Source organism: Numida meleagris, chromosome Z (genome assembly GCF_002078875.1).
Source record: "Numida meleagris isolate 19003 breed g44 Domestic line chromosome Z, NumMel1.0, whole genome shotgun sequence".
Taxonomy (NCBI): domain Eukaryota; kingdom Metazoa; phylum Chordata; class Aves; order Galliformes; family Numididae; genus Numida; species Numida meleagris.
In genome coordinates this window covers 70,658,106-70,798,553 of record NC_034438.1, presented here as the reverse complement: position 1 = coordinate 70,798,553, position 140,448 = coordinate 70,658,106, and the positions used below count along the sequence as shown (strand labels likewise).

Below are 140,448 nucleotides of genomic sequence, written 5' to 3'. Positions count from 1 at the left end.
AAGGGAAAAGGGAAAAGGGAAAAGGGAAAAGGGAAAAGGGAAAAGGGAAAAGGGAAAAGGGAAAAGGGAAAAGGGAAAAGGAAAGAAAAGAACATTTCTAAACCTACAGTCCTGGAATGACAGGAAAAGGTCATACCATACCTTAATTCTAGCCCTATGACCAGAAGACAAAGCAAAGTTTGTAGAGAGAGAAGTATTCACAACATGGTTTCTAAATACAGCAAAAATATCCAGGCAAATTTGGAACTGAAGCCCAGGAAGAAAAGCACGTGTTTTAAATGGCAGCCACAATTAATATAACTAGAAATGCCACATCCCCTTAAACAAATGGCATCCACAAATGTTTCTCTACAAGGATTCCAAGTTTTGCATCAGGAAAGTTATGCGCCTGTTTCTCATTTCTAACGCGGGTTAACGCAATTTATTTCACTATTAATATGAAGAGTCCATGACAAATGATTTTCCAAATGAAACAAAAAATTACTAATGCTGGATAACTTCTGCTTTTTATTCTTTGTGCAAAAAAAAGTTCAGTTCAAAACTTTGTCCCTAATTCACTACGTTTTTTGCTGGGATAGGCCCAGAGGAATCATTCTGTAAAGGTTAACAAGGACCATTACATCATTATTACAAAACTGGAGAGACATGGGCATTGGTCATTATGTTCACGTCCTGCAGCCCACAGAGAGCCTGTGGTGGAGCAGGGGAAGCGGGTGAAGGGGAAGGAGCAGCAGAGTGGAACAGCTATGTACTGGCTGCCAAGCTGAAGGCTTGCAACATTCAAGGCAAAGTACCTAGAAAAAGCATTATCCAAACTAGACTGAAGAATCTGAAATTTGATACGGTCAAGTACAGTTTCACAAGTAAATTAGCAATAATATAACATTTCTAGCTGCATCTACTTGATGGTTAAGAAAAGAAGCTGCAAATTTAGTTTAGTTTTTTTCACGTGCACTGAAGCACATGAAAAAAGCCTAATAAGAAAGTCTACTTGAATGAAAAAAGAACCATGTCTTACAAATAGCTTTAAATTATTTGGTAAGTGGTAGGTCTTCATTAGCTTCTATTTGATTCTGCAGGAGTAGTTTTATTTGTCAACAAGCATGACAAAAGTACCATATCTACAGCATGTAATTAAAAGAAACAGCTTTATAAAATTGATAGAAGTTGTGTTTTATTACTTTATTACTGTTTGAAGAGGCCCAATCCATTCCTGGCCAAAATTACTGCACTGTAGCAGACCAAGCACCTGTGCAGTACAGAACATACTGGAGATTTCTGTAGTTTGATTTCAGAGAGCAATGCAAATAAACATGCAATTGCTTCATATCGTGAACAACAAGGTGGTGGAGGCAGAGATATTTGAATTGGTTTTCCTGTTAGTGATCATTGATTACAGTATATAATTTTATCTCAGTGCACAGAATTTGCAAACTATGGAAGTGTGACTATTTGCAGAGAGAGGTTTAAGATGAGGAGACTAACTTTTGAGTAAACAAATGAAAAAGAAAAAACAGGTCAAAATCACTCCTCCTAAAGAGTGATGAAGTATTAAATGAAATTCAAAAGCAGTAGCAACATGGCAGTTTACATATACATTTTCTCTGTGCAGGGCCTGAAATTTAGATCTTGTAAAGCTAGCTTATTACTGAACATATTTCACAGAGACCTTTGGATTTAGTCTTCAAGTGTGCCAGCATTTGAACAAATGGGTATCACGGTTCCATTTTATCTCCTTAATCATTGCTACCACACAGCCTTACCAATCCACTTGGAGTCTGATAGTCTTTGTTTTCTGGAGTCGTCTCAGAGCAAATGTACCTCACAAGAAGTGAGCTTCACCAAAAGATGACTGCATACACTTCAACTTACTGCTAGTAGTTCCCAAGTCAGAACTTCAGGGTATTTGAGAAAATTCCTATGCCCTCTGTTACAGGCTATTATTCAAATAAATCCAGCAAAATATTTTGCAAGTGTCATCCTTTGCATACCACTTGTTTTTAAGGAGTTATAATGTATAAACACAATTTTAACTAGTTAAGTAGAGGCAGAAAGAAAAGAATAGACATTCAGTGTTCCCATAGTACTATGATGCTGATCAGATTTGATTCAGGAAATATTCGTTACTGCATGTGTAATCACACACTAACATACCTAAAAAACCTCAAACATGATATACTGAAAAAACTACCTTGTAAATTAGCATAGCAAATACATACACAGTACAAAAGCACTTGCAAGCTGCAGGTACAAATTCTATTGCAATAATCTGCAGTATTCAAGCAATGAAAATTCTTACCTTTTGAGACTAGACCTCTGAGAAATTGTAAAAGCGAAACCGAAGTGAGCTAAAACCCTATCAAGGGATTAACAAACTTGATGCAAAACGGATTAAAGAAGGGAATAAGAAACCTATAATAATAATAATGGAAATCAGAAACATCAAATACTTTATCAGGAGCTTGATATGATTCTATATGCACGTAATAAAATTTACGGCTAATGGATTTTTTTGGACAGATGAAGCAGAGGCTAATTACCCTCGCAAATGTTTCCAGGAAAAAGGAAAAACAAGTCTGAATAGATATATGGAACAAATCGGAAACATAATCAAAAAGAAACAGTCATCTTTAGGTGAAAGGAGGTGTGAGGACACATTTGTAGAGTGAATGGGATGACAGGACATCAGACAAAGAAAAGCTGTAAAAACAACAAGCTTATTTTCAGTCTGACAACAGGAGATAGCATCCTGACTTGTCAAACAATCAGGACGAAGTAGTTCAATAAGCTAAGAAAACAGCTGGTCCGTAGGATTTTCAACAGACTTCCATGGGAAAAGATTTCTATTTGTCGGGGTCAAAGAAAAGCATGCTATATTATTTGCAACACGTGAAAGTCAAGACAAGAATTTCAATCTCAAGCTTAGCAGTCACCAGAACATGTCAGAAAATTATGACCTCTTATTCTGTTCCAAATGAGATTTGCAAGTTTTCCATATTTGGGTATGATATGACTATAATCAGAGAAAATCAGATGCAGAGAAAGGAAACGGCCACCTGAGAAATCAGTATGGAAAACCAAACCAGAGAACAGAATTTTGAAGTCAACATGGTAATACAGGGATGGAGAGTAAATCGTGCAAAAATATTAAAAACAAAAAATATATTCCAAAATGAAAATAAATATTTGAAAAAAGGGTAAAAGAGAAGGCAAGTCTAGGGCAAAAAAATCAGAAGCTACAGTGCTGCTATGTCAAATACAATAGCTAGAAAAAAAAGGGAGGGGCAAAACAAATAACTTTCGCAGAATAGAGGAAAGACAAAAAAAGCAAGAATAAAAGCCACACTATTACGCTGTCAACTTTACCTAAGAAAAATCATCAGTAGTGAGGAAAAACAGCAAAATAAATGGAAAAGCGTCAGCCTGTTTCAAGAAATAAAACAAGAGTGGTAACAAAGTTGGTTGCAAAATACACTGGGCTGATTTAGATGAACATACCCAACTGTTAACTGCAAAGGCAGCAGAACAGAAGAAGGAGAAAATAAGATGAGCAAAGAAAATAAAATCTATCGTGGTCAAAGAGGTCAGTTGTACAAGTGGAAAACTGAAAACAACTTTGGGACTGATAATCTCCATCATGAACACTGATAAACTGGCAACTATCTGAGGACTGAGTAACAGCAGAAAGGAGGAAGCTGCTTAACAGTACTCAGAGGAAGTCTGGAGCATGCAGAAATCAAAGAGAATATTGAGTTTGAAAGATTACATATAACTTCTATAAGAAGAAGCATTAAAACAGCGATATCAATACAATAGAAATAGTTTTTGAAGCACTATGAACCAAAAGTTAACCCTACGAAATGCTTAAGAATTTGAGATACCACCAACTAAGTAATTACCTAGAAATGGTAGGGTCAAACATGAAGGGTTTGGATAGGTAGCAGCTAGTGAAGATAATAAGGGTTTTGTAAAACAATCAGATGTAATAATAGTAGAAGAGGATTTGTGCTGGATTTGTGCTGCTAGAAAAAGTAAAGAATCAAAACAAAAATAAAAGACTAAAAACATCTTCTGTTTTTAACATGAACCTGACAAGAAAGGCCAAGTTTGCACAACTGCATGGAAGATTGCACATGTGGGGTTTACAAGAAGGGTACAAGGTGGATCACTTTCTTCTCACCTGGGAGCAGCAGGGAGTATTCTCCACAGTCCTCCCAGTTGTAGACTGGGAACTACACAGAAGGAGAATGAACCAGCTAAAGAACTGGCTGCATGGATGGTGTCACACTCAAGGTTTCAGATACTGAAATCTTGGACACACATTAGAGAGACTGAGTGTACTGTTGTTGGATGGGGTGCAGCTGACCAGGAGGGGCATGAACACAGTGGGCAGCAAGCTGGCTGGGTCAATTGACTGAGCTTTAAAAGTGAATGCACTTCTGAGTGAAAGAGAAGAGTCGGGGAATGCTGTCACTTCAGGAACCTGCAGGGGAAAACCTCAGATTTGTCCCAGAGAAATCTGGGAGGCCTCCTCCATGGAGATAATGCAGTGGGTAGCCCAACTGAAGTGCCTCTACACCAATGAATGCAGCACGGGAAATACACCGGAGGAGTTGGAAACCACAGTACATTTACATAACTCTAATGTCCCCAGAGGAAGACCATGAAGATAATCAGAGGGCTGTAGGACCTCTGCTATCAAGAAATATTGAGGAAGCTGGGCTTGTTTAACTTGGAAGAAAGAAGGCCCCGGGAAGTCCTCATTGCAGCCCTCCTGTAGATGAAGGGAGCTTATAAACAGCAGTGAGACCACCTTTCTATATGGTCCAATCATGACAGGACAAGGGGGAATGGCTTTAAACTAAAAGAGGGGAGATTTAGGTTAGATGATACGTAGAAATTTTTTATTCAGAGGGGTGTGAGGCACTGGAACAGGTTGCCCAGAAAAGCTGTGGATTTCTCATGCCAAGAGGTGTTCAAGGCCGGGCTGGATGGGGCCCTTGGGCAGCCTGATCTAGCAGGTGGCAACCCTACCCATGGCAGTGGGATTGGAACTAGATGGGCTTTAAGGTCCCTTCCAACCTAAACCATTCTATGATTCTGGAATTCTATGATTATAGGTTAAGTAGTGTATATTTGAGTACTGACAAGCTGAAAAAGAACTACATGAATGCCAAGTGTCAAAGTCAATAAGAAAATACACTGTTTTGTAAAATAAAAAATATAAAAAAAGAAGATGTGAAGCGAACAGCATCTTACAATTATGAGAAAAGCAGTCTTTCAAAGCTGGAAATATGCAAATTAAAATGGATACAACAGTTAAAAAGTCATATAAACATTTTCCTAACATTCCCAATACGAGTGATTATGTTACATTACAATTACTACAAACTGTTAAAAATCCATTTATTTTATAAACACAGAGTAAAAACATCAAGATACCAATATAAAGTAACTTTCACACTTTCATTTCGATGAGATTTGAAAATCTAAGGTACAGAGAGTTAAAATAGTCTCTTATCAAATGTGCTGATAAAATGCATTTTGTCAACATTATAACTGATTCACATACGCCTGTGTTTTGCAGCATTAATAATACAAAACTATCAGCCTCGTAACAGAAATGAATGAAAATAACTGGAACTATTGGCAATCTAGAAATTAACCAGAGTTCTCCACGCTGTTTTGGCAGGTCTGGCTAATCAACTTACTAATTAACTTACTACTGGTTAATCAACCCTTACTATCAACACTGTAGTGTTTCAGCGAATGTTACTTGGTCACATCATGGTAAAAAAAATTTGGTTTCCATGGAATCTGCTTGACCTTGTGCAAGGAAGGAAGCTTGTACTGAAATTTTCTCAACTTTCATTTAGAGCAAGCAGAGTCCTTACTTACAAGGTGCTTACATTTAACAGGCTCAACATCTGTACAGGTGAAGCATGTCAGATGTACAAATAAGTATTTTAGCCCTTTACGTAAATCTCCTATATGGCAGTGACACTAACCCATCTTCCTTAAAAAGTTCAGAAGTCTGTGCAGTTGGAAAAAAGAACAAGATAGATAATCAACAGAACTTGTCATTCAATTCTGTAATGTCATCTAATCACTCAAGTCAGCACATAAACAACAAATTCTTTCACCAGAATTAAAATCCCAGGTTGTAAGAAGGACGGACAAGACGGGGAAAAAGACAGCACTTAAAAATAACTTGAGTGATCACTTATCACCTTTCCCATTGCTGTGTCAACTGCATGTTAAAGATCTCAACTTACAAAAATTGATTACCCGTTTCCTTCTGGAAAGACCTAGCAAAAGTTGGTTCTTAATTTGTCTGCAGTATAGGTCAGTCAAAAATAAGGTAAGCGTAACCTGAATAATTTGTGTACCAGTTATCAACCAGAGCAAAAGCTAGATGAGAAGGTTGAACTTCAGTAAATACTAGAAAGCTGTACTTTGTGTTTAGTCTTTCATCCAACCAGTCAACCTCTCCCCCCACTCCACATGCACATTATAACACAAGAATTAAAAAACTTAATTTTCAATGTTATTGTCATAAACTTCAGAAGCCAAAACTTCAAGCTTTCAAATCATTCCAGTTACCCTATTGTATCCAATTCTATGTGAAGTTTCTTACAAAATCCTCTGTGTTTCTCACTGGTTTTGGATGCTGAGTACAAACAATAGGAAACATAAAATTTTATACAGTTAGGGCAAAACAGGAAAAATAACCTACATACGTGTGGATAACAGGTTTCTTTTCCCCTTCAAGAGGGGGGCACTAAGACTGAAAGAGCTTAGCTGGTATGCTTGTTCTTGCTGAAAGCAGACAGCTACAGATTAGCAATCATGGGTTTACTAGCATGGATGCCACTGCTAGAGCTGTAGTGATGGAGATTTCAAAGGTGTGTATGGCTGAATCTTTACTCAAAACCAAAAGTTATTTATATCCTAACAGGCCAGCCTAAAGCATTCTAAATTTTCAGAGCTGTTGCCAAGAGATGCTAGATCCTGTGATAATACAAGTATGTACACTATCATGTTATTCTGATACTTTGCAAAAGTATGGAAAACCACCATAGATGCAGCTTTCCCAAATTTATTGCATGATTTCCCATACTTACTGCATGATACTGCTTCTACATCAATGCAGAAGAATGTGTGCACCATATTATTCCTCTCTCCGTAGGCAGTTTACGTGCAAGATCAGCACAAGTGCGGATTCACACTGAAATTGTTTCTATTCCCTTCCAACCTACGCATTTCTGGTGGAAGCTGCAGAGAATGTAAGCATCAAAGCAGAACTTTAAAAGAAGCAAAAGTAAGGCTTTAATATGCTTCAAAACAATAACGTGTAAAATCCATCAATAGGCACACATTAATGATTTCTTTCCTCACTCAGAATAAGAAAGAAGCATACATCCATGTGGGGCAAGGTTGATTAAGGAACTTATATAGCAACGAACAAGTTACTTACAAACAGTGTGGCTGTTAAGTAGGGGGGAAAAAAAAGGTTTTGCTTAATATGCCATAGATTGCAGCAGTTCAGCTCATATTTTGAGTTTTTAAGAGCCCTGTTAGCAGAGATTTTCACCCTTAAAACAAGCAGGAATCAGTACAGCCCTCCTCATTCACTATAAACACTGCAAAGTTTCTACCCACGTCTGCTAACACCCACTCCTAGAACATACTACAGCAAGGAAGGAACTTCCATTACCATGAGCTCTCTAGCACATCACCCAGTATCCAGGCCTGACAGGATGCTAAAATACAAAGCTACATTGATACGATACTTTTGCCAGATATTCCAGCAACTAGTGCTACTTAAAAGTAAGGAATATGGAATGAAAGAACGAAAAGCTGCATACAGAGCTAAGAAAAACAAAAGAAATGTAGAAATGGTATGTTCTAAAAATGGAATATAGTTCCCAGGAAGAAGAGAATGAACTTCTATGAGGACAGGCTGAGCCTACAACAACAGGCTGAGAAAGCTGGGGCTGTTCAGCATGGAGAAGAGAAGGCTCTGCGGAGACATTACAGTGGCTTTTCATTATCTAAAGGGGGTTGTAAGAAAGAAGAGAGACTCTTTAGCAGTGTCTGTCATGACAAAACTATCCTTGTATCTGGCTGGACCAGGCTCTGAGCACCTGACTGTGCTGGAGGTGTCCCTGTTCATTGCAGGGGAGTTGGACTAGATGATCTTTAATGGTCCCTTCCAACACAAAACAATTCTGTGATTCTATGAACTTGATGACTGAGCATTCCAGACTTCCGCAGTCTCACTCACTTACATTCACACAACTGGCATATTGCAGATTCTTCCTAATTACTTTTAGCCTAGAAGCGGGGTAAATTAAATCGCCAACATTCAAATTAATCTCAAGAAAACTTTAATTTCAGTCACCAACTTCAGAATATTTGATGGCATGAAGCAGCCTTCTTATAGGGACAATGTAACTGTGAATCTGTTTACACTGTTTGGGGGTTGAGATCAATCAGTTCCACAACTGATTTTGACCCAAACAGGATCCCTTATGTTAGAGAAATCTCTGCATTCAAACTTGAAGAAGCTTTAAAACTGCAATCATCACTTCTAAAAAAATTTCTAAGTATATTCACCAGAAATAAGACTGCATTGATGGTGTTCCACTCTGCGCACAACAGTATGAAAAGCTGCTTCATTTTCAGGTTTAATGGGAAGAGAGAACAATTTCCCTGTGGCCTGGAACTTCTTAGATAATTATTATTGTTATTATCATAGAAGACTAATAGAAAAGTAATATATTTCTAACATGCTTTACTTACTATACAAGCAGCACAAAAGCGTGGGAGCAGCATTCTGAATCACCTTCTGATGTTTTTGTTCAGTGAACTCTACAAAAAGTTTTCTCCAAAGATTAAACTCAATTTTAGAATTAATTTCCTTCATCAGCATTCATGATTTTTGTTTGCATTTATTAAAAATGTACGCAGTAAAATGTCATTAGCATTTGTTCCAAGAACTGGTTTCTAAGACTTAGCTCCATCTAATGAAGATGAAAGACATTACCTAGGAGACCAATATTGTCCAAAATCTCAGGGTACTAAAAAAAAAAAAAAATTAAAAAAAAAAAAAAAGATCTGAGAGCTGTGATTTCATACAATTAATTACAAGAGAAAAAGAAGAGCATTTGAAGAAAATACATTCTCTAAGAAGCTTTCACCTCTGGACTGCCTTCTCATGTACAATTTTGCACACATAAATACAAAACGTTACTTGTATTTGAACACCATCAAGTGGATTGTCAAACAAAGCAAATAGGGAAAGAAATGCAGGAAGATAAACTAAGTAACAGATCAGGAAAGAACTGCAAAAAATATTCTAAGAGTAGCAGAGTAAACACTAGAACCCTCCAGGAGCACCACAGCTGAAGGAAGATGACCTGACAAACTCAATGCATTGCAATTTACTGAAAGAGCAAGGAAAGAACTAGCCATATTTCTACTTGAAATACTGGTGACATGGCACAAATAAAGAGAAAACTGAAGAAGGAAGGAAAGTAGCCCATTACGAGAGAGAAAATATTGTGCTACCGCATCTTGATAAACAAGATAGTAAAAGCTACAAAGCAGAGGAAGATATATCAAATGTTTCAGACCATCACACCAAATTCCGATGGAAATCAAAGGCTTATGCCAAAAGTGAATGTGCACACTAGAAATAAAAATTAACAATGCCGCTTGCTATTAATAAAAATACTGAAAGAAATATCTTCATAATTTACAGCAACCCAGAAAAAAAAGGCATAAGCAATCCTGCTCACCTGTCTTCACTAAAACGCCGGCCAACCAAAATTTTACATTTGTCTGGAGGGAGACAAGCTGCTAGCAGGGGCACTGTCCTCAATACCCGACTTTCCTGTAAAAAAGAAAAGTTTCAGTAAAATCAAGGAGGGCTTCTGTGAATTGTTAGTATTTCAATTTACTTTCAAGTTCTTTGCCTCCACACAGAATAAGCAATGGTAAAGTAACTACCCCCCCAAAAAAAAACAGTTTGATACATTTAAACCTTATTGTTTTTACCAAGAGTATGAAATTTAATCTTGTCCTAAACTATGACCATTAGCAAGAGTTCAAGCTAGGTTATCAGTAACAAAAACAACCACACTACATGGAATATCTCCAAAAAGTAGGCAAAAACAGCATTAGCATTAATATAACAGGTTAGAGCATTAATTTCTCTAAACTGGTAAATAGGGGGAGGGCTTGGTTTCCAGAGACAAGTGCTAAAAATATGAGCACAAGGTGTGTCAAAAGGGTGTAAAACATAAATATCTTCACTCTGTTACCACTTCACAGTAACCAGCACAACGCTGAAGCTGCTGTGAGCACTCTATCTCCTGCCATCCTGTGCGGAACAGGCGTCTGCCTACATCTTTCCTGCAGATAAGGGGAAGATTGCCATGGTTGGGAGGGGAGCAAGAGCTCTCCAGCTGTCAAAGAGCATGCAAGATGGCTATGCTGGGCCAGGGAATGCCTGCTTCAGAAGAGAGAAGAACTGCCAGGTGAAGCAAACCAACCACTTACTAAACAGGGCAATTTGTTTCTGTACTTAATGTAATCTAGACAAGAAGGATTGCGAATTGACTTGAATATTTAGGACCTCTTCAGTAAACGTTAAGAGTAGAGAGAAAGCGTCAATTTCGGTTTCCAGGCAAAGAAGAGGGAGCAAAGGTTTATCTTGCATTTCGTGAAAACAACACTGAAGCTGAGAGATGAAAATAAAGTTTATTTTTCATAACAAGAGGAACAAAGATGTACATTAGCTGAACCTAAGAGAAGCCTACACACTAGAGACTGCATTAGGATTACAAAAACCCAAAACACTTCATGTATTCTCAGTTTCAAGGTCTTACAATTCAGACAACAAAAACCCAAAGATCAGACCCTAAGCCATGAGATTAATTAACAAAAACCTGGGAGTTTGATCCTTTTCTTATATATATATATGAGTCATATGTCAACAATTCAGTATTGACGAACAAGTAGTGCCCTGATTAGTTCAGCTCTATGATTTCTGTGACTGTTACCTTCCACAAGTATCAGTGTGCAACTGCCTATAGCCCTTATGTTATCAGACTGCTCTTAAATTAGTTCTGTTAATATTTTCATCTCTCTTGCCTAAAACCTTCACTAATTTTGCTTTTTCTGTTCCATACCTACTGACTCTGTGAAGTATTAATAAAACATCACAGAGTTAAAGGAATAAGTTGCCCTGCTATATCCACCACCGCTTTGCACTGCAGTAGCAGTATGATGTGTCCTAGGGACAGATGAAGATCAAAGCACCTGGTCAATGAAGTGCTAGAAATGTAAGGGAAAAAATAACCTTCAAATTACCATTGATCCAATCTATCTTGACAAAGCTGAATAAGTCATCATTGGCAGAACAGGAATATTTGTGTTTATTTCATCATGATGAAAAAACACCCCAATTCATATGAATGTAAAAAGCAGCAATAAAGGAACTGGAAGAAAATTAATTATTTGTCTCTAATAAGTAAAAATGTAAAAAGCTTATCAGTCATGGGAAAGTCATTCAATCATTCTCTTAGTGTCGTATCATTATTTCAGAATTACCTTTCTACCAAATAAATACATTCTCTTACCCACAGGGAAAAAGTTGCAGTTTTCCAATCTAAAAACCAATCTATGTTTCCAAAAAGACAATACAAAATTCAGAACTGGAAAGAATTGTTTGAGAAAAGGAGCTTAAGAACAGCTAAGCAAAAGTACCTCTAAAATTGGTTCCATTTATTCAAAGTTTTCATCACAAAAATGTCTGTGTTTAGCTATTCCGTATATAGCCTGTTAGCATATCAGCTATTTTCCATTTTCTGCTTTGAAAGAGAATAGTTATTCTCTCCTTCGTTCTTCTCAGCATCATAAATGCAATACACAATTCTTCATTTAATCATTACTTAACCACTGAAGTACATATATACAAATAGGTTTGGAGAAGTTGCTTTGAGATTGCTTTTTTTTTCCTTTTATGGGAATTTATGATATTTTTTGGTAACACTGCATTGTCGTTCTACAATGAAGAGGAAGTTCTAACTAATAAGAACATTTATTTGAGCCAGTAAGTACACATTCCTTCATTTTCTCATGAACTCATAAAACAACTAGCAAATTATATTTGATTCTTATCATTCAATAAAGAATATTACGTGAAATAACTACTACAATGAGCAAGCAAAAGCAACTACTAGCATTAGATCCATATATAAGTTCACTATATGCACACGTTTTCTTCACAGATGCAGAAAAATGAAAGTTCTTGTAATTCTGGAAAGAAAGAAGGCGGAGAAACAGAACAACTTAAGCAGACACTTTCTGCTGTGCTCTGAGGGTTCTGTCCTGAGTTATACCAAACACCCAAGTTCTGAAAAGTATACAGTGGCCTATGCTCTGCTGGAGACAACTCCATGGGCAATAAGGCAAAGGCAAGAAAAAGCTGCACAGCGGTTTGTACACACCTGGCTATGCCACTGACTGTCAGGTCTGCAAGTGGAGGCATGGGAGAGAAAAAAGCTGAGAAAAGGGTTTTACCTGTTTGCATTTGTTTATGTTCATATGTATGTGGAAAGAAGAAAATAGTAGAAATTACGCTAGACAAATAAATTCTTCACCATTCCACTACTCTTGCTGATAGGGTTATGATCCTTGGTTTCCATCTACTTTATTTTTAAATTACTCTCATAATTAACAGTAGTGCATTGATACTATCCAGAAAACATTTGCACTTTGACACGCAATGCTGAAATATCTTAACAAATAAAACTTGAATTAATGCATGGACCTATTATGAAAGACCGACACTAGATGGTAAGATTTATGACCTGGGATCTTAGAGAATCCTTGCTGCCATGCATTAAGAGATTACTCTCACAGCACCTAACGTTTGTGTGAGTGCATCCAACAGCATGCCTTCTGGATTGAAGGAGTGTGGAGGAGCAGGAAATCCTGCTCCCACCTTCATGCCTTACCCTCTTGCCCGACTATAAGTCACAATGCAATAATCTCTCCACAGCTGGAAGTCTACTTACTGCACTGCAAACTGCAAAAGGCAATAAATAACAAAACAGGTGGAGGATGAGAGTCATCACTGATGCACAGCAGGAGAAATACATTCTCCATTTGGTTAGTTTAATGAGACAGTTTTGAAATGGACTATAGAGTACATCTGTAATGACATGGCAGCGGAAAGGATCAGATGCTTTTACTACATTCAGCAGGCTTATCTGCCTTCAAGACTGACTGCATTGTGATTAGAAAGAGCTACAGCAAAGGGAACTTATCCATCAGCAGGTATGCCTCTGCCATTCTGATGTCAAAAGAATCACCTGTGATCAACTAAGGTCATTATAAGCCATACTCTTAGCTTTTCAGTTTTTGTTTGGATTTGTCTCCTACAAGCCAAGTTCCCTTTTACAGTCAGATAGCTAAATTTTTCCTCTCAAATGGATTGTCTTTGTCACTCGTACAGCACTGATTTAACCACTTGTTTCCATTAACATAGACCCATGAAAAAGCTGCGTCCTCTTCTAACAGAAAGCTGTTAATTAAAACTAATTAATAAAAAATGCAGACAGCTTTTCAGAAGGATGCAGTAATGGTGTAGGGGATCTAAAAAGAACGTGTAAATTTGTTCTAGTACTTTTCAGCAGAATAAATTCAACGCCAATTCAAAGTTCTCTGGCAAATTTTGGAACTACTTTTTTTTTTTTTTCCAGCAGGTGACTGAATCATATACTTAAGGACTTTCAATACAAAAAAGTAACACATAACAGTATTTTTACTAAAAACAAGGACTCTGCTTGTGGACTGAGCTATTGTAAGTACAGCTGGATCATAAGAATACATGTTCTGAATGCCACAGTCTAATTTGTAAACATACTGCCTCTCCAGATCTGTGTAACTGTGGTTCGTCTTCTAAACCTCGTGATCCAGCACCATACTGCATTAACAGAAAACATCAATATAAACTCCTCTATTAGCTAAATCAAAAATCAAGAGCACATTAAATCTCTGAAATCGTGAAACGGGCAGAAACATAAAAGGATGCATTGTAACAAGTCCAAAGCAGGACATACTTCAAAGCCAGCCAGAATCTTTGAAAAGCAAAAGTACGTCTACCAGGAGACAATGCAAACTGCAAAGAAAGCTGCTGCTTCACTGGTTCCTTCATGAGCTTCTCTGCCAAGATGTATTGCTTAATTCATACTCGTAACAGAGCGTCTCTGTGTTGTATCAAGATTCCCTCCTGAAACAGTTTGCACTAAGCCAAGCAGACCTCCAAATCTAGTAGGACTATCTCAGTAAGAAAAGATGTCTCGCATTTATGAAAACTGCAGAAGTCAAGCATGACTGCAGAAGACACAATAATTCAAGATGAACTGGTATCTCAACTCTCTGATTTTAAAGGACAAATCACTATGTGCTAAAAACATGGTTACCTCCTCTTGTAGGCCATTACGCTGCATTAACGTTCCAGCTGAACTCTTACAACAGCCTTACTCACCTCTGCTGGATGCTGAATTATGTACAAGCAGGTGGAGATTTTTAGCGGATGTACCGGCAGGAATGGACACAAGCACACCTTCTGAGGGCGGCTACATGACAGAACAGAGGGGAAAACAATAAAATTAATCAGCAATGGCATAAATACATTGCACCAAGCCTTACTTTAAAAGTAAAAGGGCCAAAAGGGCCACTAAGGACTCTCCCTTATGAAACAGAATACTAAAACATGATACATTATCCTAAAACAATTTCTGTTTGAGATCTCTACTGCTTCTGAAACAGAAAGAAAGGAAGTCATACATTCAAACTGAATTTGGAAAACACTGTTCAGACTCCTCCTGTGGCCTGGTTAGCATTAAAGCTCTCTCATAATCCTTCCACCATCTTCAAGAGGAGCAGCCACATCCCAAATATACACATCTGTTACTGCATCTTTTACCAAGTTAGTGTTTCAATAACGGAATACTATAACAGAATACATTATTAACATAGTTGAAAGAATATTTATAATATTGATAATAAAGTATTTTAAAGTATACACACAAGAAATCCCAAATATGCTGCATTTACGATCAAGTTTCTATAATTTCACTCATTCTGAAACACACAGTAGACAAGCATGAAGAAAACAAACAACGTCCCGCATTTCTAATTGAAGTCTGGAAAACTAAAACTATTTGACGTTTTTTGGTGCACTGCATGCAGCTGTTAAAATTACTAGCAGGAGAACTGTATTTAAATAAAGTAACCTATGTATCATTTGGCATTAAACTAATAGGCTGGATAGTCAAGAATAAAGAGAAGCTCTTACCAGTAAATGGCAACACTGTAAAAAAGCAATAACAGTGGATAAATTGGTCTTTAACAGCTTGCAGCTTGTGTTAATTTAAGACCCCTGCCTCTCTAGCCCTAACTGCTGCCATAGAGAGACCACCTTCCCTCACCAATGAGAACATAGTTAAAAGTTATCTAATAGCCAAAATCTGAACTAGGAGTGAGGGAAGCAGGGGAAGCAATTGGTACCGATCAAAATGAGTATTTTAAAATATTTACACCAAAAAGCTCATGGACAAAAAGCAGACAAAATGGAATTATTCCCATACACTCTTCCGACACAAGGCTCCAGCAGCCTGCTGTCTTTCTTTCCTTTGCATTTCCACAGCTGGCATTTTCCTCTTGCTACTCCTCCGTAAATTTGCAATATTCTGGCTTATTAGCAAATTATTAAAGGCTTTGAAACTATAACTAAATACTCATTAACTTCAGTATTCCGAGGGGTCTAACAATGGCCTTCCCTATGACCCATCTGAAACCAGCCTAGCTTCCAGGTCTGATGAGTCATGTCAGAGGCTCTCCAGTGCTGTGCCACTGTCTTTAGTCCATTTTTTTTTTTCTCTTCTCATGCAGATGATTTAAACAAAAATTTCTGAAAGAAGTTTCTTAACAACCTGGAAGCAGCAGCAGACACTCCCACAGGCTTTTTGATGCCTGCACCCACAGGGCTAAATAAAAGCTCATCCTCTTTTTGATCAAAATATTCACTCGTTTTGCACCAAGACTGATTCCTTAGCTTCTCCCCATTATTATGTGGCTGGTTTCATTAGCAAGAGAATTCTCCCCATTACTGAACTTTCTTTTGAGGAGAGATTAGGATACGAAAATCTACTCCATAAAGCTACCAAAACAGTCAACTGGTGGCTCTGATACAAAGAGCAGCATTGTTCCCCAGCTTTTATAAGCAGACAGAATCGGTTTCCGATGGTTTCTGACCTCAGGGTGTTTACTATTACAAAGTTGACCAGCTATAATTTACTTATTTTCAAGTCTCCAAGTCTCCTTTTCATTTTGGTATATGCTCTTTGTGTTTTCCGCGGCTGGCTTATGTTCTTGATGGGTAGTTTTTTAGCTTTATTAACGTTGTAAAAAAGTAAATTATCCAAAAAGCAAGCTTTTTTAAATTATCACAGCATCAACTCTAACTCTAATTTGATTTGGAGGGAGCAGAGCACGCCCAACTACAAACAGAATACTTTCCAATATAATTTAATGGCATACATATGTATATACATTACTTAACGTTTAGGTGCTCAATTAGGTGCCTAATTATGTTGAATGGGTAGGGTGCTTTTATAGTCCCATCCTAGGAGCACAAAGACTTATTTCTGTACTCTCGCTCTGGTACATAATGGTTATTGTGCTGAGACACACACAAAAAAAACACAACACACACTTTATCCCTACATGAAATCTACATTATGAGTCTATACCAGTAATCATTTAGGAAACAGCTCTGAACAAGAGCAGTCCTGTTCCACCACCACAAAAGCTGTCTTTACTCTCGGAAGGGCCACCTAGGCAGAAAAGGCTTTTTGTGTTTTTCTTTTGTTGTGCGATGTGTGTCACTGATGATACAGAAGAGCAGGGGCAGAGCACCGGGGGACTTAGTTAATGACAGCTATAAGTTTTCATCCATTTCTGGAAATGAAAGCAATCTGCACCAGACTCCAGGCAAAACAGCAGTATTCAGAATATTATGGAAAAGCCCGGGGTGGGGAGAGGAATTCGAAGGAGAATTATTTTTATAGTATTATTCACCTGTAAGCAATTTCACTACAGCTCAAAGCTATCCAACATGTTTCTACCTGTTTTTCAGCATTTCTAGTCTAAAAACTCATGACAAAGCAACCAGACACACTGGCGGGACTCAAAAATTATTCTCTCTCTTCACATACAACAGACAGCCATGGACTGAGCTCTCATAGCTTTCCTTTCATTCCTCACATCTAAATTGTGATGTTCAGCTTCGAAATTACTTAGTCTACTTTCCCAGCAGAACTGAATCAAGACAGTGGACTGTGCATTATTGTGGTGTTTAGTGTGATCATTAGTTTCTGGGCAGAGATAGTCTAAAAGTGAGATAGAAAATCATAAATCATAGAATCATTAAGTTTGGAAAACACTTCTAAGATCATCTAGTCCAACCATTAGTCCATCACCACCGTGCCCACTAATCCACGTCACCAAGTGCCTCATCTCCACGTTTCAATGGTTTTCAACAGGGCCTTCAAAGTTTTCTCCAAGGCTTATCTGAGGAGCAGTAAATACAGATGGTCCTCAGCTGCTACGTTGTTCATTACACTTGATTCATAAAGTGGTCACATGTTAAAAGTCAAGCTAATTGTGCAGCTGTTGAGTTGTACCTGTAATTGCCAATCTGATAACTTGTGAATGCAGTACTGGAAAACACCTTTGATTTCGGCTTCCCACAATTCAGTTTTAACACACTTCAGTAGCTTAAGGAAGATAAGCAGAAAGAAACCCTTCAATTACCACTTAGATGGTTATTGTGAATGGAGTGGCTGTGAGGTCTCTTTTCTGGAGCATTACAGCACTTTGTTTTTGTTCCCTTTTTTTTTTTTTTTAATATTTTGCCTATTTAAGTGGAACATCATTCCTGAATTCGTAAGAAGAAATACTATGGAAGAAGTTTACTGTAAGAGAGAAGGTGAGTACTGTAAGATGACAAGGGTGAGAGCTGTCTTAGCACATGTCATGCACATAAGACCAGCACAGAGGTGCGTATCCATGGATGTACCCTGGTACTTCAAGCAGTGAGCACAGCGGTTCTCCCTGGGAGATGCTCCCAGCTGGACTAATCTTCATTTATAATGAGAGTGCAAGGACAAATTCACAACAGCTAAAGGTCTGCTGGCCCTCCTCTCCTTTCCCAGCCAGGACGGTGGAGGTTTGCACAGACTGAAACCCGCACAACTAATGAAGGCAAAAGCATTTACAGGATGGGGGAAGCAGAGATGCCTCCAGTGAGGCCTGTGAGCAACAGCTAGGAACAGAAGGGTACCAATGTGGGTGGGAGAGTTCACATTCCATTTTTGGAGGCTGAAAATGGGAGATTTTAACTCTCAAAGCAGAGACAAGCACATCTGGTCCAGGAGAAGAGCGACAGAAATAGATTTGTTCCCATAGCCCTGCCAAGTGCAGGTAAATGGACTCAGTGCAACATCTCCCTGGTGTTACTTTCCACTGCCACGGGTTCTACTGCAGTATCAGGGTCAACTCCTCACTAAAAAAAAATAGAAAAAGGTACCATTTAAATGGTAGGGTTCCTTCCCTGTGATAACACTGCACAAGCGCAATGCCATTCTGGTACATGGAGAAGTCTGATCAATAAAAACACTTACCATGGAGCTTCAGGGACAGAGATTTTACCCTATGCATAGCATAAAAGTAAAAAGAAGTCAAATCATACACCAGACTAGAAGGACCTATACAGAGCCATAGGTATTTATAAAAGACGTCAGCTGTCTAGTGTTAGACTATCGTGGCCTGGGGTGCTTCTGATTGCTCTGAACAGCAATTAGCATTATTCCTATTTGCTTTACTCACTCTTTGAGGCCTAAGCTACACGCCTCCAAGCCTCCCTGGAGACATAACGGTGGCACCATTGGTCAGCCCACATGGGACAACTGCCTTCCTTCAGTGTGCAAGTACTGCACTGGAATACTTACAGCCCACCATCCCCTGTTGCATGTACACGCTCCTCTGAGCCTGGACAAAAAAGGGACCTTTGGCTACATGCTCAGCTAATACTGACTCTGTGTCTGGGCTTCTGTGCATCTACAAAAATGGAACAAGATGTATAAGCAAATGCGTACACATGCAAATAAGACTTACATAACCATTGTTTGTTGTTAACTTTACACAGAGACTGAAATACAGGTATCAATACTGTTTGCCTGCGTGTGTATTAATGCTCTTCCATGATATGAAACCCCTGGTGGATGGAATTTTTGCTTCGAAGCTTGCTGTAACTGGAGTGGCTGAGGATGTGTGGGCACCAGGACCAGGAGTACAGTGTAGCCTGGCAGTAGCTGTCCCACTCCAGCCAGACTTTTTGGTTTGGAGTCCTTAGGCAGGGAAATCAAACAGCAGGTACTTTGTGTTACAACCAGCTTTGCTTCTCTGTACTGTTTTATAGCTTCGTGGCTTCTTGACCTGCTGCATGTCTTTAAGATCATCTTTCTATGTTCAGTTCTAGTGAAGAAATTAAGGTAATGGAAATACCTTTGGCCAGGTTAAAGCAGACCTGCCCAGTACATAACACTGTTGCAGGTAAGTAGAAAAGGCAACAACTTCAGTTTCAGTGGAATAACTGCTTTCAACTTCCCTCCTTTTTCATGTACATGTCTCGAGGAAGAAGAGTAGTTAATAGTCCATTGCTGGAGTTTGGAAAATCCCGCCTGTACAGAGTCTGTGCAACTTCAATTAAAATCAGAGCTGAGAAACTAAAGAAAGGTTTGAGCTAACAACTCTACGAAACTCTAGTTGAGAATCTTCTTTTCTTTTTTAATAAGCATTTTGTGTTCTTCCTTTGGACAGTTTGATGCACCATCTAGAGTTTTCAGACACAGGCACTTTTTTTTGGTAGCACTCGTTCTAAGGTGGGTTCTTGGCTGGATCAACTCAAAATACATTGATTTTTGACTATATACAAGGGCTGATCTGAAAGCAATGCCTCCTATTTTATTATGTTGGCCCGTGACATCAGAGGCCAACATAACGTTGGTGGTATGGTAGTAGAGGTGGATGACAGTATTCCATCCCATGTTGTTGCTGTGCGACAGATGGAAGCAGAGGGGCAGTCTGACACAATTGCACCTGATGTGGAAGAGCCTATGAAGGAAAGGTGCAGGATCACATTCCTCAGTGAGGAAAAAAAGGCACCCACTGACATTCATCAATGCTTGCTGAACATTTATAGAGAACAAACAGTGGATGGCAGCACAGTGAGGCAGTGGGTGGTGTGTTTCAGCAGCGGCGACAGGGCCAGTGGGTCACCTCTGCTGGTGCTGATGTTTATGAGCAAGGCTCTTGTTCACCATGGGCGAAAATGAACAGCTAATGGTGGTGACTGTGTTGAAAAACAGTGTTTTGTAGCTGAGAATCTGCTCCATCAGTACTGCTGTGCTCGTTGTATCTGCTGTAGTTTCCATGGAAATAAATGAGATGCATTATTTTTGGAGCAACCTGAGTGGAAAGCATATGAGAAAATAGTTTTTTTTTACGATACAGGTAGTGAATCGGCGGAACAAACTGCACAGATTGGCAGAGGATGCTCCATTTCTGGAGACACTCAAGGTCAGGCTGGACCAGGCTCTGAGCACGGTGACAGAGCTGTAGGTGTCCCTGCTCACCGCAGAGGACAAGGTGACCTTTAAAGGTCCCTTCCAACTTAAAAGAATCTGCAGTTTTATGGTAAATTTCAGCTGCCTCCAGCACTCCAAAGCTGAAGCTCTTTAAACGTAGTACACTATGTGAAGTTAAATTACTGAAAATCTTCACCTATTGTTGTTGCTTTTCTGATTAAAAAAAAAAGATTATTACAACTTCTCATTATGTGAAACCTTGCAAGAGTCTATGCAAGAGTAAATACTTCTAGTAAACACTTCTGTTTTTTTCCAAATCTTTTATGAAGATTTTCAACTTTGTTCTAAAGTTAGTTACTCCAGGTTAGTTCTACAACATTCTCTTGTTCCAAAAACCTCAGACCATGTGATTAACACAGCTGACTCTTCGAATAACTTAATCACCACATATGCGATAGCTCTTCTCATATTTGAAATTCAGGCCCACCTATGTAACATTACCTTATTTAATACAATATTTTAAGGACAGGTTTTAAGGACAGACCCCACTGGCATGCATTTACTCTGCAGACAGCAAACTATGTCTGAATCCTAGCTTGAAACAAAGCAGATGTAAAAAGCAGAGTTAAATGAAAAGGTCACTCTCACACCAAGCAACCTCAGGGGTGAATTCTGCCACTGACCTCAAGTGAAAGCAGGCTCAGAACCCACACATCATTTGGGAGTAAGTTAAAAGAAGAACTACGGAGTTATATTTCCCACTCCACAATGCCACATCTCATCACTTAGAACAATGAAGGTAAGTATTTTCCCTCTCACAAATAACAAAACAGCAATCAAATTAAATTATAATCTATTTAGGTAGAACACATAACAGAAAGCCTGTTCCAACCTATAGATAGCATAAACATACAAGTGGATGCCTTCAAATAAGCAAAATTACTTCTTTAAACAGTAAATATTCATATTAGAAAGAAAACCCACAATACTCCACCATTTACCCTTAAATGAGTGTAAGCTTAAAACAAATACAGTTAAGAGCTTTATAACCATTCCCAGGAAATGGTAAAATATTAAACAAAATCTTCAACTTCAGTATTCTAGACAGCTTTTCACTTCAGTTATCGATGATAGAAAAACTGAGCTTTGTTGTCAGAGAGCTTGAGGACGACTCTGAGTCCTACTATGACATGAAAAAGGCAGCGTGTGGGCGGATTAATGTCCTGCTCAGAACTTTCTGACAGCTCAGAGCTGCAGGAGTACTACAAATACTATACTACACTCTAGCGTCCTTTTTCTAAATAGCAGGCACTTCTGTTCAACATACTTTCACTCCAGCTTTGAAGCCACGGTCACCCAGATAAACCTTATTTTAAAAAGCCGGTCTCCTGGGGCAATACAACAAATAATGTATTTTAAAATAATGCACCTGTTATAAAAAGCAAACAGTTATTAGATTTCATTAAAACGTTGTTTTTTTTTTTCACTGAACACATGGCCTTTTATTTACATTAGACATCATTAAATTACTCCAAAGCTTTCAGGGATACTGTAAGATGCTGTTTTTAAGGTATACAGCCAACTAAACATTTGCTTTTAAGTACCTGGTCATAGAATCAAAGAGTATCCTTGGTTGGCAGGGATCCACCAGGATCAGAGTCCAATCCTGCCTCTACACAAAGTAGAGCAGTCACTCACCACAACAAATCCCAGAACCACACTGACTCATTCCTGATGCCTACCAAACGTGCTTTCCTAGCAGCACTCCTGAAGAAAAACGGTAATGTTTCATTTTGATTGAGAAAGAAAGAAGTCCAAAGCAGAAATTAACCTTTCTCCCACAATTTGGAAATGCAGCTTGTATAATTAACATAGCGTGCTTAGCAAGCGTCCTCGTAAAAGCTAACAAGAAGAAGGATAGACAGCAGCCAGGTATCCCATGGAAACACTGATGGGAACAATTTGCACTGTAACAGTACGATTTTACACTGAGAAAATTAGCGCTGCCCGTACTGAGAGGCCACAGGTATGAGCTCACACAGAGCATAACTGTACAAAGCTATACACAGACCCAAAGTAATTCGGATTGCAGGAACCTCTGAAGGTCGTACCAGCTTCCCACCCAAAGCAGGAAAAATTGCAAAGACTCTGAGCAAGCTGAACCGAGCACATCCAAGGACTGAAGCTTCACAGCTACATCAAGCAGGCTGCTCCAGCACTACACTGCTCTCACTGTATTTCATTATTAAATCCATGGCTACAATCCTGTTGAAACGCTGCTGGCTCCCAGTCAATCTGCTAGGTGTCCTGGCTCTTTGCTGCAGAGTGGTTCCTTGTTGTGGTTTAACTCAGCAGGCAGCTAAACAACACACAGTTGTTCACCCACTGCACCCCATTCCAGTGGGATGGGAGAGGATTAGAAAAAATCCAAAGTAGTACTTGTGGGTTGAGATAAAAACTATTTACTATAGTACGATAAAGAAAGTAAGATAAAGATAGTATACATATAAAGATAGTATAGTAAGATAAAGGAAGAAGAAAAAAGGATAATAGTTATGATAATATCTATGTATACACATACATAGATACATATATAGTATAAATATATGCAGAGCAAGTGCTGCACAAGCTCACCACCTGCCAACTGATGCTCAGCCAGTCCCTCAGCAGTGGATGCCCACCCAACCAACTCCCCCCATTTTTCAAGCTGTTTTTTTTTCACATGATATCCCATGGAATGCAATCATATGGCCAGTTTAAGCCAGCTGTCCTTGCTCCATCCCCTCCTAGCTCCTTGTGCTCTACAGCCCCTGTCACTGGCACAACAGTGTGAGAAGCTGAGAAAATAAAATGTGCTGGGCTCTGTACAGCACTGCTCAGCAACAACTGGAAACATCGCTGTGCTATCAACATTGTTTTTTTTTTAAAAGAGCCAAAAGAAACCAGGGGATTCCTTCACCAGCTTATATGCAAGCTCACAGTGCTGCCAGGGCTTATTTAGCCTCGACTGAAGGGATCCAAATTTGCTGAATACTGTGAGGTTCCTGAAGACAGGACAATCTTTTAACATTTCTCCCAATAGCAGCTCTACTCTCTTGCTACACAACAACTGCTTCTCCCAGGTTGATGTTACCTGGAACCTTGTTGCACATGCCTTCTGATCCATCAACCAGATCAATGGGAACATGGCTACCTGCCTCTGATATAACATCAAACTCCATAAAGACCCCTCCAAAGTAGCTGTCAAATCAACTTTGAACTGCTGGTCATTTGACCTCCACAGTGCAGCAAGCTCTTTGCTTATTTTGCAGACCCATTCACCACACTCATACCTTCTCAGTTTGGCTAACATAATACTGTCAAAAACTGTCAGAAGTTTGTGACATTCTTACCCACTTAAATGAATATAACCATCACCATCTCAAAACCAATCAACCAATCTGGAAAATGGAGATGGACGTGCAGTTTGTCCTTCTCTGCCCTTCCCCTCCCTGTTTCTGTGATACATGATTTCTCTAATAGCCTGCCACTGCAACCCCCCAAAAAACTGCTGCATAATCTATACTGGGGAACAGTAACAAATACCAAATCAAAGCAGTGCTTCGTAACAGAAGGACACTAAAGAATAACTAACCTAAGAGGGTAGATGCTGGTGGTGTGGCAGCGGAGGTCGAACCTTCCCATCAATCATCCATTAAATTCTATTGACAAAAATGCACAGCTAATGGTGGTGACTCTACGTAGAAAAACAGTGTTTTGTAGCTGAGAATTTGCTCTACCAAATAGAGCTCTTGTGCTCTTTGTAGCTGTTGTAGTTTCCATGGATATAAACACAAGGCATTACTTTCAGACTGACCTACATAGATTTCTAGCTCCTTTGAAACTGCTTGAGTTTAAAATGCACACATACCTTTCAGGATCTCTGATAAAGTTTCATAACACATGAAGGGGCCGTACACAGAAGAGAGTTGTGCTTGACAGCTTTGGTTTTGGGTTTTCTTCTCTCCTTTGGTTGTGTATGGTTGTTTCTTTTTTTTTTTTTTTAAATGAACTTGGAGATGACCTTCTAGAAGGCGCTTAAAATCAATTCACTGTGCTGCATTAGCTGCTTCCTTCTTCACATATTATGGTTTCCAGATCAACTTAAGATACTCGGATTCAAAGTTAAAGAGAACTTAGATGTAAGTCTGCAAGAGAAACAGCGCATCTGGATTCATTTGCTCATCTCTTCGGCATCTTAATGAAGAAATTCCTGAATACAATTAACACGCATTTACATTAAAAATAGCAAAACACACGTAAACCCTAGTGATTTTACAGACTAAAAACTCCACCTAGTGAAAAATCCTAATACAGACATGTCATCAAGTTTCTAAATCAAGTTCTACTAGACGCTGAGGAAAAACTTAAAGGGACTACTCCCAAAATACTTACGTGTACTTCACTACCAAGAAAACAAAATTCCACACATAAAACTGAAGAGGACCACTGCTGCTGTCTCACACAAGCAATAAATCACAAGAAATACCAAACAACCCATTCTGAGCACTCTTGTTTATAAAGTACAACTCCTGACTTACTATTTCCTAGCAGTTAAGGACGTAATCATAGAATGGTTTGGGTTGGAAGGGACCTTTAAGATCATCTAGTTCCTAACCCTTGCTATAGGCAGGGACACCTCCCTCTAGACCAGGTTGCTCACAGCCCCATCCAGCCTGGCCTTGAACACTTCCAGGGAGGGGATATCCACAACCTTGCTGGGCAACCTGTTCCAGTGTCTCACCACCCTCACAGTAAGGAATTTCTTCCTAATACCTAGTCTAAATCTGCCCTCTTCCAGTTTTAAACCATTTCCCCTCATCCTGTCACTACTTGCCCGTATAAAAAGTCCCTCCTCAGCTTTCCTGTACCCCCTTCAGGAAGGCCGCAATAAGGTCTCCTCAGAGCCTTCTCTTCTCCAGGCTGAAGAGCTTCAGCTCTCTCAGCCGAAACCCATAGAGGAGGTGCTCCATCCTCTGATCATCTTCTCGGCCCTCTTCTAGACCTGCTCCAACAGCTCCACGTCCTTCTCGTGTTGAGGGCCCCAGAACTGGACACAGTACTCCAGGTGGGGTCTCACGAGAGCAGAGCAGAGGGGCAGAATCACCTCCCTGGACCTGCTGGATGCAACCCAGTACACAGTTGGCCTTCTGGGCTGTGAGCACACACTGCTGGCTCTTGCTGAGTCTTTCATCAACAGGCACCACCAAATCCTTCTCCTCAGGGTTGCTCTCAAGCCATTCGCTGTCCAGCCTTTATCCACACTCAGGATTGCCCCAACTCAGGTGCAGGACCTTGCACTTGGCCTTGTTGAACTTCATGAGGTTGGCATGGGCCTACCTCTCAAGCCTGTCCAGGTCCCCTCTGGATGGCATCCCTTCCTTCTGGCATGTCAACCCAGCCTCTGTTAGTCACACTCCCCTCACAACAGTCTGAACTAACGCTTGGGGTGATTTTTCAAAACCTTCTTACCAAAGAAAGCTATTCTTAGAAAAAGTACTGGAACTCAGTCTGTTAAGCTACAGATACCCATTATCCAGAGAATATCTACTTGCGAGTATCTACAGTCTCAAGCACTGCAGCTTCCACCAGATGGTCTCTGCTGCTAGATGTCCAACTTGTGCTACTATTCTCCAGATTACTTGAAGATAATTCTCATTATCCATCCAACCTCTAATATCTGAAAGCAGGCACTAACAGTTTTCCCTGTCATCCAAACAAGAAGTACTCAATGACCAAAGCTAAGTTTCCCTGATGGTCAACCAAATAAAAAACGTGTTTTGAAGTTCCTTGACTGCAGCTATACTGAGCCTAAGCATTTTTCAACATAAATGTTCATATCAGTTTTTCTATGCTAGTATTCCTTTCTTCACAGGAATTTAGTTATATCAGCATGCTGACTGACTTTATTTAAAAGCAACTAAAAAGGTAATAAAGTTTCCCAGGCTTATTAAAAAAAAAATGAAAAATCCCTGTTTCTTAACCATTTATTCACAAATATAGTTCCGTGTTTAGTTTTACAACATCTTAATGTCCAGAAATACGCCAAGCTGGTAACCACTGTGACGCTACTCAACGTTTTTTTTCTTTTTTAGATACCTAAAGAGAACTTTAAAATTCTGACATCTCTTTTCAAACATCTTTGATAAAAAAATTTACTCAGGTCAACAAAAGAATCCAGCCTTAGTAACTGCCATTTTAGCATGCATTCAAAGTATTGCTGGAAAGGCTGCCATCCAAAATAAATATCCCATTTTCTTCCAATGCTTTTTAATGTATTTTTAATATTTTTAAGAATACAACAGAAATGTAACTGAAGTAACTTCTTTTTATTCTTCACAGCTTTGGAAAATGTCAATAGATTAACTTTTCTGGCACTAAATTTCTCCAGACTGCTTGGCTTCTGTAATAAACCCATATACTGTTGGTGCTTTATTTAAGACAAGGAGTGTTTCCTTTCCACTTTCTTATGTGAGCATTTGAATACATCATTCCTGAACATTTCCCATTCATTCCAATTTGGTCCATTTATTCTCTCCATAGAGCACAATTTTCAACTTCATTAACCCAGACTTTTGAAATAAACAGAACTGTTGAAGTGCTGAAACTGAAAGGAAGTATAGGGAAAAAAATGTCAATTTTAGCAACACCATATGAAAAAGGAAATACTTCATAGCATACATTCTGAGGTTCTATTTGCAGATATAGAAAATTTCATACAATGCCCCTTTCAAAACCTAAGGAGCATGCACACCAAATTTTATTTAAAGTCTCTAGTCTTTTGGATAACAGTTGACTGCTTAAAAAAAAAAACTCAGAAAATTATTTTCTCAGTCATTAATCACAGTTAGGAAAACCATGTGGAAAGAAATCCATGACAGTAAGTATTTGACCCATGAGGTAAAAAAAAAAAAAAACATTCAACTTTACAGAAAAAAATATATACAATCTACTACTGATGACTCAGAAAAGCCACAGAACACAAGACTCCATCTATTTCTGGATGTTCACGAGAAGACACGTGAACCAAAACCATCTGTCACTGACAGTTTGTAGGTCTTCAGTACTGATGTAGAAGCTTAATAGCTTTAGAAACTGAGGAAAATAATTTAAAAAGAAACTTGTCAGAAATTACAGACATAATTGGTATACTTCAGAAATGGTATGTAGAAAGATAGAGGGAAAAGTAGTCAAAGCCAAAGGGAACTTACACTTGCAGCAACAACATCACCAAGTACCAGGCTGACATCCAGGAAGGATGATTATCTGTTCCTAGCCAAAAAAACACTACAGAATTCAACAAAAAACTTTTCAGCAGAGACTGTGATACAAACCTATGATCCAGTCAAAGCTGTAAAAGGGGCAAGAGAAAACTGAATATAATGCAGACATTATTTGACTTTAAAAATGAGGAAGTGACAAACAAGTGCATTGTAAGGGGTATGTCTGGAACAGAGAACAGATGATGGAATTAAATATAGAAATATAGTCACTGAAAGAAGAAAAGGCAGCAACAACCACCTTCCTTAAACTGAGAGAGAAGACAAGAAAAATGCATAAGTGAAAGGCAGGCAAAAGAAAAAAAAAAACCTACAGGTGGAACGAGTCAGATCATCCTCATAATTCATTCTCAGGAAAGAGAGAGGAAAATTAAAAAAGGGAAAAAAGAGATCGTAGGCATATCAAGTCAAGAATAAAGTAAGGTTTAAGCAATGCATCTGAAGGGACAGGACAGCTCAGCTTTGCAAAAATGAAACTTCATTAGGCTGGAGAGGGCAGGGAAAAGATGGTGGAACAGAAGAAGAATCTCAGTTTGACACCAGTCAAAGGACTTTCAGACAACATCAGCAGCATTTGAACGCTATAAGCAGCACTGGGATTTGCCAGGGCTTGCTTTCTGCAGAAGTAAATACCCTTTCTATTTCAAGACACCACATCTCCAGTGAAATTCTCCTCCATAACATGCAAGAAAAATTATAGAACTGGCTGTGCCTGAACCAAGTCTTTGAGTATACAGATAACAGCCTTCAGCTCTCATCTACTTACATAAGCATTATCATACAAAAAGGAATATATATGTACTTAAGGTTATTTCTGCTCTGTGTTACATTTACAAAAAATCAGTAACAACTCTTGTAAAGGAACCATTTATGGTTTTGGATTCCTTATGATTAAGTGGAGGAAGTTTGATCACTGTTAAAACATCTTTGACTTCTCCTTCAATAAACTACCACCCGGAAGGCAAAGTTACAGTTGATGTAATTACAGAAAATCAGAAATCAAAGGCACTAGAGCTGCTTTAATTAACAAGATTATTCTCTGCTGCAGGTTGTGCTCCTCCTAGCCTATAGTTATCTGCAGTCAAAAGGATGTGGCCAGCCTGACACTTTGCTTTTTAAATGCCAGCAGATCAAAATGGATGTTAACCAAGTTGGTCAAGCACAAAGTAAGTGTGTCCTAAAAAGGTCACTACTCATTAGTCTATTTAGAATATTACAGCAGATGAACAAGTGCCTCTGAAATTTAGCCAAGCAGAAAGAAGTAGCGTTAAATTCAGTAACGTTTTCAATTCATCAACAGCAGTGGCACCACTCATTACTGTTAATACAGGCCAAAGAAACAATAGTGTGAGGAATTGCTATAGATACAGTAACTACAACATGCAGAACAAAAATAAACCGAAACTTCCATTTGTGCCGTTCCACGATTCTGTGATTTACATCTCTATCTTTCTCACATTTCTGCTTTTCTGTATTAAATTACATACAGGTTTGAGATGGTTTATTTCCATAAAAATAACTAAACTACAGGAATGAAAAATTATTTTACGTTCACAGTAATAAGGGGGAAAACTTTGCCAATACTTCTCATCATTTTTTTTTTTGAGGAAATACAACTTACAGGTAACAAGGCTGTATTTTCTATAACTACTTCATCATACTTACCTGAGCTGAAACTAGCTTGCATTATAAATTTATAGCTATAATTTTTTTATATTAAAATCACTTCAATTTTATTTAAAATATTTATTGTATTACCACGGCTCATGGGACCTCTTGATCAGGGAGAAGGGGGTGAAACCTTATGTTTGGAGGCCTTGGCCCTTATGGGCAGTACGAACCAAAGGACACAAAGAGAAGGGAGCAGGGCATAGTATATTCTGTACATACACACCATATACAGTATAAAAACTATCGTATACTGCTCTGATTTAGGAGTTTTTAGTAGTTACTTAAAAAAGAAAACACCTTCCATACACCACTTAAGAATCTGGAATAATGAAATGTAATCAAGTCTGCCACCTAGCACGTGTTGCTCTTTACCTGCCTGTTTTCCAATACAAATTTAACAGGAAATGCATGGTATGATTTTAAAAACATCCCACACTGCAGAATAGTTAGTCACTTCTTACAAGTCATGAACCATGGGAAAACATGAAAGTTCAGTTACTTCAGCAGTTTATCCAAACAGCGATAAGAAATCAATGCTTTCAGGGAGTGAAAAATTGCAGTAAACTCAGAGCAGTGAAAATGAATGCCTGGAGCTCATATTTGAAGAGCATCAAAGAAATGAAAGGCTATGAAGCAATTTCCATGCACAAGGCTTTACTAAAAGAATTAATGCGCGCTTATTTCGCTTTCTCTGATATCACTAATTGAACATTAAACTCATGTTTACACTTAAAGACCTTCCCAACGTGCTATAAAGCAGCTGCGCCATTTACTTGTGCTGAAGACAGAACACATTACTTCTTCTCACTATTTTTATAACTTAATTGGACCGTTAATAAATACGGAATGGCTACATAAGAACACTGCATTTTTCTTAACATATGAAGGAAGTCTGCTCGATAATGTTACTATTCATCTATCAACCTTATCAAATGAATGGCTAATTAAACAGTACCCCAATGAAGTATATGTAATATTTTAGATACAGGCAAAGGGAGCCACTGGATTAAAGTTCTTCTCCTCTTTACTTGGCATAGCAATACAGTTTCGCAGCATATATCATAGCTGAACCTGAGAAAGTACCAGCAGATGTTATCGTAATTTTACCCCCAAAATTAGTCCTGCACACATCTGGCAGTGTTTGCAGCGGAGATTTTTGCTTGCCCATAGACTGAGACCTTAGTACTGCCCCAAACGGAGATCACAAATGATTCTCACAGTTACAAGCCTCCAAGCTTTCCGTGAAAACGTTCCTCAGAAGTCCTCCTACCACATCAAAAATCTGCACACGCACAACCAAGATGCGTGGCAACGCACTGCTGTATACCCACAGCTCTTGCACCGCCAAGAGGCTTTTTGCCTGCCAGCACACCGGTCATCCAGACACGAGCGAGACTGCACCCCGCGAGCACAGCAATTCAAAACACTGCGTTACTCCAAGACTGTCACAACACCGCATCAAATCGTGAATGGCTCCAACTGCAGGGCTTGCTAGTTGTGTTTTGCATACTCACAGACACTGGAAAGCTATACTGAGCTCATTTCCCAGTTCAAGCGTCTGCGGGTGCAGATTCAACTCCTGATAGTAAACACAACGAGTCTGGCGTGGAAGCCTTAAACAACGACCAAACAGCCATCGGTGATTCAAAGTTAATCATGATCCACCCACTGGCTATGCCAGGCAAACAAAATATAATATAAATAAATATAATATCATGAATAAAACCATGCAAAATATACTGCACACGCTTCTTTTGCACCAGCAGTTTGCCATTGCTAACACCACCGGTGAGTAGGGTCATTTCTCACCGTCTTTTTTTTTAAGGTAAACAAGAAATTACTCACAATATTAGATTTCATTACTATATTTCATTTGAATTCTCCACCATAAGCCATTGCAAATACTGCCATTTCCTCTGAAAACTCATAGGCAATAAAAAGTTTCTAAACTATAACACTTGCAAATATTCTCCTCCTCCAAGAGGGTCAAGACATTCGCTTTATCCAAAATGAAAGCTTACCTATGCTACTCTTACATCCACTTTTCACACCTCCACTTGCTAGAAGGCTGTCAGTCATCCACCAAAACCATAAGTCAGTCCCCATGGACTGATAATGCTTAAGGAAACCTACTCTTCCTTGCTTTTGTAAAAGACACCAGCTGCACAATGCAGTCCGGTATCACAATGGCCCTCAACACTTTGGTGTTTTGTTTTCTTTTTAATTGCAATACCCATCACTTTCATTGCTTCTTCGAAAGTGAGCATCTCCGTGGGCTCGCTGTTCTCCGCTGGCTTTCTGCCCCTGTATTTCTGTCAGTGTTCTCTGCAGACAGTAGAATTCAATTAGTGCTCTTCAGAAAGAAAGCCAGCACTTTCACAATACGGTGATGAGGAGCGGAGTAAACACCTTCCATCACGTTTTTGCTAGGAAAGAAAACAAGACTCCTACCCCGAAAACCACTTTGGCAGACAACTCGTCAGAGAGTCTATTGGAACTGGAAGAAGCCAGAGTTAACAGTTACGAAAGGCACTGGCAAAACAAACAGCAATCAACCAGCAGCACACCGCAGCACCACAGAAGAACTGGTGAATGGCAGAATTACAGCGGTGGGCTCCCATTTCACAACTCCCTGGCACCTCACGGCTAGCAAAGCCAGAAGCGAGGCAGAAATCTACAGCAGGTGAAACTTCACACTTCAGTGCAAAAATCAGCTCGTGAACGCTCACAAAACCCCGCGGTTTACGTGAAAAGAATGAACAGCTTGTAACATCAGAATAGGAAGGTGGGAGCCAGAACAAAACGCACAAAAAAAAAGGAGCGCTCCTGCCAGCCTGGAAGTCTGCAGGCCCGAGCTGCCTTTTTGCCAGCAAGACGCCATGGATACGGGAACTTTGCACGGGCTCAAGAAGACCTTAAAGAAGGACAAACAACCTGCTGGGGCACAGAATGCGAACACAGAACCACAGCCGGCCCAGGACAGCCCCGAGCGAGCTGGAGAACTACAGAACTACTTGAGATCTACACTCAGAACCGCGCCGCCCGCAGGACGCCAGGCCCTTCCCGTCCACGCAGCCCTGCTCCAGGTCGGCAGAGCAGCGCAAGGCCCGGCACAGGCGGAAGCAGCGCTCAGCATCAAGGCCACGCCCGGGGCTCAGCGCAGCCTCCGGCGGCGGGGCGGGGCGGGGCGGGGGCCGGGCACGGCAACGCGAGGCAACCGGAGGGCCGGTGGCGCGCCACTCTCCGCTCCAACCCGGGGACGGCGGCCAGCCTCCCTGCTCACCTGCAGCGGCTACACTCCGCCCGCCTCTCGCAGCGCTCCACCGGCAGCTCCGGCAGCTCCCACAGCCCCGCGCAGCCCTCGCGCTCCTCGCCCTCCTCCCCCGGGCACGGGCCTGCGGCGGCGCCGCTCCCTCCCTCCATGCCCGCGCGGCGGGAAGCGCCACCTTCCCCCCAGCAGGGGGCGCCGGCGAGAAGGGAGAACGCGCGGGGGTCTCAGCCAATCAGGGCGCGGAGACGGCGACGCCACGCCTCTCTGTCCTCCGCCGGGGTGCGGCGCGATGCGGCCGCCAGGGGGCGCTGTTGGTGCGCGGCGCTTCCCGCTGCTGCGGCCCGCGCTGCTCCTGCCGCTGTGACCGGGCCGGATCGGGTCGGGTCGGGTCGGGTCGGGTCCTTCCTTCCCTCCTTCCCTTCCACCTCCAGCGTGACTGTCACTGAAAGCAGGGCCTTCTTTTTGGCGCTCTGCAGGACCCTAAACACGTCCCTGCTACCAGTAACAGTCACGCTGAAGCTGGAGTCATTATCCATTCACTTTTAATTAGCCGCTGGTAATTACGAGCATGCCGTTTTAATTGATACTTTCGTTGGCATGTTTCTAGGTAGCTATTCGGGCCTTGCCGCGTCCGCAGGCGCCCGTCAGAGCTCCCCATGTTTGCAGGCTCCGAGCCCTGGCTGCCTTCGCCAACCTTAGCACAATGTGCTGAAGATACAGACCAGGACCTGGACGTTGGTTCTACTGCTCGTTAAGGCAAGCATGATGATGAGGAGGACATACCTGGAGCCGATAGTATGGAAAGACCACGTCCACCTGCAAGTGATGGAGAAGAGAGCAAGCAGTCAGAATGCACATGAGGCATATTTTCCTGAAATCAGCAACTGCAGGTGTGGTTGGCATATGCGGACACGGCCTGTTCTGTTTTCTGCACCCACATCACAGTGCGTTTGCAGGGTTCCACTCTTTGGAGCCACTCGGTTTAATTCAGGCCTGCCGGTACTAGACCCGTGCGCAATGTCGAGACGGTTTTGCTTTTGAGTTCTGGTATTTTTGGTACCGTTTGTATTTCAGGCTCAAGGCACGAGTCGGTATGTTGCGTTGGGTGACACAACAGTCTTCCCATGGCAAAAGCTGCAGGAATAATCTGGTGAAGCTCAAGAGCAAAGCATTAGAAACACTCCTGGCACAAGATAGATGGATGCATAAAGAACGGAAATAAGAAAAATACATAAGGTCACTTTATTGACAGGGAAATGGGTGAATGTGGCAGGGATTAGCTATGGGCTAAATAGGGAGCCATAGCTTTTATCCGTGTATATCCTTCTGAACAGACTGGTGAGCAGTTTAAGCCAAAGGAAAATGTTGGTAGGAGATCAAGGTAGGATAAACTGCAGATGCCTAAAATGCAGGCTTGAAGCTAGAGGGTTTCTGTTATCAGAACATTATCGGTCCGGACTCCAAATAAAAGCAGAAGAGATTAAAAGCCAGACCAACCTTAGCTTTTCTGTGCATGTGACATTCTTCTAGGTTTATGACCTGCTTTCGCAAAAGCTGTAGCCTCATACAAAATGTGCTTTCATGGCTGCGAACAAATGCTGAATTCAGACTCCTAGTTATTCTTTCCCGTCCGCCCTTGTACTTAGCTGTATATTCCTGGGACTGTTCCAAAGCCAGCAGCTGGGCAGGATGAACTTCCTGAGCAGGCCGACTGCAGGGTCACCAGCACGAGGTGTGGGGTGCAGGAGCAGAGGCAGGGCTGGGAGCCTGGAAGCGCTGACAGATGAAGCTGCTGTCTCAGCATGCCAGCAGCGAGGCTGGGGCATCCAGCAGCACGGAGCACTGTGAGCCAGACTCAGATGCCGCGGAACCATGTGTGGAAAAAAAGGTTGGGGAAAAGACTCATCCTGCAGTTAGAAAGATGAAACGTTTTTGTCTGTTCTCAGAGATCCCCGCCACCGTTTTTCACAAAAGAAAGCGGTTGCTGATTCTATAGAAAAATAATATTAACCTTCTCAGCTGGGAATATTTGTGACAGAAGCCTTAGAGGACATTGACTTAGAGTGGCCAGAATATTAGGTAGGGAATTCTATGAGTAATGTTGCTAAACACCACTGTAGCTGACAACAAATGCAGGACAAGTATGGGAGTGTCTGAACTCAGAACCAGGAAAGCGAGTTCTGAAGAAGAGCTTGCTTTCTGTTTGACTTAAGCAAATGCTCGCCTGGTTTGCCAGTCCTCTTGCATCTTGAGGCAGGTCTTTTTGATGAAAGAGAGAAGGGGTTAGTGGGACAAGCTTTCAAGCTATCTGGCCCTCATAACACAAATGCAGCTGCACACCAGGGACTCTGTGACTATTGCTACCAACGGTGCTGTGTTTTTCCACATGCACAGTGATGCTGGGAGCTCAAGAGCAAAGGCTGACAAGGTCTGTCATGAGGAGGCACCATATTACCATTGAGTTACAGTGTGAAAGCTGGGAGTAAAACACCCTGTCCTGTTTGTCTGGGCAGCTAAGGCCTGCGTATGCCAAGGAAGAGAAAATGCGAAAAATAAGTAAAAAAGATTTAGTCTTCCAGGACTGAAAAAAATGATTGCATAGTAAGAACAATGTAACAGTGAGGTGCAGTGCATAATGCGTCTTGTAATCTGTTGAGTCTGTAGGCTTCAAGATGAAAAGTCTTTGGATTTGTCTGTTATTTATGGTACCACATTGCTCTGCAAGAACTGACAGCAAGTGTCTTGAAACACACAGAATTCAATTGAGGTATTTTAGTCGCTGCTGACTGGTTGGAAATGTCCCTTACATTAGAGAAACAGCAGCAACGAAAGAAACATCCTGTTTCTTGCTTAACTTTCATCTGCATTTTTTTGCTGTTGACTTAAAAGCTAAAATTTGTGCAGCCATGTCCAAAATGCTCTGCAGCAACGATTCTTCCTTTGTTCTGTCTGATGAAAATTATTCTGCCGCGCTGGCTGTTGTTTTTAGCTCCTCTCTTCTGCACTGCTTGCCAAAATAGGGAGACTTTCCACAGTATCATTTCCCTCTGAGAATCACAGGATTTGGCAGATAATAATATTCATCTGCCTCTGACGTCGTGGGCCAACATAATAAAACAGGGAGCATTACTTTCAGAGAGGCCCCTGTAGCTTTGGTTTTGAAGACACGAATGAGCTACCATGAAATAATAAGGGCATGACTTTGCAAGGCAATTACTACATCGTATCACTGTCAGTTTACATGTTAGCACATGCAGTAAATGTGAGGAAGTGTTTTTCCCCATCCCTTTCACGCAGGGGTAATGATCTTGGCCGCAGCAACCCCAGGCAATGCTACAGGCTTGGGGCAGAGTGGCTGGAAGGTTGTGCGGAGGAAATGGACCTGGAGGTGTTGGTCAATGCTCAGCTGAGCATGAGCCAGCAGTGTGCCCAGGTGGCCAAGAAGGCCAATGGCATCCTGGCTTGGATCAGAACTAGTGTTGCCAGTAGGAGTAGGGAAGTGATCATCCCTCTGTACTCAGCCCTGGTGAGGCCCCACCTCGAGTACTGTGTCCAGTTTTGGGCCCCTCACTGCAAGAAAGACATTGAGGCCCTGGAGCGTGTTCAGAGGAGGGCAATGAAGCTGTGAGGGGTCTGGATCACAGGGCTGATGAGGAGCGGCTGAGGGAGCTGGGATTGTTCATTCTGGAGAAGAGGAGGCTCAGGGGAGACCTCATCGCTCTCTATAACTACCTGAAGGGAGGTTGTAGTGAGCCGGGGGTCGGCCTCTTCTCTCTTGTAACTAGTGACAGGACGAGGGGGAATGGCTTCAAGTTGCGCCAGGGGAGATTCAGGCTGGACATTAGGAAACACTACTTTTCTGAAAGAGTGGTCAGGCACTGGAATGGGCTGCCCAGGGAGGTGGTGGAGTCACTGTCCCTGGAGGTGTTCAAGAAACGTTTAGATGTTGTGTTGAGAGGCATGGTTTAGTGGGGTTATTGGTGGTAGGTGGATGGTTGGACTGGATGATCCTGTAGGTCTTTTCCAACCTTGCTAATTCTGTGATTCTATCTCCAATTTTGCAAAGGTAATAGTGTGGACTGATAGGTTGTTAGGAGTGCCACTATTTCTCTGGTCAGTCTATCAGCTGAAGCCTTTTAGAAATGCGTTAGAACTAATTTCAACTATATATAAGGTATACTTGAAGCATTTTTCTTCCAAGAAGACAGGAAGTACTGGGGCGGGACAAAGACCAGTACAGGGTATGGCTTTGCTTTTTAGTAATCTCTCAGCTTAGTCTTGGCAGCTTAGATAGTTTATTCCTGTTTTGAAAACGTGATCACTTACCAGCCTGAAGACTTACCTGCCGCTACATAGCTCTGCAGGTGTCATTTGTCACTTGCAAATAAGTACATTTCAACAAAAAAGCAGCTTCTGAGCATTTTGTTTGCGCTTGTTATTACAAAATTTTATAAAATTATGCAGAAAGACAGCTACTCTAAAGGAAATCCACAAGTACTAAAATGCTAGCAAGGCTGTTTGCAGTCTACCTGCGCTTGGAGTTTAGTGTTCTGTCCTCGGTGGCCAGGTGCCAATGGCTTTGCAGTACTTGTGCTTGGTCAGTCAGTCGCTTTTAACGGTGGAGAACTTTCAACAAGCGTGCACACCTTGTGCTCTCAGCGAAATCATGTTTTGAATGAAAAGCAGTGTTTCTCCACTTGTTCCATCACAAGTAGTGGTGGGTGCTGGCCATGGAGCAGGTATTGAACAAATGTTTGCCAGCTGTCTGCAGTCAGCCTCCACCAAGCTCAAGTTGGCACATGGCTCAGTCTGACACGTATTTTGCAAACCTGAAAAGCCCTGGCTTATTTCTGGATGTGACAAGTAATTGAAAGTCAGCTACAAAATGTTGCTGCTCCTGAAGGTGATGAGGTTTCTTCCCACCTCCCCAGTCACCACTCATGCTAACGTGAGGTCATCATGTGGTCTGCCACCTGCTCAGCAAATTTGTTTCTCTCGTTTATCTTCAGATAGATCAGTTCAGCTAGCTCTCTGGCCAGTCAGGAGCTAGTGTTGGCATAAGCGTGCAAGAAGGGAGAAGGAAAAGAGGAAAAAATCCATTACTTGGGAGTAGCCCAACTGATGAATCGCAGGGGTTGGAGGGGACCTCAAGAGATCATTGAGTCCAACCCCCATGCTAAAGCAGGTTCCCTACAGTAAGTTGCACAGTTAGGTGTCCAGACTGTTCTCAAGTATCTCCTTAGAAGAAGACTCTGCAGCCTCTCTGGGCAACCTGTTCCAGTGCTCCATCACCCTTACCATAAAGTTCTTCCACATGTTGGTGTGGAACTTCCTATGTTCAAGTTTTGGGCTGTTACTCCTTGTCCTCTTGCTACACACCACCAAAAAAAGCCTGGCCTCATCCATTTGCCTCCCACCTCCCTTTAGATACTTACAAACCCTGATCAGATCCCCCCTCAGCCTTCTTTTCCCCAGGCTGAACAGACCCAGGTCACCCAGCCTTTCCTCATGTGGAGATTTTCCTTTCCTCGTGGCCCTCTGCTGGACTCCTTCTAGGACATCTCTGTCTTGTTTTGAACATGAAGCCAAGGTAGCAGGAGGGGAACAGCCAGGTGAGGCACCTCCTTCCTGCAGGCTGACACATGGCCAATGCAGGCATGCTGCCTCCCTCCCTCTTGGCATCGTTTAGATCTCTGGTGTTTGTAAAAAGGTGAAACAGCAGTAAAAATGGAAAACATGCTGCTCTCTCAGTGGGTGCTGGGCAGGAGGTGCCGCACCGTGCTGTGCTGTGTCCCCGTCATCCATCCAGCCTCCACGTGTGCTTGGACTTCACTCTGCAGAGAGCTGCAGCTGCGTGAGATGTTGAAAATAGTTTGAAAAAAATAAAGCATTATTTTGGATGACGAAGTTGGCTTGTTAATTCAATGCTTTTAAAAGTTAACTCTCTTCTCAGCTGGTTTCCTTTTTATGTGTTGCATATAAATATCTATATGTCTTACATGACAGACTGGCATCAAACTTCACAAAATTTCATCTCTTCATCTAACAGACTGTACATCCAAAGTAAATGAAACACATCATGTGAGAAATGACTTGTTTCTATCTGCTGCTTCTAGAAAAGGCGCATGTTTGTAACATGCAAAGACATCATCAAGCAGAATTTTCAGCACTGGTTTGGAGGTTTTGTAACATTGTGCCATGCCCTCACTTGTGATACTGAGCTAGTAACAGAAGCAATTCTAATCCTAAACCTGTAATTGCGGTCTGCAATTGCTGCAGCTCAGATGACCTGGAGCATGTTATAGGAACAGCTAAGAACTTCCTGGTAGTCTGAAAATCCCTGCCCGAGATGAGATTTAAGATTCAGAATCTGCACACTGTATCGCTGCAAATACAGCTGGTTTTATAATCCTGGTGTGTTGCGTATGTTCTTTGGTGTCTGTGAAATGCAGTTGAAAATACAAAGAGCAAAGGCAAAACAAAGCACTCAAAGCGACTGAGAGATTAAGCAGGCAGCAGAGATATGGTCTTTGAAGCGGTATCAGCTGAAATACTGCACGTAAGAGCCAATCTCCCTGCAGCTTTCAAACTTCAGAACGGGGACCAGGCAGTTCATGTCTTCAGACAGCCCAGAGTCCCTGGGATGCTGACAAGCACATAGGGAAGATCCACTTGTATCAGCTTGTATGGTGCACAGGCACATCACAGGCAGAGAACGGAGAATGAGAGCACGGGTTAAGGTGTGCTGACCGAGATCTTTCACTATAAGCTTTTATTAAGGCCCATTGGTATCTATACACAGTTCAGCTGTGCTTTTACAGGGCACTCGAGCGTTGCCCTCTTCCAGTCACTTTTCAGACTTTGCATTTGGGGAATCGTTTCAGAGGCATAATAAGACCATCACCGAAGTATTTGTTTTAGAAACATCAGTTGAGAATCTGGCGAAACATCACAATTACTGTGTTTCTTTCCTCTTCCTGCTTCTGGGTCAGTGACAGTATGCCATTCCCTACGTGAGCAGAGGAGACTGGTGTGGAAAGTCACAAGTGGAAGCCGCTCCCTCCCTGCTCCTTCACTCACCTCCCAGTCCTTTGGTCCAAATAAAGAAGCAACAAGCTTTAACGACGAAAGAAGTCCAAACTTGCAATGTAACATGTGTATCGTTCGGTGTTATTTACATCAGAATAGCATCTGCAACCAAGAGAGATGATGCATGTGGTTTATTCACAGCCACAAGAATGCACCTCCAAAAAAGGAAGTAGCTCTTTTTTTTTAAAACCAAAAGGTTTTGGTCATTTGGAGAACATGACAATTCAGAGGGGGAATGCCAGGGTGGCTTTACTCATGCCCATGTGTTTAACAGCATGTTGCCATTGCTTTGTCCGGGAAATTTTACAGAACAGATACACAATATCTTCCACAGGTCTGGTTTTCTGGTTCCATAAACCCAGACTCCTAGACAAGTCAACATCAAGTGCAGTAAAGGTCTCAGGTAACAGCAATAGCAACAGAGGGTCAGCAATTCAGCTGAAAATTCTGATTGAAAACAAAAAAAAAAACAGAAGAAAAAAAAAAAAAACAGTAATAAGACGATCAGGCTGTAAAATCTGACCATCCCTCATAGTTTCACCTGTGGACTGCCCAAGAAAACTACTGACAGGTTCACATCCATCACTGTGAAGCAAGTCAGGGAATCCCTCACGTTCATGCAACTGCCTACAGAGCGGACTTGCACATTCTCTCTGCTCTGCATCAGTAGGGTATCTGCCCCTCTCCAGCAGGACTGCCGTCTGCACACACACCACAGCCAAGGGTGAGATGGGAAAATACGGAACCAGCCTGCACTGGTGCACTGATACCAGTTCATCTCATGTATTGAGTGAGGAAAAAGTCGTGCGTGGCACAGAAAGGAAGGTGTATCTACAAGACATGTATTTCCTGCAGAGCAAAGCAGATCTTTTTCTCCTCTGCGCTGGTAAGCACGTTTGCAGGAATGGTTCAGGGTGCTGCTAATACCGGCCAGGGCTTTTTGTGGATGCTTCCTGCTCAGTGCCACGGGGCAAATCAGCCCCCTCACTGCGCTCAGCAGTAGGGATGGTACTGTTTCTAATCCTTGTCTTCCATGTTGAGGTACTCTGCATCTGTCACAGCCATGCCCTTGAGTTGATATTTAGTCTTGTGGTTGAGCCTATATTAATAATGGATGCATGCGAACAACTGAGGGTGTTTTAAGGCAAAACAGTTGTAGCAACATCTGATAATGCCCCGCCTGGATTAACTGTGTTGAAACATCCCGATGTTTGTGATTCTGTTTTTTGCTTTGCTCTTGGTCCTCTTGCTTATTCTGGTTTAGGCTTGCTAATCCTTCATCATAAAAATGATTCTGTTCATGTTCTCAGGCATTTAAGGAAGCTTTCACTGAAGTTCTTGGGTTTGGTTCCCCTACAAAGGGTTGTTTGCATAATAACAAGTACTGTCAAGCGAAACGTGTTTTTCTTTCAGTAGTTAGCAAATCAGAGAGAGTAAAAATAAAATACGTTATTTCTTTTAGAGATCTTTCTACTTTGCTGAGCACCATTTCCTTTCAAATAGCCTAATCTGAATGCTTTGTCAGACTCAGACTGTATTATTTTCCTTGGGCTGGATTGAATCGCTTTTCTCAAGAAGTTTTAACTTCCAGAGGAGACTTTGAACAAAGCTAAATAGCCTCAAGATGTAGCTGTGTGGAGCAGCACTGTGCAGTGAGTTGCTGTGGTAGTGCCAATCATTATGTGTTACTGCAGCTCGACCATCTGCTTGATAGATAATGCAGTAGGCACGATCAATGCCTAAAAACAATTATGTCTGCTGAAATTGTGATGTAACGTAGACATAATGGCACCACACTGTGCCTCTTGGGGCACTCCCACACCAGGGCATGGCATCTGTACCACCTTCCATCAGCAACCTCCTCCTGACTGCTGGCACTCTACAGATCCTCTCTGACCTTGCACCTAGACACAGCACGGATGCTCTCAGGAGGATGCCAGGGTTGTTCCTCCACGACACTGTGTCTGCAAGGACAGCAGCCCACGCAGGAGTAAATGGGTGGCAGGGTGCACTCACATTCTGGGCACCACTCCTGCACATAGGGACCCGGTGTGGTCCTGCAGGCAGCTGATGCAGAGGACGTCAGTCCTGAGGCAGCACACGGGGGAACGGGGAGACAGGAGAGGGAAAGTCTGTTTTATGTAACACCGTGGACAGCAGGACAGCAGAAGAGCACAAGGAAACCAGAGGAAGAGGTGGATGTGGATATTATGAGGAAGCTTCCTGCTTAAGGAACACCAGGGGTGAGTTTAAGGTGTGCATTTTATCCGATTGTCCATTCGGAAGGACAGTGGTCGCTCCCAGCATGAGGCACACTCCAGCAGTCAGCAGGTCCTCAGGACAATCAGAGCCTGCCCTGGAATCAGCAGGAGTGGCAAACCCCCTGGAGCCTACTGTCACCATTTCTGCTCCAGGGCTCGGCAGTGACGCTGCCACCAAGCAGCCATCTGGTGCAGGCTGAGAGGCCACGTCTGGAGCTGGCTGATACCAAAGCTGGCATCAGTATAGCTTCAGCAGCAGAGTAAGACTGGCTGAGGCAGCTGAGGAACACCAAGTGACCGTCCAGGGATTCCTCCTCCCAGGGATTCCTCCTCCCAGAAGGATTCCTCCAGTCACCAGGAACAAGCTCAGAGCTCAGTGTCAACACCGTTTATACTGCAAATAAGTACTACAAACAGAAGAGCCAATTAGTGTCATACATTTTTACAAAAGGATGATGAATTCTAACTGGGGGCTCTCTATACGACTTCTCTTAGGAGATACCCTTTGTGTGTAAGCAAACTGGAAACTCTCTGTGTTAGGAAAGGAGAAATAAAATGGTGTGCCTTCCAAAACACGACCGTTTTTTTTCCTGTATGTTACTCCATGACTAACGGAGTGCTCAAGGAGATAAAGATTAATAAGAGATACCTGATAAGATGCATGTTTTGAAGAGTGTTTGAGAATTGCACTTGAAAACGACAGACTTTTATAAGATGAGCAGGTTTTGTCCTTTAGATTACCCTGTCTCAGAGCTAATAGGACATAAATTTGTAGAGATCACAGCAAAAGATGAGGAACTGCAGAAACTCATTCAGGTAACCCCAGTAGGGCAGCCAAGAAATGACACACTGAGCCCATATTACTTCTTCATTTCAGAGATGCAGGTTGTTGATTACTGCCTGCTTCAAGGTAATAGAGTGGTGATGGTGCAAAGATTAGAGTGCGCTTCAGAAATATATATGGAGATCACTTGGTATAAAAAACTCTGAAGGAGAAGTCTGCAGATAAATAAAGACATAAAAACCATAAGCCTCACTAAATTACTAAATAAAAATTACTAATACAGACAAAGGAGTGAATCCGTGCAGTTCTGGACATGTGGAAGCCAAACACAAGTAGTTATGTTCCGGTAAGACAGCGTTTTGCTGCTGTGTCACCAAGCTGAAATTACACTGTCAGAGACACTAATAACAAATCATGTCACAGCACAGCATAAATCTTTATCTGTCATCAAAAAACCTTTGGAATTAATGTGCCTGTTAATAATTAGTAAGTGGACAGGATTTCAAATATGTTGGAGGGTTAAAGAGCTAATTGAAACATTGCCAGATATTCTCCACTGAACTGCTTGCTCGGATGTGAGATAAAAGAGTAAAGTGAATTTTTCAAAGTTTAGCCTCTGATGAAAGATCCAAACTCAGCGCTGCTGAACTCCAGAACAGTATCTTAAAATCCAGACAGTTCTCAAGAGAAATATTAATTAACGTGAAATAGCAAGCAGAACCAAGGCAACAAAAGGTGCAGTTGACCCTGATTAATTAAAAAAAACAACAACTGCTGGCGCTTGGAAGCACCTTGCTAAACAGACCTATAAATAGTCACACACTGCTGTCTCCCTTGACAAGTATGACCTGCAGCACAGAGGAATTCAAAGTCACACGTTGCAGCACAGTGGCCAGCAGAGCAAAGGGAGCTGCTGTGAGATAACAGGAAAAGATGGCTCAGTGCTCTTCCACTGAGATCAGTAAAAAAAAAAAATCAGCGTGTACCTCACTGAGGATCAGGAAATAGGCTGGAAGGAATAAATCTCCCGCATGTTGAAGGCCAGCTCAGGTCACATCTGCATGTGAAAAAGGCACAGAGCCATGTGCCTGTAACACTGATAGAAAAGACACCCAGCAGCCAGAGGGCACAAAACTGGCAGCTCTGTGTTGCTTGTGGCTGCGTGACATCACACAGAGCTCCGTGCTTTGGAGTTTTCTGTAGCTTGAGCTGCTCTTCACGCTGATTTTTGCTGTCATGTGAATGTGTGTGACCATGTGAGGCCAAGGACTTTGTTCCGGTGCTGCCACCTTAGGTTATGCAACAGAAAAAGGGAAAAGAGTTGTAATCCATCAGTTCTGTGTGTCCTTCTCAGCTGTAAAATTAATACAACAGCTTTTTACAATGAAAACTCCATGCTGGTATGGATGAAGGTGACAAATTATAGATGGTTTCTAAATGGTTTATCTTCAGACAATTTTACTGGAGTGCAACAGCAACGTTGTTGACGATGTGCACACTGCACTCACGTGTTAGAATGAGTGCATTAGGGTACTGAGCACGAATTGCACCACCTTCAGGTGCTCAGGACACATTTTAACCCCCAGGAAAACCAACCCTCCATTGAGCAGAGGTAGGGAAGTGCAGGCAGTTTTAAACTGCCATCTTAGACCCACAGCACATAAATTTTGCTTGACCACTGGAATGGAGGAGAGGCTGCAGAAGGACACGCTCCTCTCCCTACTCATTCAGTTTGCTCCGGTTCACTGTGACATGTGACAGTGTCCCAGGGGACTGCTGCCAAATGCTTGCACCCCTCTGACCAGCAGCTGGAAACACCCACCTTAGAGGAGCGAGCTCCTCACCCCCTGGACATTTAGTACTTGTGGCAGGGTCTGGGAAATCCCCACACCGTCTCTCACTTCCTCCTAAACAACAAATAACATCCACACTTGCCCCAGGAAGGAAATCAACCATTTGCAGATATTCCTTCTCATTAGATTTCTCCAAACTGACAAATCTGGGATCCAATCCGTCATTACATGATTCACATCGTGCTTTCATTTCCAGCTGCTTCAGTCATCTGACCAGCAGACAATGCACAGATGTGCAGTATCGGATCATTTTTCTTTCTTTTACAAAACTTAAAATTTCTTCCAAATCTGTTATTTTGTTTGAGACACCGTTATGCAAAATGGACCTACAAACATTGCTATTTCCCAAGCCTGAAATTAATTTATGTTCTTTATGTATGGATAAAGTCAAAGCACTCATAACTAAAACTGGCTTAGCTTACGGTTACTGAAAATGACAGTTCTAGGGCTGTGCAAGCAGTGCCAAAACAAAGATGAAATGCTTTACTGATGCTTTCCTGCAGACAGTTGTTTTAATTCTCTCTGTATCAGCTATCCAGTGGAAAACTGCAGTTGTTCAGTAATGGCAATGCAGAAGGTAGTGCTATATCTAGGGGAAAAAAAAAACACATTATGTTAGTACTATTTAGGTAATGTAAAAACATGATGAATTTTCAGAATTGTAAAAATCTTGTAAACCAAAGGATGGTAAGCTTTTGGTTTAGCCATCTAGCAATGAAATATTTAAAGATTCATATCTCTTTACGTTCCAAGCAATCACTGCTGACTGCTGTGCATTATGAAAACAAGGCAAGTAACATGCATTAGGGATGATTCACAGCCTCCCTTCTTTTTGCTCACAAAGCCGTGCAAACATTCACATGCACACAAAAAATCCTTAGCAGGTAAACATGAGAGTTACATGTAACATGGCAGTCAAGTGCAGGAAACAGTTTCCTAGACTGAAGATGGAAGTTTCAGCCTTTTGAGGGCTGAATTTTACTTATTTATTAGTAGTAGTTCTTTTTATTTCTGAACTGGTATATTTAAACACAGAACAGGAGGATAGATTATATCTGATGTCTATCAAACTTGTTTCTCTCTCCTCCTGGAGAAAGCCTAAGTCTTTCTATTTTTACTTAAGGAGAAGACTGAGAAAGCTACGAAAGCAAACAGAATGGATGTCACGCTTCCCTTTTGACTTGTGGCTGCATTTGCTACCAGTTCCTATGCAAAGTCTCTCAGGAAAAGCAGAAGCAATATACTTTACTTGAAGTTCAAACAAGAACTCCCCACGGACAGTGGTATTGATAAAGCCCTACGCATCAGTGCCAGTGAATCACAATGGCCTTTGCAATGGAAGTTCAGCAGTTAACACACGGAGTAAGACACTGAAATTGCAGAACAGAAATGTATTTCCACTCCTCCAAAACTGACTTCTCTGCAATGCAGCTGACAGCCTACCCTAACCAGTTACAAGGTCTTACATGTGCACTACCTGTACTGGCAAATAAAGCTCTGCACAGCTGTTTGTACTTGCTCTGTTCACATTTTAACATCTGTAAGTTTGAAGAAGATTTTGTGTTTTAAATCGTTGCCTGTAAAGCTGACAGAACGTGGAATCATAGAATCACAGAATTACGGAATTGCTCAGGTTGGCTTAAAGATCATCAAGTCCATCCGCAACCTAACCATACTACTCTAACTCCAGCAACCCACCGCTAAATCATGTCCCCGAGCACCACATCCAAGTGGTTTTTAAACACATTCAGGGATGGTGACTCAACCACCTCCCTGGGCAGCCTGTTCCAGTGCTTAACAACCCTTTCTGGAAAGAAGTTTTTCCTGATATCCAACCTAACCCCCGCCCTGGCGCAACTTGAGGCCATTTCCCCTTGTCCTGTCACCTGTCACCAGTGAGAAGAGACCAGCCCTGCTCTCACTGCAATCACCTTTCAGGTATTTGCAGAGAGCAATGAGGTCTCCCCTCAGCCTCCTCTTCCCCAGACTAAACAGCCCCAGTTCCTTCAGTCTTTCCTCACAGGGCATATTCTCCAAGCCCTTCCCCAGCCTTGTTGCCTTTCTTTGGACCTGCTCCAGCACCTCCATGTCCTTTCTGTACTGAGGCGCCCAAAACTGAACCCAGTACTCGAGGTGGGGCCTCACCAATGCCGAGTACAGGGGCAGGATGACTTCCCTAGTCCTGCTCACCACCCCATTCCTGATCCAAGCCAGGATGCCATTGGCCTTCTTGGCCACCTGGGCACACCACTGGCTCATATTCAGCCGACTGTCCATCAGCACACCAAGGTCCCTTTCCGTCAGGCAGCTTTCCAGCCACTCCTCCCCAAGCCTGTAGGGTTGCCTGGGGTTGTTGTGACCAAAATGCAGGACCCAACACTTGGCCCTATTGAAACGCATACAGTTTACCTTCACCCATCAATTCAGTCTATTCAGGAAGGAAAGGCTGAAACAGCCTTGTCCACATCTGAGTCTGCATACACAAAGCATTTCAGCCTAACAGCATTTGGAAGGACACCTGCTTCCTGCCAACTGCTGACTGCTCTTATTTATTTTCTCTCTTATTTTCTCTTAGGCTTGGTTCTTCTCAGGTGTATGATTCTGCTACAGCAGGATCCCTCTCGTTCTGTGCACAGAAAATACCCTATGACATTCTCTGTAGGGGTAGAAGAAGTGCACCTTCCAGGTGTTACACCAGCCCTTCCTCATACATTACATCCCACATCCTGGTGGAGTCCTCCTGGACCACTGCAATACAAACAATACTGAGAAATAACTTCCTTCTCATCCATATATGCCAGTGAAATATTTGCTGCTGTTGCTTCTGCACTCTCTGCCTGGCAGGCAGCTGTCCCGCTGGCTGTGACTGCACACATCTTCCCCCTTTAAGTCATGTGCTCTCTGCTCCACCAAATGTCTGTGTGTGCGCAACTACCAGCACTACCAGATAGCCCCTTATCTTATCAAAGCACCATAGATAATTCTCTGGTACACTTACTCTGCAGGGACTCTTATTTTCCTCTACACATTGTTTGTACACTGACTTCTGCAATTCCACCTGCAAACAGGGGGTAAGATAGAGGCAGAAATTTGCAGCTATCCCTGACAAGCACCTTCTGTGAAATCAAGTGTTTCGTATAGCAAAAATATTTCCTGATGAGTGTCTGCAATGGAACACTAACATTCACGTAAAAACAAATAGTGTTACACTCCAGGAATAACCAAACTGTACAAGGAACAATATATGATACTTCTTAGAGCTGCTCCGTTACACATGGTGTTTGTAATCACTTTCATTCTAGCCCTTTGGGGTGTTGATCCCTTTAACATTCACCAGAAACTCACTGAATATGACAGGATAAAGGCCTACATGCTTTAATAAGCTCTTGGTCCCATTCAGTTGTTCAGACAGGGATTAAAACTACCGCAGGCAATAGCAGAGTGGTAAATATTGACTCAGCACTAAATAAAATCAGTCCATTGAGGTGGAGTGTACAATATGTGCTGGGGGAAGAGTCATGAGAAAGCAGTACTGCTCTTGGGCAGATTAAACAGTTTACATCACAAAACCTCATGCTGTTTCGGGAAAGTCACAGTCTACATTAAAAAAAATAAAACAAAAGGTGAGAATTTACAGTCACAGCAAAATTAAAAAGGAAGTGGCTCTTTTTTTTTTTAATCTAGTTGAAGTTATCTTCAGCTGCAAAACAGATGAAATTTCACGCTGATGGACAGCTTACTTTATCCTAGAATCATAGAATCATTTGAGTTGGAAGGGACCTTGAAGGTCACCCAGTCCAACTCCCCTGCAATGAGCAGGGACACCCACAGCTCCATCAGGTGCTCAGAGCCCCATTCACCCCGACCTTGAGTGTCTCCAGGGACAGGGCATCCACCACCTCTCCAGGCAACCTGCACCAGTGCCTCACCACTCTTATCGTAGAAAACTTCTTCCTTATATCCAATCTAAATCTCCCTTTCTTTAGTTTGAAATCCTTTCCCCATGTTCTGTCACCACAGACCCTGCTAAAAAGTCTGCCCCTTCTTCCTTACAGCCCCGCTGTAGATACTGAGGGGCCGCTCTCAGGTCACCTTGCAGCCTTCTCTTCTCCATGCTGCACTGCCCTAGCTCTCAACCTGTCCTCACAGGAGAGGTGTTCCATCCCTTGGATCATTTCTGTGGCCTTCCTCCAGAAACACCTCTTTAACGTGTCTCAAAATATGCACATGTAAATGTTAGATTCTGCCCAAAACTGTGTTAGAAAATCTTACAACTTGTTATTTATAAAATGGAATATGTTTAATACCCTTTTCTCTCATAAAAACATAGATTTTTTATTGCCAGTTAAAGAAATTCAGATGACATACATATGATCAAGTGACAAGAAAAACAACTTTAATAGATCTTTTCAAACCTCTTAAGTGTTCCAGGCATGAGTGGAACTACATTAGTTCCACTAAAATCAGTAACTATAATGTTATTTTCTACTCAGCATATAGCAGTCAACCATGAATCTAACGCTAGGCTTAAATTTTGAAGTCCTATTACTCTGAGCTCCTTGATTTTGTTTCCACAGAGTTATCAATAAATAGGGTTTGTATGCCATCAGATGGTGAAAGGAATTTGCAGTAATGCAAAGATCAACTCTCCTTGATCTGATTGTTCTTCTCTTCTCTACTTTGGGAGACAAAAATAGAAAATAAAATAGGTAATGTTAAAAAGGAAGCATCCTTAACTGTACAGAGACACTGTAGACGTGCACTGAGATGCCTGAGGGCAGGAACACGGCTCCCTTAATGAAATGGAGCAAGCAGAAAAAGAGGTAAACAACTCCTGTGCTTTCCTTGTAATACCACTAACACTGCTGGCAAAAGAGCAAAAAATGAGACTACCTCATGAAGCAGATGCGAGTAAAGAGGTGGAGGATGCATCTGAGAGGGACACAGCTTATACAAATGGCTTATTCCACAGCAAGCAAATAAAAAAATCTGCTATTTTCAGTCTCAACCTGAAATCTCCTGCACCTTAGAGAAAAATAGTAGAAATATTAGACTTACCAGTTTTCATGGTTTTACAATTTTTGTTATCGATATTCCACTGGTAAACTGAGAGTTTACATAAAAAGGACAAAGACATTCTGGTAAATAGCACTTCATAATGCTTATTTTAATAGCCTCACCTGCGAATATCAAGTCCCATAGCACACACAAGTTCAGCACCAGTAATGTCTGAGGATCTTCTCCAAGTCCCTCAGGTCCACACAAAGAGCTGACTGGCTGAACACACACGTCTGTACAAGTGGACAAAGCCTTTTTCGGTCACATCCAGGATGCTGGAAGGAAAAGCATCCACGTACTATGAGTGATGAAATGGAAAACTGAATGATGCATTTGGAAATTAGTACTGTTTTGAAGGGACAGCACTCCTGCAGGTTATGCAGGATTACTTTTGATTTCACTGGTGTGCACTCCATGCAGCAGTGTCGTGCTGAAGCCCTGCCAGCCTTGCTGCATTGCTCTCTGACAGGAAGGAGACAGATGCTGAGTGGCTTCGTGGAGAGGGCAGAAGGCTTGAGCTTTCCACCCATGCTCTGCAAGAACACTGCATGAAGCTCAGAGACAGGTCCATTCTCCCCACCAGCTCACTGTTTCTAGGCAAGCTGGGAAGAACAAACTGAGCTTAAAAGGCTCCACTAAAGGATGCATAAACAAAACAAAACAAAACAAAACCATACCCAAATTTCCATTTTCTAAATTACTGGTGATTACAGCCTATTTTATAAATAAACAGAGAACGAACATATAGATAATGTATTATCCAGCAACTTCTATGTGATATTCTTCAAAAGCAGCTTTAATCTCAGTCTGTGAAAGGAATGCAAAACTCTGAAAATGAATGGAAATTTTAAAGGCTTGTAATTGTCAACTGTTAATTTGCAAGCCCAAAGGATCTAATAAGGGATTTCACCTTGGCAACAACTATTGAGGATACTTTAAGCTTGTGAAATGGAAGCCAAAAGCCAAATAAAGGATGAATAAATCAAAATATCTTCTCTAATACCTTCTACAAAAGGATACCAGTCAGGGCGTATCTCCTGCACCAAGTAAAGGTTATATCAGAACAGGGATGTAAGAGAATGTAGTGCACTGCAGATGTTAAGAGAAGTGACAACACGAACTGTTACAAAACGTCTTTCACCAAATGAAAATAGAACAAAAAAAAATAAAAAGCAAATGTCTCTGTTACCTGAAGGCTACAGATGTAGAATGCAGGGTACTGAGGAAACAAAAAAAGGAAGCTGTTTCCAAAGAAAGGTTTCATAAATTGGTTGGCTGTTCAGGAGCAGTCTACTAAATGTCCATTTCTGTATATTTATACATTTTATGTTTTCCTAAGACACCATGTCACGTTTTCACTGGTTTACATCATGAAAGACAAGAAAGCCAAGAAGAAAATCAAGCACGCCTCATTATTCCCACTTGGGTACAGAGTGTGAACCTTAGACCTTTGGGATCCCAGCCAGGGATTTTCCTCTTGACCTCACTAAGGTCAGAGCCTTGTTTCAGGCAATCACAACCCAGCGATACCTTGCAGAAAGATCAAGGGCAAGAAAGACAAAGTCAAAGAGTACATGAGGTGGAACGGTTGTTCCTTGCTAGAGTGCATTGCTTTCCTAAGAAATAAGTTAAAATGTCGTGAATTCCATACAAAAAAAATGATTTCAGGGGAAAAAAAAATAAAAAAGAATGCTACCTACCCACACACCTGTAGGAAGGAAATAATATTTGCTAGGACTGTTGACAAACATTAAACATGCCATTTAAAATGTGTGCTGCTTTCACAGCTGCCTGTGTACTGCTGACGTAAGTAAACTCACTGCTGTTAATGAGGGACTCGTGGTATTTATTGTATGGAAAGAACACAAGATATGTATGTCATTGTAATAATACAAAATAATTTACAAATCTGCCTCGATTTTCCACTGCATTACACTGAAGAACAGAGTGAACTTAGATTTGCTATGCAGAAATGCAGTTTTGATTTTAAAAGAGAAATGCGAATATGATTTAAAATTCTCACCTGAACTTCCCTTAGACCTTCTCAGAGAAACACAAGCAAGATGTATGAAGGCACAATGTGTATATGCGTACAGTATAAGTATATCCTTTTTGGAGCACTCAAAGGTCTGATTTTTACTGAACATGCAATGCTTTGTCCAGTAAATCAAAAAGCACATCGTGCACTTCCAACCTCTTGTGTCCATGCACAAATGCTGAAATTGTCAGCCTTTATGAACAGCCACAGCCACTGTATGTTCAAAAAGAAGTGGTGTTTCCAACCTTCTGCTGATACTGAGAATATTTTGTAGTGTTACTTTAAAAAGCCAAAGGTGAGAAGGGAGCAAACATGTGCAGCAGGGCTTGTGAATGACCGCAATCAGCAACGTCTAGAGTTGTAATTCTAAGAAGCTAGAGAACAAGATTTACTGATGTCAGAGGGCAAAACAACGCATAGGACTTCGCCTTGGTATTTTGCAATCCTGCCGGGCAAATTTAATGCCTTTTTCATATCTTCTAGGCACTTCCCTGAGTGAGAGGGAAAACAAATGGCTTCTTGGATAAACTGTTTGCTCAGAAGGTGACAGAAATATCCAAAATGACCGAAATGACATGAAAACACTTTTGTGGTGGTTATCAACTTTATGGGGGATACGTATTTTTTAAAATAGGTATCGCTGGCTGCTGACAGCAATGGGCGGGAGGGGAAGGTGGTGGGAGCTGGAAGGTGGACATATGTGCCTAGCGTGCTATTGTACAGGCTCTCACTCTGTCCGCAGAAGACAGGATAAAAGGCAATGTCCGTGTCGTTACTAAGTAAAGCAAACAAAGTAATGTGAACACTCATAAAGACCAAATCTAATTAGGAAGAAACTGAGAAGTTCCTTATTTTCTTACCATATCAGCACGCTAGTGTGTGTCAGCTGTAAACATATCATACCGTGTTGTAACACACCAGAGGTTCAACATCCTCCGTCAGTAAAACCCTTGCTTTCACTTTTGCCACTGGTGTTCCGAACTCTCCCATCTTCCTGAAACCATCATCGGGCCAAGGTCTGGGAGAGCTCCACTGTTGCGCTGGTACCTGGCTGCCCAGCAGCTGGCACAGAGTTCACTGTGCATTTGGAGGTGTTTTAGCAAGGCTGCTGGCCTGCCTTGTCCCACACGCTCTGGAAGTTCCCTGGGTGGCTGCAGTCACGGCTGGGCTGGTTCTCAGCCTGGCCACGCTAACGCACACGGCCCGATTCACTGCCTTGCTCGGAGTAGGGCGATGGGAGTGTATTTCCAGCACAAGGAATCCACGGCTCGTTCAAGAAATGCCTACAGAGCAAAAAAATGGGACGGACTTCTCTCAAATCACTAGCCTAGATACATCCAGTGTTTATTTTCATCAACTACCGCAGCAGCCGGTACCACCACCTGCTTCGCAGGGATGCAGGGCTCGTATGTACTGAAACGCACAGCCCCCATGACCCCGTGGGTGCGAACTCTCCTGGCTCACACAAGTACTGGGAAAGTAACCCAAGAAGAAAGACCACACGCACGCGCGCCAGCTCGCTGCCTCCCCCTGCGAGGACAACCCACACAAACACCCACACTCCGCGCTCCCGCCGCCAGCGCGCAGGCGCAGGACCGAGAATGGCGCGCAGGCGGAGCTCTCGCGAGAGGAGGCTGGGCCGGTGCCGGGGTGTGGAGGCTCCGCCCCGCGGCATGTGCCTCTGCCTCCACAGCCCGCGGGAGGAGGGAGGGTCGGGCGGCGGCGGCGGCGGCCCCCGGCAGCGCCGGGCGCCTGCGTGTCGTCATGAATCTGCACCAGGTGCTGACGGGGGCCGTGAACCCCGGGGATAACTGCTTTTCCGTGGGGAGCCTGCACGACCAGCCCTTCACGGTGAGTCCGCGCCGGGGCCCCGGCAGCCCGCGCGGTTCGGAAAGGAGCTGCGTCAGGTCGCTGCCGGCGCGGGGCTCGGCGCGGCGGGGCCGAGCTGAGGCGGAGCGCAGCACGCAGCGGGGCCGGCCTGGGCTGGGGGCCGTGCGGGGCCTTGCGGGCCCGGCGGCGTGCCGCCCGTGTTGCGGGAAGATGGACGCGGCGGGGCGGCCCGCGCCGTTACATAAACGTGGGCCCCGCGGTGCCGGGGGAAAGCCTGGAGCGCGGCCTTAAGGCTTCGGGACCGCCCCTGAGCTGCCGTTCCGCGCGGGTGCGCGCGGTGCGGAGCGAACGCTGGCGGTGCGTGTGGTAAAGGCTTAAGTCTTCTGTTCGTGATCCCGGTCCTCTTTCACTACCGTTTTCCAAGTGGAGCGTGTGTGTGTGTGTGTGTGTGTGTGTGTGTGCACACGTAGTCGTGCCCAGCTGTGTGCTTCCAGCCCCGCTCGTCCCCGCAGCCGAGCCTTGCCGGGTGATGTCCTTGCTTCCAAAAAGCCACAACGGCAGGCTTGTTAAATGGAAACCCCTGTGCCGAACTGTCTGACTTCAGATATCCACAAACGTAAAAGACCCGCGAGTGGTGGGAAATCATTTAGTGAGACACCAGAGTTTGCTTTGCTTCACCAGGGGTGTGCTGGTAAGACTTGGACATGGGGATTTTCCCATTTTGACATAGTTCTTGTTTAAGCTGCGGCAGGTGAAGTTTTCAGTGCCACTGAAGAGCTCTCTGCCTGCTCCAGCCTGACCTAAAGTGTTAGAATTCCATAAGCGAGGTCAAAAGAGTAATAAATCTGTCTTTGGAGAGAGAGAAGTGACTGGAGAGTGCAGCTTTCACTGACTGTTCTTATGGTCTCTTGTTTGCAAGAAGTGTTTTGACATAAACATAGTGGCTGTGTTTCCTGTACACACACTGATCTTGACTGGGTTTTGCCCTTTTACTCAGAAGGTTATTAATGAATTTCTCTTGCTCAGATGTAAAACTGTCAAGAGAAATACTTTGGCTGGTTGCTTTTTTTGTTGTTCTTGGTTTTGTGTTTTTTTTTTTTTTAATTGTCACTCATTTTGTAGCACTATATTAAATTCACTAGATTGTTCAGAAAAGTGAACAGGTGGAGGAAATGTTCTTCTAATTTATTTTTCGGGAAACAATAGGTTTAATCTTTAGAACACGGAACAGGAAAATTGATAGCTCTTTTCCTGTATCTGAAAAAGTAATAAAATACGAATAAAATATGAGGGAAGAGAAACACGCCTCTCCCACCTATGCCAAGTTATGTTGCATGTGTGAGAGTTGGAGCTGGATGATTTTTAAGATCCTTTCCAACCGAAGCCTTTCAATGAGTAGTATTAAGCCCAGGCTTAATTGTGTTATATTTGTGTTCAGTCCAGCAGAAGACATAGGTACGTGATGTAATTAACAAAGGTCAGTTTTCTATCATTTTATTATAAGCTTTTGTTCCTAGTCAATGTTTCTTTTTGGTGCTTTTCATTAGAGTTGCTTTTTTTTTTTTTTAAATGAGAAATTAATCTTCCTTAAGGCAGTAGAATGGCTATTGGAAACTTCCACTTTCAAATATGTAACAGAAGTATTATTTAGCTATCACAGAACGATATAAAATCTTTTTAATTGGTCTGTCTTGTTGTGAGCCCTGACTACCCTTGAGACCTACCAGTGGTAAAAGTGGCCCTGTGGAGCCTTGTGAGTTTCCTCAGATACAGTAGCTCAATTGGCAAAACAGGAGAAGCAAGAGGAAAGGTGACTGTAGTGGTAAGCTTCCAGTGCAGGGGCTGAGGAGAGGCCATTTCCAGAGAGCTCCTGCTAAGTGCCATCCGTTGGTCTGCTTCACTGGGAGCTTTGCAGGACGTTAGGCCCAGCAGAGTTCTGCTCTGTAGTCTGCATCATCAACCCGTACATGTTTGCATGTGCCTTATACCTATCTAAAGATATATATAACTATATAAATGTGCGTATGCATACCTACTTTTAGAAATAAACCTGTGAATATTAGCTGAAATAGGCAGTAGGTCAGTTCACAGAGTTTGAGAGGTGCTATGCTATGTAGGAGATCAAGACTCTTGCTCATTTATAATTACGTTAAGATTGGAGTCTCGTTTGCCAGTATTTCTTTTTAAAAGTTATGTATATTGGACTTCCAGTGTTGAAAGAAATGAGAATGTTTCACGTAGTTGCTTGTATTTTTATCCTTTAAAGCTAACATGCTTTTAACGCGCTGTTAGCGTCAAAATTCTGGAATCACAGATGCTGGAATGACTTGGGTTGGAAGGGACCTTAAAGTCCATCCAGTTCCAGCTCCCCTGCTGTGGGTGTGTTTGCCAGCCACTAGGTCAGATCGCCCAGGGCCCCATCCAACCTGGCCTTCAACATTCTAGGGTTGGGGCATCCACAGCTTCTCTGGGCAGCCCGTGCCAGCCCCTCACCACCCTCTGAGCAAAGAATTTCCCTTGTCCTGTTATTACAGTCCCTGGTAAAGAATTTCTTTCCATTCGTAAAATCATATTTCCTTGGAGAAGTTTAACAAGTAAAAAGTGATGTTTGATTAGGAGAAAAAGATTACGAAAAAATGAAAGAATGGGGAGGAATTTTATGAAAACTCTCTATGCCATGCAGAGCAATATTTATTTTCACAGACCCCAAGCATATTTCACTTCCTAATTTCAGGCTTGTTTTGCTGCGTCACCAGCTAGTGAAATCCATTTTCCCCCAGCTTGTACTAGTTCTACCTTGGTTATTTCTGTAACAAAAGAACAACGTGTTGTTTAATAAACATTCCAGCAACATGATAAAGTAAACAGTATCTCCTTGTCTCATTGTGTAAAGTCATCTTTTTGTAAATATTCCAGGACATTTTTAAGGTGAAAAGTTTTCTGGTTCACCAAGATGAGACTTTATGATGTATCTCTTTTTAAAGCAAGCAGGTTTCTTTTTAAAATATCTCTAGAAAAATTCTTAAATATGATTTCCTCAGTATGGCAGCATTCTTTCAGACATAAAATACGCACACCCCCCAAAAAAAAACCCACCAACCCATCTGCACTAATATTGATAAGCAAGAGTACAGGTATGAGATGCTTATACTCTGGAGCTACTTCTTGCCCTGCAGAAAACAGAGCACTTGCAGTGCTTTTCTTTTTCATTTCCGTAATTTATGAAAAAAAAAAAAAAGAGATCTCAATAGCATGTGTCAAAGCAAAAGCAAACAACTTGCAAGCTATTGTGGATAAGTCCTGCTGTAAAAAGTAGGTAAAAGTTGAGTAGTGGGCCGAATTCGTTTTTGTTGTATGTGAGGCTGTTAGGCGTACAGGAAGTACCCGTTACTTCTGAGCACTGACTTCCATTTGTTATGCAGTGCTGAAATGCCCTATACAGTTTTCTGCGCTGAAAAAAAGTGTCTCTAAGTGTAAAAGTAGTCCAAATACTAGCTTGGTCCTCTTAATTTCAATAAGTATCTTTTTAAGTGTACTGCTGCTTCGAAACCACCTTCCAGATTGGAGTCTGGGCTCCAGTAAATGTGTGTGAGAATGATTCCACAGAGACCACTTGAAAAAGAGCAGTGTGGGGTCAACAATGGACAGCTTAGGTCAATCTCCTCTCCTGAAGTATCAAATTAGCAGGACGTACAGCAGGACTGGGTTGGTAGACAGCAGGAGGAGAGGGAACCCGTTGCAGTTACCTTTAGCAGACAGCTTTGTTGCCTATTCCAACATGTTTTTCTATTGAATGTTACTCTGCCTTCCCTCCGGTATGCTTTGCCTTTTGTCCTTGAAACTGTGGGTTAACATTAACTAAATATCAAAAGTAACCTCCTGAGTCACGGGTGTCCCACCTGCTGGCTTGCCTGGGCCCTATTGAGTGAAGAGGAATAGTCTTGAGATGCATCTGTGTAGGTCGCTCTGGGAGTAGTGCCTCCTATTTATTTCACGTAAGCTGCAACAGTAGCACGGTAACATTGTTTGATAAAGCAAATTCCCAGCTACAAAATGCTGTTTTTAAACGCAGGCACCACCATTAGCTATGCATTTTCATCTGTAGTGAACAGGAGCCTGCATGCAATGCTTGTAAAAACCTGTACCAGCAGAGCTGAAACACACCACCCACTGCCTCGCTGTGCTCACATCTGCTATTTGGTCTCTGTACGTTTTCACAAGCATTGATGAATTGTCAGTGGGTGCCATTTTTTCTGCATGGAGGAATTCAGTGACACACTATTGCTCTTCGTGCACTTCCACGTCAGATGCTGTGCTGTCAGAGTGCCCTTCTGCTGCTGTCACACGGCAACAAAATATTGGTGGGAAGGTTCAACCTCTACTGCCATACCGCCAACATCCACCCCTGATGTCAGAGGCCAACATAATAAAATAGGAGGCATTACTTTCAGATCAGCCCTCATTCACTGTAGATACTACAGTGAATGTCTATAAGTAACAAAACATCTTAGTTTTTAATGTTTTTTATTAAAACATGGAAAGAAGACCAACAAAACCGTAAAACGAGTGGGACACTTGACTTTGATGCATCAGTTTCACGGGAACAGTCTGATTGGATGGAAGTAGCTGCCGTTCTTAGTGAGGCCTCAAGGTTCTCTTTTACAGATTTTGGATGAGATTTTATTTTTCATGTGCTTCCTCCTTGAAAACAGTTGTTTGCAACTTGCTTGTCCTAAGTCACCCTCCGTCTGCTTGGCTGTAGTTATACTTGGAAGCTCTTTGAAAACGTAGTTTGTTTTTTGATTTGTCTTACTAATTCTTTGGGGACAGATCTGCTCTGCGGTTTTATGAGCTAGTTCTGCAGCGTGCTGGGGATTAGGAAGTCAGAGTGACCAAGCGTGATGTGAGATGTCTGAATAGACTCATGTCAGAAGTGATTCTTTTTTCCCCGGATGTATAATTTTTTATCAGTAAACGTGGAGAATTACCAGAATGTAAGGATAGAGCGACTTTGGTGTTGTGTTGTTTTTTTTTTTTCAGAGAAGGAATATCCTAAAAAGACATTCTTTTTACTCCACCCATAGCTTGGATTCCTGAGTGCATTTACGATTACTTGTTGGAACAGGAAAGCAGTGGAATGAAAGGATGTTCCCCAACTTTTCTCTCTTCTTTGGAAACGTCATTCCTCATTTGGCAGTTCTTCTTTTTTTTTTTTTTTTTTTTTAAATCATAGCACAAATGAAATTGAGCAAGAAATGAATACCAAGAATAAAACAATATTGTTGCTTAAATATTGGCATAAGCCTTTTGGCCAAGAATTTATATTCATAAAGGGAAATTTTCCAGCAAACACTGGATCTAGGGTGTTTGTTTTCCTCTTCAAACTGCTGTTGTGTAGCGCTGCCTGAAGTAGCATGGCTGAGTTCTTCAAGTCCTTGTTCTTGGTAGGTATGTTGATGAATATATGAGTTCTGAAAGATTCCAGTGTTTGATAGTTTCTTCAGAGCTCTTCCAATGCAAAATCCAAGTGTACTCAGGATTATTTCTTTTTCTAGTATGTAAAAACTGATAGAGCTCTTGATCCAGTTCAAATGCTTAGTTTACAGACATCAGAATTGCTGCTGGTGATGTTTTACTATTTATGCTCCTTCTTACTCCCCTTGGTGGGAATATTGTAACTGTGCATGATCCTAGGCTTGCCTGTGGGTGTAGAGCGGGGAGAACCAGCTGGGGATGAATCCATTAAGCCTGTAACACACTGATGAGGCCTAGTAGGTGGCACAGAAGAGGTGGAGGGCTTCCTGCAGTATTTGGCACTTCACTCTTCTAAAAGCTTTTCTAATAAAGCTGTGTTCTCTCTTTATTGAGACTCGTTGTTTCTTCAAATTGACTTCATACAAAGTAGTAAATTCAACAGAATGACTTTGGGAAAATATGTATATGGTGTACTTCTGAGTAACCTTTGCCTGGTAGGCTATGAATTTAATAAATGAGTCAGCAAGTGAGATAGTTATTGACATCAGAAAAAAAAATGTTCTTTGAGGAATAGGTTGCAAGTTTAACATGTCATTGCAGTGTCAAAATAATCACTTCAAAATTTATACAGAAAATAGTATTAAGTCTCTTGAAATGAGTTTTAAATCAGAATCTGCAGTTCAGTATACACATTTGTAATAAATGATCCTCTTTTGACCAGAGGAACTATGGCGCTTGAAAATCCTTGCAGCTGAAGAGTAGACAGGACGGGAAGGGGCACCAAAAGTGACCATTAGTAAATGATCAGAAATAAATGTATTTATTTACCCTGAAGAAGTATTTTAGGCAGCACTTTCACTTATCAAGTAATTTTAAGGATGGTTTGGTGGTCAGCAGATTGGAAAAGTGAATAGTGGTAGAGAATGATGATCAGTTTACTGAGTAATGTTGTTTTTGTGAAACATCACTGATCATACTGTCAGGGAAATTAGCTTTCCACTGAAATATTCCTTTCTTGTTTGTTTGTTTTAGTATGTGTAGTGGTGAGATAGTCTAGTACAGGTTTGGCCAAAAGTGCTCATTAACCTAAAACACCTGAAAGCATGACCAACGTAATTTGAGTTTGCAAGTATAGTGTTACATTTTTCTGCATTTCTTTTCAAGTCAAGAGACTTTTGCTTTTTCTGTACTAGAAGTAGTGGGACTGATTGTAAGGAATGATCCTTTATATCAGTGTCCTGCAGACTTCCATCTGCAATTCTTATGTTTTGCTCTTGAATCTTTTCGACCAATAACTTGTTTTCACAGTCAGTCTTTGTCTCTCTTTTAACATTAGTCTGTTGTTGGTGCTCATAATTTTGCTAGTAGCTTCTTGCTCTTACACTTTTGTTGTTTGTGCATTCCTTGTTGCTGGACTTGAAAGCTGTATTTTGTGTTTTCTCAAATGTTTAATTATTCTATTTTAATATGTGCCTAATTTCTAATACAACTCACCTAAAGGTAGGAAGAATTATTTGACTTGGACATTGCAGTACTCATCAGCTGTCTCTATTAGTATGTTGGATATGTGAAATTGCTTAGTGACCATATGAACTTAAAATGAATCCACAGATAACTTTTCTAAAACCAAGCTTCATTCTGTTTTTCCGTTTTGCATTTTAATTTTGCTGAATGCTTCATACGGTCTTATCTTTCAGTTTCCATTCCCCTTTTTCAAAAACTTAGTTTTAGATGTCTCTGCCTTCAATCTGGGAAATGTATTGCTTTGAGTGATCTTTGTTTTTCATAGTTTTTTTTTTTCATCTCTCATAGACTTTTTCATAACTTAATTTTGTCTCTTCTGTCGTGAACTTTTTTTCTGTTACACATGTGTTGTGGTGGACTTCTAAGCAGCTTCTGTTGCTTGATTGAAATTGTAGACATCCATTTGATCTTTGTACATGTGTCTGTGGGATTCTACGTAGATAAAACATGCAGGCTATGCTGTTTCACTGATATGCTTTAAGTGGCTATAGCTTTGCTTAATTCTGAGATTCTGCTTTTTTGTGAGTTTTTTTTGTGTTTATGTTTGTTTTGTTTTGGTTTGGTTTTAGGCATATGCATCAGGATGTGATATCGTTGTATTAGGAACTGACTTTGAAAGATTACAGATAATCCCTGGAGCAAAACATGGAAACATTCAAGTGGGATGTGTGGACTGTTCAGTGCAACAGGGAAAGGTATGTTATGCTTCTAATAATGTTCTTGGAATGTCATGTGAAGTCATGGATGTCCAACCTTTAGGCTTGCATGGGCCACACTGAATGAAGACGAATTGTCTTGGGCCATGTATAAAGTATATAATATAGTTAATGCATGTAAGTAACAACTTATTTTTTATATTTTTTATTAAAACATGAAAAAAGAGCAGCAAAACATTCATGTAGTGGGATATTTGACCTTGTTTTTGTGAAACTAATTCATCAGAATGGTTTGATGGAAGTGGTTGCAATTCTTAGTGAGTTCCCATGGTGTTCATCAGAGATATTTGATTTGACAATCGTTGTTTACAAATGTAGGAGGTCTGTGAGGTGTGATTGTGATACAAGGTATAAGTTTCTCTGTTACAGGTATTGTAAAAGTCTAATAAGGAAACATGGTGAAACTTTTGAATTGAATATCCAACTGCAACTGTATACATTCCGTTTGAAAATTTCCAAGTAATGTATTTATGGTGACTGAAAATGTGTTTGCAGATATACCCAAAAAAGTATAGTTTTTTCAGCCCTCTTGAAACCTATTCTCAAATTCCTTCATCAGAATGAAAAGCGAGAGTGCATACTTTTCACTGTTTTCAGAATTGTGTTTAGGCAACGTATCAGAACATATAAAATTATTTACCATAACCTGAGTTAGCCCTGTACTGTGCCCTCCACGTGTCCTGATTTCATGGTTTGTTGGTTGTTGTTGAGTGATGGGTGCGTATCTAGGGCTTGTCTGGGCTGCTCAGCAGGAAAGAGCTGCTGCCATGATTGCAGAGGGTGGGCTGCAGAATGGGCTGGGCTGGGCTGGGCCACGTAGAGTGTGTGGGCTGGGCATGTCTGCGTTAAGAGCTTTCTCAAAAGTATGGACGCTTTCAAGTTAAGACATGTATACTAGAGTGAAGAACAAAATGGCTAATTGCTTCATCCCTTTGTTTTTGGTAAGCAACACAGTAAATAAGAAATAATAAGCATAGTTATGAGATTGTAGAAGATAACATGGGGCTGCCCAGGAAGATGCATAAAGGAGACAAGAAATTGACCAAAAGATTAATAAGGTGGCAGCAAAAGTAGTTTATTCACTCTGGCTTCACAATGCTCAGTTTGGTCATGCTTTTACATGTCAGTGACTGGCAGCAGATGAGTTCTTCCACAAAAATAATTTTCAGATCATATCAGTGATCTGAAGAACAATGTATCTTTCAAGCAATTCATAAAGGCTTAAAGTTGTTTATGGACAGAATTTTCCTTTTTTGACTTCCCATCTTTTCTTTTTCGCAAGTAGGTAAATTGGTTCAGAAATGACATATTTTAGACGCTGTTAGGTTTCAAATTCTTCTCCGAGACATCTTTCTGAACTGCTCTGTTACAATAAAAAAACAACAAACCAAGTAGCTCTGTCTGTTGGGATGTCACAGTGTGGTTAATCTCTTTACCAATGAAGCTGGAACTGTGGGTACATATTGGCTCATGTAAACATGTAAGATTTTTTTTTTTAATTGATTCCTTTAAGCTGTAGTAGCATGATAGCATTAGTATTTTGCACACGTGCACTTTTAAGTTGCTGACAGCTTTGGCTGGATTCTGATGTCCATCCTGAGGCGAGATCTCTGCATGAAAACTGCTTTGTGTTTACCTGTGAAATCTGTGAATGACCATCTAGATGATCCGTACCCACCCTCTGTTCCTACTTTTTAATATTGGAGTGATGAATTCTTGTAAGGGGAGTGTGAGAACATTAATAAAAATGTGGAAATGTTCTCTTCCTCTCTGGTAGTTGAAGCTATAAAGAATGCTTGTGTTTCTCCACTGTAAAATAGGTGAATTTGCAGGGTACTGAAATTCTAAGTTGTACATAACTAGGAAGCTTTGGACTGGACAGGTTTCTGTATTTACAGTTTGCTGCTGCAGAGTTGACTTATCTTCTTACTGCTTCATCAGTACTGACACAGATCTCTCATCTATTGACCTCCAGATTACTCTTTGGTGCTTAATATATATAGGAAGAAACAGAATGCAATTAATGCAGCTTAGTTTGGCTGTAATTTTGAACCTTTCTAAAAGCATCTGGTAATAACATGTAGTTTATGAGTTATGTACCTTTTTGTTTTTTCTCCTCATGGAAAGCTGCTGTCGAGCATCGTCTACAAATAGTAGGGCTTTACTCTGTTTGAAGAATCTCCATTGTTCTCCATCTGAATGACAGAGTTAGTTTGTAAAAGGATTGTTAGCAGGTTATGAAAGTAATGAGTTCTCTGTTTCTGCCTTCTAAATCTAATTCTAATTTACTGGGTAGCTAATGCATTGTGAAGCTACTTTGAAGAAGCAACAGCTTAGTAGTTGATGTTTGATCAAATCCTTCCTTGGCTTTGAAGCATTGGGTGGACCATGCCACTGTCTTCTCACTTCCTAGCCTAGTTTTGGGGATAAACTTCAGTTCTCATTGTCAAAGATTGAGATTCTGGAGGGAGGGGGGAGGAATATATGAGAATTTCTAATTTCACCAAGAGGGTATTGTTTCAGGGTACATTTGGATCTGAGGGACAGGATGTCTACAGAACAGAGGCAAGTGAACTATGCACTGAGAGCAGCACAGAGGGTTATGAGTTTTATTCAGCATACACTCGTACACACACAGGCATCCATTTTAGATAATCCCCGCAAGTGGGAAGCAGAAACTCCCTAAGCAAGTGCGGTATTACTTACTGACCCTTGAGAGACAGCAAACTGCCAAAAGGAAAGAGAAGGACCATGCTGATGGTGGATGCAATAGGCAGTGCCAGCAGGGCATCCCCTGCTTCAGGGGACACTTTTCCTCTCTCCTGCTTTCATTCTCCCCAGAGTCTGCAGGCTTTTTTTCCACTTGTATGTGCTGGTTGCGCGGGTGCAGCATGATACAGAGCCCAAGTGGAACACCTGCTTGCAGAACAAGTCCTTGCAAAAACAAGATAAACCACCAAGGTCTGCTGTCTCTACAAAACAGTTTCCCTTAAAACTGTCAGAATACTTTGCTCCATCCCAGGATGATTCTTTAGTCAGGAGTCTTTAGGTCCCTGACACAAATATGCATTCATCTACCATGAATTTGCATGAGAATGGCTTTTACAAGGAGGACAGTGTAATTTTAGGCCACTGAATCTTTTTTCCTCTGGTTGCATACACCTTGGTAATGAGTGATTTATTTGGAGTGAGTACTGTACTTCTTCTTCCACACAATGGAAGCTACAAGCCTCTTTTCAACTCTAATTAATATGAGAACTAAGACCAAAACATTAATTAAAACATGAAAAGAAAGTCACACAGTGTGACTTCTATAAATATCAAGCAGTGCACAAGAAGATAGTGCTAGTTTCAGATGGTTTGGAATATTTGATGAAAGTTTTTGTTTCTTAGGTGTCATAGCTGGTGACAGCACTGTTGCAGTACACATGAGATTTCACTTATTTGGCACAATATTTTACTGATATTAAAGAAAAAGTAGATACTAATGAAAATTTTGGTTTAGTTTACATGCTGATGTTTCTACAGGTTGACTGTAGGAAATTGTTTCTGTAAGTAAAAACACTTTAAGACATTTTATCATTAGGGCTGTTAGTTATTTTGAATATGCAAGCTTAGTTTCCAATTCGGGTTTTATGATTTCATGTGCTGCGCTTCCTTTTTGTAAGATAGCAGTCTGTGGTTTCAGAGGAACTGATGGTTTTATTTTCTGCTGTTTGGTATCAAGTGATTATGTAGCTTGGTAAGAGTTACAGTTCATGAATGGGAAAAATGTGGAGGCATTCTATGCAGTGTTTGAACTAATGGGGGAAAAACGTATCTAGAAACTTTGAATTATATGGGAACTTCATAAAATGAGACCAGTTCTAGTCCTAGTGTGGACAAAGTAGTGAGGCTGGACAGAGTTGTTGCCCTAGAGGCAGGTGCCTCGTTCCTGAATGTTGAGACAAGAATGGTGGTAACCTTTCTCTTAGAACCAAGTAAATCTCTGCTCTTGACTAATAAAAGGACTTGGGAACACAAGACAAGTTTGGTTTCCTGCTGAGCAATTATTGTAGTAATTTGGGGAGCTCTTCAACACATAAAACTCCATTATTCCTTTCAGTGGCATGCTGCTCAGTGAGGACAAATGAAAGTGTCTGCATTGCTCTGGAACCTTATGAAACTTGCAGGGGTAACATTTGGTATGCTGATGTTTGTCTTATGAACGAATGGTACAGTAATAGACAGAAAATCTACCCACTCTTGGAAAAAAAATGGGAATAAGGAAAAATCTAATGGATATTATTTTTGTACAGAGTAGTTGCTGTTGAGATTTTGAGTGGAATTACTGGAATATAAAAAGTGAGGTACTTAAAGTGATTTAGAAAGGGCAGATATTAGTCTTGGGTATAAGGAGAGGTTTATTTACGGATTTTGTAACTGATGAAATTATTGTTGGCATTTATGGGACAGGCCAATACTAGCTTACATAAAAATTTATTTAACTGTATTCTCTTTAATGCAGAAGGCTTCTTTTGAAACTGGATCTGCAGTTTTAGTTTAAAAATATGGTTTAGTTTTTTCTTTATGCTTTTCTGGCTGATGTTGAAATCAAAATGTTTACAGAGCGACCCTGCCTATCTCTAATGTTGCTTTTAAAAAAAAAAAAGAGAACTTCATGGGACAGAATCTCACAGAAATAAGAAACTGACTATTACATGATATCAGAACTGTAGATTTTGCTCCTCGTAGCATCAAGTGTTACCTGCAAATTCAGGGTGTCCGTTACCAGCATTATCTCTGCAAACTTGTAATTTCTATAAATCTCCGTATCTTAGTTTCAGGCAACATTGTCTTCTAAGGATTTTAGCAAGAGGCCTTTCAGTTAGGACTGTAGGATGGTTTGGTTTCTGAGGGACCTTTAAAGGTCATCTGGTTCCAACCCCCTGCCACTAGACCAGGTTGCTTACAGCCACATCCAGCCTGGCCTTGAACGCTTCCAGGTATGGGGCAACCACAATCTCCCTGAGCAACTTGTTCCAAAGTTTCATAGCCCTCTTAGTGAAAATTGTATTCCTTATGTTTCATGTAAACCTATGCTCTTTTAGTTTAAAACCATTATCCTTGTTCCCTCACTGCATGTAGTTCCTTGTTTAAAAAACAAACAAAAACAACTCCATCTTTCTTACAAGCCTCCTCTGCGTACTGAAATGCTTCAGTGAGATGTCCGTGGAGCCTTCCTTTCTGCAGCCTGAAGCCCAGTTGCCTCAGCCATTCTTCATAGGAGAGATGATCCAGCCCTCTGATCATCTCTGTAGCTCTCCTGTGAACCTGCTTCAGCAGCTCCACATCTTTCATGTGCTGGGGGCCCCAAACCTGGGTGTAGTACAGGTGGGACCTCATGAGGGCAGAGCAGAGGGACAATCACCTGTCTTGCCCTGCAGGCTGCTCCTCTCCTGTTGCAGTTTGTTGCAGGATACAGTTTGATTTCTGGGTCACAAATGTTCTCTGACAGCTCACGTCCAGATTTTCATCCACCAGAACCCCCTATGTCCTTATCTGCAGGGCTGTTTCCTGTCCATTCACTAATATTTGGGATTTCCTTGATGCCACCACGCAGGACATTACACTTGGCCTTATTGAACCTCCTTAGGTTAATGTGGGCTTGCTTTTCAAGCCTGTCCAGATTCCCTTGGGATAGCATTCCTTTCTTCGGTCATATCAACTGCAGCACTAAGCTTAGTATAATCTGAAAATTTGCTGAGAGCACACTCAATCTCACTGTTTCTGTCTCTGACAAAGGTGTTAAATAGTACCAATCCTGTTACAAGTCCCTGAGTAGCACCACTCATCACTGGTCTCTGCCTGTCCTTGAGCTGTTGACCAGAGCTCTCTGGACACTCTCAGCCGGTTCCTTACCTACCAAATAGTCTACCCTTGAAATCCATCTCTCTCTACTTTAGAGACAAGGACATAGGGTTGTCTTTAGTCCTATGTAACAAAGTCACTTAAACTTGCCTTTATGTGGATGTTTTCACTACCAATTTTGTCTTAATTCAGATTTGAGATGGCTGATACCACTGATAAAATAAGATTTTGAAATAACAGTACTGCCTATAGTGCGACTTCTTGGAAGCATTTTATGTTAGCATTTAGTAACTATTCTGATTTCATGTTCTCTTTGCAGGATGTTCAACTTTTGTAGCTTGAATTTTCTTAATTAACATTTTGTTATGTAGCATATTAAAGTGCTGGGGAGGTCTGTGGGTGTGCTCTGAACTGATGGTAATTCTATTTTTTAGTCTCTGAATGTGACAGACTCCTTGCGAGTTAAACTAGTTAGCTATGAAGAGCATATTGATAACGAGTAGGTTGCTCCAAAAGCAATGCCTCCTATTTTTTTTCTAAGGAAACTACAACAGCTACAAAGAGCACAATAGCACTGCTTGGTAGAGCAAATTCTTAGCTACAAACCACTGTTTATCAGCGTAGTCATCACCATTAGCTGGTTCACCAATGAGTCGATTGCGATGCTCTTTGCTTTGTGGTGTGACAGCTGTGTGTGGCTGTCCAGAATGTGGCTTGTCTTTCAGGTCAGTGTCACCACTTCTGAAATGCACCACCCACCTCTTCACTTTGCTCACATCCAGTATTTGGTCTCCATAAACATTCGGCAAGCATCAGTGAATGTCAGCAGGTGCATTTTTTTCCACATGGAGGAACTCAACTCCACACTTTTGCTTCATATGCATTTCCATGTCATATGTCACTTTGTTGGTCTGCCCCTCTGCTGCCATCTGTCACATAGCAAGAAAATGTAGTGGAACACTGGCAGGAAGGTTCAACCTCTGCTGCCATGTGACCATCATCTACCTTAGACATTGTAGGCCAGCATAATAAAACAAGAGGCATTACTTTCAGAGCAGCCCTCATAAATATTAATTAAAAAAAAATAGAAGAACAAGAGTGAAACTGCCTGAGTCTACCTATGCTGTCAGTGGTTCATCAGGACTAATATGTAACTAAAGGGTTGTATTTATATTGTTGTCAACACCTGCTTGATAATTTTGCTAACTTTCTTCTGTTACCTAAAGGGTATATAGATATTAGCTTAAAATTAGAAACAGAATTCCGTATTTTAGCCTTGTTTGGTTTGTAGCTTGTTTCTTATGCATATGTTTATGTATATGTAATTTGCTTTAGATTGCAGCTTCTTATGGGAATGTGGTTTGTATCTTTGAGCCGGTTAGTCTCTTGAAGCAGAACAGCAGTCATCATAACGTAAGTAATTAATCGCTCTGTAATTTCATTTACTCAGTTGTAAAGCTTGACTCATTTCTCTATTTTGCTTTAAAGCTGAAGTTGCCTTTGTTGTCTAAATTGAGCGATGGAATGGTCCATGGGAAGTGAAAATGGTAGTAGGAGAGTAGAGGCATGTTATTTGAAGTAGTTCTAGTAAAAACAGGTTATATTATAATGCTTCATGTTACATATATGTAAGCCTACAATTCATATTGTAAAAATTCCAGAAACTAGCAAGACAGGCATGCCACTGCACTCCAAAGAATATGTCCGTTATCATAGGAATTCCTTTTTGAACCACCTTCTGTAGGCCTTCTGTGCTGATGTGTTTTACAGTTGTTATTTCAACCACAGTTTATGGAACTGCATATTCCTGTTCTAATGTTCAGAAAGCCTATTAAGACTTCTGTCTGGCATAGGGTAGTGGATAAAACCAATATTCTCTTGATATCGTGGCTGAGCTTTGGTGATAGTGATGTAGTGAGTTGGCAATCCAAATATTAATTTCTGCCAAGTAATGCTTTATAACAAGTTATTTAGCTTTGCTCCTTACATGAGAAAAGTTACCATTATGCTTAGAAATATGAGTGTCCAATAAAAGTTTGATAATGAGGACTTCACTCAGAACAGTTGCTCAGGGAGCATTCTTTCTTCTCCCTGGGTTTGATCTCTCCATTTGTGTTAATAAATTGTTGCTGTAGCTGGGTAGTGCTTTCTATGCTGACCAGTTCAGTCATATGGTTCCTGATAGGTATGTAAAACTGTGGTATTTTATGTATTTTAATACCAGCTCCTCAATAAATACAGATAACACCAGTGGAAAGTAGTGAAATAAAATAATGGTAACATGGGACTTTGTTCTCACATGAACCTTTTATATGTATTACTTTCTATTCAATGACTGGGGACATTTAATCCACCCTTAATGTTTTGTTTTCTATACCATTAACACTACACGTACCTTCAAACTTGGAAGTTACTGTAGTAACTGTAAGCAGTAGAGGAAGTAGTCTTCCATTCATGACTTCCTTTCAAGTAAATCAAATATTTATATTGAAGTGTTCAGTTACATAATTATTGCAGTTAAATTCTCTGCAAGAATGTCCAGCATACTTAAGTTGCAGTAAGATTGTCTTTCTTTTCCATTTATTAGAATATTCAGAATTAAAGACAAAACAAGAAAAAAAAATCAACAAAAAAGCCAGTTTCAGAAGTGCTTTCTTCAGATCATTATCTGCAGGTGCAACTTAATGTTTTCCATGAAAGGCTTGGAAGAATTATTTGTTGTATCTATAACTTTTGTATAGATGGGTTTGATACTTTTGAAGTACAGGATGATTACTGTAAATCTGTATGTGAAATAAATCTTTTTTGAATCTAATCCTCCAGTTATCCCAGGGAAAGAAAGAATGAGCATAAAAAAAAAAAAAAAAAAAAAAAACAAAAAGAAAAAGACAAAACTCTCCACACAGTTGCAAAAAAGGAAAAAAAAAAAAAAAAAAAAAAAAAAGAAACTAATCAAAAAACTCAAACAAACCAAGGAAAACAAAAAACAACGGCAATTGATGCAACTCAAAGTTTGAATTTTTTTTTCCCATGAAGTCACACTTTCCCTTTGAAAAGCTCAGATTCTAATGATGGTGATATATACTAAGTTTTTCAAGCTCAGTTTCTTTTGAGTAAGATACAAATGAGTAGTGATTTATTTTTAGGCGCACTCTTCATAGAAGTTGGAGAGTGCAATGAACGTGCGATATTTTTATTACAAAATGTGATGGAAAGAAAGGATTTTCATGCTAAAGTGTGTGAATATTTACTGTTTCAGCAGCTGCATTATCAGTGGCAGAAGAATGCTCAAATCTTACTGGACAGTATAGCACATAATTTAACATGGGATCCCACAGGTAAGAACAGAATATAAGAAACAGATCATTTTCTGTACCAAATATTTCTTACTGAAATTTCACTATTCCTTGGGGACAAGGAAAATATTCATTTTGTCCTACCATGATAGAGAACACCAAAGTGAAATGAAATCTACCCTTGATGAAAAGAGTCCCTCCTTGTTAGAGAAGAGCCAAAATAGAATCTGTATGGTATTGCCTTATTATTCTACTCTCAGCTGTACATAATGTTTAAAATAGGGGCTTAAATAATAAGTACTGTGAATAAGTAACATCTGTAGTAGCTTTAGATACCTGTCTTTAGAAATGATTACTCTGAAAATTTTCAGCTCAAATCATTGTCTCTCATAAGAAAGGAGAGTAGAAGTTGCCCTTCTTATGAGATTGACCCAATCTATCAATGTAGTGGAATGTATGAAAGCATACTATTATACAATCTTGCTGGTTTTTTTGTGTTTTTTTTTTAATGTGGAAGTTAATATATAGCATATTTTGTTTTGCAGTACATCTGCAATCTGCATTTTTTTCTGTTTTTTCTACTTGTTTTGTTGTAAATATGTGTTTTAGGCACTCGCCTTTTGACTGGTTCCAGTTGTCTTCAGCTTTGGTCCAATGTTCCTTTGGAGAACTCTTCTGACAATGACAGCACTGACAGAACAGATATTGGAGAATGGAGGTGTATCTGGCAATGCAAGTAAGAAACTGTTTTAAAAATGATTCCTTTTCCCTTGCTGGTTTGTTCAGTGAAATCATACTGTATACTGCTGTTTGATAAACACTATTCAAACGTGATAATTGAATCATACTTGCCTTGAGTACATGACATTTCTTTATTACTACAAGTTTAACTGTAACTATTTTTGAGGTAGTTTGTGTTCTTTAACAGTTCTTCAGTTTTACTGATCACTGCTAGAATGCCATGTAAAGGCTGTCATTGTGACTGTGTCACCAGACTTTGTTCCTTGTACAGTAAATAAGGTGAAGGCTGCTAATTTGAAAGTTATTACACTTGCAGGACTGATTTAGATAAAATTCCTTCTCTGTCCTGTGGAGTGCCCCTTTCTTTCCTCCACAGATGCCTTCCCACATTTTGCGTTTTCTATATTCTTGGATGTTCAAAACAGCCACGAAAAGATGACCACATTGTTTTACCACATCTCTGAATGCTCTTTGGGTGTTCATGTTAGTTGGTCATTATAGTCTTTGTGTCTACGTATTGGTACAGTCAGAAGAGTTTTAGTTCAGTACTTCAGTTTGTAAGCTTGGTTCCTCCCACCACAGGAAGACTCTTGTAATATATCAAGTGTACTGCTTGCTTGGGAGTAGTGTTCTGTATGTCATTTGTCTTAAATAAGTCTCCATAACTGGTTGACTGGAAGGACTTGCCTGCACTTGTTCTTCATGAGGTTCTGGACATTAGTGGTGATCTCCTATACGTAACTGGAAAAGCCCCTTTTTAATTTTTGAATTGTTTCTTTTTACCTATATTCTCTAACTTTTATCAATGTGTTCAAAATCCCAAGATAATTCAACTGAAAAAATTTTCCTTTGAATATGATGAACTTTCTAAAATAATCAAGACTTTGTTAGTTCATTGAGATACATTTGGAACATCGTCTCATAGCCTAATGAGAGAAATCAACTTGCAGATAGAATGCCACAGGTGTGGTTTTAGAATCTGGGAGTGTTTTAGATGTAGTCAGGAACATGCAATACTGTTATTCCTGTGTCCCTTGAATAGCAAGTTTCATATGTGCATCTCAAACCTTACAGAAGTCTTAACTTCATACCTCTAAACTCATTTGTGGAGTAATAAGAGCTGAATTTTGCGTATTTTACTTTAACACGTGAAAAGGGTCAACACAGCTTGCACTATCAGTTCATCTTTTGTGTCTGTATGTCTTCCAGCATTTGTAATTCTAGTAGATAAAGAACAATTCTTTTTCTTAATGAGAAGTTTTCAGGATACTGACTTTGCAACAGTATTCTTTGCCAGAATCAATGTCTAAAGAAGGCATTCCCAAGTGTCTTAATATTGGCTCTAGTAGGAACAAGTTGCTGAAACAGAGTTGAAATTGCCTTTCTTTGTTGCTCAGATTTTGTAATAGATTTGCTGTTGTTACTGTCCACGTACATCATCATGCTTTTGTTAACCTGCTGGCTAACTTAATCTCTCTTGGAAGTTAGGCCTTACAAATTGTTATAAATGTCTAAGAATTTCAGCATAAAAATATAGACTGTACTTGCCCAATTAAATTCTTGTGTGTTCTTCTTGCCATAAAGAAGCCAGTCATTTAGGTGATAGCTCAGTACCTGAAAACATGTAAAATTCACTTGTACATATTTTCCATTGAAAGTAGAAAAATGAACCACGTAAGCAGGCTTATGTTTTTTTTTTCAGTATGGCATCTTTTACCTTTTTATCTATGAATGTGATAACTATTTAAAAATACTTCTTAAGTATATTATTGTTTTTTTTTCAGTTATACCTTAGGAAATAGGAAAAATATAGGAAAAAATTGAATGTGTTTTTTTTGTTTGCCAGATAACTTGAAAGATAATGTGGGGGTGGAAGAACTGAGTTTGAAATCCAGATGTTTGTGAAGTGAAAACAGGATGTATCTGGGGCTGAACGCACACGTGTAATCCATTAAGAATGGTTTTTAAATTATGATCACTTAAAATATTAGATATTGTAGTTGTCTTCAGCTGTAATGTTTAGCTTCACGTTACTCCTGTATGACTACAACCATGCCCTGTATTCAACTTTCTTAAACCTTAAATTGTTTCGCACAGTACAGTACATAATTTGATTCAACAGTTGAATTACTTTCATGGATTCCAAGCAAAAGGCTGTTTGGAGTTCTGAAAAAGTTTGTGAAACTTATTTGCGATTTTCAATTGTCTTTATTTCATAGTACTGCTTCTCAAGTTTGTTTAATGAAATTCTCGCCAGATGGGGAGTTTTTTGCTACTGCTGGAAAGGTAAACTTTTTCTGCCTGTTTTCTGTTTCTTCAAAACAAAAAGCTTTTTTGTGAATATTGTCTTTTTTTTTTAAATTTATTTTGGTGAGTATTTCCTGTGATCTTTCTATTTATCTTTTCACTTTTAGTGAAAGGACAATCTGGGGGAAGGATAATTTCCTGAGAGAGGAGGGGTTAATAAAATATTCCCAGTGTCATATTTTAAAATACAGCTTGATACTGACTCAGTAATGGGCAAGGTATTGGAATACGTGTTCCCACATAACCACAGTCACTGTTTATTGCCAGTCTTGTAGATTAATCATATAAAATTTAACTTACTGTAAAGGGTATAGTGAACAAATGGATCAAATCCTATGAGAATTTGCACTACCTATTAAGGAGTGGTAAGTGAATTGTTTGCTGCTCCAGGTAATGCTGTTGTCAAGTAATGCTATTGAGGGGAGTGTCACACTGTCATTGATCAAAGATTTATATTGAAAATGTCCAGAATTGTTTTGTGAGAGTTTATGGAATTGTCGGATCCAATGGTGGTAGGGGAGGAAACTCTTATGTTTTCATTACTGTTATAAGGAAACAGAAAACCTGGCAATCCGAGCAGTTTCTACACAGATTAACGAATGCAAGTAGGCACTAAGTTTGTGCTGTCAACTAAATATCCTAGCAGAGACTGTGGAATAGTTTAAAAAAAAGCAAAATGCTAGTATGCAAGTTTAATGGGCACTGTGCTGTTGTTGAGATAAGTGGAAAACCTGGCTGAAGTGTCGCAGAACCCAAAGCAATACAAAGCTGACAAATTCTTCTGCCAGGGTATATTGTACTTCGAATAACAGTAAAGCTTTGTATGGGTTTGTAGCAAAAAAACTGACAGCTAATAAGAAGGAGCAAACTGGAATCCAAATTACTAATGGCAAGACAAATCCACAGGGATATCTGCAACCACAGGTCGGGTGTTGAAGTTCTGTTTACTGAGCTGACTTGAGTATGTCACTCGAAAGAAAAACTGAAAATTGAGGTGCTGAGTTTCAGAGTATGAAGTTCTTCTGATACATTGTGTTCTTATCCAAAATATGTACTGCCTTACCCTACCCTCTCCCAGGATGATTGTCTTGTGAAAGTGTGGTACAATACAGACAACTGGCGGTCAGCGGTAACGCCACCAGGTGCAAGCCCAGGAAAACAAGCACAAGAAGTTGATTTTTCATTTGTTTATTTGGCCCATCCTCGATCAGTAAATTCATTTTCATGGAGGAAGACAAGCAAATTCATGCCACGGTGAGTAGTTCTGGCAAGCCAGGTTTGCAAATTGTCTGGAAGAACCCAAGCCAAAACTAAAAAGAAAATTCTCTGAGAACTTGCAACAAAATTTTCTGTATTATGCGCTAAATTGTCCTGTAGAAGTGCAGGAAGCTGCTTTTGTTTTCTGTGAAACCTCATTCAAATCCACTGTTCTGCCATGTTCTTTTAGTTGTATTGAAAGCTATTTTCACCACTTTTCATAGATTAGACAGAGACTTTTTTTTGGAGTTTTGGAGAGAGCTAGAGATCGGCATACATATTCACAGATGTACTATTGATAACAGTCACACAAGTTGTAAAATTCGCACAGTTTAGTTTATAGTGGAGTTTGACAACCCCATGTATTGTTTACATTTAAATGATTGCTTCACACTGAAGTTCTTGAGAGAATGGTAAGTATATGGGTGGGAAGGAAGTGGAGAAAGAAATTGACTTTCTGATTGGTTTAGATGTTGGACTAGATATAAAATAATGCAAGAAAAAAACACTCTTTACAGCATTTTGTTTGCATTGTCTTAAATGCATTCTCAAGCTGAAGTAATATCAGTAATTTTGCATCCTGCAAACATATTTTTACGTGGCTGTTATTCCTGTCAGTAGATTTTGAATTCTGCATACGTCTGTGTGTGTTGGCAAGTTTATACTCTCTTTTATACGCCCATCTTTAAACTGAAGATGTTTCGTAAAGCCATTGCCATTACTTAGCAAGTGCTCTGCTTCAGTCTTCACTGGCAGTCAGGCTTCCCTTGCTTCTCAGGTGCCTAAACCTCTGAGCAAGGATTGGGTGAGCAAAACCATCCCACTGTCGGAGCGAAGCAAATCAGAGCCTGTCTCACGAGGCTGAACTTGTGTAAGTCTGTAGGACCAGAGGACATGGTCCCAGGGTCGTGAGGGAACTGGCTGGTGTGGTTACCAAGCCATTCACCTCAAAGCCACAGCTTTTCAAATATGGTAGAGAAGTCCCTGGTGACTGGAAAAAGGAAAACATCTATCCCATTTTTAGGAAAGGAAGAAAAGACCTGGGGAACTTACAGGTCAGTGTACCTAACCTCTGTACCTGGGATGATCACAGAACAGATACTTCCTGGAAGCTATGTTAAGGCACATGAGAGACAAGATGATCAATGTCATTTTTGAATCTTAGCTAAAACTAAATTGGAAACTTACATGAGCTGGAAATGTGGCTTGCTTAGTTTTTGCAGTGCCCGTTTTAGGTTAACTGGAATTCTTGGATACTTATGTCACACAAATAGCATTCAGAAAAGTAGTCATTAAGAGAAGTTTGTAGCTGTATATTTGCAGTTGTGTTCTTGGTACTACCTTGGTTTATGGGTTTTGAATGTATAGTTCTGTAAATGCTATGTAGCAGTAATACCTGGGGAACTGAGAACAGATATACAGAATATGATTGCTTTTTGTGTGAAGGACTTTGAAAACAAAACATAAACGCTGCTGTTGTAGCTGTGCCTGAATCTAAACGTTGAAATCCATAGTGAACTGTTCTGCAGTTGTGTTATGAACCTAAGGTATGAAAATTAAGTGGTTTTTGTTTACATGCTTGAACAGACATGGAAGCCTATCATATAATATTTGTTCCCCCAAGAATGTCTCGTTAAGTTTTTCTTCCCTTAACATTTAAGCTACTTCGTATAATTTTGAAAACTGATAGTGGAAACTGTTTGGCACTGTTATTTTGCTTTCATGCTGTGTTGATTGCGAGTGGCTTCTTCACACCTTAAATTTTCTCTCATTAGTGGTGCTGTTTGCAACGTACTCCTGACTTGCTGTAAGGATAATGTTTGTCGTCTCTGGGCAGAGACTTTGTTACCTAGCGATAGTCTGTTGTATGGTGGAGGATATAACAATTGGACCGAAGCGGTGAACTTCCCAAATAGTTTCAAGAGAAATACTTCAAGTAAGGAACGAATGCAAAGTGCATTAGAGGTAAGAAGTGAAAGTGAACTTGGAAAATAAACACGTGTGCCCGCAGTTTTAGACAGGATTGTAATTACTGCCTTGAATGCAGGTTCTTTCCTGTGGACTGCACCTCCACGGACTTCATCTCCAGCCTGAGTCCTGCTGCTGCAGGGGGCTCTCTGTGGACTGTGGCCTCCTCCAGCCCACATCCACTGCTGTGCTGTGGGCTCCTCCATGGCTGCACAGGGAGACCTGCTCTGTGTAGTGCCCACAGGCTGCAGGGGGACAGCCTGCCCCAGCATGGGCCTCTCCTGGGCTCTAGAGTTTTGCTCTCTGCCTGCAGCATCTCCTGCCCTCCTCCTGCACTGAGCTTGGTGCCTGCAGGGCTGCTTCTGTGCATGTTGTTACTTCTCTCTCCTGCCTGCCGTTGCACAGCAGTTTTTCCCTTCCTTAAATTTGCCCTCCCAGAAGCATAACGAATGTTGCTTATGGCTCAGCTCTAGCAGCAGCAGGTCCCTTCTGAAGCAGCTGGAGCTGACTGTGACATGACATGGGGCAGCTACTGGGCTCTGTTCACAGAGGGCACCCCTGTCTACAGCCCCTTCCCTACCATAACCTTGCCACATAACCTAATATAGGGATGAACCTTAGAACTCATAGGGTTCTTCTTTTGAGAGTGGAAGTACATATCTAATCAGATGCAAAGCACTAATGTAATTTTTCTCAGCCCCTCTGAAACGAGGTGATTCCTATTCCTTCTTTTTTTTTTGTTGAGAATCTTCAATAAGCAAATTCTGTGTTTATGAAACAAAAATATTTTCTGCTTAAGTATAAAACCTGCGGAAGCATCGTCTGCACAGTGAAATTTGAAACGGTAGCTAAGTCACAGTATCTGTGTTGGCCTGTATAAATGGATCTGAAGGCAAAGATATTCTGCTGCTGCAGACACAATCAGAACATTGTAATTTTTATGAGAAACTCAGCTGAAGCTTGAAAGTAGCTTTTGAACTTAAAAAATATATATTTCATGCACTAATGTCTAGAAAATCACTTACAGATGAAATCTGCTTTTTCTTTTTGAAAGGAATTAAAGGTGACTCTTTATTCTTCATGCAGTTAAACCTGAGGCACTTTCGGCGAGGAAGGAGGAGGTCAGGTGCTGTTGTTGCACATACTGGATACTCTCCACATCAACAAGATCCTCATGAAGTTCACAGGAACATTCCCCCTCATGCAAATGCACTCTGTCACTTCCATATTGCTGCCAGCATCAATCCAGCAACAGGTAGGAATTGTACCCTGCTTGCTGCAGGGTAACTACAGTTGTGTCTTAGGCATGTTTTGTTAGCATAAGCATGACTTGCTCTGCTTTGTGCAGTGTTTCTCTAATGATGCAAAATGACTAGCATATTGGTTTCACTGAACAAGTGGCAGAACTTACATCAAGAGTAATGAAATACTTTGAACGAATTTCCTCTCAGTAGTCATGGCTTGCATTTTCTGTCATGCTGTAACTGGTCTGTATTGGTACTGGTACAGTATTTGTGACAGCAGTTACAGATTTAATGGTAATTGCAGTGAGTGTATGAAGTGTACACTCTGCACACTGATGAAACAAAAAATTCTAGACTTCTTAAAATGATTATCTAATAGAAAGCCTTTCATTAGGGCTTTCTTTCTGTGATGTGGTTTCGTGTGTTGATCCTTTCTTTAAAGTGTTTAAGGTCCATCTTAAGCTTAGTATTTCTTACTTGTTTTTGCCCCTACTGATCGTTGTTTGAAAGGTTTGTTGCTGGATTTATGTGCTAGTTTGTGTTTGTAGCTGTACAATCTTCGGTATGTTTGTGAAGAACAGTGGGTTTCCTTTGTGGTGTTAGGTTAAATAAGCTGTAAGAAGATTAGTCTTCAAATTGCATAGCATTAGTTCATGCTACTTTAACAGATATGGTTAGAACGGCATACAGCCTACCAAAAAGAGACATTTTGCAATCTCATGCTGTACAGTCAAGGAGTGCTTCAATCCCTCGATCATCTCAGCAGCCCTTCATTGGACTGTTTGCTGTTTTTCTTGAGCTGAGGAGCTGAGAACTGGACGTGATACTCAGGGTGCTGCCTAGCCAGTGCTGAGTAGAGGGGAGAAATCACCTCTCTTGACCTGCTGGCAGTGCTTTGCCAAGTGCAGCCCAGTATGCAATTAGTCTTCTTAGTGACAAGTGCATGTTGCTTTCTCATGTTCAGCTTGGTATTTACCTGGATCCCCAGGTCCTTTTCTACCAAGGTGCTTTCTGGCTGTGTGGTCTCCAGCATGTCCTGGTGCCAGGGGTTCCTTTCCAGAGCTCTGCACTTCTCCTTGCTGAACTTCATGAGATTCTTGTCAGCCCATTTCTCAAGTCTGTCCAGGTCCCTTTGAGTGGCTTCAGAATCCTTTAGTGAGTCAGACACTCCCCACGGTATTCAGGCTGGATTGAGTTCAATGAAAGGAGTAAGTAGGATTTTTTAGTTTTTGACAAAAGTTATTTCTAGGCATATCAGAGAGTTACCGAATCCGAAGACTTTATAAGCTTTTTTTGAAGAAAAAAAGTGTCATTTATAGTACAAGTAGAAATTCACTGAGGATTTTACCCAGAACTGAGAACCAGTGATAAGTTGGTAATCCTCAAGAAGATGCACTAAAAGTTGTTAGTTCAGGAATAGAATAACTGAAGTTTTCAGGTAGGAGAACAAAGGTGGACATGAAGTAATTTCTTTTAGACATCTCTTGATGTGTGCTGTGTGTAGATTTGTTTTCTAATGTAAAAAGTCATCTTTCTAGACCACCTTTCTGTTTATGTTGGCTGTAGTTTTGCCCTCCAGGAATAAATCAATGGATATCTTCCCTCTAAGTTCAGCTTTTAGTGTAAGCATTATGCTGTTTTTGTGACTGGAAGTACTTTTTCTTGCTTTTTTTCCTGTTTTAAAGTGCATAGACCATATTTGTTTAGTATGGTTTTTCTTTATTTCCTCTCCCTGTCCTCTACCAACTACAAAACTGTAGATAATCATGTTGGTCCTTTCTTCTATTTGTGTGCTCTATTTTCTTATATTAAAGCATAAATAAATCAGAACCATAACTTGTGAAAAAACATTGTTGTCATTAAAAGTATTTTGTCTCCTGGGGTATGGAATAGTACTAGTTCATAAATAAGGACTAGAAACAGAATATTTTTGAAGACTTCCAGATGGGAATTTAATGCAGGTGTAGCTTTTAGCTTAGCTTCTAGCCATATAGCTTTATGGCTCATTTGAGTAAATTACAGTAATTCACCTAGCTGCTTTCTTGACAAGCTTAGATGATGTAATTTGCAGCAGTCTTATACTTGCTTCTCCCACTTACTTTGTGCTTACTGGTTTGTTTTTCACCAAGTGGCATCATATAGCATTGTAAAGTAATAAGGGAATCTGTAGGAATCAGAAATCCTAGCTTGATACGATAATATAACTGAGTATATTGGTCACTGTATTCTCACTAGTGTAAGCCCTGCTACACGTGATCCTTGATACCTGTGTACCTATTGCAGCCTCAGTTCTGGAATTAATACTGGGAAGATATGCTCCAATTGTTTGGTTTGTACTAAGCTGTAGTAGCAAAAAGCAAGGCAAATTAACCCGTATGAACAGTGTGACATCATGAAGATGCAGTGCAGGGTGTGCTAGTTTAACACCAATGAGCAGTTAGCCCAGCTGCTTTTTCAAATGAGCCCTCTCCCCCCACATCAGAAGGAGAAGAGGAGAAGATACAAAGCAAAAAGCTCATGTGTTAAGGACAGGAAGATCAGTTGCCAGTTACCATTACAAACAAAACTGGCACAGCATAAGGGAGACTAACGTAATACTAATGTAATTTATTGTCCACTAATAAAACTAGGTCAGTAAGAACTAAAAGCAAACTGAAAACACATCCCTCCTCCCCTGAGATCCACCCTCATATACATCCATCTCTTGAGCAGTACAGGGGAACAGTGACCTTGGTGACTGCAGGGCTGTTTCACGTTTCTCACTCCTTTCTCCTAGCTGCTATTGTGCAGCAGTTTTTTCCCTTTCTTAAATCTGCTCTAGGAGAAACACAACCAGCAATGCTCATGGCTAAGCTCTGCCCAGCGATGCTTCTCTTTTGAAGCAACTGGAGCTGGCTCTTAACTAACCTGGGGCAGGTTCATCACTCTTCTTTCAATCTCAGCAGCCCCTTGCTACTTGAACCTTGCCACATAAACCTGATACACAGGGCCATACTGTATGCCTACAGGGGCATACCAAAGAAACACCCCATGTAAAATCTCTAGTGGATAGCAACAAAACAGTGTGATACTGAAAGGTGATGTTGGTTGAGAGGTATGACTAGTGGCAGTACACATATTCCTTTATGTTGTTTTTTTCATGATTGGTTTTCTACTTGAAAACAGTTTCTCAAAAATAGTTTTTTTGTCCAAAATACTCTGTTTTGAATAAAGTTTTTAATATCTTTTCTGGTAGATATTCCTCTCCTCCCTTCTATCACATCTCTGAGTCTTGGTGAAAATGAAGAAAAAAGTGGACCTTTTGTTGTGCACTGGCTGAATAATAAAGAACTTCATTTTACTTTATCCATGGAAGTATTTTTGCAACAACTTAAAAAGAATTTTGAACATCATTCTCCAGATGCAAATACTGAGGAATCCAGTCAGATGGATGTCAGATCAGAAGAAGGTAAAAGTCTTATCAAAGACAAATGGCTTTCGTTTTACAACATACGTAATATTCTTTCCTCTGGACTATCAGGCATGCAGCTTAATCCATACTGAAGCAGAGAGATTGCAGTAACATTTCTGTGAATTTCCTTCAACTCTAAGTACTAAAGTGGCTCTTTTAAAAAAAAAAAAAAAAAGAGGCGTGAGGAAATTGATTTAATGTTGAAACTAAACTTTCTTGTATTCAGTATTAATGTGCACCTCATTTAAACAGCTTTGTATTTAACTGAATACATAATGTTATACATAGTTTGGAGATGATTGCTGTTCAGCCTATGCATGCAAAAACATTATGAAGGGAAAAAATTCAAACTGAAATGCAAACTCAAATATATCTTTCTGTTAGTCATTGACTGCAATCCACTGAAGGACTTTTGATTAAAGCTTTCATTATTTAAAATTTAAGCTTGCATGAGTGATTTAGAAAAAATCTTGAAAGGTGCTCCAGTGCTTGAAAGACACTGCTTGCTAAACTTTTGAATAAAATATGTTTGTGTTCTAGAAATTGCTGAAAATGGAGACGAACAAAAAGGAAACGAAGAGAAGAAGGAACTGGGTGATGAAAAGACTACTCCAACCTCAAGCCTTGTTCCTTTATCTTCTGCTGTTGTAGATCATGAAGTTGAAGTACTGCTTTCTGAATGGAGTAAAAATGCTGATATGCTATTCAGTATACATCCTATGGATGGTTCATTGCTGGTATGGCATGTAGACTGGTTGGATGAATACCAACCTGGCATGTTTCGACAGGTGCAGGTACTTTTTTTTTTTTCCAGGATTACACATTTTTACTGAGTAGAAAGTCTGCTGAGGAAATTTTGATAGTTACTGTTTCTTTCTTTATTAAAATCCCAGGTGTCGTTTGTTTCAAGGATTCCTGTTGCATTCCCAACGGGTGATGCAAACTCTCTTTGCAGAAGTATAGTGATGTATGCGTGTACCAAAAACGTTGACTTGGCTATTCAGCAAGGCAAACAAAAGCCTCCTGGCCTTACACGATCTTCATCTATGCTTATCTCTTCTGGACACAGTAAATCAACCAACAGTTTAAAACTAAGTATTTTCACGCCCAATGTTATGATGATTTCCAAACATGCAGATGGGTCTTTGAACCAATGGCTAGTGAGTTTTGCTGAAGAATCTGCTTTTTCGACTGTACTGAGTATTTCACATAAATCGAGATACTGTGGTCACCGTTTTCATCTTAATGACTTGGCTTGCCATTCAGTATTACCACTGCTGCTTACAACCTCGCATCACAATGCTCTAAGTTCACCAGATGCTGAGAATGCAAAACAGGCAAATGATTCTTTAAAGTCTCAGGAGTCACCCGTAAGACTTCAGGGTAGAGGCAATGCAAATGTAACATCCCAGGATCCCAATGCAGTTTACAGTGAACTTATTCTTTGGAGAGTTGATCCTGTTGGGCCACTGTCCTTTTCTGGTGGAGTTTCTGAACTTGCTCGGATCAATTCTCTCCACGTTTCAGCTTTTTCTAATGTTGCATGGCTGCCCACTCTTATACCCAGCTATTGCCTTGGTGAGTTCATTTTCCTGATTTTTTTTAAGAATAACTGTAATCTGAGCTAATAATACTGTTAAATAGGCAGTGTAGATCTATGTGAATAAATTGAAGAAGATATATTAAGCATGAATCCTTTATTTTACAAATTTCCAAGCTGCCAATGCTTTGAAACTGTATATTCATTTTTGAAGAATTGCTGTGGAGTTCTGCCTTTTAAATGTACTTCTTATTTTAGGAGCTAATGAAGTGATGTGCTCAGATGCTAGCGTATACTTTAGATTGTAGGCTGTGGTGAACACCTAAAAGCAGAGGTAGATTTTGCTCTAATGTACAAATCAAAGTAAACCAAATTCTGATTTTGTTTTGTGCGCTTCAGTTTGTTTGCTGAGCATTACACTTTGTAGTTCTTGGATGTGAACAGAAATGAAGGAGGGAATATTTCTCACGCTGTGTTTCATATGTTGTAAATTTCCTCCCGATGGAAAAAGGAGCCAGATGGTGTCTGAATATTTTGAGCAGTTTATGCATTCGTATTTTTCAGGTGCATACTGTAATTCTCCAAGTGCCTGCTTTGTGGCTAGTGATGGACAGCATTTGAGATTATATCAAGCTGTAATAGATGCTAAAAAACTTCTGTGTGAGCAATCCAATCCAGAGATTTCTGTAAGTGAAAGCTATGTCAAGTTTTTGGAGGTTGGAACCTCATTCAATAGCAATAATTATAGACTTGTTAGAAACTGGCTAAGCTGGGTTGCTGAGGATTTTGCAGATCATGGTAGTCCAGCTCTGCTTGTAAAAACAGATACCATAAAGCTTTTGGAAAAATGTTTGAGCACAGTGAAAGAGCAATAAACTGCTGCGTGTGAGGCTTTTCAGGTGAGATCAAGTTCTTGCCACATTCTGTCAACAAAAATAATATATCTCCTGATAAAACTACGAATGTTATCAGTGTTCCTGGTAACTTGCATCCAGTATATATATGCTTTCTCTAACATTTGCTTAGATGTTGCATCTAGCTAGTAGTCTGTTACAGAAATGGACAAATGAGTTAACAGAACCATCCCACTGACTTTTTTTTAAAACAGAAATACGTTGGTGAAGTTTTTAACATCATAAGTCAGCAATCTACCGCTCGTCCAGGATGTATCATTGAATTGGATGCTATCACAGAGCTTGTAAGACCTTTTTCTGTTCTTATTTTATGCTATTATCACCTTGTTACGAAGTGTTAACAATAGAGGTTACGCTTGTAGCTTACTGTCAAGTGAAATGAAACATTCAAAGATTGATTGTGACCTGCACTGACCAAGCCTGCTGGAGTTCAAGAAGCATTTGGCAATTCTCTTAGACATAGAATTTGAATTTGGGGCAGTCCTGTGTGGAGCCAGGACTCGATGTTCCGTGTGGGTCCCTTCCAACTCAGGATATTCTATGATTCTGTAATACACTTGCTTTTAGTTTCATAGAACCTGTAAATGGAGAGAATGTTAATAATGAGGTGCATCTTCTTGAGAAATCTTTCTTGTATTCAACTTAGCAATCAACTTAAAAGTGCCCATGTTAGAGAGAAAGCTTATGCAATGCACTCTATGATGTTCAGTTCTTGTGTGTATCTTTTACTTTCTTAGCATGGCAGGAAAACACAATTATTCCATGTTTTTCAAGAAGACTTCATTTTAAATAACCAAGAGAAAGAAACACCCGATAAGAAGAATAATGTAGTGGATTCTGGTAAAGAACTATTTTTCATTAAATACTGAAGACAAATAATTTTATGTTGCTTTCTGCAGAACTGACTGTGTAGGCTTTTGCATTTTTCTTTAACTAAGAGCTTTGTATTCTAAAGAAGAAATTCTAGTGTAAGGAAACTGATAGGTGCTTCAGTTCCTGGGGGACTAATATGCATCCAAATTTTAGAAAAAGTAGCTTACATCGTGAGGTACCCATCCATTACTTTATAAAGCATTTTGTTGCTGATACTCTTCTTACATAAAGGGAAAGTGTTTTAAACTTTAAGCCTGTCGCTGAAAGATACGATGTAGTAGCAAACTTGTCTGCATCCTTTCATGAAGGATGTTCATCCTTCACATCAGCTAAATGCTCTCCTAAGGCCTTGTAATATAATAAAAATGACTCCAAATAAGCAAACTATCCCCCAAGTACCCACAACTTAAAAATACAACACTGTGAGCAGTGTGTGGATATTGCGTAGCTATAATTTTAGAGTTTATGATTCTCTGGATCTTAAGATTGTTCTCAAATTCTGTGGAATAAATCGTTTCATCGGTGGAGTTGATCAGTGTTTTTGTTATTTAGGCAACTCAATTTTGTTTTGTTCTGTTCCAGTTTAATGGTTTGGAAAACAAAGGTCAAAATAAAGTTGTGGTCTGTGATTCCAAGTTATCTGCAGTAGTAGTGAGACTGCTAAATATGAGGAAGCAAAACTGTGCGAAGTATCAAAATGCAGCTCAAAACTTGATCTGTGAAACGTATTTTTTGGTACTAGAAAAGAGATGTACTAAGAAAAAATGACATGAGCTGGATGTATGTAGTGATTGATTCTGAATTAGCTGCTTCTGCTCAAGAAAGATATGGAGTTATAGATACAATCTATGAAATTGACCACTACTGAGAGCTGGATTTACAAAAAACACAAATGAGATGTTGGAAACAAAAGAAATGAAGGAAAAAAAAATAAGTGTTATGCAACAGTAAATTTGTCACGTGTTTGCATGGAAGGTCTTCAATCTTGGGTGACTGCATTTATGTATGTGTTCTGGAAGACTGTGTGGGTTGCTGCCATGTAAGACATTGGGCTAAATGGACCTGTTATAAGTATGACCTAGAGCATGCCATTGGCATACATTCTCACTTGAAAGTACCTACTGCTTTAAATCACTTCAGTTTTAAGCCTCTACTCTTTAATAAAACATTTCAGGTACTTGGCTCATGTTATTTTTGAAAAGAACAATAGTAGATGCTTAAGTGTAAGAGACGAACACATTAAGGACAAGCAGGTAGAACTGAGAGTACATTCTGGGACTTAGCTTTAAACACATGGGAAATGTTTTATCCTCTCTGAAACAAGAGTTTTTGATGTATGTACCTATACAAGTGGAAGGGGTTATTGCTTGTGATAAAATATTCATAAAAGTAGCATAGAGGAGTTAGATGCAGTCGTTGCATTTGAGCATCAGTTCTCAGTAGCTTACTTGCTAGCTGGCACATATAGTTGAAGTAAAATGTTCTTGTTCTGATTTTTATCAGGAAAACAGCAGAATGGATTCTCTGAGAAATTCTACTTAATAGTAATAGAGTATACTCAAAACCGTTCGTTACTACATATGTGGCATTTACATTTGAAGTCAATTCCAGTCTCAGTAGGTAAGCCCTTTTCCTTATAGATTAGATGTTTATTAAAAAAAAAAAGCCACTCTCTTGTGAACGTATCTGCTGTTAAGTGGTTTCCTAAGTAATATTTCAGCTTCTGAAAAGAATCTCAGTTCTTCTGTTAAAGGCTTTCATCACAACCCGCTGTTTCTTTACCAGTTCTTAATTTTCAGAATGGTGAAGCATTTGAATTCATCCTGAGCCCAAAGGTTGCTATTTTTTATTTATCTTACAGTCACACATATTCATATGGTTTAAATGAAACCTAACAGTTCAGATGTTTTGCTTCTCAGAAGTTTTTGTTCTGCAGTTTTTGAATTTAAGATAAGTTGGACTATAGTCTGAAATACCTGAACATCAAAGATGACAATTACAGTTAAGTGCAAATCTAAAGTACAGAAGTCTGCCAATTCTCTTTCAGACCATCAAAGTACCGCCAGAACTATAAAGTTTAGCTACTCTAGGATTTTAAGGCAGCTGAGATTGGACATTGGCCACACGCTGGAGGAATCCTAAAATCCATGCTCCTGTATTTTAGGCCAAAATGTTACTTATCACACTCTTGCCTTCAAAGGCAGAATCTAAAAAGTTATTTTAAGTATTATAGCAGGTAATAAATTCATGAGAAAACAAAAAGCAACATTTCCTAGTCTTCTTACGTGGTGAAGGCATTACTGGTAAGGGTTTTGTTGTTGTTTTTTCTTTTTTTCAAAGAACACAGGTTTCAAATCATACTTTAACTTCTTTAAAAAAAATAAAAATAAAAAGGTAATGAAGCATGCATACCACATGATCTCTTAGATCTTACAGTTTAAATGACTGTCAGCAAAATTTCAGGACAAACTACTTTTTCCTGGTTTTTGAGGTAAGACATGGAGAGTGGTCTTGATTTAATTTTCCCTAGCTGCAGATATTTCATGCCTTGTGAAGCATTAATTTCCGTGGAAGCCCACATACTTGTCTCTTCTGCAATTTTGCTGTCTCTAACAGTTTAATTGTTTGAAGAGTTTAGAACTTCTAAACAGTTCTGCAGTTCCAGTATTTAATTTCAGGTGTGTTACAGTTTTTCTTAATCTGAATTTAAGAAGACATTTCATTTAAAAGAAAGTGAAATCCTAAGTTTTTATCTATCCTTTTGGAAGTTTTAACATCAGTGACACTATCTCTTAGGTTAAAAGAGATCATTGACTCTTTTTTAATAATGCAAACTTTTTTTTGTAGATGAAAAGATAGATTCAAATACTCCTGAAGCAGCAACACAAACAGAAGAATTGTATTCTTCACCAGATCCAGAGAAGATCCAGTCACCTTTCACACAGAAGTATCAGGCCTGTAGAGCAAACCTTCAGAGCACCAGCTGGCTTACTCTGTCTTCCAAAATGGTATATAGTCAAGAGCTGAGTTTACCAGAAGGAGTGGAGATAATAAGTGTTAAGCCTTCAGCAGGTTTGTAGTCTTTCTTTTTTTTCTTAAGAACAAAATGAATAGTCTAGTATTGTTAGATCTACCTACAGGTATTATAATTTGGAAGGACTTGCTAATACTCAGCCCCCTGATTTATTATTTTTTATCTGGATCCTGGAAGTAATATTAAAAAAAGATTACTATATTGTAAAGCGTAGTATTTTTTTAAGTCCGGATTCTGATGATAAAAGAAATTTTAGAAACACAACTTTGATTTGCAGTCGTTAATTACTTTCTGGTGGTGTCTGAACTTAAGGTTGCAACCAGAAGTCTTTCAAGAAGTATTCTGAAAAGATTTTTAGATTTCTGACTGGGAAATTTTTGTTTGATAGGAGAGACCATAGAAGTATGTCTTCTTTCTAGTGGGAGAGAAGACGACAGTGTCTCTTTCCCATATGACACAAAAACTGGCACCTAGTGGTAGCAATATTCAGGTTTAAATTGTGTGATTTAACTCCTATCTAGAGTATGATGTAGAGACTAATGGTAAAATGGTTCCACAGGATTTTTTTTAATATCATCTCCTTTGTGAAGCTCTGGGAACAAGCGTTTTTATGAGGAAGTACTAATACTTTGTTTTAAAATAGTAAAATGATAACTGAACAAAAAGGTTTTTACTTTTTGCGTGCTTTTTTAATTGCCCCATTAAAAATCATTTTATTTTTAGGACATCTGAGTAGTTCTTCCATATACCCCGTTTGTCGTGCGCCTTATCTGCTGGCTACTTCATGCACGGATGGAAAAGTTCGATTCTGGAGGTGCAGAGTGACCACTGAATCATCAGTTTCTTCTATGCCAGAAAATAATGTACACAGTGATGCAACATACATATGGGAAGAATGGCCATTATTGATTGAGGATGGACTTCTTAGTAGTAGTGCTATTACTGTCCCAGGAAGGCCAACTGAAGTTAGTTGCGCACACACAAACCGATTAGCTGTAGCATACAAGCAGGTAACATCTAAAAATAGCCACCTTTCTCAAGACTTTGTTATGCATGTTAGTATTTTTGAATGTGAATCTACAGGGGGTTCTTCTTGGATTCTCGAACAGACTCTTCATTTAGATGAGATAGGCACAATGTTAGACTCTGCTATTAGTATTGATAGTAATTTAATGGCGTATAACAGACAAGAAGTTTCTCTCTCGTGTGGTAATGTTATTCCCCGTGCTAAGCACCTGGTACACTTAGACTGGATGTCTAGGGAGGATGGTTCACATATTCTAACAGTGGGAATTGGATCAAAACTGTATATGTTTGGCCAGCTATCTGGGAAGATGCAAGAACAAAATGGTAAGGAGACTGTAGCAATCTCCCATGTTGGCAGTACTACTACAAAGGCTACAAACTTTTCTAGGTTTGTTCTACTGCGTTCTGTTGACTTGGTTTCTTCTGTGGAGGGATCACCTCCTTTTCCAGTCTCCCTGTCTTGGGTGCGTGATGGCATTCTTGTAGTTGGAATGGACTGTGAAATGCATGTTTATTCTCAGTGGCAACCTCCTGCCAAGCAGGGTCTAGTTAGTACAGATTCTTGCAGTATGCCGAGTATAACTAGCTTAATGAAAGAAAGCCAGTCAGCTGCCTCAGGTCTGCCTCCACCAAAGCGAACCTTGACCAGATCTATGACCAGCCTTGCACAGAAACTTAGTGGGAAAAGATCTGCCTTTGATCTGTCTGCAGAAATGGAAGACTCTGGTCTTTTTGAAGCAGCTCATATGTTATCTCCCACTTTACCTCAGTACCATCCACACCAACTGTTAGAACTCATGGATCTTGGTAAAGTACGTAGAACAAAAGCCATTCTGTCCCATCTAGTGAAGTGCATTGCTGGAGAAGTTGTTGCTATAAATGAATCTGAACCTAATCATGATAGGAGACTTAGATCTCTGACCATCAGTGCTAGTGGAAGTACTTCACGAGATCCCAAAACATTCAGCAAAATGGAGACTACAGACTATATTGAAATAGACTCTGTTCCACCGTTACCCTTGTATGCTCTGCTTGCTGCAGACGATGATTCCTCTCATTCCTGTTCAGAAAAGTCTCATAGTCAAACTAGTCAAAGTAAAAAAGATATGCCCAAGGACAATTATGAAGATCTGTTTCAAAATTCTGTTATAAGTACAGATGAACTTGTAACATTTGATGCAGATGAAGACAGTGCGAAACCAAAAGTAATTGATCTTTCACAATTTAGCCCAACTTACTTTGGACCAGAGCATGCCCAAGTTCTTTCTCGTCACTTGCTTCATTCAAGCTTGCCAGGTCTGACTAGAATGGAGCAGATGTCATTGATGGCCTTGGCAGATACTATTGCTACTACCAGTACTGACATTGGAGAAAGCAGAGACAGGAGTCAGGGTAAGCTGTTTCTTCTAAATTTTATGTCTTACTGTTTCACAACCCTTTCTGGAACTTTCCTGTTCTTTTAGAATATTTTTGTGACTCGTCAAAGCATTTCATAGTTCTGTGTTACAGTACAGTCTCTGTGATTTGCTGTGTCATCACAGTGTTTATGGTTTAACTTAAGTTTCATAAAATCAAATTCTGCATTGCTGACTGTTAATGTCACTATTTTTTCATCACTCCAAGTACTACAATTGTTTCTTCCTCACTTTTGAAGAGACAGCTTTGTTAGCAGCCTGTATTTGCTCTGCTACATAGAGGAATTGATAAATAATTTTGTTTTATTTGCTAAAAACTCTTATTTCTTGCTTTAAGTTCAACAAGTAACTTAACAGCTTTGTAGATTTGAGATTTTCCTCTTGTATTGCAGGGAAGACTTAAGCTATTCTATTTTTGAATTTAAAACAGTATGTGTAAAATTATAAGGTTATTTAATCTCTTAAAATGCCCAGTAGCTATTTTTATTGGTTTCACTGAAGTGCATACCAATGTGTTTAATTGCAGGTGGAGAAACTCTTGATGAGTGTGGTTTAAAATTTTTGTTAGCTGTTCGACTTCACACATTTCTAACGACTTCGCTTCCTCCTGTGCATCGAGCTCAGCTGCTTCACCAAGGTAACTGATGTGTTCTTAAATGAGGTGAATATTACTTAGTGTAGTACATGTGATTTTGTATTATGTCTGTGCAGAATTAATGAGGTAATTTTGTTTAAAAAAAAAAAGGAAAAAACAAACAACTATAACAATGTTGTGGTTTCACTTTTGTTTTTTTTTTTCAATTTTATTTCCCCAGAAGAACAGGCTGTAGCACCATATTGTTCCAGTAACATTGTTCAGGAATAATAAAGTAGAAAATACAGAGTACATTTACTTAAGTTTTTAATACTTGGAAAAAAAAAAAAAGATCCTTCTCTACTTAGACCCTAAGAACATTTTCATGCACCTAGTGTAATTATCCAATAACTATTTCAAATAAATTTTTCCTTGGTGCAGTTTTAACTAGTTCTAACCTGATATTACAGTATAGGATGTTTGCTTAGGATTTACCAAATTTAAAGGACTGGCTGTCATTATTTCTTCACCCATCTTCTATTAGTCGTCATAACAGATAATGACATTTTCAATCATTTGATCACTTACTCAGATACGTAGGAGGTTGGAACTTTTCAGAACTGTTGCAACACAGTATTATTGATTTAGGTCTCTGCTGATATCCTTTAAATTGAAATAATTATGTGTCTCCTCATCTGAGAAATTTGTGAAATTAGAAATGCCTCTGTGTGCTTGCAGAAGTGCAGTTGAGCATGCCTCAGCGCAGATCAGCATCCCATGGTCATCCTTAGAGTTGCAGTTATCCATAGCTAGCTTTTGTGCTGAGTAGTAATTGCTGTCTACCTCATGTCATGGCCTTCTTCTTCTAGTGTTCTTCTCTGTTGTCAAACCTGTTTTCTACTGTGGTAATCTTTAACTTCTCATTTTCCAATCTAAGTAAAAGTAATGAAAACATTGAAAAGTTGATCAACGTGTTGCACTTCATTTTATAGCTAATCTTCGTGCCACATTTTATATTTTGCACTTCAGTCAGTAACTGTTCTTTGCAAACTATCTAAGTGTTTAGTGGTAAAACTATGGAAATTAAGTGGAAAAAAAATGTTTTTATCTATGTGATCTTTTTAAAATGTTTACTATGCAGTGCTTAAAATGTTCTTAAATTTCTACTGTCTCATCAGTAATGTGCTCAAAAGTTCAAAATAGACAATCTGGCCTTCTTTCCTTCTCTTAACCCATTTACCTCCTTGCAATTGTTGTATTACTTTTTTTTTTTTAATTGTGATTATCTAGGCTTATCTACTAGTCATTTTGCCTGGGCATTTCATTCAGTAGCGGAAGAAGAACTACTGAGCATGCTCCCTGCAATGCAGAAAGGGGATCCAACATGGTCAGAACTCAGAGCTATGGGTATAGGATGGTGGGTTCGAAGTATCCATAGCCTGCGGAAGTGCATAGAAAAGGTAAAGATAGTGCTCTCAAACAAAATTGGAAAGCTTCTTTTCAAATAACTGTCCTCTGGCATTTACCTTCTATTTACATAGTTTGAAATTTTAAATATGTCTAGGCTTTCTGAATGTTACATGATGTATTTATAATGGTTTATTGTATGAATATGCAATTTTATATTTAACTTCTTTTTTTTTTAGTAGTCTTTAAGTTTCAAATTCCAGTCTGAAATACATTTGGGGATTTTGGAAACCAGATTTTGGTTGTTGCAGTGCAATAGTAGATGCTCAGTATACAAGTTGAGCTAGTAGTTGTTTTTCTATAGCATAGGCCTCTTCTATGTTAAGAAACAAGTTATAGTAGAACGTTCTCATTAGAAACCTGTCAGACATCAGGCCAGCTGAGCTACTATACATATGTCTTTGAAACTGATATATTTCCATGTTAACAAAGCCTTCTGATGTTCTGTTCTGTAATAACTATGTGTTTGAATTGTCACAGATGTGGCAATTCCTAACCTCACTGTCACTTGTTTTAAGCTCTTGGAAGAGCCAAAAGTGTTGAGCTAGAAAATGACATGCTCAAGATAATTTGACTACAAGGCACATAGTGGTAAAATGCATGTCTCTACTTCTACTGTTTGGTTTTCAGCAATTAAACATCATTTTATGAAAATCACTTGCCTTGTGTTTAAAAAAAGAATAATTAAAAAAAATTGAAGTTTCCTGGGCCTGTATTTAAGGTCACTTTACCTGGGTCTTGGATTGCTCTTACTGACACTTGCCCGTTTTCCTTTTCAGCTTTCAAAAGCAATCTTCTCCTATTGTGACGGGTTCCGGCCTCTTCTTCTAGTCTCCATCTATCTTTTGATTACCAGAGTAACTAATATGTTAATTTTGCTATAATTTCAGGAACTGATTTCAAGTGTAAGCCTTCCCAGTTGATCTGATAAAAATACTTGTAGCCAATGGTTTTCCTGTTCTAGATGGTGGAACAAGAGATGTTGAGACGTGGTGGATCTAGTTCACATACCTAGAGAGCTGTCACAGATGGTTATAGGCTCTTCAAGAGAGATAGGACCTGTTAAAGTAGGTCCAAAGGAGGGCCATAAAGGTGCTTAGAAGGTTGGAGCACCTCTCATATGAAGACAGGCTGAGAAAATTGAGACCGTAAGCCTTAGTGAAGAGGAGGCTGCAGGGAGACTTGGTAATGGCCATCTAGTATTTAAATAGGGCCTACAGAAAAGGTGGGGAGAGATTTTTTTTATCTGCAGTGTAGTGATAGGACAACAGGTAATGGCTTTTAAACTGAAGAGAGTACATTTAGATTAGATATTAGGAAGAAATTCTTTACTCCTGGGGTGATAAGGCACTGGAACAGACTGTCTGGGGAAGTTGTGGATACCCCATCTCTGGACATACTCAAGACCAGCTTGGGCAGGGATTTGGGCAACCTGATCTAGTGAAAAGTGTCCCTGCCTAGGGCAAGGGAGTTGCACTCAGATAATCATTAAGGTTCCTTCCACTCCAGATCATTCTGTGATTCAGTGACGTGGGGGCAGTGTGGTGGTTTGAGTCTGACTTGAGCATAATGTTCATGAAATTATAGTTTTCAGTCTTAGGTGAAGTGTGGAAGATGGTTAGAAGATCTGTAGATCTGTAGTAGATCTCCTGTTTGGAGACCTGGTTGACAGAGTCCCGTGGGATACTGGTCTGGAAAGCTTGGACCTTCCTCAGAAATGAAATATCTAAGGCAAAGAAGCAGGCTGTCCCAGTGCACCAGAAGTAAAACTCACTGGGGATAAAGTCAAGCTGGCAGTCTGGCAGAACAGAGAGCTTCTTCAGGAAGTCAGGAAGAAAAAGAGTTTGAGTTCTGGAGGAAGGGGCAGACAACTCATAAGGACTACAGAGCTGTCATGAAGTTGTGCAGTGAGTGCAGTTAAAGACTAAAAAAAAAATCTTTTTATAGATACCTCATCAGTAAAAGGAGCATTAAGGAGAATCTCCATTCTTTGTGGGATATGATGGGAAATGTGATGAAAGATAAGGCTGAGGTACTTATTGCTTCTTTTGCCTCAGCCTTTATTAGTAAGGCCATTTGCTCTCAGGGTACCCATCCTCTTGAGTTGGAAGATGGTGATGGGGAGTGAGATGAAGCTACTATAATCCAGATGGAACTCCAAGTGACCTGTTGCATCAATTGAATATTCACTACAGTGAGGCCAGATTGGCATTCATCCAAGGGTACTGAAGGAGCTGGGGAAGGTGTTCACCAGTTTTCCTACTCGTTTGGCTTTTGAGTTGATTGGAGGTTAGTAACCGTGACTCCAGTCTCTAGGAAGGGTTGGAAAGAAGATCCGGGGATCTACAAGTTTGTCAGTCAGAGCTTAGCGCCAGGGAAGGTTGTGGTGAAGATTGTTGTGCAGGGCATTATAAAGAAGAATCAAAAGATTATCCGTGGCCTTCCTGGGTTTATGAAGGGCTGATCCTGCCTGATTAACCTGATCTCCTATGACAAGAGGACTCCCTTACTAGATGAGGGAAAAGCTGTGGATGCTGTCTACTTGGATTTCAGTAAAATGTTTGACCCAGTCTCTGAAAGTATTCTTCCAGAGAAACTGCTTGTGGCTTGGTGTACAGTTCACTGGGTGAAGATCTAGCTGGCTGACTGGGCTCAAAGAACCGTGAGTGCAGTTCAGTCCAGTTGGTGGCTTGTTACCTGTGACATTCCCTAGGGCTCAGTTTTAGGGTCAGTTTTGCATAATGTTTTTATCAATGATCTGGATGATATTTCAGTGTGAAGAAAGGGAGGCTCAGGGGAGACTTCATCACTCTACAACTACATGAAAGGAGATTGCAGTGAGGAGCGGGTCAGTATCTTTTCTCAGGTGACAAGTGATAGAATGCATGGAAACAGCCTCAAGTTGTGGAAGAGGAGGCTTAGATAGTTTATCTTGAAGAATTTCTTCACTGTGTATGGTCAAGCATTGGAATGGGCTGCCCAGGGACGTTGTGGAGTCCGCGTCCCTGGTGGTTTTGAAGTAATGTGTGGACATGTCAGTGAAGGACATGGATAAGTTATGGGACTGGGTAGGTCAGGTTTGTGGTTGGACTTGATGATCATGAAGGGCTTTTCCAATCTAGAAGATTCTATAATGAAACAATAACAAGGGGTTGAAGCTGTGGTAGCTGCACACATTCTTTAGACCCAGAGTGAGAAGAGGGATTTTGTTAGAGTACAATCTAATTTTGGTAGAGAAAATCTACCCCTGTGCTCAGTGAAGCACAGGGTATGGGAAGCAACGGGAATCTAGTCTAAGTTTCTCTTAAATTCTGGTGTGCTTTTTTTTTCCCCCTGTTGAATTGTCTTCACAGGTAGCCAAAGCAGCCTTTCAACGAAACAATGATCCACTTGATGCAGCCATTTTTTACCTTGCAATGAAAAAGAAGGCTGTGATCTGGGGATTGTATAGGTAGGTGATACCAGGGTCTTCATAATGTCTGATATAACTTGGGAAAGAAATGTCAAATGCAGTGCTGATTCAAAGGAAGCCCAAATGTTACCACTGAAAGCTGAGAATCAGTTTCCAAATAAATTACTGAATTGGATGAGTAATTATTGAGATTCTTGTATTTACTGTGGTAATTTAGTCATTCCTAAAGGTGGTTGATTCAAGCCTTAGTCTCAGATGTACTCTAATTACATTCATTGCTTAATTCACATTGGCTTATAGAGGTCTGCCTGGGTTGTGTTTGGAATGGTGGTAGTATCTTTAGAAAAAGTGGTTTCAATGATAGTTTTGCTGGAAGTTCAAAGAACCGAATTAAGTGTGTCTTTCAAACTGACATTTCATAATAATGTTCAGCTTTGTGAACTTCCTAAAAAATTAGCTTGTGATATCGCTTGCTATTGAAGATCTCACCTAAATTTTTATGTTTGCCAATGGTTTTGTTAATTTACAGTAGCAAAGCCTCCTGTATGCTTGGTGTTATGAACGCATCTGCGTATTGACATCTAACAAAATCAAGAGCAGAAATTAATGTAATAAACATATAATATTTTTATCAATTATATTCAATATGCAGATCCCAAAAAGATGCCAAAATGACACAGTTTTTTGGAAACAACTTCACTGAGGACAGATGGCGTAAAGCAGCATTAAAAAATGCTTTCTCTTTGCTTGGCAAACAGCGTTTTGAACATTCTGCAGCATTTTTCTTGCTGGCAGGACACTTAAAAGATGCAGTGGAGGTAATGAAATAATGCACTTCTTTGTTATTTTGTTCTAAACTTACCAATGAATTGAGTGTGAAAATACGTAAGAAACATTGCAATTTAAATTAGTATGACCACTGGAGATTCCGGTTTGTTTGCTCTTTTACTCTCTCACCCCCCCCACCAATACATTAATGACTTACAAATCTTTGATCTTTACGTCTTAGTTGCTGTGATGAATAAAGAGGTCCCATGGTTGATGCCTCTGTAATAATACTAAGAGGGCTATCTACCATTAACTTGCTTTCAGATTCTCTGTTCTGCCACATATGAGTACAATGTAGATTTCCGTCGTAAAGTTCCAAATTAATTCCTAGTTCCTGCTTAATTTTTGGAATTGATAAACACATTTATGTCAGTCTGAACTGGCATATATCACTTCCTGTCTACAGTGACTTTAACCAGAGAAGAAATTACAGTGTTGTTTGGTCTTATAACTGTACTTATTTTCTTTTAGGTCTGCCTTGAGAAACTGAATGACATTCAGTTGGCTCTTGTAATTTCAAGGCTTTATGAGTCAGAATTTGAAGTATCTAGTACTTATAAATCTGTACTACAAAAGAGAATTTTGGGAAGTGTGTTTTCTGGAAAGGAGAGCACAGGAAACATGTACAGTGATCCTTTTCTGCGAAGTATGAGTTACTGGATTTTGGAAGATTATAGCAAGGCTCTTGACACTTTGATTAAACATTCTGTTGAAGATGAAGCAGGTAAGAATTAGTATTTTGGCTGTTAGGTTGGTTTTAACCATTCATTTAAAGAGTATTTTCTTAGGGAATGGTCTGAATGTGACTGGGTGCTGCATGCAGTTGCTCACCACCTGGCATGATGAGCTATATGCAGTCCAGAAGGTTCTTGGAACTCAGGATAACTTCCTGAACCAGGTAATAGACAGCCCCACTGGGGTGATGCAGTGCTTTGCTCCCCAATTGAAATAACTGATCGGTAACATCAGGGTTGGTGGCTGCCTGGGCTCTAGTGACCATGCAGTGGTGGAGTTCACACTCTTAAGGGTTATTGGACAGGTAAAGAATAAAATCAGGAAGCTTAATTATAGGAAAGCCAGCTTCCAGTTCTGCAGGGAGTTAGTCAATGAAACCACCTGAGAATCTGTCCTCAAGGACAAGGGAGCAGATCAGGGCTGGCAGATGTTTAAGGAAGACTTCCTTAGGGCACAAGAGCTTTCCATCACCAGATGCTGGAGCTCAGGAAAGGAAGGCAGACCAGTGTGGCTGAACTGAGACCTGCTGGTCAAACTGGAGAGCAAGAAGAAAATGCACAAGCCGTGGAAGCAGGGACAGGTAACCTGGGAGGAATAGAGGGATGCAGCCAGGCTGTGTGGGGATGGAATCAGGAAGGCCAAGGCCCAGCTGTAACTGGACTTGGCAAGAGGCACAAAGAAGGATGGGAAAAGCTTCTATAAGTACATCAACCAGAAGAGGTTGGGCCCATTATTTCCTGAGGTTAATATTCTCAAAGTTAAATGTTTCAAGTCAGTTAAAACGATAGCTGGCTTATATTTGGGTTACTGAGAGAAACTTGATAAACGAAGACTTGATCCCCAGAGCTATGGAAATTAATTTATAAACTGATTTCAATAGGAGCAAAATACTACAAGGTGATTTTGAAAGATGAGTGATACATTGTTCAGTTGTTTAGATCTTGGCCACATGCTTCTGCGTTAAATCATTTTTAAATGCTACAAATACTTCTTTAATAAGAGTCTTGCATGTGGTATTTTGCATTGTCATCTTAATAGGTGATCTTTTTTGCACCTGATCCTGTTATCTGTAGTTTTTAGTGTCATAATTCCTTGCAGCAGAAACAAGTGTATATCTCAGCTAACCCAGACAAAAGAAGCTGTGAATTGTCCTGTGCTGATTGCTCCTGATATTTCAGTGTTTTCCTAAAATCGTTTCATAACGTGGCATAAGTTGGTAACTGAACTGTATAAGCTCTTTATGATTTTGAACATGAAAATTAAATCTGCAGAGGCTCCACTCATGCATAATTAATTTATTGTATGCAGTACCAATATGTGTAAGTGTTATGGATTCCTTGGTTTTGTTGTAAGTTGCGTTTTGTTGGGAAGTACACAAAATTAAAAATACGAATCCAAAACTTATTAAAGGATGCTTTTCCCCCACGTAAAAAAAAAAAAATTCTTAGGAAGCTGGAACATCTTAATATCATTTAGTAATGGAAACTTTTTAGAAATTTAAACTATCAACAAGAATGTGGTCTTCTTTGACTGCAGGAGAACAAGCCTAATTCCAGGGAAAATAAATGGTTGTTTTTTAAAATTATACTTCTTATATGCTGTCACTCAGTCTTCTCGCTTTAGTGTTGATTAGATTTCCTCCCTACCTCTTCAAGTATTCAAATGGTGATGGTGAAAAATGAGCTTAGTGAAGTCAACAACAGAATGAATATTAAGACCTAATAGTCTTCCGTTGAACTAGGAACTTTTCAGATGCGTTAGTTCACACTGAACTGTAGATTTTTCCTCACGATGCAATATCTTTTCAGATGTAGGAGATGGCTCAGCAAGCTGTAATCCTGCAGTGTTTAACTTCTACAACTACTTAAGAACACATCCTCTCCTGCTGAGACGACATTTTGGCTCTTCTGATGCCTCTTCCACACACATGTGCCTAACAGTGGAAAATGGATTAGCTGACAAAATCAACCTAGATGAGAGACGGCTTTTCTTCACCACTGCATATGCTCATTTAAAAGCTGGTTGTCCTATGTTGGCCTTAGAAGTGTTATCAAAGATGCCCAAAGTTGTCAAGAGGTCAAAGCCATTCTGTAGATCCTCCAGCTTAATGGATACCAGTAAGGATTTCTCACCATCTTCTCCCATTAAAGAATTGGAAATAAAAGACGAGTCTTCCAGTGTCGATTGGTTACAGCCAACTTTGAATGATATAGGGTCATCTTCAGATTGTTCATCAGGAAAACATTCAAGTTCAACTCTTTCATTTGACTGGAGCCAACCAAATATAGTATTCCAAGATGAAGGCTTGAAGCTACAGTTGGACAGTGATGAAGGTGATGAGGATGAGGATTCTTCCCTGGTAATGAAGGAGCTAAAACCTCTGAAGAAAACTGAAAAATCTTATGAAACAAGTTCTAGCTACACAGAATCTTTTAGTGTAGTTGACGAAAAGGATATTCTAAGCCCATCAGAAGATATAATTTCAGCACAGCTGAAGTTTAGAGCATGCCTGAAAATTCTTACAGTAGAGCTTCGTACCTTGTCCACTGGTTGTGAGGTAGATGGTGGGAAATTGAGGTATCAGCTTTATCAGTGGCTTGAAAGAGAAGTGGTAGCTCTTCAAAAAACCTGTGATTATAGCGTTGAAGTAGATGAAACACAGTCTGGAATTAGCATGATGCCAGAGGAAGGTGCATTACATGGAAATACCATAGACTTAACTGACCAGCAAAAAAACATGCTACAGAAAGGAAACTTTCAGAAAAGACGCCAGTGGCTTCTGAAATACCAGTCTCTCCTACGAATGTTCCTTAGTTACTGTGTTCTCCATGGCTCTCACGGTGGTGGTTTGGCATCTGTCAGAATGGAGTTAATTCTGCTGTTGCAGGAATCTCAGCAGGTAGGTGGGGGAGTTTGATTTGTGAGTTCTCTGCTTTGGGTAAATTGGGTTAGTTTGGGTTTTTGAACATTTCGTGTTATTGTTCAAATTTTCCTATTATAGTGTATACTTGTTTTATTATAAATGTGACGCTTGCGTTCTGTAAGGTATAGGTTTATTTTCTGTTTTAGTTTTTTTTAGGAAGTTGTACTATCACTTTGTTTAAGTGTGTTTCTTGCTTGTTTTTAGGAACAGTCAATACAGATGCCATCCAGCCCTGTTCTAGAGCAAAGCTCCGTACCTCTCCTATTTGCTTGCACAGCTAGTGCCAAAACAGTGGTGGCCAATCCACTGTTGCATCTTGGTAACTTAACTCATGATATATTACATGCCATAATAAACCTTGATTCACCGCCTCATCCAGACACACAAAATAACAAGGTGTGGGTCTTTTTTTTTTTTTGCAGTAATTTGGATTTGTTGTTGTCATTGACCAGTTCGCTTAAGCCATGCATGAATGTTTTTCTGAAAACTTCCTGATATATCTTCCTGATATGTAACAAAACCATGGAAAACATTAGTTTTATCCTGTAGTACTAATGTTGGGCTAAGATTGAGGCCTGTCTACTTCAGTTACACTTTCACAACAGGATACTTGTCTGAGATAACATCTGTTCTGGAAAACACCACTGATGTCACTGTTGGCTTTACTACAATACAATCATAACTTCTGTTATTTTAATGGTAAACTATTTTCAATCCTACACCTAAGTAAAACTAAATTTAGAAGTATAAAAATTGGTGATCTGCAAAGTGTAGAAAATTCTGAAGAAAAGTTTCAGTCAAGCAATATTTATTTCTCACAGTAAAACGTTGTTTATTTTTAACTTTCTTTAAGATTTCTAGTATACTTAGGCTGGGACTGGAAATAAGATTTAAAGCTTTAGGTTAAACTCTTCCTGCCGTTAATGTATGTGCTTGATTTTACTGTAGATTTATAGAGAGTGCTCAAGGGATTGATTGCTCAGTTCCTAATCTCTGGCTGATTTCAGAGGATACAGATAAATAAGTATTTATAAAAAAACTAAAATACATAAGTGTGTCTTGTGATACATGAAATATGTATCAGTTATGAGGAAGAAAAATGGTGTTTGGCATGATACTGTGTGTCTGAGGACTGTACAAAAAAATATTCAACAACTAAGTCGCATTACAGTCTTCATTATGAAGCAAGGCATCTTCTGAGCCAACGTGCTCTTTTAGGGTGTAATCACTCATTATTTAGTGGTTTAAGATGGTTCTATTTCTTAACAGAAGGCAGAGCAGCTAGAACCAAGCTGTGATTGTGGGTAGTTTCGATTGTGTGAGTGCTTCCCATCCCTTTCACTGCAAAGTGAACTGACTTGGTTGAAATGAATTTTGAAGAGAAGGGGCCTTTGTTAGTGATTTTTGCTGTCAGTGCTTGCATCTTCTACGTGAGTGTCCCTGTTACAAACCTGTATGTGTTGAATACAATGATACTAACCACAGTTCATCCTGAGTGTGATACGTTCTGTAAAACTTTGTCTTGCAGATATATGTAATGCATAACTTAGCAGCATCCCTTTCTGCTTGCATCTACCAATGTCTTTGTGATGGCCACAGCTACAGGTAAGGTCTTCGACAAACACTTTTTAGAGAAAAGACTGTTTCACTGTACTGATTGTATTGTACATACAGCACCAGGAGACAGTACTGACATCTATCTGTGTTCACCAAGGGCTGTGACTTGAATAATTGCAAACCAAACAGGTGTGGTTTTTTTGTTTGTTTTAATATGACATTTTGCTTTACAGCTCATTTCAAGCAAATCAGTTTACTGGCACAGTTTATCAGACAGTGCTGTTAACTCAGCGCCATTCTCTAAAATCAGCATTAGAAGAAACAGTGACTCCCAATACATCACCAGCTCAGTGGCCAGGTATGTACAGTCATTTCGTATCTTTCCTCTTAAGGAAAACTGTGTGGATGTACTGTAAGAACATGTATATATGCTCTACACTTTCTAGTATTTTTAACAAAATGCTGGTGAAAGTGAGTGATTGCATTTAAAATTTATCTTCAGTTCCCTGACTCGACCAATAGTGCTTTCTCTTACTAAAAATTGCTAGCTGGGTCTCTTAGTAAAGAGCCAATAAACTGAAAGTAGAGTGAAGCATTGTAGAACACAGGCTCTACTCTCTCTCACTGCAGGCAACACTTCAGTCTCACTATTCTTCTGCTTTCCTACCTTTTCCAGCTATTTTCAAGTGTATCATAGTTTGTTCTCCGTTTCAGAATGATTGTAGCTTAGGTCCAGCTATTGATCTAACTCAAAACTGCTGAAAATGAGAAGTTTTTAAGAAATTATATTCTGCTGCAGCTCTCTAACCCATTTAGCCCTTGCTGGGATGAAGCTACATTGATCTCATTGCAGAGAGTGTAAGCTACTTACAATTCATCTGCATGAGCTTCAGTTTACAACAGTAACTTCAATTTGAGCGTAACCAAGAAATATGTTTTCATATAATGTGTTTTGTTTTTCTGTACGAAAACTTGAAAGAAACATTAAAGAAATCTTTGTGAGAGCGTCAAGTGGTGTTTGTGTTTGGATATTAGGATATAGAATGCAGCAATGGAATGGACTTTTCAGTTTCCTCTTAAACAGAATTTTCAACAGGCACACATGCAACTTGTTGGTTTTTTTTTGTATTTCAACAGGAATAACAACTCTAGTACGTCTTTTGAATTCTGCTGGTGAGGAAGCCCAGCCAGGTCTCACTGTTTTACTTTGTGAAATTCTAACTGCGGTCTATCTGAGTCTGTTCATCCATGGCCTTGCAACGCATTCTAGCAGTGAGTTGTATAGACTTATGGCTCATCCACTTAACAACAGAATGTGGTCTGCAATCTTTGGAGGAGGAGCTCATACGCCTATCAGAGAACAGCAGCAATTAAAGACAAAAACTGGTATGCCTTTTTTTAAAGGGGTACGTGGGGGGCTGCTATTTTTTTTTTTGGAAAGTGTTTTCACTGCTCAAAGTTTAAGCCTAATTTCATGAAGCAGTCTTTGTTCAGTTGTAATTAAATCTGCGAATTAAAATACTCTGACATTCTTAACAGATATTATGTAAAAGAGAGTAGGAGGCAGAAAAGCAGACGTGGTATTTAATGGTATTAGTTTTTAGTTGGTACAACTGCTGTAATATGAGAGAGTTAAATTCATCTTAAATAGAAAATTTTCAATTCAAATAAAAGCTAGTTTTTAATATTCATTTTAAAGCTTTCCAGTTTTGTCCTAACTATAATATATCCCGTTTTACAAACACAGTATGTTTTCTCTCTTTGGCAGGTAGGCACTTCCCAATGCCTAGCCCACAACAGGTAGTAGTGTTCTCCATGGAATGCGTGGGGTTTTCCAAATCCCTTACTACCTTCAGTACTCATAGTCCTACCAAGTCTTCAGGCAAGATAATAGATTTAGTACTAGGCCTCTACATGCAGTTTGCTATGTGTGATTTTTTTTTTTTTGCATAAATAGAAAGAGAGGAAAAACTTCTGTTTGCAAGCCATGACATCAAAATTTAAAGCCATGTTCTGTAATTACAGCAGCAGTTCAATTGGGCCTTTTTTAAAAAGAAAATTGCCAGTGCTGTAGTACTCTTACTGTACTTCCTTTGAAAAGAGTTTTAAATATATATTTTTTTCCATGGTTTGAAATCATCAGAAGTGTTTCGTGTCTTCATTAGAGAGCTGCTTGTTTTGCTTCATGAATATAAGCGTTATTATGCATGTGGATTTCTAAGTGTTCATTCTAAACATTACAAAGAAGAGGTGCCTTGTTGCTATTCAATTCTGATATTTCAGAGCACTTTACTTTTAAATATTCTTCAGGTTTAAATTCAGAAAACTATCCACAATGAATTTTGTAGTATTCATACAGATTTCTTCTTTCTAACTCAGTTGCTCATAGTCCAACTGTCATACAGATGTCTAACATAAAAAGAAAGCAAAAAAAGGAAGTCTTTGTAGATTTCTTTGAACTGTGCTTCTTACATCACATCTGTATATACATGCATTTATATGTAATATACCTTGTAATATCTATAACTTGTATATATCGTTATTGCTATTATATTACATATGAAAATTTCTTATAAAGCATACATTTAAGGAAAATAGATGTTTAAATACAGGTTTTCAGATGTTCAGGAAAGTACTTACAGTAGAGTGATTTTTAATCAAGGTTCTCATTTTAGATCTGATCACATTTTTCTCTGTGGCATAAATATATTTGCCAAATCAGGATTGCATAATTAGAAGGTATATTGGTTTTATTGGCAGTTCTGAGTGTCTTAGGTGTTGATAACTATATGCTGAGGTGTGTTAATGCTGTTTGCTCCTGTTTTAAAATTAGTATATTTTTCTTTGCATAGCAAGATATTTTGAAGGCAACTACTGTCCTATCTTCTGCTTATTTTTCTTAGAGATGAATGCTGACTGACTGATTACAGGATTAATAAAAGTGTTGCTGGAAGAGACAAGAAATGGAAAACTTAATGAAATAATAATATGTGGAGATAATCAACCATTAGACAAGGGACCTAATAGGGCTGTGGAATCTTGGGAGTTATTGAACACTTGAATAAACAAGGCTGTAAGCAGCTTGACCTAAGCCAGCTTTGTTTTGAACATAGGCCTCTAGAGATGTATTGCAACCCACATGGTAGGAAATTGAAGTTCTGTTCATTTATTTTTTGTGAAGCAGAGGAATCAGGCTAAAATCAGCAGTGTTTTTGTACTTTTACTGAAGATCTGTTCTGACACTCAGCAGTGAACACTGAGAAGTGACAGTAGCGTGCCATTTAGATTTGATACAGAGTTATGCATAACTAGAGCAGTTGTTATATGTTTGCTTTTAGATTTTTGTGACATGTTTTCACTCTCAAATGGAGATCAAAATCCAAAAATTGTTGATGCTAAGAATTCTATTAGGTTAACAGTACGAAATCCTCTAGTCATGTGGCCTGCATATGGCCCTTACTTCCTGATTTTGTCAATTCTGTTGGCCTTCGATCTGAATGTGGTTGTTAATCTACAAGTTTGAAACCAGTTTTAAGAGGTAATAGTAATGTGTAATAGTAATACGTACTTAAGTGGCCAATAAAGTTGTCGTGTGATTTCCCTTGCTGCCCCTTGTTTAAATTGGTTTGAGCATGCAATCAGCTTTGCAAGATGTTTTCTTCCCATTAAATACAATCTCTGTGGGTTTTTTGTTGTTGTTGTTGTTTTAGGTTTCTTAGGATATTTTAGACACAAATTAAACAAAGGAAACCAAATAATACACCTGACTTCTATTCAGAATTAGTTTGTGTGAAAAACTTGTTCTATTTCTTCTTTCAGAGTAAAGCTCAGAAAAAGCATTGCAGTTTGAATTCTTTTGGAGTTTCTGCACATTATACTTTTCATCTGCATTTCTTTTTTTCTGTAGCAAATGATTTTGACCATGTTAGCATCAGAGAATTTCCATTCTTATTTATGTGTTAAAATAGCGGATATATTATGTTTTCTAAGCTGCAATTAACATCTGAAAAGTAACCCTATCTTAATAATCTTATTTTCCGCTTAGTTTCTCTTCAAAACTGCTGCGAAACATTTGTGTAATTTAAGTCTATATAGGGACGATAAGCTTTCTAAAATCGTGAGGTTTCCTAAAGAAAAGTTTTAATTTTGCTTTAACGATTAGAAATCCATAGTTTCATTTCATATATTCAATTTTTCCATGCTGCAAGAGTACATTAAATGCAAATCTTCTTCCAAACTGAGTATTTTGCAAGTACACTTCATAGAATTCAAGTAGCTATTTTGACTTTCAGATGTAGACAAACTGTCAGAAATCTGTTGACAAGTAACTATTATAAGAAGTAATTTTCTCTGCTGATGATGCTAGCGTTCCCAGCAATTAACGTTAGAGCAGAAATATGACTCCTGACTAATTCTGTAGTTGTACTTCTATAGGAAAGAATGGTAAATTGTTGCTTCACTGTGATAACTTGCTTAACTGCAAGGTTTTATGAAACAGATAGCTTAATAATGAGGATGTGCAGATAAAAATTTGTCCTTGGGATGCTCAGTCTTGCCTTCAGTCTCATGTGTTTTTCTCTTGTCAGATCCTCTGAATTCATCTGTAGTTCTTACTTGTTTCCCACAAGCACTTACTGATGGCCTCATGCAAAACATACTGCCATTACAGATTTCATAAATGATGGACTTAGAGTAGCAGAGCCTATAAGCAAAAGATGAATCGAGTGTTTCGTCAGGTTTTGCTTGGGCAGGTGTAAATGAAGAAAAGAAATCGTCAGAACTCTTAATCTGTTTTCTGTACCTACTATGAGATAAATTTCATCCAACTTTTTAAACAAAACAAATAACAAAAATAATTTGGCATTAGTAGGACCTCTTACTACTTTCTGCTTCAGTGTAGACCTTAGTGTTATATTTGAGACCAGCTGACAAGACTTTTGAGACCACCTGTTGTGACTGAATGTGTGCAAGTCTGGGCCCCAATGACATGCATCTGAGTGTCCTGAAGAAACTAGCTGATGTAGTTGCCAAGCCACTCTCCATCCGATTGGAATAATCATGGCTGTCAGGCATAGTCCCCTGTGACTGGAAAAGGGGAAAGTCACTCCCATTTTGAAGAAAGAGAGAGAGGAAGACCCAGGGAACTGCAGGCCAGTGAGCCTCACCTTTGTGCTTGGGAAGATAATGGAACAGATCCTCCTGGAAACAACGTTCAGGCAAATGCAAGATGAGGAGGTGATATGAGACAGCCAGCATGGCTTCACCAAGGGCGAATGATGCTGATCTGGTGTGATGGTCTTCTATAATGAAGTGATGGCATCAGTGGATAGAGGAAAGGCAACTGGTGTTGTCTGCCTAGACTTGTGCAAGGCCTTTGACGTGGTCTCACACCACATCCTTATCTCTAAATTGGAGAGATATGGATTTGAAGGCTGGACTGTTTGGTGGATAAATGGTTGGTTGGATGGTTGCAGCCATAGGGTTGTGGTCAATGTCTCTTTGTGCAGGTGGAGGCTGGTAATGAGTGGTGTTCTCCAGGGGTCAGTCTTGGGACCAGTATCTTCAACATCTTTATCGGTGACCTGGATAGTAGGATCAAGCGTACCCCCAGCAAGTCTGCCGATGACACGAAGCTGAGCAGTGCAGCTGATAAAACTCAAAGGGACCTGGGCAGATTTGAAAAGTGGGCCCACGAAAACCTAATGAGATTCAGCAAGGCTAGATGCAGTGTGTTGCACTTGGGTGAGCGCAATCCCAGGTATGTATACAGGCTGGGAGAAGGAACTCCTTGAGAGCAGCCCTGCTGAGAAGGACTTAGGTGTTCTGGTGGGCAAAAAGCTGAACATGAGCCAGCATGTGCTTGTGGCCCAGAAGGCCAGCAGTATCCTGGGCTGTTACCAGAAGAGGGTTGGCCAGCAGGGCAGTGGAAGTGATTGACCCTCACTGCTCTGCCCTTGTGAGGTCCCATCTGGAATATAGTGTTCAGCTCTGGGGTTACCGATGCAGGAAAGATATGGATCTGTTAGTGCGAGTCCAGAGGAAGACCATGCAGATGCTCAGAGAGCTGGAGCTTCATCTTACTGTGAAGAAAGATGGAGGCAGCTGATCTTGTTTAGGCTCCTGGGAGGCTTCATTTGCTGCCTTCTAGTACTGGAGGAGAGCTTATAAACAAGAGGGAAAACTACTTTCTGAGCAGTTTGATAGTGATAAAAAAAAAAGGGAGAATGGCCTTTAAGTGGAAATTCTTTACTCACGGAGTAAAGAGGCACTGGAGCAAGCTGCCCAGAGAAGTTGTGAATGCCCCATCCCTGGGGGTGTTCAAGGCCAGTTTGGATAGGCACCGTGCAGCATGATCTCGTGGATGATTGCTTGTGGTGGGGAGTTGGAACTAGATGGGCTTTAAGGTCCCATCCAACCCAAGCCATTCTGTGATCAGATAATCAATTTCACCAGCAGATCACAAACAGCGCTGAATGTCTTCAGTTTTATACTTTATCTCTGGGAATGGCTTCGTCTCAGAATAAAGATTACTCAGGTTTTAATACCTTCCAGGTTGTGTAAGGGCCTACAACAGCCTTACTAAACTTCTCATGCAGAATTGCCTGTGATGTTGTTGGTAATGAAAATGTTGATGGGAATGTCTTTCATTTTAGCTAAGAAGTTGAGACTGCAACATTAGGCATTGTTTTTATACTACTTTGGATTACTGAGTGTTTCATTATTTGTGTGGCTTTCTGTTCTATACTGAAGTTTGTCGTCTTGCTGTTACTGACTTATTCTTAGTTCAGCCACCTGTTAAAGCAGATTAGAAGTTTGTTGTGAATTTTGCATTATGATGAAGTTATCTTGGCTCGGTAGAAAAACCCTTAGATGATTATAATAGGAAAGGTCTACAAAATGCATGTTTGTAACACAGCTATTTATCGTGCTCATCTAATCTGTTTCAGAGGTTTGTGTTTACTGTTTATTGAAGTGCCCGTATTTGAAGTGCCACGCTATTTAGATAATATATTCAGAAATATCCGAGAGGTTAATATATATTTGCTTTAAACTTTTCAATTAACTGCTATGCTTAAAATAGTGCATAAATACAAGAAAGTATACAGTTTGGGGCACGTATAATCATATAATAATAATACATTATAACTTGATTATTATGATCCTACGGCGCTGAATAGGTATTGCTACTGTCAAGTGCTAATTCATTCTATTCATCAGCTTGGACATAGGTATCTGAAGTCATGTAGGCCAGAGCTGTTATCCTCGAGGAAGCAGAAAATAATGATGAAAACATCAGGGCTTGTAACGCTGCAAAGTACAAACTTATTCCTAGGTTTGAAGACAGCAAAATTCATCACTATAAACTTTTACTAGGCTGCTGTTGAAGTTGACATTTGCAGCTTCCTAGAGAATTACAGAAATCTGCAAATGGCTTTATACTTATGAAAATGAGGCAAAGTGTGATGTAGAAACCATGTTTCTTGCCAGTTCACCTTCTTTGGGTTTTAGCAGTGCTGATATTAGTTGTTGCTGCAGTCAAAGTTGATGCTTTGTTAAGAGGAGTAGTACAGAAATTTTTTCTTTTTAAGACTTGCTTTTTTCATGGTGTGCTGGGGTATTGATGCTTGATGCATGCACGCAGTCTTCAGTAAAGCACAGTAGCTCTGACTTGCTGGTCTCTTCTCAGTGGTGACAGGACAAGGGGAAATGGCCTCAAGCTGCACCAGGGGAGGTTTAGGTTGGAGATCAGGAAAAACTTCTTTCCAGAAAGGGTTGTTAAGCACGGGAACAGGCTCCCCAGGGAGGTGGTTGAGTCACCATCCCTGAATGTGTTTAAAAACCACTTGGATGTGGTGCTCGGGGACATGATTTAGTGGTGGGTTGTTAGAGTAGTATGGTTAGGTTGCGGTTGGACTTGATGATCTTGAAGGTCAAGGTCCTTTCCAACCTGAGCAATTCTATGATTCTGTGCTAGGGTCTTTTCAGAAATGGAAAGAGATCTACATCTTAGCTCTTCCTGGAGAGATGGAAAGGGAGTTGCATGGGCTACAGGTCTTCTGAATATCATTGCATGTGATAGATCTTAGGAGAAGTAAAAGTGTTTTACTTTTCGAGCATAATCCAGCTTTCTCTGAAAATACTATTTGCTATATGGTAATGACAATGAAGATAAATAGTTCAAATCAAGAATACGTTTAAAACATTTTCAGGTTGTGATACGCAAGAAATTTGCAAGTGAGTGGTGATCTGAAATTACAAATGTCAAAGACGTTTAATGAGTATGCTGGTTTACTTAAACAGCTTTGTAATGCAAAGAAATGAGGAAAAAGAAAGATTGGCATCAGTAATATGTACTTCTAGCCATTTGAATGATTGTAATTCATTTTCCTTAAACATTCCAATGAGCAGCCAGCAGTAGTCTTAAAAAAAAACAATATGAAGAGTGACTCTGCAGAGTGGAAAGAATGCTGTTCTAAAGTAAAGCATTTGCTTTTTGGAGTTCACATTGAAAAACAACCTGCAAGCATATACTTTTATTTCTATAGCATGCAGCACTTGCTCCTTATCTTTATGCCTAATGAGTTTTTTTTTTAAGCAATTGCTAATTTTTCATACAGAGTAATGCATGTACATGCTCTTTGTTAGCTGATGAGCTTTTTAAAATAATGATACGAAAATGCATTGTACTGCAGCTGTTTTGTTACCTTTTAATACAGGTAAGTGGATTTCAAATAATATCCCTAATAGGGGAATTATGATATGATATACTGAGACAACACAGGCTGTTAAAATACATTTCAGTATCAAGTTAATGCTGAAAGATGAGATAATGCCTTCAGCTTTTTTTAGACAGTATATAGTACATAAATTATTTTATACTTCTGCTAAAGCTATCTTTTAATTGTCTTGAATCTTACTTTCCTTGGAGTTGGCTTAGTTTCTGTCATGAGCATGGAAGTTTCATATATGGAATATTTAAGTGATCTTAAAAGAGCCATTATTTTTCTTTTGTCCAGAGTGCTCGACATTCTGATTTCAAGTGATTGGAGTACCCGTAATAGTTTTGAAGGAATTAATCATTCAAGCATATATCAACATTATGAAGTCTCCTGTGGATAAAATACACAATCAAAAAAAAAGAAAAAGCATAGGAAATAGCTTTTTTTTGTAGTAGCTACTTCCAGGCATGCATAGGGATGCTGGCCATCTCCAACACTGTTAACAGGAGAAAGTAATTCCAGAAGCTTCTGTAGAAATTAGTTTTTTGGCTCTAGGTAGGCACCCCTTGTGATGTTCATCTTAGTATATCCTACTAAACAAGTCTGGCCCAACATGTTGATGCCTGTAGTCAGTGATAAGGATTTCTAATCACCCTGTCCGCTTTTTAATCCTGCAGATTTGCTTGTGTCCAGGCTTTATTTTGGCAGTTAAACAAGAAATAAATTGAAGTGGGAGGAAGTGAGTGGGTGCTTAAGTGTTGCGGTTCTTTTTGGTGATACCATAGTTTTTTAAATCTTACCTGGAAAAAGGAGATTTTGAAATAAGCATTCTCTTCCTCTCTCCTGCCTTTCACTAGTTAAATGTTCTTTAGAGCCAGAACACTTAATTTATTGCCCAAAGCCGGTGGCAATCTGTATCATTCTTTTTCTATCAAATAAACTGAATACAATTCACCTACCAAGAAGCAGAGCGATTTCAGGTTATCAGATGTTTTTTGGTAGCTTCTTTTTAAGTGAGTTTGAAGTTGTTCTTGCACTGTTAATTGAGAAGTAGGAAGCCTGAAACAAAACTTGTTTCTTCATTTATTTCTGATATAACTGCATTAAGACTTTTCTGGTAGTCTGCATAAGCTGTTACCTTGAGTACTGTAATCTTTGGAGATGAATGTCTTTAAAGAAATATCTCTTAGATGCTGCTTACTAGGATAAAAGTAAATATTGAGGAAGTGAGCAGGCCCCTCGGCTCCTAGGAATTAGGGTTTTTTTATAAATAACTAGTTTTTGCAACTCTTCCCTGTTTAATAAGGTATATATTGAACTGTATTGCTTGGACTTCTGTTGTTTACTGGAAAAATACGTTGTTAGGGCAAATAGATTTACCAGGATTGTGCCATGTAGGAAAATACAGACCTCCTCCAGAAGAAGCCATTGTTTGAAATTTGGACTAGGAATGGCAAGCTTAAGTATTTGCAGTACACATTCTGAAAGACAAGATTATTGCTCTTAGAAAACATACAAACAACTAACAAGCTACAAAAAAATTCTGCTTAGATCAATATTTAGTACTGCTTACTGAGGTAATCTATTTTTGTATCATGACTTGAGCGATGTTTGTCATCTTTGCTGAAGGAAGAAAGCTTCTAATGCAGTTATGTGCATAATCTGCTGTGCTATATTTTTTGTACTGTGGGCTGTCCCTTTCTGGCATTCTAGTTCTTCATTAGTTCTGCATATTTGAGGATTGACATTATCTATGCTTGTTTACTACATAAATAAAGTAACTTCTGAAAGCTTTTCTAATGAGGAAGCTTTTTACTTTCTGTTAAGAATCCCTTTATAAAAACTGGGAGGTGGAGCAGACAGTTCTAAGTAATGTGTACTTTCTTCCCCTTTAGATGATGGAGAGAAACAGCAAAAACGTGTCAAGCTTTCGTCAAAAACCTCTCCAAAAGAGAGTTCTCAGGCACCTGCATTGCCGTGGTTAGACCAAGAATCTCCATCTGACAAGGAAAGATTTATTCCTCCTGAGCTTAGTATTTGGGATTATTTCATTGCAAAGGTAATTGTTTGCTATTTTGAAAGCTGAAAGTTTTATATTGGTTCTGTAATACTATTTTCTACTTAATCTTTATCCCAGGTACCAATTTTAGATGTGTGATAAAAGCCACCAGCTGTTACCGCTTGTGACTTTCTTTAATGCTACTGTTGTGAAATTAATTTTTTCTCCTGTTATGTTATGAACAAAACTAACATTGGTTTAGAGTACAAATGCATAAGTAAATATGAGTTAGCTGTTTAGAATGGAAATGCAACCATCACAGAACTGCAGAATGATTAAGATTGGCAGGGACCTCTGGGTCCATCTGGTCCAACCAATCAGGGACACCTACAGCAGGATGCTCTGGACCACATCCAGAAAGATTTTGAAGATCTTCAAGGTAGGAGTCTCCACTGCCTCCATGGCTGCCTGTGCTGGTGCTCCATCACTTGCACAATGAAAAAGTGCTTCCTGGTGTTCAGGGGAAACATCTCGAATTCCAGTTTGTGCCCGCTGCCATTTGTCCTGGCACTAGGCACCACTCAAAAAGTGTGGCACCATCCTTTTTGCACCTTCCAGGAGTCAGGTAGCCTTGTCAGGTACTCCTAGATATTACATATGCAGAGGATCTCCCACTGAGCTTTCTCTTCTCCAGACTGAATAGTCCCTGCTCTCTCAGGCTTTCCTCATGGAAGAGATGCTTAAGCCTCTTGATCATTTTTGTGGCTCTTTCCGTTATGTCTGTGTCTCTCTTGAGTAGCTTTTTATCAACATTTCACCTAAAATAGGTGAAATGAATTTGCTTACCTAATAGAAATCAAGTTACATTGCCTTGGGTCAAGTCTGCTGTCTGAGGTCTTCCTGTGCAGAAAACTACATAATAATATGGAGTAGTACAATGCATTTCTGTTATATATTAACTGTATCAGCCAAATAAATATATTAGCCATATTTCAGGAGGAAGGGCAAAAAAGAAATCACAAATGCCAAATCACACAGTGAGGCACTGGTGGTGGGCTTGTCATAAATATTGAGATCTGTAAGTAGAGGATAGGATATTTTTATTAATTAGTCCTTAAGCCCTTGGATGATTTAGAGTGAGAGGGAATACAATGGTGGCTTTGGCTTCTCTCCGACAAGTAAAAGCTTTTGTCTCCTACGTACATTTTATATTCCGGATGTGAAAGTAGAGAAAAACAAGAACTGGAAAAGTGTTATGATTTTCATTTTCAGCGTTAGAATTTTGAATAATATGAAAATGACAGTAAACATTGTCATGAGTCACAAATTCCACATTACAATGTAGAATAAGATGGCATACTTGCTGTTTTATAAAATATTAAATATTGCAGTGATTTATTCTTGAAAACATAATGTAAAACTAATTGTTGGCTAGAAGATACTTAAGGAACATTGTGTATTTTTAGCCTTTTCTTCCATCACAAAGTAGAGTGGAGTATGATTCAGAAGAGAGTCAGGAAAGTGGTGAAGATGATGATGATACTGATGGAGACGTGTTTGCATCAAATTCACATAATCAAGAGCATTCCAATGCTAATTCATATAGGTGAGTAACTTTTTTAGAATGCAAGTTGCTCTACAATGGTTAAATGTGCATTTTTGGCCATTTATTTTTGAGATCATATACCAGTTACTTGGTATTTCCTGGAAGCATGTTATCTAAGCTAATTTTTCACAGTGATTAGTTTACTCTTTCGTACATTGTATAGTGGCCTTTAAACTCAAAATATGTACAACATCCTAAAATACTGCAATAATGCATAGTTTATTGTAAGGATATAAAACTTTAAGAAATCCTAACTGTTAATGCATTAAAAAAATTCCTATTAGTAAATGACTTGTTAGTATTTTCTTACTAGTTGGTCACTGATGCGATTGGCAATGGTTCAGCTGGTACTTAACAACTTGAAGATTTTCTACCCTTTGGCTGGACACGATCTTTCAGGTAATAAGCAGCAGTTCTCTTTTTATATGTAATGTTAGTCATGTGTTGAGTATTAAATACATACTATTTTTAATATAAAAGTTCTTATTTTTTTCATAGTCTGGGAGTAAGTGCCGGGTCCTGCACTTGGGTCACAACAACCCCAGGCAACCCTACAGGCTTGGGGAAGAGTGGCTGGAAAGCTGCCTGACAGAAAGGGACCTTGGTGTGCTGATGGACAGTCAGCTGAATATGAGCCAGCAGAGTGCCCAGGTGGCCAAGAAGGCCAACGGCATCCTGGCTTGGATCAGGAATGGGGTGCTGAGCAGGACTAGGGAAGCCATCCTGCCCCTGTACTCGGCATTGGTGAGGCCCCACCTCGAGTACTGGGTTCAGTTTTGGGCACCTCACTACAAAAAAGACATGGAGGTACTGGAGCAGCTCCAAAGAAAGGCAACAAGGCTGGGGAAGGGCTTGGAGAATATGCCCTGTGAGGAGAGACTGAAGGAACTGGGGCTGTTTAGTCTGGGGAAGAGGAGGCTGAGGGGAGACCTCATTGCTCTCTGCAAATACCTGAAAGGTGACTGCAGTGAGAGCGGGGCTGGTCTCTTCTCACTGGTGACAGGTGACAGGACAAGGGGAAATGGCCTCAAGTTGCACCAGGGGAAGTTTAGGTTGGAGATCAGGAAAAACTTCTTTCCAGAAAGGGTTGTGAAGCACTGGAACAGGCTCCCCAGGGAGGTGGTTGAGTCACCATCCCTGAATGTGTTTAAAAACCACTTGGATGTGGTGCTCAGGGACATGATATAGTGGTGGGTTGTTAGAGCAGTATGGTTAGGTTGTGGATGGACTTGATGATCTTGAAGATCCTTTCCAACCTGAGCGATTCTGTGAATCTATGATTAAATTGTTTTGATACTTTCTGTCAGAGTATTATATTTATGAAATAACATAATGGATGGTTAGGAGGAGTGGATGAAAGGTTTAGCATTTAGCAGGAGTCTGTACATACTTGTTCTTTTCTGTGCCTCTTAGTCATGCAGAAGTGCTTACAATATTTTTATCCTGGTGGAAAACTTACTTTTTTTTTGTAATTCAAGTTGCATAATTCCTACTCTTTGCTTAATTTATGTTAGCCTTGGAGAAGGCCATTCCTTTATCTACTAGTGTCAGCACAAAGCAGTTAATTTTTTTTATACTTGGAAATACCAGGTTGAGGTTTGAGTAAAGGTTGGTTTTGGAGATCCTTGAAATAAGCTTAAGTATTCAGCTATGGGTTTGTCTACATCATGCTTATAAGGGAATATTAAGGTTTTTATTCTTGTTTACTCACCTTTCTAGAGCTTCCAGTTAGTTCACCAGTATGCCACGCAGTTCTGAAAACACTGCAGCGCTGGGAGCAAGTTCTGCTCCGACATCTTGAGCTATATGGTGGTCCACCTCAACATTATATTTCAGTTCATGCTTCTGAGGATGCCCTAGCTGCTGGTCCTGCATTGCTTCGCCATAAAACTTTGCTTGAGCCTACAAACACTCCATTCAGGCGAGTCTAATGTTTATAAATGCTGACTAATGTAATATACATGAATCAAGTATTATGTAGTCAATGCATGTAATAGACCTAAACTTCAATAGCAGTGTCATGCCATTTTCTGTATCTGCTGTAATCTCTTGTGAAATTTTGGGTGCATAGATATGGGTGAATCTATGCATATCTGGTCCAAAGACTAGAAAAAGCAGTCAGAGTTTGTAATTTTTAACAAGTTACTACATAGGATAACTATGACTGACAATAAAATAAAGAACACCGAATTTGCCCTGAGAGATGATCGTTAAAGATGAGTGATGATTAGTTAAACTTTAATTCAATTATTAACTAATTGTCCCACCATTTGAAGGAATAAAATTCTTATCAGTATCTTCTAAATTCAAAGAAATGTTTATTATAATTGCATAGTTGTATAGTCCATATGCAACATCTTCTGTCAGAAGAGTATTCTCAGTTTCTTAAATAGTCTCTTTTTAAATAGATCCCTGCTGCCTCAATTTTACTTTCACCTTTATTTTCAGAATCGACAGTCTGGTTGTTTATTGTGGAGCATATCATGCTTATCATGCTTCACTTTAGTGACTTGAGTTGATGAAAAAGAAACAGCTTGACGTATATCTGCTGCCTGGCATTATTTTAAAATCATAATTTAAACTTACTGGAGGGTTTCATGGGTTTGGCCTGCCATAAGCAGCTCCATTTGTATTTACAAATTTTACTTTGTTGTGCAGTTTCCGGAGATAAACATCAGTCTTTGAAGACAGATCAGAATTAGAACCCTTCTGATTTTCTTTTTTAAATAAGCATCATGGATATTCCAGGTGTTACGCAGTTATTAATATGTTCCTAGAAGGAAGTGTTAGTCTTTCATTGTTCTTGCATTAGAAGCACTAATTATGAATAAGCAGAAAAGATCCATTTTATAAAGAATGGAGTGGCCTAATAAATAATATTATGTTGAGCTTATTTTTGTGTAGTCGCATTGAGATTTTTCTCAGCTGTCCCAGGATAGGAGGTGAAAATGCTGCATGTTCTTTTCTTACTCTCTCATGTAGGTTTATCAGGAAGACAGGACAGCAATGTTTGTGAATAAGTGTTGTGCAGTGGTTTCAAGAGCTGCAGTTTTGCCTTAACCTTTTTTTATGACTGTAGTTTGATTAGAATGCAAGTTATTGCACTGTCTCAAGCATGAGCAAGATGGAAATATTTATTTTAACTTTGCTCTGTAGATCTAATAGTCATGTTGCCTTATCTGTGAAGAGGCTCTGGCAGTACTTGGTTAAACAGGAAGAAGTCCAGGAAACCTTTATCAGAAATATTTTTACAAAGAAGCGATGCTTAAATGAGGTTGGTATGGCATTTAGGGTATGTAAAATTTTTCAGGATAATTTGTGAGCTTTTAGTGAGCTTATCTGGCTGGCTTGTTTGCTTTCTAGAGCACGCATGAATAATAGGCTTGGCTATGACTCTAAATGCGCAGTATTTCTTACTAAAAGATCAGTTTCCATTGTTTCATTGAAAACAGTAACCATCAGATTTTGATTGTACATTGACTGAAAAAACTTCACTGCAGTCAGCATCGTTGTTCATATCAGTATAAAAGTTGACTCAAAAGAATGACAAGCTCTAAAATTTAAAAGATCAATGGTGGTAACCTAACCCAAGTTTGAATTTATCCCTGCTGCGGTCATCCTGGACTTACCCACTGGTTTCTGTCATGTTATTATTCACTTTTAATTTGTTTAAAAAGGTAATTTTATCAAGTAATATTTCTATCTCTGGTAACTTTTTCCAGTATCTAGCTGAGCTTGAAGTGGCAGACTCAGTTAAATTTGTTGAAGCTATGGTTCTGTAATGGAGTTCTGTTGCTTTTTCCCTCTTTGGTTGCTTTTTTTTTTTCCTTAATGACCCCTACTCCCATTGTTTCAAAAGAATGACCTTGTTTCATTTAAAAAACAAAACTACAAAATCTACTGTCAAGTGACAGAATCGGAGGAGAAAGAAGCAGATCAGAGCAAACCACGGCATACAGGAGAAAGGGTATTTATGACTAGTAAAACCATGGCAGCAAAGAGTTCTGTATGAGTTAATCTTTGTCCTGTCGCAGCTAGAATATTATCTTACTTGGGTGCTTGTGTTGAAGCTATTTGTGTTCACCACGGATTGCAGTAAAAAGGAAAATTGTTCTTTTCTTGTCTTGTTTGAAGATGTTCCACTTCCAATAATGCCTTACGTTAATGCAGCCGTGTTGCTATGCTGTATGGGGAGGTATTTTGGAGTACTTCAGATGTGCTTTATGTTTCCAATCAAGATCATTGACATCCTTGCACAGCATACATTTGTTAGCTTTATTTTCTATCTTCCTGTTACGAACAATAAGTGGAGATTACTTATATTCCAATAAATTAGACTTCTGAGATGATGTTCCTGTTGCAGAATAGGTATATGTATGTCCTCCATACTAAATATAAAGTGAGAGAATATAAACTTGAGGATTACTACTGCTGCATAACAATATATGTAAGTGAAGTGCATGTGTATGCGAACACACTGTTGTGTTTTAACTGTTCTCTGTTGGGTTAAACAATGAGGAATGAAGGATTTCAGTGATACCTAGCATATTATGTCTTATCTTATGTTCTTTCCTTGGTGAAGTCGTTAGAGGACCATAGTGAAACTTTGAAAAATTCTGTGGTGGAGGAGCCCATCATCAATAAGGTACAAAGCATGCTGAAATTAATTGGACCATACATCGTTACAAAATGTTTTGTAAATAAAGCCTTATTTATTAGCATAATCCTGGTTTGAGATTGGAAACTTCTGATGAGTCTTAGTTTCAAGATAGCAGTAGATAAGCCCATTTAAGATTATTGGAAGACTGGTACAAGAGACTCAAAAATTATAATACTGTGCCTTCAAATACAATTAGAAATATTGTATTCTTAAGATTTTCTCTTAGAAAAAAATGGTGAGAACACAAAAATGAGAGCGTTCTGCGATGTCCTCGGGCTATCTTGTTGTGGTTGTTTATATGATAAAGCAGTGTTAGAAAGCAGATCATTGCAACTGACTGGGACCAATATCTTCATTTTTTGAAGATTTGCTCACCACGTAAAACAGATGATGTTTTTGGACCTGTTTGTAACTGCAGTTTTCTGCAGTGTTGTGTATGTAAGATGACCAGAATGTTGGCTTTTACTTTTTAATAAAAGGTGTACCACTCTGTGGTGTAAAACAGCTACTGCTCTTTCCCAAACCTTGAAAAAGATTGTTTGCAGATCTTTGAGGGCACTGCCTTACTGTTTTTCAAATGAAATATCCATTGGTAAATCTTTTTAATAACGATGAAGTAAAAAACTGAGGTGAAGTAGGAGTAGTTCTGGAGTAATTCTGTTTCTTTTTGGAGAAAGTACAGAATCTTATGTTAGTGATTGAGGTTTGGATTTTTCTGTTACCATTTCTCCATTTGTGTTTGGCATTGCCTTTTTGACTTTTTACTACAGCAGACGTGTCTGCAGTACCATGCAATACCAAACTAGTCAATTTTGAACAAGAGTTCTGATAGAGATGCACCTTAGAATTTTGTTGTGTGCTGGCACATACTCAGGTGCATTTCTAAAATGAGAAAAGGTACGCAAGGGGAGCATTACATAATATAATGTTAGATCACACACACAAAAAAAGAAAACTTGATAATAAAAAGTTATTTTTCGTAATAGCTGCTGTTTTGTGGTAGTGGAATGTACAGGACCCATTGGCAGGTTATGTAATGGTGGAGAACATGTCAGCTGAGAAACTTAATATATATTTTCCTGATCAGAATAAGGTCTGTGCCTTCCTCTGGACTGTTTCATCAGTCCTATCACTCAAAATAAATATTAAGTACATCAAGGCTCAGTTACCACTTCACAACTCAAAGTGTTCAAGCCTCACAGGTTTTCGGCATCCCTGAAGAACTTGAGAATGAACATGGTATTGTTATTATATAAAGTCTTTTTAATATTGCTTGGGTAATCTCAGCATGGCAATAGGAAGCTAAATTACTGTGCACAAGAAAGATTTACTGCAGTAATTACAAGTCTCTGTCATAGTTTTTAGAGTTAAAATTGAGGGAAAAAAATAGGAAAATTCATGCGATGTAGTGCTTGGTCTTTGTAATCCCAGTAAAAAGGCAATACTGGGTAGAATTGTTTGTTTGTTTGTTTGCATTTAAATATGCTTTCCTTTTTAAATACAGATAGAAACAGATTTAGGATACCCAGGAGGCAAGGCAAGAATAATTCATAAAGAGTCTGACATTATCACTGCTTTTGCAGTCAACAAGGTGAGTGTAAAGGAGGTAGGATAATCTGATTAATCTGTTTGTGTTGTTCTTCTGCTTGTTGAGCACGTGGTAGTGCGAGTAGGTGGTATGTTCTCTGCAAGCTATGCTGACACAGCCTGAATTCTTAGCGCTCCCTTCTCTAAAGCAATTCATAATTATTTTACCATAGTTAAACAACTACATTGCAGATTATCTTCCTTTTTTATTGCGGAAATGATAGAGGGAAGGGAGAAGTGGCCTCTGCCTTTTCTTGAAGCTTGTGTATGGGAGTGTTTGTTGCCTTTGGCAAAGAAAGGAGGAGGAAGAAAGTCCACTTTCTCCTGTTTAACTACTTAAGCCTTAAATGGAGGAACGAAGGGGAAACCGGTTGAAAGCATTGTAGTGTACAGTATGAGACAGCTGAGTCATCATTATCCTCGAACAGATGCAAGGAGAAACTGGAGCTGGTTGGTTGGTACAAAATAGAAATTGTGCGATGCTGTCCCAGACAGCTTTTAAAGAGGAAGCTTCCAAGTTTAGCTAGCTCAAATGTATAGATCTGTGGGCATAAGTGTTTGCTATCCTGTGTGGATTAAGTGTATCGTTTTCTTACGACTGTACAAAACCCAGCACCTGTGCAGTCCTTCTGTAGCTGTTTTTTTGTGTGACATTTTTTCAGGCAAATCGGAACTGCATCGCGATAGCATCGAGTCACGACGTTCAAGAGTTGGATGTTTCTGCAATACTGGCTACGCAGATCTACACCTGGGTGGACGATGATGTGGAAATAGAAAATAAAGGGTATACTTCTTATGTTTCCAACATCACAGCTTGACTGTGCATAAATCAGCCTAACAAAGCACAGTATTTAATGTTGTTGTTTGGAATCTAACTTACAATGTTCTTTCATTTATAGGGCTGATGATTTCTTAGTTATACACGCTCGTGATGATCTGGTAAATGTTCAGGGAACCACTCCTTATACTCACAGTAATCCTGGCACACCCATTAATATGCCTTGGCTTGGTAGTACGCAAACTGGCAGGGGTGCATCTGTGGTAAGTCACTCGTGAAAGATTAGACTTATCTCTTTCTCTCTACTTTTGTTTGCTCACTGTCGCTGATTAAATCTTACAGTTAACATGTAAGTAAATGTTGCCTTTTTACTACAGTAATTTTTTTCTAATTTTTTATAATCAATTATTATTATTGCACAGAATTTAATATACACCAAATAAGGAAGCAGAAGTTTTACTAAACAATTTCCTTTTTACTTAAAAATCAAGGTTTAGCGAAGAAGTTACAGCTTAAATTGTTGCTTTTTAAATGCGCTAAGGCTAAATACAGTTTCCAGAAAGCGTAAATTCAGGAGATGTCAAAAGATGAATTCATAGAGATTGGCTTGAAATGCTTGTGTAAAATATTGAAGCAGCTTTTAGTTTAACCAAAATCTGAAGCTTCATTCTGAGTTCCAGAGCATTCCAGGTATTATTTTAAAGTGAATGCCAACTTCTGCCCTGGTATAAATTGCCATTTTGTTACACTGTAGGCCCTTCTAGAAAGGATGAACTCCTAAAGCAGGTTTCATAGGCAGGACGAAGGCTTCCAGTGAGGTGAATTAAACTCTGGAATTGAGCAAATTAAACTTGGGAAAAAATGGGGATTTCTGGTTTCATAAGAAAAATAAGGGAGGCAGTATTGCAGGAACAGGACCAGCTACAAATGTCACGTGTAATTTGAGCTACGTACTGCTAACTTTAAACATTGGGCTTTTTTAACTCAAAAGCTGCAGGGAGCTCTGTCTTCTGTTCTTTGCATCCATACTCTATCTGATGTAAACCTTGGCCCTGAGCAAAAAGATACTAGCTCAGATTTAGCTCCAATTAGAAGCTAATTCTAATCTGTCTATTGGCATACTTAACTTGGTCCTGTGAGTACTTACCTAGGTCCTGTGCAACATAGATGCTCTGTAATAATGCAGGCCTGTTGGTTAGTCACCAGGAAGATGCTTACTTGCAGTCACTTAACTGGGCTGAAGCGATCATACCAGACACCTTTGTCTCTCAGCCTGTCTAAACGTTGATGTGGAGCTGGCCTGGATAACTGAATGCATTACATCTCATGACTTGGCTGCAGTTTATAGTATTTAGCAGCTCAGAGCAAGCCAAAAAGTGTGGTAGAATGAAAGAACCATATGTTTTTTTTATTTATAGTAACAGTTTAGTTTGAATATTAGGAAAAGTAAATAAGGAAGGAGCATTGAAACAGTGCTGTTAAAGTACCTACATTTCTGCCTTGTATTTGGAAAATGCTTATCCCAGTTACCAGTTTTCCAGCTCTGGTGACATAATCAGGTGTCATCTGCAATTATTCCTGGAAAGTTTGCCACTTTGTCCTCTCAATTCCATATATATGTATATATACATGTATATTTACATGTGTGTATATACAGTTTGTTTGTGTGTTTCTCAACAAACTAATTACATAATCTATTAATGCTAACTGTTCTTATATAGCTTTCTGTTTTATATGTTGCAAAACTTTCTTTCCTGAAGATACATGTCTATGCTTCTGTTGAATGCATTTGTTGTTTAAACCTTGGACCTAAGTTTTGGTTGGCGTTCTGTTTGACTCTGGCAGAGGAGTAGAGAACCAACCAGAGAATGCAGCCACGCCTGCCCTGTAGGGAGGGGTTACAAAGGTACTGAATGAAGGACAAAGTAAATGAAGGAAGATATAGGGATTCTTGGGAGAAAATGGTGTTACTGAAATCTGGAGGAAAATCAACTTCACCAAAGAAAACATCCTGTTGCTACTATTTGGTACTTTGTTCCTTCACATACTGCTTTTGATCTTTGTTCCCATCTTCACTTTTCCATGATTTACAGTTCATTTAGTAGATCCATAGCCTGCTGTTCTTTACTATTACTGTCTTTTTGGTTATGTTATCTGTGGTTCACTTCCATCAATAAGGGAAACTAACTTAGTTAACCACATTTTATTAGCTCTGAGGGTTTTTAGTTCTTAGTCTTCACCGTTTCCACTTACTCAGTTCCTACAAGGTAAGTGAGGAGTCTCAGTACTAGATTCTTCAGCAGAGCGTGTTTACACAGTTCTCTCAGTAGATGTTTCAAAGAGAGCACTGAAGTAAATGGTGCCTACTGTCAGCTTTATGAAAACTTGGTGTTGTGTTCTACAGCTTGTCTTTCAAGCTGGTGTGACTGACACCAATATTTGTTACGGTTTGTTAACCAAGGGTCAAATATTTTAACTTTTTTATTCTTCAGTCACAAAGTACCCAACTCCAGCCATCAGCTCCTGTTAAAGGGGAAACAGAACTAGCAGTGTTAAGTGTTAGTTACGCTGATAGAATATATGCATTTGTCTTCTAAATTGGAGATGCTGTACCAGAGATTTGTCCTAGCATAGTCTTGGAAAGACAAGTCTCTGTAGGCTTGCTTTTTTCAAAAAAATGTATAGAAAAAATACAGTATAGATTAGGAGATGGTCACATCTGTTTGTCTGTTGAATGAAGGAAGATGTCCATTGACTTCTGGGTTAAAGTTATTATCTGTAAAGCAATTTAGCCCTTTCACTTTGGTGAAGAAATAGAATAAGCCTGAATAACTTAACAATTATTTTCTCATTTACATAAAGAAATAAACTGAATTTAGAGAGCACAGTATTTGACTGGTTGACTACACACTATTGTTTGAAGAGTATTGTCTTCTAACATCACGTCTTAAACCTAATAGGTTGCTTTAGTCACCATTATTTTACCAGACCTTTTCAGTTTTTTTTTCATTTGTGATTTTAAGTAATTATTGGGAAAAAAAAAAAAAAACTCGTATTTGAAAAGCTTGTCTTTATGTATTGCTTTATCTTCTGGAAGGCGTTTTGAAATGACTTTGAGTGACTGGGAGGCATAAGGCTTTCCCTTAAAGAAATATCAAAGCGTTGAAAACTGAATGATCTGAATCTGCTTCCAAAATGTAATCAAAGGATTAGGATTGCAGTTATCCTGCTAATCGAAACAACCAAACAAAAAGATCATCCAGGAAAAAAAAAAACAAAGGGAAATAAAGAAATAAAGACAGGAAATAAAAGAATGAAGGCTTAATTTTGACATACAGTAGTAGAGGGAAAAGAAGGGAAGAGTCATGCACAGAAAATCCAGATGCATTTCCCTGATGAAGAATCCCCACGTTGTCTTTGCAGCTAGGGTTTTGTGGATTGGACATCTAACTTAATTTGATGGCTTTTTGATCTTAATTGTCTAATGTCTCCAGTCCTCTTCATGTATTGAATTCTTGATAGTGAAGGATTAAATCAATATGGAAAAACAGAATTCCTGGTAGTGTATCTTACTCAAAGAAAAGTTGCAGAATTTATGAACAAAAGCGTTGAGTTTAGGAAGTAAAGTCAATTTAGGAGCAAAAGTTTTGGAACCTAGGAACAAAAGGAAAATCTATTGGAAGTATACTTGCAAAATTATTAAATGCTTGTAAATAATATTTGATTTTACAGTTACTAGGTATTTTGCTTATCCTAGAAGGCCTCAAATAGTAATAAATTACCTTTCAGTCAATGACAATACATTAACTAGACTTGAACTAATATATTCCCTCCTATTTTTTTACTTCTGTTAAAGTTTGTTTACCTCTTTCTTTACATGCTTCTGCCTCTCTCTTGCTTATCTTACAATATTCAGGAATATTCCAATAAATTTAATGGAATCAGAAAGGAATTGGCAAGAAAAGAGGTAAGACTGCAGCCTAAGGAGTGTTTATATTTGGATCCATAAGTCTCTGAAGCAAAAAATTAGTATTTACCAAGATGTATAAAGCTGCGAAAGTATTGACATCTGTGCTAGTCTTGGAAGAAATTGTCTTCTGAATTTCTAAAAGCTGTACTTGCTTTCACTAGGAATTCTGATAGGAAACAAATTATCTGACATGATTAACTATTCAAATTTAGTAAGTTTTTATTAGATAGTACTGTGTAATTTTTTCTATTATTTTTTTATTGGACAGATGCTCAAGAAGGCTATTAATAATGTCAGAAGAATGGCTTCTCATCCAACATTACCATATTGTAAGTTCAGTTTTGTGATTCTTTAACTGAAGATCGTATATCGTAGAATAGCTTTTGAAAATAGTGATTATTTTTTAAACCAGATGAATATTTTTTCCTTTATTTTCACTTGCATGAAAGATAGAAGGATAGAGCTGTATCAGTATCTCTAAATAATTTCATATTTCAGTGCCTTCTCAGTACGTTAAGTTGTAAGTATGTACAGCTCAACAAGGTGTGAGCAGCATGGATTTAAGTTTCAGTAGTACCTGATAATCCCACAGTATGCTAGGTACTGGGGCAGATCCTGTGGCTTTAGCAGTTTTGAGGATTGTGTGAGCTGGTGCAAGTCTTGTTAATATTTCAGAAGAAATCTTCCTGATGTTGTGAAAGGTCAGTTGACTGTTTTCTGTTGCAGATCTGACGGGTGCTCAAGATGGCAGTGTAAGGATGTTTGAATGGGGTCACGCACAGCAAATCACATGTTTTCGGTCTGGTGGCAACTCAAGGGTAACTCGAATGAGGTTCAATTATCAAGGAAATAAGGTAACTGACAGGATGCTTTGTGTTCACCTTATTCTCGCAAACAGAGTTGTAAATTAACTGAAGCATCATTTTCTCCAAAATCAAAGGAGTTTCTCTGAATTTTGGCAGATATTTTCTGTGTAACAAATACACGCATATTTACAATTTATATCTCATTTCAGTTTGGAGTTGTTGATGCTGATGGATATATAAGTTTATATCAAACAAACTGGAAATGTTGCCCACTTACAGGGACCTCACCAAAACCATATTTGGTAAGCGGAAAACTAAACTTGCTTCCATAAAATTCTGTTGTGCTTTTTTATTTTCTTACCTCTTTAGACAGGTTAGAATTGGGCAGGAATTGTTCTGATAACCACTATTAATCAAGATTTAGTAATACATTGTTGCCACTCTGTAATCTATTTGACAGACAAGTTCTCAAATTCTCATCATACCGTTAGAGCTGGAGAGTAGAAAATGCAGTGTCGTTGCTGACATAACCTTAATGTTCCATGAGAATTATCAATAACTCTCAGCTGTGAATTAAGCATCAGTAAATCAGGACTGGAAATATACTGCCCTAAAAAATCAACAGTATCAGAAGGCATACATGGAGCCTCGTATCCTGTGCTCTTAAAATTGTATTTGAAGCAACCCACCTTCCTGTGCATGTTTAACCTGTCACATTAACAGAAGATCTGTGTCTTTTTTAATTACTGATTTATAAACTGCCATTTTTCAGACCTGGCAGTGTCATAACAAAACAGCCAATGACTTTGTTTTCATCAGTTCATCATCTTTGATAGCCACAGCTGGATTGTCTTCTGACAACAGGTAAGAACTTACTAATTGTTGCTCTGATAATATATCAAAATGATACAGTGCCATGTTTTCTTCCCCCTCCCCACGTCCAGCTTCAGCTTTCTGGTGATTCTCCTTCAGCAGTTTAAGAGCAGTGTTCATACTTCCACCCTCTTTCTTCTTCTGGGGGAATGCAATGTTTGCACCTATGTTTGCATGCTAAAGGTGATCTTCAAGGGAAGCACAAAACCTCTGTTCATGTTCCCTTTAAATCTATGTAAATGTATTGATTTATAGATTTAGGCCTGCGTAGCTCTTCAGGGAACACTTAAAATAAGTTTGGATTAAGAAATAGAACTGCTAACATTCGGATGAATTCAGCTACAAAAAGCTTGTAATCTCAATATGAATCCTCTGGCAGAATAACCAGTAGTGGAAAGGTCGGTGTTTGTGTAACTATGAAAATAATTTAGGGTCTGCTCAAAAATGCTTGTTTTAAAAGCTTCCTTACAGTGCTTTATGCCTGAAACAGTTTTCCTAAGGTTCCTAGGACTTCATTCAAGTATTCAAAACATTTGATAACGTTTCCCACTTAATTACAGCTTCTTTTTCTTCCATACAGAAATATTTGTCTTTGGGATACTTTGGTTTCCCCTGCAAATAGTTTGGTGCATGGTAAGTAAAATACAGCAAGGAAAATATTTTATCTTGGTTTAAAAAAAAAAATGTGTCGGTACTCATGGAAAATTTATTGGAATCTTAAGTTTTTGGAAGTAATTTTAATACAAACTGTAAAACATCTTTCATGATCCTGCATCAGCTGTAGTCTAAAAAAGAGATTCTTGAGCAATGATACAAGGCTGTATATAAATGTGTCCTTGCCATTTCTTGTATCCTTGTAACCACAAATGCAATCCCTGAAAACCAGATATCTGTAACTTCAGTCTTTTTTAAAGATTATGTTCTGTTTATTGTGATAAGCATATTCAGAAGACAATAGCTATAAAGCTGTATAAACTGCAGTTTTTAACAGACTTACTAGGTCTGCATGGATGTGCATCCACACTAGCTCCAGCTCCCCATGGTTGCCTTTACTCAAGTCAGGGAAGCTCCACTCAACACTAATGGTACTATAAAGATAGCATTTCCAGATCTACTTGGAGAATATAAATGCTTTTTAAGAACTGTTAGATATTTCATTGCCTCTGTGAAAATTCTGCCCCTAAAAGCCATCGTTATGAAGTTCTCTGAACTTATAGTTCTCTGAGGTGAAGTACGTGAATAAATGCACCACGTTTCCTAGGAAATCAACATCAATTTTTTTCTTAATGAATAGGTTTGACAATGTACAAACAAGGTCTTGTATAGTTATTTTCAGAGTATAATTTTTAAAGATGCACTTAGTGCTGTTTTTTAAACAGCTCATTACTGCTTTCATTTCATTATTAATTTGCATTTCATTGCAAATTGCAAGATTGTCCAGTTCTGCATCATTTTTTATTGTATGTATTTTGCCAAATACAGTGTGGAATGCAAAATGCTTTATGTGTGCCTACACAAGATCTGCTGTTGTAAGTAAGCTTTTCAGATGTAATGTTTAGGTGGATCGCTCTGATTTTATTACTACTACTTTGCTGCAGTGAGAACTAAATTTGAGCATGTGAAACACAGGCTTAGGCTTAGAGAGTCAAGTTGAGGACTCCTTGCAGTTGCAGTTTGGATGCTTAGGCGTATGTATGTGGTGCACGAGATTTCTAAACATAGCTTTAGAGAAGCCTCTGAACTCCTAAGTACAAATATTATGTGCCACATATTAGGATTTATAGCATCTAGTCTGAGCCATACTGAATTTTGTTCTGATAACTGTAGACTTTTACTAATTATACTCGTTTGGAAGAGTAAACATACCCAAATAAATTGGTAAACTGGGAAATTTAAAATAATAAGTGGAAACTGCTGTCAAAAGGTATCTGGTAATTCAGGAGGAAATTTTGTATGGGAAACGTGCCTTGAAATAACAATTATTAAAGAGTTTGAAAAGGACGTGTTTCTGGTCAAGGCTTATTAGTTTATAGGGACAAGAAGGATATTTTTTTTTCTGTAGATACAGTAACTTCTTCATTTGTCCGATACAAGCCTGGGTTTGCATATATGTGGTACTGGATGAAGTTAACAGGTTGTGGTCAGTTGGATTACAGCTTCAAAGCCATTGTCTTTACCATCTTGAACTTTAGAAACTGATGGCAAGCTAATGTTAGTACAATGTGTTTGTTTAAATTACTTTGCTTTGGCTTTCAGCTTTTATCTGTCACGATACTGGAGCAACTGTTCTAGCATATGCTCCGAAACATCAGCTGTTAATCTCTGGAGGGAGGAAAGGCTTCACGTGTATAATTGACCTTCGCCAAAAGCAGCAGCAGCAGTTACTGCAAAGCCATGATTCTCAAGTCAAAGCAATTGCCGTCGATCCTACGGAAGAGTATTTTGTCACGGGATCTGCTGAAGGCAACATAAAGGTAAGAATGGGGGGAGAGGGAGCGAAGAGGTGAAGATCGTGATACTGTGTAAATTTAAAAACAATTAAAAAAAAAAAAAAATGCACGTAAAACCCTGCTCTGCGTAAGTGTGGAGTGATCAGATGTCACACCTTCTGCATTTGTTCTCAGCCCTGACTTTCACATAGACTATTTTTGTTATGAAATGTTATTCTTACCTCACAGTCCTCTTTAGTTGATATTACCTCAGTCGTCCTATATTTTCCTTATTACAGAAAATGAATATTAATATTCTATAACCGTGTCATTATAGATTGCTACATACCTTTTCTTTCATAATTGCTGTGAGAAAGATCAATACAAAATGTGCTCCCGTTCAGTTTTTCCATGACTCATCACTAGTGAGCTTTAAGATCACGGTAATTATTAATAATTATTATGGGAGATTGACGTTTTGATGCTTTTTCAGGTATGGAGTCTGTCTACGTTTAATCTTCTACACACTTTCATCAATGAGCATGCTCGACAGTCCCTCTTCAGAAACATTGGGACAGGAGTCATGCAAATTGAGACAGGACCAGCAAATCACATATTCTCCTGTGGTGCTGATGGAACAGTAAAGATGAGAGTCTTGCCTGACAGATTCAGCCCGTTTAACGAAGTGTTAAAAAATGATGTGAAATTCATGATGTGATATTTTTTTTCTCAGTACAGTGTGTAACATTTACCTTCTGCCATCCCTGAAAATATTTTCCCTGAAACTAGTCAACAAAGCAGATATACAATGATAGCTTGTGCCACAAAGATGCTTTTTTTTTCTTTTTTTTCATATTTATTACTTAGATCTTTTAGTCCCCTTCAGATTCTGATTGTTGCCTAAAATGTATACAGGACTCTGAATTATCTGTTCATAATATACTTGAGATGTTTCTGAGGTGGTTTACTCTTCCTTTTAGGTAGTTACGTTCCTGCCTGGAATGTACCATCTGGACATAGTCTCTGTATTCAACACCTGGCCTTTTTCTGAAAGTAGGTCCAGATGGGAACCTTAGATAATGTTATTCTCTCACTGTGGCAACCTTAGCTGCATCTCTACTTGCGTAGTTGGCCAACAATAAAAATTTATACCTGTGTCTGGAAAAGAAGCAGTCCTATTTTCGTACTCCTACTGCATCAGAAACTGGCCGTGTAGACTTTAATGTGAGCCACTGTCTGTCTCCATTCCTGGAATCCAGGCTGTTTACCTCCTTAACTCGCTCTCTTTCCTATGATCTAGGGTATGAGAAACTGAAGAATGTTCTGTGACTTGTCTTCTGTTCCATAGCTTGACTAACTGCCATCAGGATGGCAGACTTAGCTTTTAAAAAAGAAATATATTTTTAACCCTGAACACTCCCTTTACAACAGTATGTACATATTAATGGATATCTTCCTATTAAAATTGTCAAGATTATTTGTGAAGCTTTAGTCTTGATGAAAAAAGTACAGGAAGATGCTACTTTAGAATACTGCATTAGAATCTCCTCAAAGAGTATTTATTTGCATGCCTGTAGAGGAAAGAAAGAAATACTAATTTATTTTTTACATTTTTTCCAGTAAGACTTCATTTAGCCCAAAGATACTCAGTTCATTCTTAGCACTTATATTTTTGTTTGTCTGCTTTTCCTAAGTACTTTACTGAAGTAAAAAGGAAAAAAAATCAACAGCAAAGTACTTTAGTACTGTCACTCTTTGTACTGTACATTTACATCTGGTTTAAAATGAAAGGAAAATATATTGAAGAGGATTGTTTTTTTTTTAATTATTATTTTATTTTTTATTTTTATTTTTTTTTGCCAAAATATTAAACTGCATAACTTAAGTGTTTGACCAAAATATTAATTCTGTAAGTATTTTGGTTTATTTTTTTCCTGGCCTGTTTCAGAACTTGAGAGTTTGACAAAGGTTTAATTTGTAAACTAGGTGTAAGGCTGGGTTACTTGAATGCCAGTGGTGTACTTTTTGCTAAAAGATATTTTGTGAAATAGAGCACCAAGATACTAAATGTAAAATAAACTCGTCAGATTAGGAACTATGGGGATAAATAAAGCATAGTAGAAGTGAAGGGCTTGTAAAACGAACTTTGTAACATTCTCAGGATGCTTTTATCTTAAAAGTATGAAATCGTTTAAAAAAGATTTTGTAAAATATATTAAGGTCATTTAAAATGTACGTTTCGCAAGTTGCAGTGCAAACACTATGAAGGTTTTTATGCACATAACCTGAATTTTTGAATTGTGCAATAAAGAATGTGAATATTCCACCATGAAAAAAAAAAAACATTGTGACAGCATTTCAAACTGGTACAGCTGTTCAGTGGTTCAGTTGTAATCGGTCTTCCACAACCCCTAGTTATAGATTAAAATCAAAATCGGTATTAAAACAGTTTAAGTACAATGATGGACCAGAAGAGTGACTGATGAGAAGCGACATCACCTTACAGAACAGACTTGCCAATGTGTGTCGTGTCTGCTCAGAGACTGAGTTCCTAGTAACTTCTGTTCCTATTAAACAAGGAAGACAGTGGAGTTATCCATAGCACACTTCTTTGGAGAAGCAACTGAAACCAGCCTGGGCTTACAGCTGCTTATATACATGCGTTAATTTTATGCAACCACTGAACAAAGTTATATGCAGAAAATGTGCAACACGATGACAGCATTGTATAATGATGTCCTTGATGTTTTGTTCTTAAATATATCTATATATCTATTTCATCAGGTTTAATATTTCAAGCTGGGTTCCTTGGACTGGTAATCACAAAAAAGCTGTCTTTTCATCTGCGAACTGAGCAGATTTTATGTAGAATTTGCCAAGGCATACAGCGTTGTCATTTTTCTGAGTAGAGCAGCACTGTGAGTATCCTGGCAGACTTGTGCTTGTACCAGAAGAGTAAGGACTATGAGCAGGCATTTTCAATAATGTTTATAGTTACCATAAGCTACTCTTAAAATAATGTAAAATCACTATGTATTTGCCCATACCTTCATAATATTTCCAATAAATCCTGCAGAAACTCAGCCTTCTAGAATTCCATGTTGCTGCTACTTCATTTACAAATCAGTTGAATGCTTGTATAATGTTAATTGATAAACTTAACAATTGTAAGTCATTCTATTGGTAGCTTTCTTGTAATAATGGAATCAAAATGAGTTAACTTCTGTTGTAACGAAAACTTTTTAAAGGGACACTCTCAACTTCAGTCATTAGGAAAAAAATGGAGCTTCCAGCCGATGCCTTAACAGGTTCCAATGAGTTCTGTCTTTTCAGCAATTAATGCTTTCTCCCTATTGCTATGCAAGTTACTCAGAAGGTTAATATTGGCTACCTAGGGTTCTACGTATGAGGTAGCCGTATGCAGAAATTGAACTTAAAATTTGTGTTTCCCAGTATTTAATCTCCAATAATTATGTGTCTAGACAAAGCAACTTGGTTGACAATGTCCCTTTTAAATGTCATAGCCTAGTAACTGTGACTTGTGTTGGTCCATGTAGCAATACATAATGCAGTCGGGTTTTCATTCTTGTCTTGTTGATTCAGTTACCTCAAACAAATTTGTGATACAAGTTCTTCACTGTTACTACAGTAACTTCTGAGAGTTAAACTCTGGCCATCTGGGTACTTAAACTGGCTTGCTGTGTGACTGGTAAAGGAGATAATTCTCAACTGACAGCTGATGTTGCAGAATGTTGATGGAGAAGGATCAAGCGAGTGGAGTAGACCTAGATTTTGTACCACGCTGCTATGGCACAAGCTGAGTTTAGGTGTTCTGATGCATTTTAGAAACCTCGCTGCCACTTGCAGGAAATAAACTTTTGGGGATATTCTACATGAGGCACCATTCCCTTCCTCCTAAGAGCACCCGTTGTTAGATTAGTTGCAATAGTTATGGAAAAAATGCAACCGTGATTACAAGAAAAATAAGCTTGGAGACTGGGTATGTTCTCTGAGATAATTTTTTCAAATGTTTATTTTTACTAAAAGTAGCAAAACAGCCTCTAATGGCAGGTTCAGCACACTGATCAAATACTTTATATAAAATAAAGATACTGATTTAGCAAGTTTGTTGGTGTTTTATTCCTCTCCAGCTTTAGCTGTAACATCTGTATGGTTTTGATCTTTCCTGTCCTTTTTCTGTTTCACTTAACGCCTTAGCATTTCATACTTTAACTTGGTTTGAATTAGCTTTCTTATGCCTTCCTTTAAAATTCAGCACGCTAATTAGCTATCAGCTGCACTCTGATTTGTCTTGTTTCTCTGTGGCCCATGTGGTGATGGTACATTCTGTCACTTTTATTGGTAAAGCTCACTTTTTCATTTTTAAACACTTAGAGTCATAGAATTCAAACCCTATATCTGAGAGCATTGTCCAAATACTTATTGAGTAACAGCAGGCTTGGGGCCATGACCACAGCCCTGGGGAGCCTGTTCCATGCTCACCACCCTCTGGCAAAGAGCCTTTTCCTAACCCACTCTGAGCAGCTCTGCCATCCCCATCCTGTCACTGGGGAGCAGAAGCCATGAGGCCTCCCCTCGGCCTCCTCTGCTCTGGACTGAACAAACTGAGGGACCTCTGCTTGCTCTCCACACATCTTGCTCTCTGGACCCTTCCCTGGATGTTCACAGCCCATCTCTGGATGCTCTCCAGGAGTTTTATGTCCTCCTTATATCGTGGCAAACAAAACTATCCACAGGTGCTCCAGGTGGGGCTGCACAGCGTCAAGCGGGACAGTCCTGTGATGGGCCTGATGTCCCCCAGGGTACACTGCTGACTCAGTTGCTGTCAGCCAGAACCCTGGGTCCCTTTCCATCAGGCTGCTCTCCAGCCTCCCGTCCCCAGCTTTGTACGTGGAGCTGGGGTTTCCCTGTCCCACGTGCAGAATCAGGCACTTAATCTTGTTAGACTTTATGTGGTGGGTTATTGCCCAGCCCTCTGGTTTGTCAAGGCCTCTCTGCCCTCGAGGGATTCAGCGGCTCCTTCCCGTTTAGGGCTGCCTGTAAACTTACTTGATATAATTTCAAGTCATGTATGCAAGTCGTTAATAAATGCAGGAAAGAACTAGACCTAAAATGGAGCCCTACGTAACCCCACAAGCAGTTGGCCACTCTCCTGATGTAACCCCACTTTACATAACTCCTTGAGCGAGAAGCCAATTGTTCACATTATTATTATTTTTTTGTCCAGGTATTTTATCCACGAGTATACTGTGAGAAGCAATATCGAAATCTTAGCTCCAAAAAGTTTACATCAGCTGGCTTCCCTTGCTCAGCTAGATTGGTAACACTGACGTAAACGGAGATTCAATTCATTAAATTCACTTCTTTCTTGCTGTTCTTGCGAACTGGGCCAGTATTTTCCAGCTTACAGTCCACTGGGACCTCAGAAGATTTCCAAGACCACTGAAAAATAACAGAGTGGGGTCTTGTTTCCTCTGTGAGGAGAATGGGATGCATCCCATTCGGCCCCGCAGATTTATACGCAGGCAGCTGGAGCAGCACATGCTCCAAGTTGAGGGCTGGCTGTCAGCTTATCGTTACCGCAGTCGCAGTCCTGCTCAGCTTCAGGAGAACCACGGACCGTAACTCGTGCTGAATACAGAGGTGAACAAGGCACTGGACACCTCTGCTTTGTGTCTCTGTGAGGTGACTGTTGTCATCGAGTAACAGACCAACGCTAATCTCTTCTCTCGTCCTTCTTTTCCGGTTAACATGTTTTAAAAACCCCTTTTTGCCGTCCCTCACAATGCTGGCAGGCTTCAGCTCCGGCTGCACAAGCCGTCCCTACGTTGACCAGCAGCTTCTCCGTAGTCCTCCTGCGCTGCTCTGCCTCTCTCCCCGTGGCGGTACGCTTTCCACCTGAGCTCGGGAAGACCCATGCTCAGCCAGCGCTGCCTTCTCCCCTCACTTCCGACGTTTTATATTGCCTGTTCCTGAAGTACTTCAAAGCGAGCAGCCCCGATGGATCCCCACGCCTTCCGAAGCAGTTTCTCAAGCTAACTCGCCAACTGGCTTCCCGCCCGCGGCTCCCCTCCCGGCCGGGCGGGGCGGAGGCAGGAACACCGCCCTTCCTCCCGCGCCCCGGGAGCGGGGCCGCCTCCGCCTCCGCCTCGCCCGCACCGCCGGGGCTGTGCCGCTGCCGCCGTTTCCCGCCGCTGCCGCCGCCGCCCGCTCCCGCGCACACAGTAAGTGCCGCCGCCCGGCGGGAGGCGCGGGACAGCGGCGGCCCGGGCTGGGGAGGCGGGCAGGGGGTAGGGGACAGGCTCGTCCGCGCCGCACTCGCCGCCGGGACCGGCCCGGGCCGCTGGCCGTCCCCCTCGGGCACTGTGGCGGCGGGCCGCCGCGCTGCTCGGCCCGGGGCGGCGGCTGTTTGGCGGGCTACAGGTGGTGTCCGGGTGCAGAGCCCGCTGCCCGCCCGCTCTGGTCCGGCCGCCGGCCCGGGCCGCTTCCGAGCCCAGCGAGGTCCTGCGGCGGCACGGGGTGCTGATAAAATACCACTTCGGGGATAGATGAGCTGGGGTCAGAGATACCGCTACCAAAAACGTGGCTGGTAAAAGTTAACTACCCTGTTCCCATAACTTGAGAAGGCAGGCTGCGGTTCTGCCAGCGAGCTTCCAGGCAGGAGCTTGGCGGTCCTGGTGCTCCGGGCTCGGCCGGGCCGCGTGCTGCCGCGGTGCTGCCCGCCCCCTCGGAGCAGAGCAGCGCTGCTTAACGACGTCGGAAAAAGGCGCTGATGTGCGCCTGCTGTGTGCTGCTGGCAATAATTCCATCCGGTGGGCTTTGGTGGCAGTCTGTATTGTGCTGTGGCGGAGGTTTCTTAGTTCTGACTTGCAGTGGTTAGTCCGTGGCTTAGTCAACTTCGGAGACTGCAAGCCTGAGCTGCTGTAACTTGGGATTCGGCTGATTGCCTTCCATCCCTCGTTGTGCCAATGACGTCGTTGCCAGGAGTCTGTTTCCCGAGATGTGGGAAGCGTTGTCTGTCAGATAAAATGCACGAACGTTTGTTGGGCATCTGAATGCGACCAGGTAGGAAACCAAGTCCAGAGTAAAAGTGTTCCTCAGCGGGAGGAGGGCTGAGGCCTTTCCTTAGGAGGCAAAGCCGGGAGAGCTGGGAAGATGATCGGAAGCGGGAAGAAAGAAATTAAATGTTGACTATTCATGCACATTTGTATAACCTGGGGGGAAACTTAAGCGGAAAATCACTGGAATAGAAGTCGCACCGCAGATCTTTAGAGGAGCAGTGACTGCACGGGCCTGAGATGGAAGTCACTGCGTGTTTGCCTTGGCGACAGGAAGCTGCTCGCTTCCGTTGAACAGCAACCAGCATCATCTGACTGCAGCCAGGCATCAGCGCAGCGTGCGGCTTCGCTGGCCTGATCTGAGTTTTCTTTAAATTCTAGGTACCAGGTGAGGAGATAGTAATTGCTGCTTTGTACAACTGAGCAAAGAATCGAGTGGTTGCGGAGCCCCAGCCTCGGTCACCGTCCTATTTCATTAGGCTGACACGAGGTGTGAAATGCCTCACAGTCCTTCATTAGCATGTAATGTGCCCAGTATATTATTTTATACAAATAACAGAGGAACCGAATAACAAATGATGATATGTAAGCGGTGCCTGATTTAATAACAGCGACAGCTTTATGATAAATTTCCGTCTATACTGCTTGAGTTTACTTTTAAGTTTGCCTCTTCGTAGCTATTTTTTTTTTTCCCTAGAATTTCCCTTGGGTTATTTTAAAGTAGTTCTTACACTCAAAGAGATCCAGAAAAAGGGATTTAAAAGGATCACTGATACTGGTGGTGGTTCAGAATTGGGTGTATTCAGCCACGCTACCTGCTTAACTAGACGGCTGGGCATGCTGTTTTCAGTAGTTCCTGTGGCACTGGGAACTTTCTGCCCACTTCTGTCTGGTTAAATTCACTTTATATAGCTGCGTGCATCGCAGGGTTGTTCTTTCCCTCCTTTTTTTTTTCCTGCTGTTTTTTGTATTTTCCCACCTCTTTCTTTTCATCTACCCCAAGTCGCAAGTTTCTTACCCTTTCTTTAGTTAGGTTTTGGGTATCAGGTCGATCGGATGAACAAAAGGAAGTTTAACTGAAAAACGCAGGAAAGTTTTTTTGCACAAGGAAAATGCACAGCAAAGACCAGAACGGGCTTTGCTGGTATCATTTCAGTGACGTGCAGCACGATTTAACAAATTCTAATACTCCCATCTAAGTTCCATTTAGAAAACACTGTGCTCCAGGAGCTGGAGTGTAGCGTAGGACTTTGTTAGGATTGGTGTTCTCTTGGGCTTTTCTTTCTGTTTTTGCAGCATTTCTCAGCTGTGAAGCAGCAGAAAGTCCAGTCCTCTTTCTCGGAGACGGGCTTCGCAATCAAAGCGAGCAGGCCTGGCTTTGGATTAGTTACGGTTTGTTTATTTGCCCTCGCCTGCAGCATCCTCTGGTCACAAGACCCGAGGTGCCTTCTCTGTGGTCGTGTACAAGTTAGCGCTCACACCAGCGCTCCCTTTGTAGCTTGGCTTGATCTGAGATCTCATCTTCCTTCCAGCGATAGGGCTGAGTATTCTTGAGCCTTCAGAATATTTGATTTTGAAGCCCGGTTTCTACAATAGGATCAGCAAAACTTGCAACCCTTTTCACGTGCTTGGATGGTAATGACTTCGAGCACCTAAAATATCTGGTATGCCTTTCAAAGCTCAGTAGTTTCTTCTTACTGGGGGAAGAGCAGTGGGGAATGCAGTAGTTCTGTCCCACGGAGGTGAGGTTGGTGCGCTGGTTGTTCCTGGGATTCTTGTTGAGCTCTGGTGATAGTTTTGAAGTCATCAATTTGACGTCAGTGTGAGCAGGGCCCAGGCTCCGTCCGTTCACAGCAGAGTGTTCGCTCCATTTAGTGGCCAGGTCCGGAGGCCCCAGAATCCAGAAGGAACTGGTGGAAATGGTGCTTGTGGATTTGACACTTACCGCTTGGGTCAGGAGCAGAGTTCTCAGAGGGTGAAAATTTGAAATCACCTAGTTGTTTGAAATTACCTATTTCAAGGAAATGCCTTTCTTTTTTTTTTTTTTTTTTTCCTTCAGTGAAAGGCTTCGTTGTAACTTTATTTTTGCTTTTGCTTTGATAGCCGAGCACTGTTGTCTGAATGCTGTGCCTACTGAAATGAGCTGATCTTGAGAGAGCAATTCAGGAAGCGGGATAACAAAGCGAGCTTTTAAAGAGGAGCGGCTGCTGCTCCGTAGTTCATGATTTTCATGCTTGCTTTCTTTTAGTGTCTTTATTTGATATTTATAATTCAACTTCCTGCAAGCGAAATATTTGAATGGGGACGATGGGGTTTGTCTTATGTACTGCTTTGTCTACAGAGGTTGCTGAGGCTCAGATTTATTCAGAATTGCCTGCACTAAATAGCTGAGACGAAGAAAGGCAAATCGCTCTACTCCACGCTGTTCCTCTGTGCAGGAAGTACATGGAAAATGAGGAATGCATTAAAGAGGGTGCTGAGAGGTGGGGAAGCAAGGCCTGCCCTGAGGGAGCTCACCTGCATGGCATGGCTGGGAAAATATTTGTCTCTTGAGCTTTGAAGCTGAATACGTATCTTGGGAAGGAAATAAACAGTGTGTGGGTACACGGACTGATTTTGGAGCCCTCCATTCTGTCCAGCGTACGGACAAGACAAAAATAATTTTAACAGATTGGCTGTCTTGAAAGTCGTGTTCTAAATGATGCAACAAGGCAAAGAAGAGGCCTCACCTATTAGGGAAAAGTGTGTTCAAGAAGGAGAAAATAATCTTGTCCAAAAGCTGCTGAATTGGAGTTCGTCAAACAAAATGCTGCTGTGTTTCAGAGATTGATTAAGAATATGATGTCTGTAACCTTTCTGATTCCCAGTGAAAATGAATTTCCTTGTAGTTTCAGGCTGGAATGAGTTGGTGTTGGGCCCAAACATATTTTGGGTGACCAGAACTGTTCTTTGTCACGTCTCTGTTGGACGGAGGTGTTAGTAAGCACTGCAGGCACCAGCACACGGCTGCACTCACGTGGTCCTAGAAGAAGCAAGTTCTTCCTTTGCACTTACTCCAGCCATACCTCAGTCATTGCTATCCCTCTTGGGTGAGGAGGGTCTTTCTTTTCTTAGCAATATTGGCCCAGAAAATGTCAACCCTTGTACTGGGACTTGGCCATCGAATTGAGGGGTCTGTCTGGGCTCATAGCGTTCCCGTGGGCTGGTGGTGGTCTGAACTCAGCATCTGTGATAGGCAGCAGCCCCTTTTCTCCCATAAATGGCCCGTTGTGTAGCAGAAGGCCTTTTCCTTGTCAGATGTGAACAGCAACAGCAAGGTCCTCAAAAACGATTCAACTTTTCTGACAGTGTCCACAGTGAATGACTGCTCCTTGACTCGCTGAAAACATTTTGGTTTTATTTTTAAACAAACAGATCTGCAGAGGTTTTTGGTACGTTGCTTTGAGGGAAGAAGAGGAAGTTGTTGTTATGCGAATTGCTATTAATAAAGCTTGCAGTTTTACGTGACACAGTCTTTTTTTTTTTTTTTTTGCAGCTCTTTCCAGTATTTTGTGGTAGGACTGACAGCACGGAGCTGCATCAGGGGAGTGTCTGCTGCAGGATAGAAGTCCTTCACTAGAGGGTGGTTGGGCCCTGGCCCTGGCTCCCAGGGCAGTGGTTGTGGCACTGAGCTGCCAGAGTTCAAGAGCATTTGGACAGTGCTCTCAGACACAAAGCCTGAATTATAGGTGGTCCTCTGTTGGACCACCAAGGAGTTGTACTTGGTGATCCTTGTGGGTTCCTTCCAAATCAAGATATTCTGCAATTCTGTGATTCTTTATGAAAAGTCAAGAAAAATGGTTCAGTAACACTTGTTTTGTTACCAAAATTCCGGGTCATCTTTATGTGCTTAGTCTACAGATGTTGGTACT

At 39.9% G+C, this 140,448-nt stretch overlaps 2 protein-coding genes and 1 long non-coding RNA gene across 7 annotated transcripts in view; 1 reads left to right on the top strand and 2 right to left on the bottom strand.

Moving 5' to 3' along the window:
* The window catches only part of DTWD2 (DTW domain containing 2), a 69,742-nt gene extending 36,495 nt beyond the window's left edge, over positions 1-33,247 (bottom strand). The window contains exons 1-3 of one of the 2 annotated variants that reach the window (XM_021380905.1): positions 33,003-33,247; positions 14,564-14,654; positions 9,804-9,898 (exon numbers count right to left, since the gene is read on the bottom strand). In XM_021380905.1, the coding sequence (XP_021236580.1) occupies positions 9,804-9,898; positions 14,564-14,654; positions 33,003-33,142 (326 nt within the window). In that variant the 5' untranslated portion in view covers positions 33,143-33,247. Of the gene's footprint in view, positions 1-9,803; positions 9,899-14,563; positions 14,655-15,108; positions 15,358-33,002 lie in introns of those variants that run through there. The other variant, XM_021380907.1, reaches the window with a different exon arrangement.
* Positions 45,319-53,641, bottom strand: LOC110390149. Its single transcript, XR_002433600.1, has 3 exons — positions 52,934-53,641; positions 50,158-50,310; positions 45,319-45,566 (listed from the first exon to the last, which is right to left on the bottom strand). It is a non-coding gene; the product is annotated as an uncharacterized LOC110390149 (long non-coding RNA).
* On the top strand, positions 53,732-133,582 carry DMXL1 (Dmx like 1). 4 transcript variants are annotated; one of them, XM_021381410.1, is made up of 45 exons: positions 53,732-53,924; positions 61,472-61,597; positions 68,804-68,881; positions 70,728-70,806; positions 71,374-71,500; positions 73,725-73,791; positions 74,891-75,066; positions 76,845-77,034; positions 78,124-78,292; positions 81,517-81,729; positions 82,273-82,526; positions 82,626-83,310; positions 83,837-83,958; positions 84,381-84,470; positions 84,924-85,026; positions 86,563-86,679; positions 87,907-88,131; positions 88,817-90,511; positions 91,061-91,171; positions 92,399-92,568; positions 95,929-96,026; positions 96,640-96,805; positions 97,287-97,539; positions 99,359-100,449; positions 100,678-100,869; positions 102,002-102,078; positions 102,264-102,388; positions 103,168-103,416; positions 103,799-103,912; positions 112,646-112,809; positions 114,216-114,355; positions 114,669-114,754; positions 116,075-116,276; positions 117,512-117,629; positions 118,938-119,000; positions 120,520-120,606; positions 121,265-121,386; positions 121,502-121,643; positions 125,619-125,679; positions 126,077-126,204; positions 126,366-126,458; positions 126,929-127,020; positions 127,610-127,662; positions 129,286-129,503; positions 129,952-133,582. In XM_021381410.1, the coding sequence occupies exons 1-45, from the start codon at positions 53,838-53,840 to the stop codon at positions 130,174-130,176; spliced, it is 9,243 nt and encodes a 3,080-aa protein (XP_021237085.1). In that variant the 5' UTR covers positions 53,732-53,837; the 3' UTR covers positions 130,177-133,582. The 4 variants fall into 4 exon arrangements, 2 of the variants coding, with proteins under 2 accessions (XP_021237085.1, XP_021237084.1); XM_021381409.1 differs by lacking the exon at positions 103,799-103,912; XR_002433622.1 differs by lacking the exons at positions 103,799-103,912; positions 126,077-126,204; positions 126,366-126,458; ... (2 more) ...; positions 129,286-129,503; positions 129,952-133,582 and adding an exon at positions 123,226-123,407 and having other exon boundaries at positions 125,619-125,652.

Bases quoted from the DNA above. Each gene is read 5' to 3' on its own strand.
- DMXL1 (XM_021381410.1), top strand. From the start codon at position 53,838: ATGAATCTGCACCAGGTGCTGACGGGGGCCGTGAACCCCGGGGATAAC. The intron at 85,027-86,562 runs GTAAAGAACTAT...GATTTTTATCAG, and splicing joins GAATAATGTAGTGGATTCTG to GAAAACAGCAGAATGGATTC. The intron at 129,504-129,951 runs GTAAGAATGGGG...ATGCTTTTTCAG, and splicing joins CTGCTGAAGGCAACATAAAG to GTATGGAGTCTGTCTACGTT.